Here is a 131,740-nt window from a genome sequence, read left to right as displayed (position 1 = left end):
ATGAAGATGAAACATACCAATAAACCAAAATTCGTGCACTAGGAGCCGTGTATAGCAGTTGGACCCACCTAATAAAACCTGAACCTATCCCAAAGGCACACATGACCTCCCATAAGAAGGTCCACTTCACAAAGTCAAATGCTTTATTGGCATCCAGAGAAACTGAAGTAGATTTCCCAGGCATAAACCCTATCTGATCTGGATGGATTATGGTAGTGATAACTTTATTACGTCTAATAGAGAGGATTTTTGCTAGAATGTTAGTGTCCAAGAGATGGGCCTATAGGATTCTGGCAATTCCCCATGATCGGGTTTTGGGAGAACTACTATTACTGCCTCGGACATGGAGATTATTTTCTTCATAAAACGCATTAAATACTTCCAGTAATCTTGGGGTGAATACTTGCATATGCTTTTTATATACTGCTGCAGGGATGTTATCAGGGGGGAACTAAGGGGCCCGGGGCTGCGGGCAGCAGATGCTGTTCCAGCTGGCGGGCCCCATAGCAGCCACCCAGCCCCAGCTCCAAGTCCCCTGTAGCCTGGCCCGGGCAGCGCTGGGCTCTTCCAGGTGGCTCAGCTGTGGCCCAGGCCTGACCTTTAACCAATGCGGCAGTGTGATGTCATAGGTCACGTCGCCGCACGTAAGGCAAGCTGCAGTGGAGGGCTGTGGAAGGGGAAGATGATGGAATGGAACCTGGATACGGCAGGAGATGAAGAGGATATAGGAAATAGATGGGGGCTGGAGGAAGAAGGTGACACGGGCTGGGGCAGAGAAAGGTGAAGGGGGCTGGGGGCAGAAGGTGACTTGGGCTGGGACAGAGGAAGGTGATGGGGGCTGGGGATAGAAGATGATGCAGGGGAAGAGGAAAGTGATGGGGCTGGGGACAGAGGAAGCGGACATGGGCTGGGGGCAGAGAAAGGTGATGGGTCTCGGGACAGAGGAAGGGGCTGGGGGCTGAAGGTGACATGGGCTGGGGCAGAGGAAGGTGATGGGGCTGGGGATAGAGGAAGATGAAGGAGAAGAGGAAGGTGATGTGGCTGGGGACAGAGGAAGGTGACATGGGCTGGGGACGGGGGATGGGACTTGGGGCAGAGAAAGGTGATGGGGCTGGGGGCAGAGAAAGGTGATGGGGGCTTCTGGGCTGAGGATGGTGATGAGAGGCTGAATTTGAGGAAGATGATGAGTGCTGTGGATAGCTGACTGCAGACACCATCCCTCCTACCCCTGAGGCATCCACAGCACTGTCATCAAGAAGACCTTGCAAGAGACATCAGACAAGAAGAAGGTGAGAAGGTGGGGCCCCCAGAGATATTAGTGTACCGGGCCCCAGGATTTATGTTGCCAGCCCTGGATGGCTAGCTCAATTTATTCTATTGTAAGAGGAGCATCTAAAATGACCAGGCTTCTGTTGTGAGAGTAGATAAACCAACAGCCATAATATAGCCTAACAATGTATTATGATTGCAAGCTAACCTGGATGAGTATACATCACGAAAATGAGTTACAAAAACATCCACAATCTCAGGAGCTATGGTTACCAAGTTACCGTTAATATTCTGTCGTTTTGTGATAGTATTAGACGGTCTATCTGATTGTACTAAGTGATCCAAATAACTACCGGATCTATCAACATTAAAATTAGGGATGAGCGGGTTCGGATTTCTGAAATCCGACCCCCCCCTCCCCGATCCGAGCCGGGAACCGAGTCCGGCTCGGGTTTTCCCGCCTGACTCAGAACTGACATCGAGGCAAAACGTCATCATCCCGCCTTCCAGATCTCGCGGGTTTCGGATTCTATAAAAGGTCCCTGCGTCGGCGCCATTTCTCACTCCGGCTGTGGACAGTAAAGAGGGAGGGTGGGAGCTAGGGCTGGCTGGGCTGTGTTGTGCTGCTGTTGTCAATAGGGGCTGTGTCCACTCAGTCCATAGGGGCTGGCTGGGCTGTGTTGTGTTGCCGTCATAGGGGCTGGCTGGGCTGTGTTGTGCAGTCAGTTGTCCATAGGGGCTGTGTCCACTCCAAAGTCTATAGAGGCTGGCTGGACTGTGTTGTGCAGTGTCCCATAAAGACTGTAGTCCTAAAGGGGTGCTGTAGTGTTGTCCAGGGGGTGATCTGTCCATCAGGGGTGCTCCCCCAAAGTGCATCAACAAAGTAGCGCCAAGCGTGCGCCTGTGTCATAAGTAAAGGGCCGGCTGGCTTGTCCGTTAAAGGGTGCTGTAACCCCCAAAGTGCACTCCAAAAAAATTTTTTTTTACATTTTTTTTCTGTGTTTGTGAATTGTGTGTGCAGTAGCCACACGTGCATCAACAAAGTAGCGCCAAGCATGCGCCTGTGTCATAAATCAAGGGCCGGCTGGCTTGTCCGTTAAAGGGTGCTGTAACCCCCAAAGGGCAATCCAAAAAAAAAAAATATATTGTTTTCTATGTCTATGCGTGCGCCTGTGTCCGTTAAAGGGTGCTGTAACCCCCAAAGTGCACTCCAAAAAAATTTTTTTTTTTTTCTGTGAATTGTGTGCACTGTGGTTGCTCGTGCATCAACAAAGGAGCAGCGCCAAGCGTGCGCCTGTGTCCCATAAGTAAAGGGCCGGCTGGCTCATCTCTTAAAGGGTGGTGTAATGCCCAAAGTGCACTCCAAAAAAAAAATAAAATTATTTTCTGTGTTTATGAATTGTGTGCACTGTGGTTACACGTGCATCAACAAAGGAGCAGCGCCAAGCGTGCACCTGTGTCCCATAAGTCTGTTAAAGGGTGGTGTAACCCCTAAAGTGCACTCCAAAAAAAATAAACTATTCTTTTTTTTTCTGTTTGTGTGCGAAATGTATGCGCAGTAGCCGCACGTGCATCAACACTGTAGCAGCGCCAAGCGTTTGCCTGTGTCATAAGTCAAGGGCCAGTTTGGACATCTGGTCCGGACTGAAGGACGTGCCAACAATTTCTGACATGTCTACTGTCACTGCATATGATACTGTCACCACTGGCAGAATGGTGGAGGAGTACATTGGTGACAGCATCCAAGTAGGGATGTCAGACAGTCCATACCTGTACTGGCAGGAAAAAGAGGCAATTTGGAGGCCCCTGTACAAACTGGCTCTATTTTACCTGAGTTGCCCCCCCTCCAGTGTGTACTCCGAAAGAGTGTTTAGTGCAGCTGGGAACCTTGTCAGCGAAAGGCGTAGGAGGTTGCTTCCACAAAATGTGGAGAAGATGATGTTCATAAAAATTAATTATCAACTCTACCAGGGAGATCAGCCTCCAGAATGTACAGAGGGACCTGTGGTGGTGGATTCCAGCGGGGACGAATTAATACTCTGTGATGATGAGGATGTACACAACACTGAAGAGGGTGAAGAATCGGTGGATGAGGAGGATGAGGACAACATCTTGCCTCGGTAAAGCCAGTTTGTGTAGGGACAGATAATTGCCAGCTTGTTTTGTGGGGGTCCAAACGAACCAATAATTTCAGCCAGTCATGTGGCAGACCCTGGCGCTGAAATGATTTGTTTGTTAAAGTGTGCATGTCCTGTTTATACAACATAAGGGTGGGTGGGAGGGCCCAAGGACAATTCCATCTTGCACCTCTTTTTTTTCTTTGCATTATGTACTGTTTGGGGCCTAGTTTTTCAAACTGCCATCCTGTCTGCCACTGCAGTGTCACTCCTAGATGGGCCACGTGTTTGTGCCGCCCACTCGTGTCGCTTAGCATAGTCATCCAGCTACCTCGGTGCAACCTTTTGGACTAAAAACAATATTGTGAGGTGTTCAGAATAGACTGGAAATGAGTGGAAATTAAGGTTATTTAGGTTAATAATAGCATAGGAGCAGAAAAACCCACAAATTCTGTGATTTTAGCTGTTTTTATGCTTTTTTTTAAAAAGAATACAGATCCAAAACACAAAACCCAGAACCCAAAACACGGAAGGGTGGTTTTGGCAAAACCAATCCAGATCCAAAACACGAAGAAAGATCCAGATCCAAAACCAAAACACAAAACACGAAAAGTGGCCAGTGCACACCCCTAATATATATATATATATATTAGGGGTGAGCGGGTTCGGATTTCTGAAATCCGAACCCCCCCGAGCCCCCCCGATCCGAGTCCGATCCGAATCAGGCTCGACTTTTCCCGCCTGACTCGGATCTGAAATCGAGGCAAAACGTCATCATCCCGCCTTCCGAGTCTCGCGGGTTTTGGATCCTATATAAGGTACCCACGTCGGCGCCATTTTCTCACTCGGCTGTGGACAGTGAAGAGGGAGGGTGGGAGTTAGGGCTGTGTAGTGTAGTGTAGTGTAGTGCTGCTGTTGTCCACTACTTCAAAGTCCATAGGGGCTGGCTGTGTTGTGCTGTGCTGCTGTTGTTAATAGGGGCTGTGTCCACTACTTCAAAGTCCATAGGGGCTGGCTGGACTGTGTTGTGCAGTCAGTTCTCCATAGGGGCTGTGTCCACTCCAAAGTCCTGTGCAGTGTCCCAGTCCTAAAGGAGTGCTGCAGTGTTGTCCAGGGGGTGCTCTGTCCATCAGGGGTGCTCCCCCCAAGTGCTAAAAAAATAATATATTTTCTGTGTTTGTGAATTGTGTGCGCAGTAGCCGCACGTGCATCAACAAAGTAGTGCCAAGCGTGCGCCTGTGTCATAAGTAAAGGGCCGGCTGGCTTGACCGTTAAGGGTGCTGTAACCCCCGAAAGTACACTCCAGTCCAAACCAAAAAAAAAATAATTTTCTGTGTTTGTGAATTGTGTGCGCAGTAGCCGCACGTGCATCAACAAAGTAGTGCCAAGCGTGCGCCTGTGTCATAAGTAAAGGGCCGGCTGGCTTGACCGTTAAGGGTGCTGTAACCCCCGAAAGTACACTCCAGTCCAAACCAAAAAAAAAATTATTTTCTGTGTTTGTGAATTGTGTGCGCAGTAGCCGCACGTGCATCAACAAAGTAGTGCCAAGCGTGCGCCTGTGTCATAAGTAAAGGGCCGGCTGGCTTGACCGTTAAGGGTGCTGTAACCCCCGAAAGTACACTCCAGTCCAAACCAAAAAAAAAATTATTTTCTGTGTTTGTGAATTGTGTGCGCAGTAGCCGCACGTGCATCAACAAAGTAGTGCCAAGCGTGCGCCTGTGTCATAAGTAAAGGGCCGGCTGGCTTGACCGTTAAGGGTGCTGTAACCCCCGAAAGTACACTCCAGTCCAAACCCAAAAAAAAATTATTTTCTGTGTTTGTGAATTGTGTGCGCAGTAGCCGCACGTGCATCAACAAAGTAGTGCCAAGCGTGCGCCTGTGTCATAAGTAAAGGGCCGGCTGGCTTGACCGTTAAGGGTGCTGTAACCACCGAAAGTACACTCCAGTCCAAACCAAAAAAAAAATTATTTTCTGTGTTTGTGAATTGTGTGCGCAGTAGCCGCACGTGCATCAACAAAGTAGTGCCAAGCGTGCGCCTGTGTCATAAGTAAAGGGCCGGCTGGCTTGACCGTTAAAGGGTGCTGTAACCCCCGAAAGTACACTCCAGTCCAAACCAAAAAAAAATTATTTTCTGTGTTTGTGAATTGTGTGCGCAGTAGCCGCACGTGCATCAACAAAGTAGTGCCAAGCATGCACCTGTGTCATAAGTAAAGGGCCGGCTGGCTTGACCGTTAAGGGTGCTGTAACCCCCGAAAGTACACTCCAGTCCAAACCAAAAAAAAAATTATTTTCTGTGTTTGTGAATTGTGTGCACTGTGGCTGCACGTGCATCAACAAAGGAGCAGCGCCAAGCGTGCGCCTGTGTCCCATAAGTAAAGAGCCGGCTGGCTCATTTCTTAAAGGGTGGTGTAACCCACAAAGTGCACTACTCTCCAGCAAAAATAAAATAATATTTTCTGTGTTTGTGTGCGCTTTAGCCGCACGTATATATATCAATATAACATAAATGGAGGACCAAACTTTCTCCGATAAAAATAAAATAGGGAAAGATCAAGAACCACTTCCTCCTAGTGCTGTTGCTGCTGCTGGGAGTTGTTCATCATCCCAGAGAGGAAGTAGGAACATCACTACTTTTACTAAACAATTGACCCTCCAACAGTCCCTAGCGATGAGGATGAAGTACGACAGCAGTCATCCTGAAGCAAAACGTATAACTGAGGCCTTGACTGCTATGTTGGTGTTAGACGTGCATCCGGTATCCGACATTAGTGCAGTGGGATTTAGACAATTGATGGAGGTAGTGTGTCCTCGGTTCCAAATCCCGTCTAGATTCCACCTGCATCCTCAAAGCAGCAGCGACAAGCGTGCGTCTGTCTGTTAAAGGGTGGTGACACCCTCAAAGTGTGCTACACAAACAATTAAAATATTGTTCTTTTTTTTTCTGTCTTTGTGAATTGTGTGGGCTGTAGCCGCACCTGCATCCTTAAAGCAGCAGCGACAAGCGTGCGTCTGTCTGTTAAAGGGTGGTGACACCCTCAAAGTGTGCTACACAAACAATTAAAATATTGTTCTTTTTTTTTCTGTCTTTGTGAATTGTGTGGGCTGTAGCCGCACCTGCATCCTTAAAGCAGCAGCGACAAGCGTGCGTCTGTCTGTTAAAGGGTGGTGACACCCTCAAAGTGTGCTACACAAACAATTAAAATATTGTTCTTTTTTTTTTGGTCTTTGTGAAATGTGTGGGCTGTAGCCGCACCTGCATCCTTAAAGCAGCAGCGACAAGCGTGCGTCTGTCTGTTAAAGGGTGGTGACACCCTCAAAGTGTTCTACACAAACAATTAAAATATTGTTCTTTTTTTTCGGTCTTTGTGAAATGTGTGGGCTGTAGCCGCACCTGCATCCTTAAAGCAGCAGCGACAAGCGTGCGTCTGTCTGTTAAAGGGTGGTGTAACTCTCAAAGTGTTCCAAAAAATAAAAAACTATTTTTTTAATGTGTTTGTGACTTGTGTGCGATGTAGCCACACTTGCATCCTCAAAGCAGCAGCGACAAGCGTGCGTCTGTCTGTTAAAGGGTGGTGACACCCTCAAAGTGTGCTACACAAACAATTAAAATATTGTTCTTTTTTTTTCTGTCTATGTGAATTGTGTGGGCTGTAGCCGCACCTGCATCCTTAAAGCAGCAGCGACAAGCGTGCGTCTGTCTGTTAAAGGGTGGTGACACCTCAAAGTGTTCTACACAAACAATTAAAATATTGTTCTTTTTTTTTTGGTCTTTGTGAAATGTGTGGGCTGTAGCCGCACCTGCATCCTTAAAGCAGCAGCGACAAGCGTGCGTCTGTCTGTTAAAGGGTGGTGACACCTCAAAGTGTTCTACACAAACAATTAAAATATTCTTCTTCTTTTTTCTGTCTTTGTGAATTGTGTGGGCTGTAGCCGCACCTGCATCCTTAAAGCAGCAGCGACAAGCGTGCGTCTGTCTGTTAAAGGGTGGTGACACCTCAAAGTGTTCTACACAAACAATTAAAATATTCTTCTTCTTTTTTCTGTCTTTGTGAATTGTGTGGGCTGTAGCCGCACTTGCATCCTCAAAGCAGCAGCGACAAGCGTGCGTCTGTCTGTTAAAGGGTGGTGTAACCCTCAAAGTGTGCTCCACAAACAATAAAAATATTCTTTTTTTTTTCTGTCTTTGTGAATTGTGTGGGCTGTAGCCGCACTTGAATCCTCAAAGCAGCAGCGACAAGCGTGCGTCTGTCTGTTAAAGGATTACATCGGTGACAGCATCCAAGTAGGCATGTCAGACAGTCCGTACCTGTACTGGCAGGAAAAAGAAGCAATTTGGAGGTCCCTGTACAAACTGGCTCTATTTTACCTGAGTTGCCCCCCCTCCAGTGTGTACTCCGAAAGAGTGTTTAGTGCAGCCGGGAACCTTGTCAGCGAAAGGCGTAGGAGGTTGCTTCCACAAAATGTGGAGAAGATGATGTTCATAAAATGAATTATCAACTCTTCCAGGGAGACCAGCCTCCAGAACGTACAGAGGGACCTGTGGTTCCAGCAGGGACGAATTAATACTCTGTGAGGATGAGGATGTACACACTGAAGAGGGTGAGGAATCGGTGGATGAGGAGGATGAGGATGACATCTTGCCTCCGTAGAGCCAGTTTGTGCAGGGACAGATAAATTGCCAGCTTGTTTTGTGGGGGCCCAAACGAACCAATCATTTCAGCCACAGTTGTGTGGCAGACCCTGGCGCTGAAATGATTGGTTTGTTAAAGTGTGCATGTCCTGTTTATACAACATAAGGGTGGGTGGGAGGGCCCAAGGACAATTCCATCTTGCACCTCTTTTTTTTCTTTGCATTATGTACAGTATGGGGCCTAGTTTTTCAATGCCATCCTGTCTGCCACTGCAGTTTCACGCCTAGATGGGTCACGTGTTTGTGCCGCCCACTTGTGTCGCTTAGCATAGTCATCCAGCTACCTCGGTGCAACCTTTTGGACATAAAAACACTATTGTGAGGTGTGGGGTATTCAGAATAGACTGGAAATGAGTGGAAATTAAGGTTATTGAGGTTAATAATAGCATAGGAGCAGAAAAACCTACAAATTCTGTGATTTTAGCTGTTTTTATGCTTTTTTTCAAAAAAATACAGATCCAAAACACAAAACCCAGAACCCAAAACACGCAAGGGTGGTTTTGGCAAAACCAATCCAGATCCAAAACACGAAGAAAGATCCAGATCCAAAACCAAAACACAAAACACGAAAAGTGGCCGGTGCACACCCCTAATATATATATATATATATATATATATATATATATATATATATATATATACACTATATATATATGTCTATATATAATGTATATATATATATATATATATATATATATATATATTTCAACCTCAGTCTGCAGGGCATAACTAAACATTGAATATTTCAGCAGCAGTCAGCACTGCTGATCGCTTACCTTAGGATGCTCAGTCACCCTGCCAGCTCCTTCATGGAGCTGCTCAGCTGCCTGTAACTGCACTCAGTGTGCTGATTATGGTAATAGCGGGGCTGCAGTGGCACGTTTGTGACCTCACGCGTCCTGACGTAACGTGGTGCAGCCGCGCAGAGGAGACACCAGATCACTGTAGTGTACAGCGCAGGGAGGTGAAGCCTTCCACTGCGCTGCCATGTTTCTGCGGCTGGGAGGGGAAGGGGGGGCGTGGCTCATCCCTGGGGGCGGGGCTTTAGAAGTCAAACTGACAGGTTGCTGTTTACACTAATTGGTAGCTGGGAGAAAAGCTGACTATTCTCCCTGCACGCTGGGTGTGCAGGCCCCACAATAGTACAATTGTACCGGGCCGGGGGGCAGATGGCACCCTGCCCCCCAGCCCGCCACTGGTAGTGCGGCCGGTGCCATCACACAGGGCACCACAGGTTATTGGGCCTGTCAAATTTCTGTTTATCATCATTCTTGCTTGTAGCTTCCTCTTATTTCATCCCCAGCATCTCCTAGCCTCTCCTATCTCTTCCCTGGCCCTTCCCCATGAAGCCATGGCCCTTTTTTGGAGGCATTATGGCCCTTTGAAAAATGAGGGGGGCGCCAATGCTCTTTCTGGCACAGGGCACCAAAAAGTCTAGTTACGGCTCTGCCCCAGCACCTGGGAGACCAACACACATAGCTACATTACCAGTGTGGGGGGCATATGTGGCATACTATATGTAAACTGGGGATTCTGTGTGGAATTATGGAATCTTGGGGCACTACATTGTGTATAACACATTTGTGGTACTGGGAGCGTTTACACATAATAACATTGCCAGTATATCTTACTGACAATTTTATCAGTAGGGGCCCACAAATATTAAACTGGCCCTGCAATTACCAGCAATGCATCACTGCTGTGACTACAAGAACAGATAACCCCACATTTGGGCAGTAACATACACTACTCCTCAGGGGTTTATCTAGGGATCCGAGCATCCTTGGCAAAGTAATGGACTGACGCCCCCTGCCCCCATAATTTCAGGAAGAGCCCCCAGTAGTAGTCCCCTCTATTCAGTGCCCCCAGTAGTAGTCCCCTCTATGCAGTGCCCCCAGCAATAGTCCCCTATATGCAGTGCCCTCAGCAGTAGTCCCCTCTTTGCAGTCCCCCCAGCAGTAGTCCCCTCTATGCAGTGCCCCCAGCAGTAGTCCCCTATATGTAGTGCCCCCAGCAGTAGTCTCCTCTATGCAGTGCCCCCAGTAGTAGTCCATCCTATGCAGTGTCCCCAGTAGTAGTCCCCCTTATGCATTGCTCCTAGTAGTAGTCCCCCCTATACATTGCCCCCAGTAGTAGTCCCCCCCTATAGAGTGCCCCCAATAGTGGCCATCCGCCCATAACGTGCCCCCAGGAGCGCCCCCCCAATACAATGCTCCCAGTAGCAGCTGCCACCCCCATAACATGCCCCCAGTAGCGGCCTCCCTCTATACAGTGTCCCCAGTCACAGCCACCCCCTATACAGTGCCCCCAGTAGTGGTCCCCCTATACAGTGCCCCCTAGTAGTCACACTCCCCCCACCCTGTGTAGTACCATAAAAAAAACACACAGAAAAAAAAAAGATAGCAACTTAGCTGATCCCCGCTCCTGCCGACGTCTGCCACTGTCCACTCCTCTAGGCCCGCTCTCGCTCTGCACTATGGGATGGGGGAGATGTCATGACATATCTCCCATTACCCGCTGCAGGGGGAGCCGGAAGGCGGAGCTCATGAGTGAGCTCCAGACGGCTCCCTCCGTGGACGCGGCAGCCAATGAGAGCCTGTCTGACTCTCATTGGCTGGCTGCTATAACAAACACACCACCGGCGCTGGCAGCTGTGTGTGTTTGTTACTGTGTAGGGCAGACCCCGCTCTAACTGTGGTCTGCCCTACACTTGTGGGGCCCGGGGAACTAGCGGGGCTAGTTCAAGCCCCTGGGGTAGTCCACCCATTGGCTGCTGTTGGCACTGCCAGACGGCGCCCCCCCTTTGGCTGGCGCCCCTGGCGAGTGCCATTCTGGCCAAAGGGTAGATATGCCCCTGGCCACAGCACCCATTACACCACCACTATATATTATTTTTCCAGTGCCTCATCAACCTACTTACATAATAAAACATATATGGGCTCAGTTACTATTGAATAGCAACCAGGACTGCTGTATACACATTTCTCTGTGTTCTTAATGCAGACTTTAGATTTAACACTATCTTAACACCTGACTCACCACTAATGATCTATTATACTGTAGCCCTGCAAACAAAACAGCTGAAGATATTAACATAAACAGCTATAATAATTTTACAAACAGACCACATGATTCTTTGAAAGAGAGAATAGAGATTGGTTTTCACACTGAGCTGCTAATCATAGGGGAGGTATAATCATTTTACACATAGAGCACTTGTCGCCTCTATCAGTGCTGCCACCAGGGGGTACATGGTATACCAGTGAATGTTGTCATGGCAACAACAACCACAGATAAAAGACAACAAGCACAGGTAATCATGCCACTTGTCCAGATGTAAATAACAAATCACAACATATCCTCCAGTAAAATCCTGTTAACTGTCCGGTTATCCACTGAAAGGGGTCTACAATATTGGGTTAATGAGTATATGATAGGGATGTGCAGGCTCGGATAGGTTCGAGTTTGCATGTTGAGTTCGGATTTTTCCCTCCAAAAAAACGGAACTCAGAAAGAGGCTAAACATCATCTTACATGGACGAACATCATCATTCCTGGACAAAAGGGGAAGGGGAAGCGGAGAGTAATATGTCTTGTTTATTTTAGATAGAATCATGGAGAGTGAGGAGCAGCTATTACCATACCTCCCAGCATTGGTGGTCCAGTGGTCGGGAAATCCTCGCGTCTAAATCCTCGCGCACACCCTAAAAAGGGACGTGACCTATTAGTAAAGGGGTGTGGTCTTATGATACACCCCTGATACATCACTCCAGGGGTGATCCCAGCATCCCCGGAGATGCTGGGCTAACCTCCAGGCCCTCCCTACATGGCATCTATTCACCGGCTTCTCTGCTATGCAGAGCAGTAATGAAACTGATATTTCCAAACTCCCCCCCACCGTGGGACACTGTGGTCCGCAGGTGGGTTGGTGGGACAGTGCCTAAATAGTGGGACTGTCCTGCCAGAAGAAGGACAATTGGGAGGTATGTATTACCACAGCTGGGCAATGGCTGCCCTTGTGACTATAAGAATGTGACTCAGAGCATACCTTTGATGTTTAAAGATAGTGGGGTCTATTCATGAAACAGAGAAGAGCATGTTTAGCTGAAATCAGGGCTCTTCTCTGCTTCGTATTGTTACCATGGAGAAGTGTGTCACTTCTCTAATGGCTCCCCCCACTCCATGCCTGAATCGCACTCACCATACGTGACCTATTAGTAAAGGGGTGTGGTCTTATGATACACCCCTGATACATCACTCCAGGGGTGATCCCAGCATCCCCGGAGATGCTGGGCTAACCTCCAGGCCCTCCCTACATGGCATCTATTCACCGGCTTCTCTGCTATGCTATGGCTCCCCCACTCCATGCCTGAATCGCACTCACCATACTACTTTCCGTTCTTCTCCTGTGGTACAGATTTACTACCATCTGAGGATGACATAATATGTACCACAAGCTGAACAGAGCATGGAAGTTGCTGACTCCGCCCCCTTTTCCCAACATCCATTGCAGCAGGTCTGACCTGACCTGTTGCTCTGGGACACCGGCGCATGCGCAGTGAGAAGCAGGCATATCGGGCTCTCCATATGTCTGTCTTCTCACTGCGTACAGGAGATTGCGGAGTGGCCGGATAGCGCCCGAAGACACTGGACAGGTAAGTGTGCATGAATGGGTACAAAACTTCACTAAGTATAGCATCGATGTGATGCGATATATAGTGATATCTTTTAGTAGCCACTTCATGTTGTACATGAATAGACCCCAGTATAACTGTAAACGGGCCTAATGCAGAGTAGTACGCAAACCCGATTATGAGAGACCTGCGCATGATTGACAGGTTGCGCCGTACCATTTTTGCCGGATTTGGATTTGGTTCTAATTCGTCGTCCAGCTTTGGATTTGGATTTGCCAAACTGCGGTGACTGGATTTGGATTTTTTACAAAAATGTACAAAAACGCTAAAATCACTTAAATTGGGCTTTTTTTTTCTTCCTAGAATGTTATTAACCTCAATAAGTCATTTACAGTAAATTTAGGCCACCTCACAGTTTAAATTGTAGTTTTACACCATTATTGACTAGGGATGTGCGCCGGACCATTTTTGCCTGATTTGGATTTGGTTCTAATTCGTCGTCCGGCTTTAGATCTGGATTTGCCAAACTGCGGTGAATGGCTTTGTTTTTGGATTTGGATTTTTTTACAAAAATTGACAAAAAAAGCTAAAATCACATAAATTGGTCATTTTTTTCTTCTTAGAGTATCATTAACCTCAATAACAATAATTTCCAGTCATTTACAGTCAATTCAGACCACCTCACAGCTAATAATATTGTTTTCAACATTATTGGCCAAAGGTTGCAGTGAGCTGACTGGTTACTAAGCGACAAAGCAGCGGCACAGACACCACAGTTTAAAGCACATCTATGAAACATTGCCACACAGCAGTGGCAGAAATTAAAAGTAGTGCACCCACCCAGTGGGGTACGGCCAGCAGAATCACAGTACTTGTTTACAAAGTGGGCTACGGCCCAAGGAGTCACAGTGCACAATCTTATTCACATTACACCGCACATAGTGCCCCTAATTCACATTACACCATAAAGTAGTGTCTCTTATTTATGTTACGACACACAGTAGTGCCCCTTTTACACAATGCCCATTCTAGTGCCCCTTTTACACAATGCCCACAGTAGTGACCCTTATACGCAAAGCCCACAGTAGTAATACCCCTTATACAATGCCCATAGTAGTAGTGCCACTTATAAAATGCCCCCAGCAGTGGTGTCCCTTACACAATGGCCCCAGTAGGGGTGCCCCCTATGCAGTCCCCTTAAGTGTAGTAGGGCCCCATATGCAGTGCCCCCCAGTAGTATGCCCTCCAGTAGCAGTGCCCCCATTAGCAGGCCCCCAGTTGTAGTGCCCCCATTAGCATGCCCCAAGTAGTATGGCCCCCAGTAGTATGCCTCCCAGTAGCAGTGCCCCCATTAACATGCCCCCAGTAGTAGTGCCCCCATTAACATGCCCCAGTAGTAGTATGCCCCCCCTTAGCAAGCCCCCAGTAGTAGTATGCTCCTCCTTAGCAGGCCCGCAGTAGTAGTAGTGCCCCCCATAGCACTATGCGCTCGCACCTGTATAAAGACACCCCTTTGACACTCGCAACACACGTCATCTCCGGCAGTTGTAGGATTAATCGGGAATATCGAGAGACATCGAAGCTGCTCGCAGCACTTGTGGTAGCCTTTTCCCACCACAACATTGCGAGCAGTTCAGTCTAAAATACAACCCAGTCACGTGTGTAATGACGCTACTTTGCTAATTATACACACCCACTAAACTCCGTTCTGACTGTCGGGCACACCTGCATTCGCACACCCACACCCCCGTTAACAAGCACCTTCCCCTGTTACCACCCACAAACAGCACAATCTGTCACTCAAAATAGCAGCCCGTCTACGGGCTATCGGTGAGCACTTTCCCATCATACTGACTGGTTTGCGCAGGTGCATTGCGATATAGACATATATATATATATATATATATATATATAGACTTGTCACTTGTGTTTGCCCCCAGACTGAAAGTTGCCAGCCAGCCCCTGCGCACCTTTGAAAAAGCTGTACCTCTCACACAGCGAAACGCGTTAGGTGGTTAGCCTCCATCCTATAGGTCCTTGAATGAAAACTTATTGAGCCTGAACCAGTTTCCTGATATAAGTGGATTTACCTCTGGTCAGTCTATACCAAGTGTATGGACTTTGCAAAACACCATGGACATCTGAGGATTCCGAGTGCCACATACAGGACTGTATGCTATTAGGAATACCTCTCTACCTGGTGATAGGAGTTGGACTCTACACGTTAAGTACAAGGGATTGGATTTAATGAACACCAAGGACATCTGAGGGCTCCGAGTGCCACATACAGGACTGTATGCAAATAGGAAAATCCCTCTACTTGGTGACCAGAATTGGTAAATATACGTTGGACTTATACGTTGTACCTAAAAAGACTGAGAGTGTGATTAACATCTATCCAAATCCGGAAACATTTATAGGGACAGGCTCTATATACCTTTATTGAAAGAGAGGCCATATGTTTTATATGCTTTAATTTGTATTTATTGTTAGCTTTCTTGTCAATGATTCATTTAGATATTTTATAAAATTGTAATAAATCTTACATATTTTTTACCAACATTGTATGGGTCGATCATCCAGTGCTGCTTTCTTGTATATGTAGCCCCTGCGCACTACCCTAGCTACGGCCCTGTGTTGGGGTCCCTAAGCAACTGCCTCAGCTGCCCTGTTGTTACTCTGTCTCTGCGTTACTGCTCTGTATGGCAGCTATCACTGTCTTTATTGTGCACCTCTCTTACAGATATTTATTTTTCTGTGCCAAGGTGGGCTGAGTCTTTCCAAAGGTGACAGAGACCCTAGATGTGCCCCTGCCAGTACAGTGTTGCACATGATCAGAAGAGGCACCTGATTTGGCCCTCTGAGGCACAGTGTGTGTCCTAAGAGGCTGGAGCAGCATCGCCAGGCCCCTACCATAACTTTACTATGGTGCTTGGCAATGTCTGATCCACTGCACAACATTCAGACATGTGACATTAGAAGAAAATAAGCCCTCCCTAATCTGCAAAACTGACCAATTTGGTTGAAATATTACCCCTTTTGGGCTTTGTAACTTAGGGCAGATAGGCGGTATGCTATCCTGCCCCTGCTTACCTCTAATCATAGTCAGATACTTTATTTCATACAAATATTTGCCTGTATGGCTGCTGCTAATGTCTGTGTGATGACATCACAATGGCCTATTGTTACACAATAAGTGGTAACCCAGGGCAGAACACTAGAGGTTATTCTGTTGCGTTGTCTGGTGCTGGTGGTATATTTATAGTACTGTTAGTGATAGTTAAGTTTGGTTTTATTTTATTATCATTTTCTTAGTGTTAATTTTAATAGTTTAATAGGAAATGAGGATTCCCAGCAGCATTTGCCTAATGATTACAGAAACATTCCTATTACAATGCAGTGTTAGCTCCAGAAATTTTTTCCAGCCGGGTGGCATCAAGAAGTAGCCGGTTCGGGGCCTTCGCATTAATAAATTGTTTTTTAAATCCTGATCTTAATTTAAACTTGAAATAACAAATTATATATTAATTCTTCTCTTCTTCTTAGAGGCCCAGATACAGGCCCCACTTGCTGGCACCAAATAATTTATTTTTGACACAGGCTTCAGATACAGGCCCCACTTACAGGCTACACAGAATATATTTATTATACAACCCTTACATACAGGCCCCACTTGCTGGCTACACAGAATATATTTTTTACAGCTACACAGATACAGGCCCCACTTGCAGCTACACAGAATATATTTATTATACAGTCCTCAGATACAGGCCCCACTTGTTGGCTACACAGAATATATTTATTATACAGCCCTTAGATACAGGCCCCACTTGCAGCTACACAGAATATATTTATTATACAGCCCTCAGATACTATGCCCACTTGCTGGCTACACAGAATATATATTTTATACAGCCCTCAGATACAGGCCCCACTTGCTGGCTACACAGAATATATTTTTCACAGCTCCACAGATACAGGCCCCACTTGCAGCTACACAGAATATATTTATTATACAGTCCTCAGATACAGGCCCCACTTGTTGGCTACACAGAATATATTTATTATACAGCCCGCACATACAGGCCCCACTTGCAGCTACACAGAATATATTTATTATACAGCCCTTAGATACAGGCCCCACTTGTTGGCTACACAGAATATATTTATTATACAGCTCTTAGATACAGGCCCCACTTGCAGCTACACAGAATATATTTATTATACAGCCCTCAGATACTGACCCCACTTGTTGGCTACACAGAATATATTTATTATAAAGCCCTTAGATACAGGCCCCACTTGCAGCTACACAGAATATATTTTTTTATACAGCCCTCAGATACAGGCCCCACTTTGCTGGCTACACAGAATATATTTTTTACAGCTCCACAGCTACAGGCCCCACTTGCAGCTACAAAGAATATATTTTTTATACAGCCCTCAGATACAGGCCCCACTTGTTGGCTACACAGAATATATTTATTATACAGCCCTTAGATACAGGCTCCACTTGCAGCTACACAGAGTATATTTATTATACAGCCCTTAGATATAGGCCCCACTTGTTGGCTACACAGAATATATTTATTATACAGCCCTTAGATACAGGCTCCACTTGCAGCTACACAGAATATATATATTATACAGCCCTAAGATACTGACCACACTTGTTGGCTACACAGAATATATTTATTATACAGCCCTTAGATACAGGCCCACTTGCAGCTACACAGAATATATTTATTATACAGCCCTCAGATACTGGCCTCACTTGCTGGCTACACAGAATATATTTTTTACAGCTCCACAGATACAGGTCCCACTTGCAGCTACACAGAATATATTTATTATACAGCCCTCAGATACAGGCCCCACTTACAGCTACACAGAATATATTTACTATACAGCCCTTAGATACAGACCCCACTTGTTGGCTATACAGAATATATTTATTATACAGCTTAACAGATACAGGCCCCACTTGCAGCTACACAGAATATATTTATTATACAGCCCTCAGATACTGGCCACACTTGCAGGCTACACAGAATATATTTGTTATACAGCCCTCAGATACTGACCCCACTTGTTGGCTACACAGAATATATTTATTATACAGCCCTTAGATACAGGCCCCACTTGTTGGCTATACAGAATATATTTATTATACAGCCCTTAGATACAGGCCCCACTTGCAGCTACACAGAATATATTTATTATACAGCCCTCAGGTACAGGCCCCACTTGTTGGCTACACAGAATATATTTATTATACAGCCCTCAGATACTGTCCCCACTTGCTGGCTACATAGAATATATTTATTATACAGCCCTTAGATACAGGCTCCACTTGCAGCTACACAGAATATATATATTATACAGCCCTAAGATACTGACCACACTTGTTGGCTACACAGAATATATTTATTATACAGCCCTTAGATACAGGCCCCACTTGCAGCTACACAGAATATATTTATTATACAGCCCTTAGATACAGGCCCCACTTGTTGGCTACATAGAATATATTTATTATACAGCCCTTAGATACAGGCCCACTTGCAGCTACACAGAATATATTTATTATACAGCCCTCAGATACTGGCCTCACTTGCTGGCTACACAGAATATATTTATTATACAGGCCCCCACTTGCAGCTACACAGAATATATTTATTATACAGCCCTCAGATACTGGCCTCACTTGCTGGCTACACAGAATATATTTTTTACAGCTCCACAGATACAGGTCCCACTTGCAGCTACACAGAATATATTTATTATACAGCCCTCAGATACAGGCCCCTCTTGCAGCTACACAGAATATATTTATTATACAGGCCCTACTTGCTGGCTACACAGAATATATTTATTATACAGCCCTTAGATACAGGCCCCACTTGCAGCTACACAGAATATATTTATTATACAGCCCTCAGATACAGGCCCCACTTGCAGGCTACACAGAATATATTTATTATACAGCCCTCAGATACAAGCCCCACTTGCAGGCTACACAGAATATATTTATTATACAGGCCCCACTTGCTGGCTACACAGAATATATTTATTATACAGCCCTCAGATACTGGCCCCACTTGCTGGCTACATAGAATATATTTATTATACAGCCCTCAGATACAGGCCCCACTTGCAGGCTACACAGAATATATTTATTATACAGCCCTCAGATACAGGCCCCACTTGCAGGCTACACAGAATAGATTTATTATACAGCCCTCAGATACAGGCCCCACTTGCTGGCCCACTTACAGGCTACACAGAATATATTTATTATACAGCTCCACAGATACTGGCCCCACTTGCAGCTACACAGAATATATTTATTATACAGCCCTCAGATACAGGCCCCACTTGCAGGCTACACAGAATATATTTATTATACAGCCCTCAGATACAGGCCCCACTTGCAGCTACACAGAATATATTTATTATACAGGCCCCACTTGCTGGCTACACAGAATATATTTATTATACAGCCCTCAGATACTGGCCCCACTTGTTGGCTACATAGAATATATTTATTATACAGCCCTCAGATACAGGCCCCACTTGCAGGCTACACAGAATATATTTATTATACAGCCCTCAGATACAGGCCCCACTTGCAGGCTACACAGATTATATTTATTATACAACCCTCAGCTATAGGCCCCACTTGCTGGGCCACTTGCAGGCTACACAGAATATATTTTTTACAGCTCCACAGATACAGGTCCCACTTGCAGCTACACAGAATATATTTATTATACAGCCCTCAGATACAGGCCCCACTTGCAGCTACACAGAATATATTTATTATACAGGCCCCACTTGCTGGCTACACAGAATATATTTATTATACAGCCCTTAGATACAGGCCCCACTTGCAGCTACACAGAATATATTTATTATACAGCCCTCAGATACAGGCCCCACTTGCAGGCTACACAGAATATATTTATTATACAGCCCTCAGATGCAAGCCCCACTTGCAGGCTACACAGAATATATTTATTATACAGGCCCCACTTGCTGGCTACACAGAATATATTTATTATACAGCCCTCAGATACTGGCCCCACTTGCTGGCTACATAGACTATATTTATTATACAGCCCTCAGATACAGGCCCCACTTGCAGGCTACACAGAATATATTTATTATACAGCCCTCAGATACAGGCCCCACTTACAGGCTACACAGAATAGATTTATTATACAGCCCTCAGATACAGGCCCCACTTGCTGGCCCACTTGCAGGCTACACAGAATATATTTATTATACAGCTCCACAGATACTGGCCCCACTTGCAGCTTCACAGAATATATTTATTATACAGCCCTCAGATACAGGCCCCACTTGCAGGCTACACAGAATATATTTATTATACAGCCCTCAGATACAGGCCCCACTTGCAGCTACACAGAATATATTTATTATACAGGCCCCACTTGCTGGCTACACAGAATATATTTATTATACAGCCCTCAGATACATGCCCCACTTGCAGGCTACACAAAATATATTTATTATACAGCTCCACAGATACTGGCCCCACTCTTTGGACCACTCATTTTGTCTTGTTTCGTTCATAAAATTGTTCAGAAAATCGTTGGTAACAAAATCGTTGTGTGTGTATGCAGCTTTAAGCTGCATATACACACAATGATTTAGTAAATGAACAATTTTAGTAAACGATTTTCATTCATTTTTTCAAGGGAAAAATGAACGAAACTTGTTTACTGAAATCGTTCATTTACTATATGTTATGAGCAATTTTTTTGAACTACGAACGATTTTTGCATATTCCCTCACTGAAAATCGTTGAGTTGTCAGTCTGACTGAACTACAAACTACAAACGTGAACGCGCATGAACGATAATCATGAATGATTTTTTCAATGATTGAACGATAAACTATATCGTTATCGATAATCGTTCAAAATATCGTTGCGTGTGTATGCACCTTTACTTATCACTTTTCACTCTGTCTCCTAACACTGCTTAGTAAATAGACCCCCTAGACTGAAGGGTCACTGATATTGGAAAAAGAGCTCTAATAGCAAAGCATAGCAGGTCAGTTAAGCTTGGTCATTTTATTGATGTCACTTATCTGTAAAGTAGACTCCAAACCAAGCACTCAGGCTCAGACTTGTGTATAACCCCCACACGCTCTCTCTGTATTCCGGAATGGCGGTGTTTAGCAGGGGATGCAATCGAGAAACCGGCCGACATGATCCCGACAGCTGGCTTCCCGACTGCTTTATCCTGGCGTGGGTTAAATGATAGGCATCTATATCTAGACGCTTGTCATTTTTCCGACGCTGGGAGACAGGCGCCTGGCATCCCGATCGAAGGGATGCCGGGCGCCGCGAGCGGACAACCGCGCGGGGGGGGGCGGTTAGGTTTAGCGCACCCGGGGTGGACTAAGGGTTAGGTACCCCCCTGGGAGGGTTAGGATTAGGCTAGGGGGAGGGAGGGATAGGTTTAGGCACCCCTGGGGGGAACCTAGGGTTAAGCACCCCCCAGAGGGACTTAGGTGTGGGCAGCGGGGAAGGGGGGGTTAGGTTTAGGCACTTGGGGGCAGGTTAGGGTTAGTCACCCCTAAGGAGGGTTAGGGTTAGGGGGGTTAGGTTAGTGATTACTTACCTTAGGACAATCGGGATTTCCAGTGCTGTTAGGCTTCCGCTGCCGGGAATCTCATACCGAGATTCGGTATTTCATACTGATTCCTTTGGCAGTATAGAACATGTACTAAGCAAAAAATGTTGTTTTAAAAAAATCTGTGTGGAAAGTGTTACACACAACTGGCACGCTGAGCGGGATATTTATGTTATATTAGGTCCATGGCACATAGGAGCCTGTTGCTAAGATGGAGCGTGGTTGGAGATTCTAATCTGTTCATCTTACTCCGAGTCTCCAGTGGTAATTGGTAGTGTGGAACGGATACTGTGTTCCAAGACACTTGCTTGCACTTTGCACGGTTGTATTAAAAAAGCAAGGCAGCCATGAAAAAAATGGGGGCCGCTATGAAGGAAGACGTAACTACGACATGCATGATTTCTGGGCCCCTTTTAATTCCGTATTGAGGGTTGCTTGGCCACGTCATGCTGGAAGCATTACTCTGGCAGGCCCAAGCTACCAGTACTTGTGGATTTCCTGAAATATTAGATGTTGCTGATAGGTGAAATTTGAAGCTATAGAAATGTAATGCCACACTTCCATCTGTACTTATTTCTATTTTTTTAGATTCAAATTGAGTACAATGTGTAGTAAAGAAATTGGCTGCATGTTCTTAAAAACGCTTAAATATTAATAACACTGTACAAATTCTCCAAAATTGCATAGGTGGCACAGCAGGACCCACATGTGTTAATAGTAGAGATGAGCGGGTTTGGATCTCAGAGATCTCTAAACGAGGCAAAACGTCATCATCCCGCTGTCGAATTCTCGCATTGTTTGTATGTGCGTGTTAGTCACACCTGCCGTGTGTAAAATTAAAACCAATTTTTTTTGTGTGTGCATGTTAGCCACACCTGCTGTGAGTAAAAATAGAACCAATTTTTTGTGTGTGCATGTTAGCCACAACTGCCGTGTGTAAAAATAAAAACAATTTTTTGTGTGTGTATGTTAGCCACACCTGCCCTGTGTAAACTAAAAATAAAAACAATTTTTTTTGTGTGTGGTTGGTTGTGTGCATTAGCCGCAACTCAGCTGCGCTATAATTGCTTGGTGACACTGCTGTAAGACCGCAGTGAGTATGGAGGACAGTCACATGACAGGAAAGGAGGATCCACATACCAGTCTTGTAGCTGCCAGCAGCAGTCATGATGACGATGCAAGGCCGTCAACGTCATCTATGAAGGCTGATGCACCAGGGCTTAAGTCAGGCCATGTAAAAAAATCAACTTTTACCCTGTTAAAGAAAAAAAAATCTAAAGCTAAATTAGCTTTAGAGAAGCAAAAAATTGGTAATATGTCATTCACTACACGAAGTGGCAAGGAAAGGATAAGGCCTTGGCCTTTATTTATGACTGGAGGTTCTAGTGATGATTTAAGCCCCTCTGCTTGTAGGAGAGGTACAAAAAATGTTTTAATTGTTAAGAAGAGTAAGACACCGGAACCATCTGTGTGCTCCGAAAAATCACAAATCCCAGAGGAGAGTCCAAGTGTGTCCGCAATTGCCATGTGTGAGCCTGACCTTTCTAATACTGTACTTGCAGAGGATCCTCCTTCCACCATTTGTGTTCCCTCTGCAAATGTGGGGTTGAACAGCACAAGTCAACATGCTAACGTAGAAATCGAGGATGCTTCTGTGGAATTGCACGAGGAGGAAGAGGAGGATATTTATGTAGTTGGCGATAACAACAAGGATGATGAGGATGTTGATGCCTAGAATGTTTGTGTAAAAACTGTAAATCAGGGAACAGTTGTTGTCCATGGTGGGAAAAATACCTTTGTTAGCATGCCTGGGCAAAGGACCAATAAATCCACATCTCATGTGTGGAATAATTTCCACCCAAATCCGGACAACCTTTGCCAAGCCATTTGTAATCGTTGTCATGTAACAGTGAGTAGAGGTAAGGACCTTAACCATCTTGGAACCTCCTCCCTGTTACATCACTTGCAGTGCATTCATCAAATTAGAAAGGGTATTGAAAGTTTGGGGACCATAAACCGAACAACAATCAGTCCAGTGTCACCTAGTTGCTCCCTTCTATCTGGATCCAAGAGCCTGCAGTATCCACCACCAACACCTGCATCATCATCAACATCCTCATTCGTGATTGGAAGTAGTCCTGTATCCAATATCATAAGGACTGACTCCTCTCATATCCGTTGTTCCTCAGAAGAATCCTTGATTGTTACACCTGCTGCTGCTGCTGTTGTTATGAGTGGATCTTCAACCCAGAAGGGGACCAGGAAGAAGACTACTTTTAGTAGTTCAAGTTGAACCAAACAATTGACTGTCACACAATCCTTTGCATTGGTGAACAAGTATGACAGCAAACACCCAGTTGCACAGTGGATTACTGATGCCATAACAGCTATGCTGGTATTAGATGTGCGTCCAGTATCCGCCATTAATGCAGTGGGTTTTACACAGTTAATGGAGGTCCTGTGTCCCCGCTACCATGTCCCTTCTAGATTCCACTTCTCTAGAATAGCAATTCCCAATCTGTACAAGGACATTAAAAAAAACTTATTGATGTCCTCCGAAATGCTGTTGTGCCCACTGTCCACTTAACCACAAATATGTGGATAAGTGGGACAAGGCAAACTAAAGATTACATGACTGTGACTGCCCACTGGATAGGTGTATTGACTCCAACAGTGCAAACAGCAGCAGCAGCAGCAGCATTTAACAAATGCCAGCTCATTCAGAGGCAGGCTATTCTGTGTATCAGCGGTTTCACTAAGAGGCATACAGCTGAGAACCTCTTAGAAACACTCTGGGAAATCACTGCAAAATGGATTACCCCACTTGGACTCTCCTTCGGAGTTGTGATTTCTGACAATGCCAGCAATATTGTGCGAGCATTACATATGGGCTAATTCGAACACATCCCATGTTTTGCTCATACAATTAATTTGGTGGTGCAATGTTTTTTAAAAAATGACAGGGGCATGCAGGTCGGTGACCTGTAAGATTTCTGGACATTTTTGACATCCAGCAACTGCGTACCAAAGATTGTAGCACCAGCAAGAACTGTTGAATTTTCCCTGCCATCAGCTGAAGCAAGAGGTAGTAACTAGGTGGAATTCTACCCTCTATATGTTTCAGTGGATGGAGGTGCAAAAAAGGCCATCCAAGGCTAAACTATGGCCTATGACATAGGAAAAGAAGTGGGAATGCACCTTAGTCAAGCACAGTGGAGAATAATTTCTGTGTTGTGCAAGCTTCTCAAACCTTTGAACTTACCACATGTTATATTAGTTCAGACACTGCCAGCTTAAGTCAGGTCATTCCCCTAATCAGACTTTTGCAAAAGCAGCTGGAGAAACTGAAGGAGGAGCTGAAACTGAGTGATTCCGCTAAGTATGTGGGACTTGTAGATCAAGCCCTTCATTCACTTTGACAGGATCCAAGGGTCATCAGTCTCTTAAAAACAGATCACTATATCTTGGTGACCATACTTGATCCTAGGTTTAAATCATACCTTGTGTCTTTCTTTCCGACGGACATAAATCTGAAAGATGCAAAGAGCTGGTGGTGAAAAAATTGTCAGCTCAAGCGGAACGTGACATGGCAGCATCTCCTTCATTTTCTACAGCTGCCAGGAAAAAACAACATTTGCCTAAGAGACCCACTGCTGGTGGTGATGCAGATCAGTCAGCAAAACCTTATGACATCTGGTTGGGTCTGAAAGAACTGGCTACAATGAGTGACATGTCTACCGTGACTGTCAGGACTGCGACTATATCAGTACATAAAGATAAACTACATTTTCCAAAGTTCCATTGAGGTAGTTGGAGGAGCTATCCTGGTTACTGGCGTTCTCCACATACAGGAAATAGAGAGTTAAAGTGATCATCTGTTTCAAAGTGTTGTTAGGTTGTGGGATTTCTGATTGCTTATTATTTCAAACCTGATTCCATTTGGGTCACATGTTCTGGGCTTCCTATGGATCACAGACCTCTAGTATAAAGCCTGTTACTAACTGTGTCTCAGTGTCTGTGCAACATTACTTTCAGGTCTTTCTTGGACTCCTGCCAGATCTATGCTGTGCCTGTGGTTTGCTGTAGACTTTGCTATATCTCTGCCTGTGTTCTGGTTAAACTTCTGATACTGGTTGCCAGCCGCACTACAGAGCTCAGCATTGCCATTGCATAAGTATTGTTATTCTGCTTCATTGCTGTGGTTCCATCCCCTGCTGTATTATTTACTCTGCCTGTTGTCTTCTACTTCCGTGGACATTGGAGTTACCTTTGCTACAGTTGTCAACTGCACTATTACAGATATCATCGCCGGACCCTTAGTGCATCACGGGGCTCAACCCCGCTCTGGATCCCTGTTATGCCGCAGGGCTCAACCCTGCTCCAGACTCTTAATACATCGCGGGGCTCAACCCCGCTCTGGATATCCCATCAGACCCTCAGCACTCCTCCCCCTCCTTGCCCTTACCACCCCTCCCCTTCTGTCTCACCAACTCTGACATCCTTCTCCACTGCTTCTGGAGAGGAAGTCATGGCCCTCATCCGGTCCTCCCCTCCTTCCACCTCCCCTCTTGACCCTATCCCTTCCCGTCTCCTCTCCCACATGTCTCCTTCTGCCTGTTCCCATCTGGCTCACCTCCTTAATCTCTCCCTATCATCTGGCACTGTCCCTTCTGCATTCAAACATGCTCTTGTCTCCCCCATTCTTAAAAAACCTACCCTTGATCCTAACATACTTTCCAACTATTGACCCATCTCTCTTCTCCCTTTTGCTTCCAAACTCCTTGAGCGTATTGTCTACAACCGCCTTACCACCTTTCTTTCCTCCCACTCCCTCCTTGACTCATTTCAATCTGGCTTCCGATCTCTCCACTCCACTGAAACTGCCCTCACGAAAGTCAGCAACGACCTCCTTGCTGCCAAATTCAAGGGCCACTACTCTCTGCTCATTCTACTTGACCTCTCTGCTGCATTTGACACTGTAGACCACCCTCTCCTCCTGCAAATCCTTTACTCTCTCAGTTTACGTGGCACTGCCCTCTCCTGGCTTTCCTCCTACCTCTCTGATCGTTCCTTCGCAGTGTCCTCTGATGACTCCTCTTCCCATCCACTTCCACTAACAGTAGGAGTTCCCCAAGGTTCTGTTCTTGGACCTCTCCTTTTCTCCCTATATACATCCTCTTTAGGTGAACTCATTAACTCCTTTGACCTCCAATATCATCTCTATGCAGATGATACTCAAATTTACCTTTACCCCTGAGCTCTCCCCCTTGCTCCTTACCCGTATCTCCAACTGTCTCTCTGCTGTCTCTTCGTGGATGTCCCAGCACTTTCTTAAACTTAACATGTCTAAGACTGAGCTGATCATCTTCCCACCCTCTTCCACTACATCACTTCCCACAATTTCATTATCTATTGATGGCACAACTATCTCCTCTAGCCCCAAAGTGCGCTGTCTTGGAGTTATCCTAGACTCCTCCCTCTCCTTTAAACCGCACATTCAGCACCTCTCGCAGTCCTGCCATTTTCACCTAAAAAATATCTCCAGGATTAGACCCTTCCTCACCCAGGATGCCACAAAAACCCTCATCCACTCACTGGTCATATCTAAATTGGACTACTGTTACCTTCTCCTGGCTGGCCTCCCGGTCTCTCACCTCTCTCCACTACAATCTGTTCTCAATGCTGCTGCTCGGCTCATCTTCCTCTCCAGACGTTCTACATCTGTTTCCCCTCTCCTTCAAGCCCTACACTGGCTCCCCTTCCCCTTCAGATGCCAATTCAAGGTTCTTACATTCGCCTACAAAGCCCTCACATATCCTCTCCTGCATACATTTATGACCTTCACACTCCCGCCCGTCCACTTCGCTCAACTAATGCATGCCACCTCTCTTGCCAACTGATTACTTCCTCCCACTCCCACATCCGAGATTTTGCCCGTGCTGCTCCCTACCTTTGGAATGCTCTCCCTCTCCCTATCAGACTCTCCAACTCTCTACAAATCTTCAAACAGGCTCTCAAGACCCACTACTTCATCAAGGCCTTTCAGCACTCATCCTAACCCACCTCATACTCTTTTCTCCCTATCTTCCCCTTCTGTGTCACGCCTGTCTGTCTGCCCCTCCCCTTTAGAATGTAAGCTCTCACAAGCAGGGACCTCTTCCCTCATGTGCTTCTCTTTACATTTTCTTCTACTCTCTACTCCCCATTAGGGCACCTAACACAGGACTGCCAACTCCCGCCAGCTTATTGTGAGTGCTTTAATCACTATTTCAGCAATGTATATAAGTCGTGTCCTTGTCCTGCACTGTAATGTACTGTAAGTTACTTGTTTCTTGTTCACCTATTAGTTCTATTTACTATGTAAAGCGCTGCGGAACACTTGTGGCGCCGTATAAATAAAGGATAATAATAATAATAATCCCCGTCATGCCGCAGGGCTCAACCCTGCTCCGGACTCTTAATACATCGCGGGGCTCAACCCCGCTCTGGATCCCCATCATGCTGCAGGGCTCAACCCTGCGCCGGACCCTCACTACATCGCAGGGCTCAACCCTGCTCTGGACCTTCACTGCATTGCAGGGCTCAACCCTGTTCCGGATCTTCACTGCATCACAGGGCTCAACCCTGCTCCGATTTTTAGTACATCACAGGGCTCAACCCTGTCCGGATTTTCACCACGTCTCAGGGCTCAACCCTGTTCTGGATCTTCACTACATTGCAGGGCTCAACCCTGTTCCGGATTTTCATCATGCTACAGGGCTCAACCCTAGAAAGGTCCATTATGCCATCCTGAGGTCTTAGCCTCATATTGGACTCAGGGTTCCCTACCACATTAGTTCTTGTGTATTAGAGACTTTATTTAGATATTGGGCTTTACTCCTATATCGATTACTGCATATCTGAACTTCTGTGATGTTGAGACTTTATGTGAAACGTTGCTATAATATTTTGCCTGTGAATAAATGCTATTTACTTTTATTTCGTGCTACTGAGATTTCATGAAAAGGTCATTCCTAAAACCACCTCAGTTTATAGTGCCCGGTAGGCCTGACTCTTTCCAGGAGTCTCAAGTGTCGGCAACCGTGACAGTGACTTTGTCTGATACGGTCACCATTCAGAGAATGGTAGATTATTATTTAAGGGATAGCATCCAAATACGCATGTCACTCAGTCCCTTTCACTACTGGCAGGAAAAAGAGGGAATTTGGAGTCCCTTACACAACTGGCTTTTCTGTACTTAAGTTGCCCACCCTCCAGTGTGTACTCTGAAAGAGTTTTCAGTGCAGTCAGGAACCTTGTCAGTGATCATCATAGGAGGTTACTTCCCCAAAATGTGTAAAAGATGATGTTCATCAAAAAGAATTCCAAATTCCAAGAGGAAGACCTATACCAGCACTTAAGTCCAAAAAAATACAGAAGCGTCTGTAATGGTGGATTCCAGCGGGGACGAATTAATATTGTGTGAAGAAGAGGAGGATGCACACACTGATGGGAATGATGATGACGACATCTAATCTAATATATTGTAAAGCCAGTTTGTGTATGGGATCATTGCCACCAATGTCCACTGCACATTGGCAGCTTGTTTTGTGGGGGGGGTCCAAGCAAAAGAATAATTTCAGCCACAAGTGGCAGTCCCTGTCGCTGAAGTGATTGGTTTGTTAAACTGTGAATGTTCTGTTTCATATATACAACATAAACGTCGGTCGGAGGGCCCAAGGACAATTCCATCTTGCACCTTTTTCCTTTCCATTATGTGCTGTTTGGGGCATTGCTGCCTGACAATTTTAATGTTATTGTTTATGAATGTCCAGAAATTGTAATGGCCACAGACAGCATCTCCTGCATGCCCCTTTCATGTTTTTTAAAGAAAATTCTGAACCAACTGCTGCTTGTTGCATCAACTCGGCTGCACAAGTCGCACAACAGTGACATTGAGCCAAGGGTTCTCAGCCTTCAAGGCTGCTACATGGCCCAAATGCTGCATCCTGCTTCATGGTCCATAGGCCATCTGTCGTCACTCCTCACCAGCCCTCAAGGGTTTAATGGCCACAACTTGCCAAGAGTTCCAGCCCTCAAGGTTGTTGCAGGACTGGTTCTTTTCTAATCATAGCTCTGTATTCCACTACTACTCAGCCCGGAGGCTGCATCAACAATTAACTATCAACTATCAAAGCTTCAGCCAGTGGCTGCACCAATTATCAAGTATCAACTCTTCTTTCTTCAGCCAGTGGCTGCACCAATTATCAAGTATCAACTCTTCTTACTTCAGCCTGTTGCTGTACTAACTATCAATTCTTCAGCCAGTGGCTGCACCAGTTATCAAATATCAACTCTTCTTACTTCAGCCAGCGGGTGCGCCAACTATCAACTATCAATTCTTCAATCCTCAAGGGGTACCCCAACCATTATCTTTGCATATTCCTCAACTGTATTTATCACTTAGTTTTGAGCCAGCTAGCTGGATTCAACCTTTTGGCCCTTAACTAGATGAAAAAAAATCAATATTGTGAGCTGTGAGGTGGTCAAAATTAACTGGAAACGAGTGGAAATACATTTTATTTAGGTTAATCATACCGTAGGAACAAAAACAGGCCCACTTTATGTGATTTTAGCTGTTTTTATGATTTTTTAAGAAAAAAAAACAGATTCAAAACCAAAACACGGGGGTCAGAGAACAAATCTAGTTAATAGTAGAGATGTGCGCCGACCCTCGTGTTTTGGTTTTGGATCTGGATTTCCCCTGCTTTTGGATCTGAATCTGGTTTGAATTTTTTTCCTTGGTGTTTAGTTTTTGTGTTTTGGTTTTGGATCTGGATTTTTTTCTTAAAAAATAACAAAAACAGCTACAGTATTAATAAGCTCAATAACATTTATTTCCACTCATTTTCAGTCAATTTTGGTTACCTCACAGCTCACAATATTGATTTTTTTCATTTAGTTAAAGGGCCAAAAGGTTGCATCCAGCTTGCTGGCTCAAAACTGATTGATATAATTATTAATAGAGTTGAGGACTGTGCAAAGATGATGGTTGGGATACCCTTGAGGATTGAAGGCATAGGCCTTCATAGAGGACAAGGAAGTTGACGGCCTTGCATTATCATGATGACTGGTGGTGGCAACTACAACATGTGATTCTTAGCCTTGCTCTCCTGTCATGTGACAGCCCTCCATATTTTCTGCAGTCTTGAAGCAGTGTCACAAGCACCAATCGTGTAGCCAAGGTGTAGTTACAAAATGAACACATGTGCAGTCGTGCGCACACAGAAAAAACTATACAAAGGACATTTTTTTCGGGTCCAGAACTTGGGCCCAGAGCACAGATTGGTGACAACTGGAGTCGGGCAGCACTAGGTTGCATTGCTGTATCTTGTGTGGCTAAGTCTAACACGCACACACAGAAAATAAATAGACAAAAGACACTATTTTTTGGGGGGGGGTTGGGTCCAGAACTTGGGCCCAGAGCACAGATTGATGATGACTGGAGTTGGGCAGCACTAGGGTGCATTGCCGACTTGCTAGATCTTGCACGGCTAAGCCTAACATGCACAGACATATAGTCAATTATTACAAAAAAAAAACAATTGATTTTTATTTTTTTCAGCTCCAGAACTTGGGCCCAGAGCACAGATTGATCACGAATGGAGTCGGGAAGCACTAGGTTGCAACTTGCGTTGCTGGCTGGATCTTGTGCGCTACTGTGGTTAAGCCTAACACACAGAAGAAAAAAATATAAGACACTTTTATTGTTTTTTTTTGGGAGCACGACTGTAGTCGGGCAGCACAAGGTTGCAACTTGCTTTGCTGGCTGAATCTACTGCAGTTAAGCCTAATGGTGCATACACACGGTCAGATTTTTCTTCAGATCTGAACGATAACGATATAAAAAATTGTTCATATCTGAAGGAAAATCTGACATATCTGACATGTCTGAACGATGAACGATGCGCGTTCCCGATGGTCAGATAATGATATCTGACATCTGAGGTGTTTGCAGTCAGACTTGGACGATTCCATTATTTTTAATGCAGTCAGAAATCGTTCAATCGTTCAAATCATTCAAATCGTTCAATCATTCATCTGACACATCTGACAAATCTGACCATGTGTATGCACCATCACACCCACGCACACACAGAAGAAAAAATATAAGACACTTTTTTTTTTTGGAGCACAATTGTAGTTGGGCAGCACAAGGTTGCAACTTGCGTTGCTGGCTGGATCTTGTGCACTACTGCAGTTGCACCTAACACCCGCGCACACACAGAACAAAAAAACATAAGACACTTTTATTGTTTTTTTTTTGGAGCACGACTATAGTCGAGTAGCACAAGGTTGCAACTTGCATTGCTGGCTTGATTTTGTGCACTACTGCGGTTAAGCCTAACATGCACAAGCACACACAGAAAAATATAAAAGACAATGATTGATTTTTTTTTTTTGGAGTCTAGAATTTGGGCCCCGATGGACACAGCACCAGCCCAGATGTATCTGCAGTACTGCACCAGCCCAGAGGGACACAGCAGACATGAAAAACACCAGCCCAGAATGGATCAGCAGCACCAGCCCAGGACACAGCAGACAGCCCAGATGGATCAGCAGACAGCACAGTGACAGCCCCATGACCAGAGACCAGAATGGATCAGTACTAGCACCTCTCCCAGCCCTACACTACCCACCCTCCCTGTTCAGTCTCCACAGCCGGAGTGAAATGGTGTCCGTCGCCTGGTCCCTATATACTAAATTGATCATAGAGACAAAAACTTGCGAACCGCGAGATTTCCGACTCTATGGTTTTGCCTTTGTTTCGAGATCTGAGTAAGGTGGGAAACTTCAAGCATGCTTGGATCCGACTCGGATATGCTAAATTCGGGTGGGTTCTGTTCTCTGGGAACCGAACCCGCTCATCTCTAGTTAATAATAGAGATGTGCACCAACCCCCGTGTTTTGGTTATGGATCTGTATCTCCTTGTGTTTAGGATCTGGATTTGGTTTTCCCAAACCACCCCTTGCGTGTTTTGGTTTTGAATCTGTATTTTTTTTTTCAAAAATTGATAAAAATAGCTAAAATCACATAATTTTTTATTTGTTCCTACAGTATTATTAACCTCAATAACATTAATTTCCACTCGTTTCCAGTCAATTTTGACCACCTCACAGCTCAAAATATTGTTTTAATCTGGTCTAGGCCCAAAATTTGCACCAAGCTAGCTGGCTGACTAAGCTAAGTGGCAGCAGTGGGTGGATCAAACACGTGATAGTTCAACTTCCACCATGACACATCAGGAAACAAATGTTTTTAGTATTCAAGAGGCCTGAAGGAGTTGGAGTATGTATGTAGTTGAAAGCAGGGAAAGGAAGATTTGTTTAGTAGTAGATTCAATTGAATTTTTTGATTTTGAAGCAAATGTATGAGGGAGGAGGGGAGGCATTTACAAAAAATCCCCAGAAAAATCCTTGAGCGCTATGCCTGCTGCTGCTGGAAGTGGATTTTGATCCCAGAAGGGGATCAGGAAGACTACTAGTAGTACTTTAAAAAATAATTGACTGTTAAACAATCCTTTGCAAGGAGAAGCAAGTATGACAACAGTCACCCAGTTGAACAGCTTATCACTGATGCCATAACATCTATGCTGGTCTATATACTGGTTACCCCAGCCTATACCATCACCCCAGATTATACCAACACCCAAGCCTATATCATCATCCCATTTTGTGTTGTGTATAAATTACAGCTGTGCTCCCTGTTAGATTGGGGATTCATTGTCCACTATAGTGGATGTGAGCTCCATTCTCATCCATATCACCACAAACCCTACACATCATCTGACCTGGGCTACAGGAGGAGCAGCTGCACTCTGGAATATGGAATATGGTTGTATGGAGTTGCCCCTCTGGAGTTGCCCCTCTGACTTGCTGAAATTCAGGTAGCGGGGCCATGGGTAGGGACACTATATTAGAGAAAGCAGTATTAGCAGCTTTGTTCATTTTAAAACCATATTATCTAATTTGACTTTTTGAAAATGTTTGTGAATCTCAACTGAGGCATTTGTGATGTCATTATATTTGATATATTATGCACGTTATTTAGCACTTTGTTGTGGTCTTGTAGTCGGCGTGTAGACTAATCATTTATTCACGATTGAGAAAAGAAGTGACAAGTTGCATTTTTTTTGCTAATTTGTGTTATTAAATTGTAAAATTCTGAATATTACACTGCGGTTCCACTTAGTGTCACAAGATTATTTTATGAATAAGAAAAGAATAACACACTGTGCTACCACTTACAGTGTCACAAGATTATTTTATGAATAAGAAAAGAATAACACACTGCGCTACCACTTACAGTGTCACAATATTATTTATGAACAAGTAAAGAACACACTGCACTGCCACTTACAGTGTCACAAGATTATTTATGAATAAGAAAAGAATAACACACTGCGCTGCCACTTAATGTCAGAAGATTATTTATGAATAAGAATAACACACTGCACTACCACTTACAGTGTCACAATATTTTTTATGAATACACTGCATTTTCCACTTGCAGTGTCACAAATTTTTTTTCACGAATACACTGCATTTTCACTAACAGTGTCACAATATTTTTTATGAATACACTGCATTTCCACTAACAGTGTCAATATTTTTTATGAATACATTGTTTTCCACTTACAGTGTCACAATATTTTTAACGAATGCACTGCATTTTCCACTTACAGTGTCACAAAATGTATTATACACTGCGCTACCACTTACACTGTCACAAACAATACATGTATGAATATTACACTGCGGTCTGACTGGCAGCATCACAGTAAAAAAAATAATAATAATATAGTACACTGGGGTACAGCAGCCACTGCATCTAGATCGACACAGCAACCCCTTGATGGACACAGGAGACCCTGGATGGACACAACAGCCACTGCTCCTGGATGGACACAGCAACCCCTTGATGGACACAGGAGACCCTAGATTGACACAGCAGCCACTGCTCCTGGATGGACACAGCAACCCCTGGATGGATACAGCAGCCCCTATCCTGGATGGAGAGGATGGACACATCAGCCCCTGGATGGACACAGCAGCCACTGCCCCTGAATGGATACAGCAACCCCTGGATGGACACAGCAGTCCCTGCCCTGGATGGACACAGAGAATGCTGGATGGACACAGCAGCCCCTGCCCTGGACAGATACAGCAGATCTTGGATGGACACAGCACATCCGTTCACTACACTCTCTACAGCTGAATGACATGGTGCCAATGACCAGGAACTTTATAGTATCCAAAAACTGCGAGAATCCGACAAAGGGAGGATGATGTTTTGCCTTGTTTTGAGATCCGAGTCCGGCGGGAAAACCCAACCCGAACTCAGTTCTCGCCTCGGATCTGGAAGTTTGGGTGGGTCCAGTTCTCTGAGAACTGGACCTGCTCATCTCAAGTTAATAGGAAATGAAGTGCCAAGTTTGCATTCTGTGACTATTTGGCATGGATATACTTAAGGACAGTTGTGGCTATTTGCTCTGCTGAAGTCTCCTAGGGAAATATTATAAACCATTTTTATGGGCCAATTAGGCACCGTACATATGATTGAATACAAGTGGTTCATCCAGCCCCACCCCCCTCCCACTCCTGCAGCCACATACTTACCACCTGGCAGGTCCTCCTCCTCCCTGCTAGGGTCTGTTCCATCTCTCTAGCAGTGAGAGCAGTTGATGGAGCATGCCACGGCATATAGGGGATGGGAAAGACATTAGAAAATTATTATATAGATTAAAATTTGTTTTTGTGGTGTCCCAAGGTTTCTGTTGTGTTGTACATAGGGGATAGAAAATACAACATTGTCCACTTCTCCTAGTTGCATCATGTCACCAGTCGCTGCTAGGCAGGTCACTCATATGTGACTGGTGTTAGCTGGATGCCATCCAAAAGGGGATGAAAATACATGTGCATTGGGAAGAAAGAGCTTTAGTGTAGTTCCTCTTACATTAACCACCAACTTAGGTAACTTCTCTGTTTATTGCTTTTCATGAAAAAAGGAAATGCTCTATTTTACAAAGGTTAAATATTGGATTTTAAATACTAACTATATAATTCCATCATATACAGGGACGGTATGTGGAATGTGGGAGCTCTAGGAGCCTCCCATGTATTTAAAATTCATACATTACACTCATGGGAACTGAATTAGACCATCGGATTTTATGATGTAAATTTAATTTTCTTTTTATATATTAGTTTATCACTTTAATATAGATCCATACTAATTGTTCACATGTCTTTCCACATGCACTTCATTGAGGGCTTGTAGTAATTGCTACAATATCTGGATTATATTCTATAGCTAATATTACCATAGCTAATTTTATACCACTATTACTGATGATATTAGGACAAATGTATCCAAACTTGGTCCTCAAGGCACTCAACCAGTCCTGGTTTTAAGGATATCCATGCTTGACCACAGATGAATTAATTAATACCTGTGCTCAACCATGGATATCTCTAAACCTGTTGGGATGCCCTGAGGACCGCGTTTGGGAACCTCTGTATTAGGAGAAGCCAATTCTCAATAGGGGTTGTAATAATCCTGAGCATCTATCAAGTAGATTTATAAATATATGTAAGATAATTGGCATGTTTTGCACCTAAAGTGTAATTTAATACAGCAATAATAAAAAAACAAAAATCACTGATTATTGCAGTCTTTTATTTTCATTGGTGGAGAGACATAATTATATACATAATTTACAATACTATATATTCACATAATATTTAGTGAATACATACTGTACAACCTATATTAATATTATCATTTATTTATATGGCGCCACAAGTGTTCCGCAGCGCCTTACAAAGTACATAAACAAATTGTAGACAAGTGACTTACAGAACAATACAATACAGGACCAGGACATGGATAATATATATTGCTGCATTAGCGACCATAACTAGGTGCCCTAGTGGTGAGTAAGAAGTAGATGAAGCTAAAGTAGGGAGACGTACAAGAGGATAGAGGGCCCTGCTCGTAAGAGCTTACATTCTAAACATTACATTCTAAAAGAGGATTCTGGGTTTATGCGTGCGTTATTTTCGACCTCGCCGTTCATCGCCTTGAGAAAGGCAGAAAGGTTATAGATCTCTCTTGCATAGTACCCCGGGTCCTTTATGAGTCCCTTTAGATCGCCCAGGAAATGACACAATAGCAAAGGTATAACGATATCTTTATTTTGCATATATACTACCTCTACATGTAAAAACAGCAACTACACACTATTATACAAATATATACAGAAATGCCAGTAGTATTAGCTAAACTTTGGGGAACCCAGACACATGTCCCTACAGCACAGGCCCCTGTAGTGTTAGAAAGGTGGACAGTTACTCCGTCTCACTTACCCGCCTTGGCGGCGTATCTTTCGCCAGGCCTTCTCCGTACATCCAGGTCTGCGGCTTGTGGTTCCCGGCCTACTGGCCTGATGGTCCTCTGCTCGCCAAGAGCAGGGTGTGCCGACCAGTCACCTAGCTCCAGCTAGCACACTAGTCGCACACCACGGGACCGCTCCGGTTGGAGCGTATGCGTTGGCTCCCAGGATGGCAGGCTGGCATGATCTTCCGACTCCTGCCCAGCCTGTGTCCTGCCACTCAGGCTAGCACCTCCACTCCACTCCAATCTCAGATCAGCACCGCCTCAAAACCCCTTGCACTTGCCACTACGAAAACTCGAATTTTCCCATGATTTGGTCACACCCCTGAGCCCTGCTATTGGGTGATTTGAATGCTCTGTACAGTTAGTGATCATATCATTCCCTGCTCTCCCCCTGTGGATATCGGTGCCGGCTAGTCTAGTTTAGTCTATATTATTTGATGGCACATTGTAGAGTTTAGCTTCCTTAATCTGTGACATTTGTTAGTCCCTCTTCATTTACATTTTTTGTTTTTCTTATGTACACTTCTTTATTTTATGTATTATTTCACCATTCTATTGGTTTTTGTTTGAATGGAAAAATGTTTAATATTTATGAATAGAAGTGATATTTTAATTTAATTTTCATATACTGCATTTTTATCCCACCCTTTTTTCTGTTTGTTTTTAGATAACTGGATACCGTAAGTACAAAAGGGGATGAAAATACAATGTGCATTGGGAAAAGAGAACGTTAGTGCAGTTCCTCTTACATTAACCACCAAATTAGGCAACTTCTCTATTTATTTGTTTCCATGAAAAAAGCAAATGCTCTATTTTAAAAAGGTTTAATTTTGAATTTTAAATACTGTAATAACTATATATAATTCCATCATATACATGGACGGTATATGAAATGTGGGAGCCCCCCTTGGATTTAAAATATATACATAACACTCATGGAGTCTTAATGAGACCATCTAATTTTATGATGTAAATTGAATATTCTTTATATGTTGATTTATCACTTTATTATATGGTAGACTGTCCAGCATATGCTCTTCTATCTGGCTCATATATGTTTGAATACATTTATGTTCTACATGTATATTTTACTATTATCAGATCTATATAGAACTATTCAGTTTTTATGATTTTTATTTCTAGAATTGTATTCTTATATCAAAAAATAATATACTGGAAGGAGACAAAAGCTGGGTACACACTAAACGATGTGCGTACCCATCTATGCGACCGCCCCCCGGGTGGCTGGTACACACTAGATGATCCAGTGCCCGACCCCTCAATATGTCGGCCCCTGCAGCATCTCGCTGCATGGGTTGTCAGCCGCATCATCAGGTTGACTTGCATGTAGGGCCAACCTGATGATGCGGCTGATGACCCCACGGGAGCGCGCACTGCCTGACATAGTGGGTACACCAGGGGCGTTTCTAGAGGGGGCCCGTGGGCAGTCTCCAACACGGGCCCCCTCCTCTCTGCCCGGTGGCCAGCAGCGCACTGAGCTGTGCGCGCCCAGCGCCGGAGTTATAGATTCTGGGCACTAGAGTGTGCCCAGAGTCTATAGTGTATGCACAGGTCACCGGGAAAATGGCCATGGTGGCTATTTTCTCTGTACCGTGCATGCGCAAACGATGGGGAAAATGGCCGCCGCACCCATTTTCCAGTTGTTTTACAGCACCGTACCCCCGCCCCGACGTGAGGCTCCGGAGAGGTAAGCAATTCACTGGGTGCAGGGTGTGCGGCCCCCCTGGACCCAGGGGCCCGTGTTCCCCGCACACTCTGCACCCATTGTAGATATGCCCCTGGGGTACACACTAGACAATTTTGAGAATTTGTCGTTCCGATCCGTTGGAATCGGGCAAGTCACTCAAAAAATCGTCTTGCTACCCTGAATTTCTAATAATCAAAGCTAATTAAATTTTATGTTATATACTCACTCACTCTGTAAAACATTATATATATTCTGTAGCTTCTGCTATATTAACCACTTGCCTGGCATGGTCGCATCAGTGCTGGACCACTGGCAGCTGCAAGGTGGATGGAGCAGCCGCTGGGCAAGCAAACAGCACTATCCTCCTCTCCCTCCCCCAGCCCTGCAAGTAGAGGCAGCTCCACCCCCCCAATATATAGCCTTCCCTCAGTGTATATCCAGTAGCTGCCCTGGCCTCATCGTAAAATATATAAATATCTAATACGTGTATATATATATGTATATATTTGTTTTTAAATGTGCTATTTTTGTTATTTTTAACATTGATGTTATAGGTAATTTTATTATGGTGGTCCTGTATCAATCAAGACTCGATACGGGGGCCTCGGTTTAGGGATGGTGTACTTTACATTATACTAGGGATGGCCACCGACCATCGATGGTTTGCAAACCATAGATGGTCTATGACACAGGTTCTCAAACTCGGTGCTCAGGACCCCAAACAGTGCATGTTTTACATGTCTCCACACTGAATCAAGTGAAATAATTAGCTCCACCTGTGGACCTTTTAAAATGTGTCAGTGAGTAATGATTACACCTGTGCACCTGCTGGGTGACCTGCAAAACGTTACCTGTAAGGGGACCGAGTTTGAGAACCACTGGTCTATGACAAGTGGTTTTTCCATCATTGATATGCACCGTTGCTGTACCATCGATGACAGGCCCCAACTGATGTTAAAGAACCATCGACAGCTGCAGTGTCAAACAATTGATGGTTTCTATCGATGGGTGAACCTATCATCCATCGATGATACAGCTGACAATGGCCATCACTACAGTAAACTATAAAAATTACTATTTTTATGGTATACGGTGTTTAAAAAATAATACTTTTTTTTTTATATAAAATTGTGTTGGATAAGTTTTAAAAAACTGTTCTTGACCTATTTCAATCATAAAAAATAAAACAACAATTTTGGAACTGTTTTTGGAAAAAAAAATTAGTCAGTTAAGTGGTTAATAATCTTTGAAAAAGTCTTTCCTGACAAATCACATTAGTTCCCCACCTCTGACGCAGCAAGGAGGGCAGAGCCTGTTATAAAGCATTTATTCACTGCAGCATTTCATATGTGGGTTCTACCTCAGCATCAACTCAATTGGTTTATTGCTGAAATTCCAAATAAAAGGATGCCTGTCCCACATGCTGCAGTTGCATGGAGGCAAAGCTAGGAAGATTAGGTAGCTGCAGGAAGAAAGACCATTAGTTTTGTCTTTTTACATATAGCACCGCAAAGTGGGGGAGATGTACTAAGCTTTGGGCCCAGATTTATCAATGAGTGATAATCTTATTATCACTCGTTAGTAACCTTAAATGGTGCTCCAACCAATCAGTTCCTAACTGGCATTTTATAAATACAGGTGATTGGCTGGAGCATCATTTAAGATTGGTAACAAGTGATAACAAGAGTATCACTTGTTGATAAATCTAGGTCTTGGAGAGAGAAAGTACCAACCAATCAGATTTTGTTTGTCACATTACAGGCTGTGTTTGAAAAATAACAGTTAGGAGTTGATTGGTTGGTACTTTACCTCTCCAAGGCTTAATACATCCACTTCAGCGTATTTTGCGCTGTTCAGGGAATATTACAATAGAACACATTTAATCCAATATATTAAAAAAGGCAGGTCAGGGGGGAAAGAGAGGAAGATTTCTATACACATAAAAGTAAGTGATAGATAATAACAATAGCAGTCCATGACCCAGTGCACTGGGAGGGCAGACTGACAAGATCACAGCTGCTGGCTATGGTTGGGGGCGCACTGGAAGCAGAGTATCCTATTTAATATTGATTAATTAGGTTATCATACATATAAGATAGTGCAGACCTCCTATCGCTGGTGGTTTTACAATGATCAGTGGTGGTTATATAAAACAATAGCCAGATCTTTGCTCACTTTACAATGCAGAGTATATGACTACCAAATGGTTTAGACGTTTTGGAAATGTTTTTTATTTCTTCTTGATTGGCGTTTAGTACACTGACAAGAACTTATCCTGAATAGTGCTCAGATTGTCTTGAAAGAAAAGTTTGCAAAATAGATTGATTCAAAATGTAACATCATTATAGAGATGTGCAGGAAAGTTTGATGCCATCTCATTCAATGGTTCCTCCCAGTTAGGAGAATCAGACTTGGAAGTGACGGAGTATTCTGGAGTATGCTGGAGAGATGAAAGCTGGGTACTTGCAGTGAGGCACTGATTGAAATGTGTTTATTTATTTACAACAAAAACAAGTGATCATAAAAAACAGCTGTATGAAGAATATCAATGTGATCTATTTAGTTTAATCAACAATCAAACAGTTTAAGGCCAAATGTCATGAATAAAACCCTTACTGATACCCTGGGGCATATTGATTACATCTGCATCTCAGATGCGGATTGGCTGTGATAAATTTACCCAATATCGCAATGCAATATTTGAATACATCACAAGGATTAGCATTGCTGAAACTCGGGTGACTTCAGGCTCCTGAAACTCACAAATTTACATAGAAGTGAGTTTAGCTGAGAGTGAGATGGCTGATGGTGAAGCAGATCGAGAATTCTTGCCCGAGTAGCAAGTTTTGAAGATTACTCACCCAAGATTGCAGTGTTTTCTCTCTGCAAAGCTCTCCCGAGCAAGCAGCCAGTGAGATATGTGTAAGCTGCTTGTGTTCTAGGCTGTAAAAAAATGGGTTATAAGTTTTTAAAAAAAATGACATAGGGTCCCCCCCCCCAAAAGACTAACCAGTCCTGGACTTGCCAGCCAGTCCTGGTTCTTAAAAATACAGGGAACAAAATGTGTAGGGTTCCACATTAATTTAAGAACCAGCACCAGCAGCAGGGCCAGACCTGGTTTTAAATATAGGGAGAAAAAAAATTGCGTGAGGTTCCCCGTATATTTAAATCAGCTCTGGACTCTTTCTAGCGGGGCACTGATGCCACAGCCAGGGGTGCCTTTTCACCAGGCCCCCCAGCCGCAGCATCAGCCCTGACCACTAGTCAGCCCAGGCCAGAGATCCCTGGGGAGTTGAGGACTCCCCCAATAAAGGGTCCCCCTCTCCAGGGCACCCCTGTTCTAGGCTGATAGCCCGGGTCTGTCCCAGCCACCCCTGGGTGGTGGGTGGCGGGTTGATAGTGTACAGTAGGTATAGTGTTAAAAATAGAATGAACAACATTGTCTTTACAGTAGAACTGCAGGTCCCAGCAAGCCTCCCCCACATGCTGGTACTTGGAGAACCACAAGTACCAGCATTCGTGGCATTAAGGGCCTGCTGGTACGTGTAGTTCACCTGTTTAGAAATGTGTAAAAAACACAAGAAACACACACTGTGAAAATAAAGATTTATTACATCCACAAGTTTTTACAGGAGAGTTTTCCAATCTTATGAGAGTTTAGAAACTCTCTGCTTGGTAAATTTCAGAATCCTATCTTCACCAGTGAAAAGGTTCTCGAGTTTTGCTGATGGTGAATTGAAGAGAGTTTGCTAACTCTCCAGTATTTTCCCGTAGCAAAGGAGATCTCTCTCCTGAGTTTGACATTAGTAAATTTGAGAGTGGGAGAAAATTACCAAACTGTCCCGAGATTGCAAACTCTCCCAAACTCTCCCTTTAGTCTGTTCTGTACCCTTTAGTCTGTTCTTACTCAGTCTCGTTTTATGACTGATTTGTGCCCTATTGTGAAATGCAATGGAATATGGTAGCACAAAACAAAAAAAATGCTAATAAATAAATGTAAGAAAATTGAAATGTTTTAAAGAATCACAGTGAGTTTTAAACTATAAGATAAATGTTATTCAAGTTATTGAGTTACAGTGTGAGGGGCACAATCTCTTCAAACTGTTTACAATAAATGTGGATTTATGAATTTAATTTATCTTTTTGTTTATATCTTTAACTAAAACTAAAAGTTAGTAATAATAATAATAATAATAATAATAATAATAATAATAAAAAATAATAATGTTTTTTTATTCTGCTCAGTGTATATTTCAAATGTATATTTTTCTGACAATGAGATACTGCCCCTGTGTACAGTATGTGATCATTGTGCTTCCTTGTTCCATGTATTGGCCCATTCACTTGCTGACAACTCCTTGTTCTTCAGGCTCTTGTAATTCAACAGCATCTCCTCAGCAGCTGTGCCACTGGAATCCTCAGCTCTCCACTTCTGCAGATTTATGCTCTTATGGACCACTAAACATTTACATTGTGGTGTTTGGTTATCTGAGTTGGATGCTTTATATCAGACATATCTTTGGTAAGTACAAATATTACTATTAGCTTTAAAGACAGAGTATATAAAAGCTGTTTGTATATTTAGTTACATATGTATTACATTTTATGTTAAATGACAGAAAATTAGCATTGCATGTCGCTGTATATTGTGTCATTTTCTAATGCTTTTTCCAGTCTACGTATCAATGTCTGGACATGGGCCAGGGGCAGAACTATGGGAGACAATGGAGGCGCCTGCCACCGGGCGCCAGCACTGAAGAGCCACCTCCTCCATTGCCCACAATATATTCACCCCACTTAGGGCTGTAAATATGTACCCAGAGTGTACCGTCACGGCCGCCCAATACATGGCACTTCTTTCCAGCATAGACAGACAGATAGATAGATAGATAGTCAACATATTTTGCATCCAGGGCACCTGGGATGAACTTAGCCACTGACATGGGCTACAGTAAGAGCCTGAGCCAGGGGAAAGGCAAAAAGTAAATTTATTGCTTACACACTCACTTTACTTCTGGGTTTGGATCCAGATTCTTATCCAAAAATAAGGCGTAATTGAATTCCACAGGCTACAATGGGCTAAACCCTTCTAAAGATGGCTTTAGCCAACAGGTCCAAGGTACAGAAGGAAAAGCTTTTCAAAGCAGTTGCACAGCCCCCATTTAAACCTAAGATGACTTATTTTGGGAGTGTAAAACTACAGCACATATCTGCAATACCTACTGGGGTACCCCTAGCCCATATTTAAAAAGCCAGATGTTCAAAAATATGACAATCCTCTGAAAACAGCAATTTTTGGAGGATTAACAGTTCTCTGGGCTTGATAAATAGGCCCCACAAACTATGTCCATTGCTTGTTATGTATTTTTAAGCATATCCAAAATAGAGATAGGAAAGCTAATCATTATTATTATTATTATTATTACATTTTATTTATAGGGCGCCACAAGTGGTACGCAGTGCCGTACATACAGTAAAGGGTACACAGAACATTACATTACAATACAGTAACCAAAATATAAACAGAACACAAGTAACAGTTAGCAACACAATTCTCCATACACAATACAGCTCTGAAGGTGAAGGCTGTCATAGAAGTGCTAGAGAAGAAGGCTGTGAGACAGTGGGGAGGAGGACCCTGCTCCTAGGAGCTTACAATCTAGGGGAGAGGGGAGACAGACAGATGACATGAGGCATGAGTGTGTAGAGGGGGACCTGAGTGCAGGAAGTAAGCATGGTAGAGATGGCTGAGGCGGGAGGGACAGAGACCTGGTAACATAGTTATGTGGTGGAAGGGTATGCTTTGGTGAACAGGTGGGTTTTCAGTGCACATTTGAAGCTCTGCAGGGTCGGGGAGAACCTGATCGAGCGAGGAAGCTCATTCCAGTGGAGGGGGGCTGCACGGGCAAAATCTTGGACACGAGCATGAGATGAAGTAACCAGGGTGGAGGAGAGGTAACAGTCATTGGAAGATCGGAGTGAACGGGAGGGAGTGTGTAAGGAGATGAGGTTGGAGATGTAGGGAGCAGTAGAGTTAGAGAGGGCCTTGTATGTGAAGGTGCGGAGTTTGAAGAGGATTCTGTAGGAGAATGGGAGCCAGTGAAGGTTTTGGCAGAGGGGAGCAGCAGAAGTGGAATGGCAGGAGAGGAAGATAAGTCTAGCTGCAGCATTGAGAACAGACTGGAGGGAGGCAAGATGACAATGTGGGAGACCAGTAAGGAGAAGGTTGCAGTAGTCGAGCCGAGAAATGATTAATGAATGAATAATCACTTTGGTAGCATTCTGGGAGAGGAAAGGCCTAATGCGAGCAATGTTGCATAGCTGGAACCAACAGGATTGTGCCAGAGATTGAATGTGGGGGGTGAAGGAGAGTGTGGAGTCAAGGGTGATGCCCAAACAGCGAAGTTGGGGGACAGGGGAGATGATGGTGTTGTCAACATTGATAGCGAGATTGGATGGAGTTGAGACTCTATTAGGGGGAAAGATGATGAGTTTGATTTTGTCCATGTTGAGCTTGAGAGAGCACTCGGACATCCAGGAAGAGATGGCAGAGAGGCAGCTGGATACCTAAGAGAGGACAGAAGGGGAGTGCTCAGGAGAGGAGAGGTACAGTTGCGTGTCATTGACATAGAGGTGGTATTGGAGGCTGAAGGAGCTGATGACTTCTCCTAGTGTAGAGGTGTACAGGGAGAAGAGCAGCGGGCCCAGGACAGAACCCTGCGGAACACCAATGGGAAGGGTGGAAGGGGGGGAGGTGGAGCCAGAGGCAGACACTGAGAAGGAGCGGTTGGTGAGGTAAGAGGTGAACCAGGCATGGATGGTGTTAGAGATGTCAAAGGTCTGAAGGGTGCGGAGGAGAAGGCTGCAGAGAGGTCCAGGAGGATGAGCAGAGAGAAGTGGCCCCTGGATTTGGCTGCAAGCAGGTCATTGGTGACTTTGGCCAGGGCAGTTTCAGTGGAGTGAAGTGGGCGAAAGCCAGATTGAAGAGGATCAAGGATGGAGTTGTCAGAGAGATAGCTGGTGATGCGGCTGTAGACAAGCCGCTCAAGTAGTTTGGAGGCAAAAGGGAGAAGAGAAATGGGGCAGTAATTTGTGGGTGAGGATGGGTCGAGGTTGGGTTTTTTAAGAATAGGTGTGACAAGAGCATGTTTGAATGAGGAGGGAAAGATGCTGGTGGAGAGAGATAAGTTGAAAAGGTGAGCAAGGTGGGAGCAGGCAGTGGAGGAGAGGAGCGGAGAAGGCGAGAAGGGAGGGAGTCAAGGGGGCAGGTGGAAGGGGGAGAGGACAAGATGAGGGAGTGGACCTAATCACCCGTGGTGGGGCTGACGGAGCACAAGGTGGGATGGCCAGGAGGTACGGATGGCGGGGGAGGTAGGATTACAGCAAAGAGTTTGAAGGAAATACTGTGACGAATTGCCTCAATTTTGGAATAGAAGAAGGAGGCAAAGTCAAATGCAGTGAGGGAGGATGGGAGGGGTGGAGGGGGGGGACGAGAGTGTTGAAAGTACCAAAAAGGCGGCAGGGATTGGAGGACTGAGAGGTGATGAAGGATTGCTTGGCGAGGGAGAGGGCTGAGCTGTATGAAGAGAGGACAAACTTGAAGTGAAGGAAGTCCGCCAGAGAGCGAGATTTCCTCCAGAGGCATTCGGATGTGTGCGAGCACTTTTGGAGAAACCGGGTCAGTTTGGAATGCCAGGGTTGGGGTTTGGACTGACGGAGGGGGACAGAGAAGGTGGGGGCAACAGAGTCAAGTGCAGAAGTGAGGGTGATGTTGTAGAAGGAGGCTGCCTGATTAGGGCAGGCCATGGTTGATAGAGGAGAGTATCAAGTGATTTGGACAGGACAGCAGGGTCAAGAGTCTCAAGATTGCATCTGGTGATGGTGGCTTTGGGTGAGGGGAGGAGAGGAGGAGTTGAGAGAGTGAAGGAAAACAGATGGTGGTCAGAGAGGGGGAAGGGAGAGTTGGAGAAGTCAGAGAGAGCACACAGATGGTTGAAGACAAGGTCAAGGGAGTGGCCGAGACAGTGGGTAGTGGTGGAGGTCCATTGAGAAAGTCCAAAGGAGGAGGAGAAGGCAAGAAGATTGGTGGATGCAGGATTAGTGATATCAATAGGGATGTTAAAGTCACCAAGGATTATAGAGGGAAGGTCAGCAGAGAGGAAGTGGGGAAGCCAGGCAGCAAAGTTGTCAAGGAATTGGGTGGGGGAGCCTGGGGGACGGTAGATGACTGCAACACGGAGATGAATGGGATAGAAGAGACGGATAGAGTGTACCTCAAAGGTGGAGAAAGACAGGGAGGGCTCAGGTGGGATAATGCGAAAGGTGCAGTTGGGGGATAAGAGTATGCCCACTCCGCCGCCTTGGTGGTTGTCAGGTCTGACAGAGTGGGTGAAGGCGAGGCCCCCATAGGAGAGCGCAGCGGGGGAGGCAGTGTCATAGGAGAAGAGCCAGGTTTCGGTGATGGCTAGATGATTTGGAGAGTGTGAAATAAAAAGGTTGTGGATAGCAGGCAGTTTATTGCAAATTACTTTATTGTAATAAATACGCAAATTACTGTATACTACTATATGTTGTAATAATTTAATAAAGTAGACAGTAAAGGACATGAATCAAAAAGCAGTAATAATAAAGTAGTATTGCACTTTGGGCCTGATTCTGACCTGCTCGCGAGCGCTGAGCGCTCGCAAGCGGGTCGATGGTGCCCAAGTGCGCATGTGCACGACGGAGGCGCCTCCATCGTGTGCATGCGCGAGACCCGAATAACGACGGCCAAGCCGTCGTTATGGGTCTTGCACCAAAGGGGGCATGCTGTCGATGGTGATTGATGGTGGGCGTGCCGGGGGCGTGGCTGCCCAGACGGAGGCGTTCCCATGGACGCCTACCGTCTGGGTCCGGCCCCACTGACATCACTAGTGATGTCAGTGGGAGTGCTTTTGGCTCTGATAGAGCCAAAAGCACTCCTGGGCTTGCGGCAGTGAGACCCTACTGCAGGGTCTCGTCGCAAGCCCGATGGTCGCGATGGTCTTGACTATCGCGACCATCATCATGGCCGCTCGCTATAGCTGTGGGTGGTCACCCACAGCTATGCGAGCGGCCAGGAGGCCGCTCCAAAAAGGAGCAGGGACGGCCCTGATTCAGAGCGAGCGCTCTGTCAGAGCGTCCGGCTCTGAATCAGGGCCTTTATCCCTTTTATAATACACAGCATTTAGGGACCTTTTGTTTACGGTTATCTTGCAAATTTGGAAACATGATATTTCATCTCAAAGTTTCCCAACACACCGATTGCCACATCTCACTTAGGCAATAGACTACTGCAACCTGAGGGAGAGTGTTCTAATGTCACTGCTGTAGGTATTTTGATGTACTTATGAAATACCTTGAGAAGACCACAATGCATAATGAAATATAGACAAATACAACCACATTATAGGGGCCTGTCCATTAGGCGACCTGAAAAACTGAACGACTAGCGTTCAGTCCTTCAGGTCGCCGGGTGCGGTGCCCGCACTGAACGGCGTTCACTAAACGTCACTCAGTGCAGGATCCCGACCTCCTATCTGGGAACATGTGGAACCTGACGATCGTCGTCAGGTTGAAAAGCATGTTCCGTAGACAGTCGGGGTTGGCAAGGACCCAGCGTGCACGCGCATTGCTGGTCCTTGCCGCCTATCCATTAGACGACTTTCTGAACAATGCGACTAAAACCTCTTGGTTTTGGCCGGATATTTCAAAAACTCGTGTAATGGATAGGCCCCTTAATGGTGGTGTTAGCAATTTATTTCCTAGATTACAACTTTATGAGTTTCCTATGATCAGCTGTTAAGGGGCATATCGTGTAATAATTATCCGGTTCTAGGCCCGATAATTCTAATTTTTTTTATCGCCATTTATTGCAGCAATAACAAATTATTGTTTGCCCAAATGTGTTACTAATCACACACAGGGTCATGGGCTCTGAAAAGAAGCCTGTCCCTGCAATGTGTAAGAAGTTAAGTGATCGCTAATGGGATGACTTCACTTCTTCTTCGGGACCCACATCTGACCACGAATGCACAGGCAGCTATTGCTGGGAAGGCATTCCTCTCCTAGCAAATGCTGCTGTAAGGAGCCCATATGATACAATGGATAACCCCATCTAAAGATGGCTTTAGTTACCGAAGTCAAGCTCCAAAATGCAGTGGCATTCTCCAGTATCTACTGTGGTCCCCCAGACAGACATTCAGGGGAAACTTAATGTTTGCAAGTTCCCCCTGAAAATAGGAGTTTTCAGGGGATATCTTGCAAATATTAATTGATAAATAGGCCCAATAGAGGGAGGGAACCCAAGTACAGGGACAGATACTGAAAACTTAAATGTATTGTCTACAGCAAAAGAAAATTTGCAGCGGGGGGAGCTGGGATGGATCAGATTGGCTCCCTCTCTGGGGGCATCCCAAAAAGAAGCCCATAGGCTTCTACTGGGTAACACCATCTAAAAACGGCATTATCCATCGGGTCGAAGCATTCTGGTGCTTAGTACAGAAATGCAATAAAACCCCATAAAACTGCATTTTCAGAGGTTTTACCACATTTCTGCCCTTAGTATATATTATAGTCAGAGTGGCATGTGGGGTGGTATGTGGAGGCATGTGGGAGGTAATAGTGGCATATGGGGTGAGTATTTTTTCTATATTATATATTTGAAATATATTCAGAGTTCGACACTTGCCCAAACTCTTCCTACTCTCGGCCCCACCAGGTTTTCCTGAACTGTTTTTTTCTGAAAAAGAACAAACAAAGGAACATGATGAAGAAAGAATGAATAGTAATGCACCAGTGCTCTGCTGGCTGTATACAAATCTCACAAACAAGTATAAAGTGTGAATAGGGGACATTGAACCACCGAGTTATGGGCCCTTTAATTAATTCTTTACTCTTTCCCCCTTTTTTATAAAAAACATATTGATCTTGTTTTGTTATTGTCTTGCAAATTTACAAAAATGAGTTTTCATCTCATAGTGTCAGGGTTCAGCCGGGGATCGGCCGTCCCTTACCATCGCGCCGACTTCCCTTGACTTCCCGGGCAGTCGGGCGGCTGGTGTGGCGGCGGAGGTTGAGCTGAGGATTCTCCCACTGACGCTGGAGCGTCAGTGGGTGGTCCGGTGCCAGGGATCGGAGTTCTCGTCATGGGCACCGCCATGACAGTTCTCCCCATGTGACAGTGCTTCCATTCCATGGTAGCTTAGGTTGGTCAGCTGACGCTGCGCATCTATCAGCAGCTACCCAGGGGTATATATCCGGCTCCCTTTCTCCAGGAGATCGCCTGAACAACGTTTGTCGCTTCTAGTGTAAATTAATGGAGTTCTCCTTCCAGGTTCCTTGCTTCTTGTGTGCCAATTACCAGTATTACCGTAAGCAGCAGTGCGTCCAACATCTCAGCCTGTGTGCCAATTACGAGTGTTACCGTAAGCAGCAGTGCGTCCAACATCTCAGGCTGTGTGCCAATTACCAGTGTTACCATAAGCAGCAGTGTGTTAAACATCTCAGCCTGTGTGCCAATTACCAATGTTACCTTAAGCAGCAGTGCGTCCAACATCTCAACCTGTGTGCCAATTACCAGTGTTACCGTAAGCAGCAGTGCGTCCAACATCTCAGCCTGTGTGCCATTTACCAGTGTTACCGTAGCAGCAGTGCATCCCACATCTCAGCCTGTGTGCCAGTTACCAGTGTTACAGTGACCACAGTGTGTCCAACATCTCAGCCTGTGTGCCAACTTACAAGGGTCTTCTCAAGTTACAGGGTGTCTAACATTCATTGCCCCTGTACCAGTTACCAGTACCGGTCTTGTGCTAAAGTACATCCAACCGCACTTCCAAAACGCACCTCAAGTGTCAACTCGTTATTTAGGAACATACCCTAGTACCCCTTCTTGGGTACCACCTTCCAGGTCACTCCTTCTGTACGTACCTTCATTAGGCACCTCTCCCAGGGCCACGGATATTTGAGTCTCCATTCCCACAGGGCTTGGACACCTAGTCAAAGGACCGCAACCTGCTTACAGGGTGCAGCTAAGCCCATATCCCGCTTGGAGGGGTCACTGGTGAACATCTCCCTGTTTGTTAGACTCCGCACCATTGGCCAGGTCTAGCCAACGACCAAGACCTGTGGATGAGGAGGTCATATATTCAGGCCCCTCACCTTCGATTCCTACCACAGCCCTAGACCTCGGCTTTTAATTCTCCAGTAGCAAGCGTGACATATAGTTTCTCAACATACATTGCTCCACTGTATGTCACATCTCACGTACAACTCTGAATTAGCCCATAGTTCCATGTTTTAATAATACTCTTTAGTTTGTAGGATTAATTATCTCTCCCCTTCCTTAATTCCTTCCCCATGCCCCTTTCCCTTCCTCCTAATCCCTCTCCTTCGCACCCTTCCTCTTCTTTCTTTCTCACTCCCTCTTCAATCTCCACAGCCAGAATGAAAAATGGCGGCGATCATGGGACCTTTTATACAATCCAAAACCCGCGAGAATCCGACAATAGGATGAAAACGTTTTGGCTCGTTTTGAGATCCGAGTCAGGCAGTAAAACCTGAGCCAGCTCGTATCTGGCTCGGATCCCCTAAATTCGGGTGGGTTCGGATCTCTGAGATCCGAACCCGCTCATCTCTAGTATACACTAGGGTTAATTTTTGCTGGAAGCCAATTAAAATACCAGTGTGGGAGGAAACCGGAGCACCCGGAGGAAACCCGCGCAAGCTCAGGGAGAATATACAAACTACACACTATTAGGGCCATACAAGGCTAGACCTTAATGGAGGGGCACAGGGCAGGCAGGGAAGGCTGGACCTGGGGGAGGCAGAGGGGCAGAAAAAGGCTGGACTTTGATGGAGCGGCAGGGCAGGGCTGGCAGGACGGGGGTGCACAGGGGGAAGGGTAGAAACAAATGTCAGACACGGTGAATCAGCGGTGCAGCTCTGGAGGCATTTCAAACATGGTGCCAACCGCGAGTCAACCACAGCTCGGGACTTTTATCACCTCACACAATTTCCTCCTTTAAAGCAGGCACAGCACAGGCCCCTCCTCAGTGCTCTGCTCACACTGAGCTGTCTCCGGCAATGTTAGCACCATTTTCTCTTCAGCCACCTGCACTGGGAGCACAGGCAATGTCTGCAGCCTGGGTACCTTCTCCTGTCAGCATGACATGAAATAGCGGTGCAGCGGCGGAGACATTTCAAACATGGCACTGCCCGCAAGCCAATCACAGCTTGCGAAACGGCAGCCAAACAAGAGCGGCCACTCCTTATTGGCTGCTGTTTCACGAGCTGTGTTTGGCTCGCGGTCGGCACCATGTTTGAAATGCCGCTGGCACTGTGAAATAGCGGGCACAGTGAAACAGCATCCGCGGCACTGCTGACCTCATGGAATATCGCGGAACTGGGCTAATGGGTTGTCCTGTGCACCCCCGGACCACTTGCCAGTTTCCAGCGCTCCTCTATGCACATATAGAAAGGTCCTTGTTTGTATCCATACACAATGGATGTAATCTTTTAGCTGCACTTCAGGTGTATTTCCTCACAATCAAATAATGGAAGAGAAAAATAGGTTTTAGGCCTCTTTTGACTAATTGTTTAATAAAATTTAGTTTGCACATAAATCATTTTACCCATATATATTTAAAATACATTGTGACAGTATGGACAGGAGAGGTGGAGTTTTACTTACCGAGTAGTTTTGCTAAACACTCCTACTGGTGCTGCTTGGCCACCAGTCACTCGCTGACTGCAAGTGTAAATTGTGCTTGCTCCCAGTTAGGGAATAGTCACTGCCATCACCAGGTTCCTTCATCACCACCTGGAACCACTTGCTTCTGGGTGGTGTTAATAACTGTTGCAGTGCCTCTTTTTCTGGGACTGGTTCCACTTGAGCACTTGCTTTGGGTCAGGACTACTGAGTAGTAGGAAGAATGTTGACTCAAGATGCTAGGTTCAGCACATGACAGCCACGTCATCGATGTGAGTGATCTATCAGTCACAGTAATCCATCTGGTATATGCATCTTTTAGGAACAGAGCAGGATCAATTGGTTCAGTCAACTCTTACGCAAATCAACCTAGAAGACCATGCTGATAATATCTCAGTCAAACTAACTTCCTGAATTGGGACAAAGGCCATATCCAAACCGAAACCAGCACAAGAGAGCTGACAGCCAGACCCAGGGGGCAGCAGTCTCCTTTGTAACTACCTCTGAAGCCATCATGTCTCTAGTGTATACATTTGGCTCTTAGGACTCTCAGGTGTCACTGCATCCCCTGGATTCCTATGAATTGTTATATATAGAAGCAGCTGTCTATATTACTTTGCGGCATCTGTATTTTGCTGCTCTGCACAGGGTCTGATGCCAGCTGCCGGAAGATGTTTTGGCACCACAGAGCTCTGGTTTCCTTTCATGGTATAACACTATATCTATAATTTCCCTAATGCAAGGAAAGTGTTTTTTTTTTTTTAAATCGTTTATTAGAATTAGTAGAGAGAAATAACAAAACAGATCGGTGTTATAATTGATACATTATCCTATAACAATGTATAAAGTCATATATAGAAAATACACCGATGACATCATAATAGAAAAAATTTCTTCCATTAATTTGTAATTGAAAAAATGTAGTCTTTAGTATTCGTAGGAACCTTGGTAAGATGTGGTAAGAAGTATAAGTTCAGTCAAAGAGTATTTGGGGTGAAGGAAAAGTATAGAAATTAATAAGGAAGAAGCCCCCCTTCTTCCTTATTAATTTCTATACTTTTCCTTCACCCCAAATACTCTTTGACCGGCTTGTAAGCGAGCCGGGACTGCATGATGTTAAATGAAAACATCGGGAGCAGAAACTAGGGATGCGATTCATGAGAGACCTGGAAGAGGAATGGCTTGAGAAGAGTACCAGGGAGACCAAATTGAATGAAATTTACGCACTGAGTTGTTCAATAGACTGGTAGTATATTCCATTTTAGATACAAACCCAATTCTATTTAAAAGTTCTGATTCAGTTGGAGTACTACTTTTTTTCCAGTTACGTGCCAGTTGGCATTTGGCTGCACAGGAGATGTGGAGAATTAATTTGTTAGTGTCTTTGGAAATCTGATCAACTGGGACACAGAGTAGAATGTTAGCGGGGGAAAGAGAGAAAGGTAGGGTAACAACAGATGTTATGAGTGAGCGAACCATATTCCAAAATGGGATTATCTTTGGGCATGACCACCAAATATGAAAAATGTGCCAACATGACCACACTGCCTCCAACACAGGTTAGAGGTGTTGGGATACATATGATGTAGGCGTTCTGGGACTAAATACCACCTGGTGAGAACTTTATATGAGTTTTCTTTGATTGCCACACTAATGGAGCATTTAGAAATGGTGAGATGTATTGTTTCCCAGGTGTCATCGCCTAGTGGGTATCCCAAATCTGCTTCCCATGCAAGTTTGTGTGTCGAGGGCAGAGCGGATTCCGGTGTCAATATAGAATGGTAATGGAAAGATATAGTACCCTTGTTAGTAGAACGGTGAATGCAGTATCTTTCTATAGGAGAAGGATTGCGAGGTGAAGTAGTAGAAAATAAAAAGGTGATAAAGTGGCGAATTTGCAGGTATTGGTAATATAATGAGTTGGGGATGTCGTGTTTTTCCTGAATATCATGAAACGATTGAGGGGTGAATTGACCTATAATATGACGTAGGCGGGTAACACCCGCTCTGGACCAGGTAGATGCCATAGTAGGTGAGAGGCCTGGTGGGAAGGAAGGGTTGTTCCATATGGGGGTTTGAGGAGACGGGTAGGTGGAAAGAGAGAGTTTTTTATTGAGATTATCCCATATGAAGAGTGTCAGGGCTACCGTTGGTATGGAGAGGGCGGTATGCGGTCTGTATTTGCAAGGTATCCAAGGCAAATGTGAGAGTGAATCAAAACCCACTAAATCATTCTCGAGGTCAACTCATCGTTTAGTAAAACTAGGAGCATGCCAGGCTACCATCTGACTCAATTGAGATGCTTTATAGTAGCGTAGTAGAAGAGGCAAACCTAGACCTCCATCTGAGGAACGTCTGGCTAAAATATCTCGGCGTATACGGGGTCTTTTATAGTTCCATATAAATTTACAATATGAAGATTGAAGTTGGTTGAATGTTTGGGTTGGTATTGCCACAGGTAAAGTCTGAAACAAATAGAGCAATTTTGGTAGAACATTCATCTTTATTGCGTTAATACGCCCGATCCATGAAATAAAATAAGTTTTCCATTGTAGAATATCCTGTTCAATTGTTTTAAATAAGGGAGGGTAGTTCGCTTTATATAGGCGATCATATGTTTTAGTAATGTTAATCCCAAGATATTGCGAAGAGTCTGTTCTCCAATGGAAATTAAAATTCAGTTGAAGTAATCGCTTCAGTTCACCCGGGAGATGAATAGGGAGAGCTTCAGATTTAGATTGATTGACTTTGTAGCCCGACAGATCTCCATATAAGGACAGTTCACAAAATAAGTTTGGTAGAGAAGTAAGTGGTTTAGTCAAAGTAAGAAGAATATCATCAGCAAATAAAGAGAGAGTGTATTTTGAGTTTCCAATAGTAACACCTGAAATGTCAGGGTTAGCTCGTATTCTCCTAGCCAGTGGTTCTATAATCAATGCAAAAATAAGGGGCGATAACGGACAGCCTTGGCGGGTACCATTGGTTATAGAAAAAGGATCCGAAAGTATCCCCCCAGCGAGAACAGATGCGGTTGGGTTAAAGTAAAGGGATTTAATAGCTTGTAGAAATTTACCTCCGAGACCAAAAGTAGTAAGTGTATGCATCATAAATGACCAGGAGACCCTATCAAAGGCTTTCTCCGCGACCAGAGCAAGCACAAGAGAAGGACGTTGATGGTTATTTATATAGTGAATAATGTCCACTGTTCGTCTGGTATTATCAAGTGCCTGCCTGGACGGGACAAAGCCCACCTGGTCCGGATGGATAAGGTTGGGTAGAAAGGGATTAAGCCTGTTTGCCAGGATCTTTGTGAAGATTTTTAAATCTGCATTAAGTAATGAAATAGGTCTATAATTTGAGGTGAGAAGTGGATCCTTACCTGGTTTGGGAATTACAGTGATGGTAGCTCTGGTGGTAGAGGGGTGAAAAGTTTCACCATTTAAAATCTGGTTGAACATCTCAGTAAAATGTGGGATTAAAGAAGCTTGGAACGTTTTGTAGTAGGATATTGGGAATCCGTCCGGGCCAGGTGCTTTAGATGGCTTTTGCGTTTTCAGGGCATTACAAGTTTCCTCCTCTGTAATAGGGTGTCCAAGTGTTTCTGACATTCGTGGGTCAACACAAGGGAGATCACATGAGGATAAGTAATCTACAGTTTGACGGTCAAGATTGGGATCTGGACTGGCTGACTCTGAGAGATTGTATAGGTGGCTATAATATGTTTTAAAAATGGTGTTTATGGCAACTGGGTCATATTGAGATTCCCCGTTGACATCTCTAAGGGCTTGAATGGCAGATTTAGCTTTCCGGGTTTTTAATCTATTAGCTAATAGGACATCCGCCTTATTACTTTTCTCATAGAAACGCTGATTAAGCCAGCGGAGGGATTTCTCAGTCTTTTCCGCCAGAAGGGCGTTAAGATCATTTTTTGTTGATGTAAGTTTTTTAAAAAGGTGAGAAGAAGGGTTGTTTTTGTGGGAAGTTTCCAACTTCTGAACTTCTTCAGTCAAATGAGCAAGTTGACGTTTTTTTGTCTTATTCCTATAGGAGGCATAGCTAATTATACTTCCGCGTATAACCGATTTGTGGGCTTCCCAAACTAAAGGTGAGCAGGGGGAATTTAATTTATTAGTAGAAAAATAATCAGCCAGTGCAGATCCAATGGTTTCTTGAAATTGAGGTATCTTCAGAAGCGTTTCATTTAAGCACCAGGGATGTTTAGACATAGGTGTTTCTAAGAGATTGAAAGCGATTGTAAGAACAGAATGGTCAGACCATGTATTGGGTAGGATAGAGGAACCAATTAAGTGTTCTGAAAGTTGGGTGCAACAAAGAAACAAATCAATTCTAGAATAGGTTTGATGAGGGAGAGAAAAAAAAGTATAGTCGCGAGAGGAGTGGTTAAATGCACGCCAAGCATCAAAAAGTCCTGATTCTCGTAGATGTTTATTAAGAGACTTACTAAGTTGATATGCTTGGGGACGGTTTGGTGAATGCGATTTATCTAGGTCTGGATTGAGAACAGCATTAAAGTCCCCACCTACAATGAGACAACCCTTCCTTCGTTTATTTAGAGTTGAGAAAAATGAATTGAAAAAGGAGATTTGGTTTGTGTTAGGAGCGTATATATTAGTTATCGTCAACTCTCAAGGAAAGTGTTTTAATTCAACATAACAATAAATAACAGATTAAAGACACATAACCTGATGGTGAATATTTTTCCACATACATTTTACAGTAATACTAGGCATACTGTGGGGTACTGTGTAATAAAGCTTGTCCTATGGCATATCAGGGGTAAATAGAAGAGAGGACCTGGTCACATATAGCATACATTCCAATCTTATCTGTTCTGTATATTTCCACAGATTCATTGTGAAAACAAAGTCTCTAGCCTTATATAGTATATGAAACATCTATTGTCTTCTGCAAGTATGGACCTAATAAACATATCTGAGTTCGACCCATCTTGCAAACCCACCCTGCCATCTTATTATATGCGGGATCAGTTGGACCAAACAATCAATGCGATGGAAGAGAGCCACAGACAGACACGCACACAGCTGCCCAAAGGACCCAACTACTCAATGAGAAGTGAAGCAAAGAGGTTGAGGACTCTCCTGAATCTTAAAGCCTTGTCAACCTGGTCTCCACAAGAGCTGGCGTCTGCTGGTTTCTTCTGGACAGGTGTAGAGAACAGCTGCCAGTGCTTCTGCTGTGGGCTGGTATTGTGCAAGCAATCGTTAAATGCTACCCCAATAGAGAACCATAGCAAATTCAACCCTACTTGTGGATTTATTGAGGGAGATGATGTTGGCAATATAACAATGTATGATGTTCGCCTGCAGCCTGTGGATGTTAGTCTGAGGGATCAAAAGGAATCAATGAAGGATGAACAGACCAGACTACAATCATTTATCTGCTGGCCTGTGTATGCTTTAGTGGAGCCACGTGTCTTTGCACAAGCTGGATTTTTCTTCACAGGTAATTTATTATATTTGTACACAAATGTGTTCAACTCAGCATCCATCCCACATGTCCGGTTGGTTGCTATTCAGATTATTTAATGTTGTATCTAATTCTGAATTTTCGTTTTATGTTGTAATAAGATAGTAAGAAGCACCCTTCTATTTTTTTGTCCTGTTTTCGGACAGATCTTTTTGCACCATGGATAGGACTGATGCGAGTGTGCAATGATAGTGACCACAGCTATGAGACCAATTGTATGACAGGCATGAACAGTGATGCCTAAAACTCTGCAAACATGCAAATATATTCATTTTGTTCCATGCACGCAATGCGGAGCAGTAGTGCCCAACTTGTGTTCAATTCAGAATCTTTACCATAAGGCCATAAATGAAAATATATTTATTCCACTATTAAAAGATATACCTGTGTCAGATAAAAACATCTATGACTGTTATTTCCTGTGTACCAGGTGTGTAATCAACTTGTGAAGATTTATCTGCTCAAGTGGCTAAAAAATGTTCTTTTGAATTTTTACCATCATCTTTACACTATAAAATACCGCAGGGACCAGAGACACCGTCCAATGCTTCTCCTGTGCTGGATGCTTGGGGAACTGGGAGGGAAATGACGACCCCTGGAGAGAACATGCAAAGTGGTTTCCTGAGTGAGTTCTATAAACGTATTTCTTCCTGTGATATCTTATAGCCCAAGAATATACAGTATATAATATTGCAGATAATATCAAAAGTTCTGTGATGTGATAGGCGTTTCCTTACCAGTGTACCTTGCAGAGACCTAGCATAGTTATACTCTGCTGGCAGCACAGAGCAATATGTCATAGAACAGTGAATGTTGCACACATAGAGCCTGATTCAGATTTGGGAATGGAGTAAGAAAGAGCTAGTAACTGTGGGCCTGATTCACTATGGATTTCAATATTGCGTACGCAAGCAGTTCAACTGCGATAGAAAGCCAATCCATTGCGTTCGCAATGCAAACTCAGCAGAATAGCAAAACCATCGGTACAATCGAGTGCCATCGCAGCCTCATGCACAGTAGCACAAGCCCTGACCTTACTCAGAAATTGCTAACAGCCACGCACGCTATGAGACCTCACACTGCGTATGGCATTGCAGTGGATAATTTATGCACGCCCTGAAACGCCCTGGCATGCCTGCGTTCGCCCGACCATCCCCCCGTCACCATCCACAAACGGCACTTCCTGTCAATCACTCTGCGATGGGTCTGTGTAGCCTCTGCAGCGGCCGGGTCACGTATGCACACTGCGACGCGGACGCATGCACAGTGAGAAACTATCGGTTGATTGTGTGCATAATTGCAGTTGCGATCCTTGCTCAATCAGGCTCTGTGTACCTTGGTAAAACCATGCTGCACTGCAGGTGGGGCAGATGTAAAATGTGCAGAGAGATAGATTTGGGAGGGTTGTGTCCAAACTGACATCTAAATTGCAGTGTAAAAATAAAGCTGTCCAGCATTTGTGGACTACATGCAAAAGCAGCCAGTATTTACCGTGCATGCAATTTTTTTTTATGTATTTACCCCCCTTGCATTGCAACAAGGTTTGTCCAGGTACACAATTACTTGTTCTATCTTAAGGAGCGTATCCACTTGCTGATATAAATGAGCGATTGAATGTTTACAACATCGTAATCGTTCAGTCGCTCATTAATCGTGTATGAATCGTGCAGTATAATGTCAGAAACGACCAGAGAATGCCGCTCCCGCTGGTCGTTTCCAACATCAATCATCGCCTGAACATGCTGGCAAACCTGCTGATAATGACATAATGACAGATTGTGCATGTTCGGGGATGAGGGGGGGAGCCTGCACGGAACGACATGTCATTCCGACACAGCACAGTATGAGGAACGACTGTATGATTACAATGTTGTAATCTACTGTCATTCCTCTATCGGCAAGTGGATACGTGGCATAACTCTATTCCCAACTCTGAATCAGGTCCCTTTTGAACTTGTCGAATTGTACGTACATCTTCATTTGTGAAAGGTACACATTTGGCTACTGTGCATGTCTACAAAAAAAAGTATACATACATCCAAATGCAGGTTGTGGCACATCTTCCTTCCAATTTCCTGCGTCTGGAGAGGTGGACTTGGGGAAAGACGAGCATAGTAAGGGCATGTTCATTACATTTCAACTCATGGGTGTTGGAGGGATGTTGAAACAATACACAAATATAACAGGAATTATATTCTCGTTACGGAAATGACATTTCCATTTGTATGGTGACAGGATAACTAAACGTCAGTTTGCATTTTAATAACAAAAAAAGAGATGTTTGTAATTGAATTAATTTGTCAATGTATTGGTAAACATTTTATATGGTAAATGTGACAATTGCATGTATTAATTAATGTAATGAAACAATTCTCTGTTGTGTATATGACACATCACATCATTATTATATTGTGAGTAAATAGGGTACTGTGACTTTTTCTATTGTCACTGACAAGCACATGTCTATGCTATCTCTAGTCTTTCTTTACACTACCATGGTATAAATGTTTTTGCTGCTGAGATGGCACAAATGCTAGTGATGTACAGCTGGACGCATCTTGTGATGCATTGGATTGAACGTATATACACATAAAGGCACCTGTGTGTGACTTTTCCTGCATGCAGTAGGAGCACAAATGCATCCAGTTCCACACGAGCCCCATTATCGGGCGCCACAAGAATAAAAATAGAGTTCTACATAATGGTTTTACATTAAATCAGCATTTCATACTTTAAATCTGTATTTCAGAGTCATGGGGACTATCCAATTAGATGCAGGGTTTCAATCCAAGATCTATTCAATTTTTAGCATTTTCCCTGCTGGGCAAAACCTTGGGTACCATGAGGAATCCCATAGATTCCACGCCAAGTGCTGGAATCTATGGGTTTCCCTGCAAGCGAAATCCAGTGGGTGCACTTACCGCAGATTTTTCATAACTGTATTTACACTATGGCTATGAAAAAGTAATCTACAGTACTAACTAAAATGTTCAAATTTAAGGTGCTACAAAATAATTAAATTCATTATTATTTAAGGTGTGAATTTCTCCGGATGAAAAAATCCCAGGATGACATACAGCAGTATATTAAGAATTACTCAAGATTTGAAGGAATAACGGTAAATATTTTCGTTTGGTAGATATGCTAGAATTGGAATGTATATCCACATTTAATTGTAATAATCTACTATTGTGATTTTATTTTTTAACATATTATTACAGTTCCAGAAACCAGGCCAGATTTTAATAGGGATTAATGAACTTGTTTAAAAGTGTCTCATGATCTAGTTTGATGAATTGGGTCTAAAATTCATACATTTTAAGGACATTCTCTAACTTTAGACAGACAAGAGACAATATAAAGTATACTGTAATTTGAGCTCAATATGTTCAAGCTTATTGGCTACATTGTAAAATATTTTTAAATTTGTAAGTGAGCAGACGTGATGGGCAGGGAGACTTTCCATGTAGCAGGGTGCCTGCTCCACATGAACTCAGAACCATTACTGCGTCACCCTACACTGGCTTCTTAGCAGTGGCATTGGGCACCCATGCCAGTATTTAAGCAGATGCTGTGAGCCACAGGTGGTTCCAGCAGTTCCATAGTAAATAAAACATCACAAAAAAGAAAAAAAACATACCCTCTCACTGGGGACATATTTATTAATTATCAGGTTTCAGACCAATAATTATAACTTCTTATATCCTCTATTTGCAGCAATAACACGTTATAGCCCTGATTCAGACACGCTCGCTGCCGGAGGCAGCTCGCAGGTCTGAAGGGCGTTTTAAATTTTTTTTTGGTTTGGCCTTCTGGCCGCTCGTTAAGCTGTGGGCGACCACCCACAGCTTTTGCGAGCGGCCAGGTGATGATCACGATGGGTGCGACCATTGGGGCCTGCGACGAGACCCTTGTGGTAGGGTCTGGTCTGCTGCAAGCTCCAGTGAGAACGCCTCCGTTTGGCCAGCCACCTCCCCCCCCCCCCCCGAACCCGCCTACCAAACGGGGAGAGCTGTCGATCAACATTGACAGCCGCCCCTTTTGGATGCGAGCGCCGGAGGGAGTGATTTCTCGCTCGCTCCGGGGCTCGCACGTGCGCACTGCCTGGCCATCGACCAGCTTGCGAGCGGGTCTGAATCAGCCCCTATGTACCACCCAAATGTATTGAAAAGCACATGCAGGGATAGGATATCTGCTTTGATGACTCCATGTTACATTCTGGGTATACGTAATATTTGCAGGGTACCCCCCTAACATTATTTAATAAATAGGCCACCATTTCTTTGCAAAAAAACACTTTCTGAAGCTCCTGTATGTACTATGAGCCAGGAGCATATGTAGTAGTTGCTAGGAATTGCCCCTGTACATAATGTACTTTAAGCAGAATTCTGTGAATGAATGAGTGAACTCTATATTGATTAACTTGTATTAATTCCTGCACAGCAATTCCTTGTTCCAATGATCCATTTATTATCCACATGTCTGATGGTCGGTTTGAATAATTTGGGCTGAGTCTGAGTGGAACATAGATGCGATCAGGGCTGCATCTTTATGCTAATGCCGCTATAGAGACTTTTCCTTGTGCAGATCTGTGCGGTCACATGTGCCAGGAGTGAGACGCCCGCTGTCAGGGTCTGTAGAGGTAGAAATACCACTTGCCCTCCGAGTACGGCCTCCTATGTAAGCAGTTCAGCATCTCCGTACGCAACGGCTTTCTGCGTCCTGCCCGCGTCGCAACCTCGACACTCCCATAAAGCGCAACATCTCCGTACATCTTTTTAGCCACCCTCCGTTACCACTCAGGAACTCCCCTAACATTTCTGATACTGGTTTTTCAAATCTGTACTGTGACTTTGTACATACAGAATCGGGGCACATGTGCGGTGCGACTCATACACGTGCGACTCAAAAACATTGCTCCACCATGTCTGATATGCTGCCGCGTGCGACTCACAATCAGCCCCATAGCGATGGATTAATATTGGGTGTTTAGCACTGCACATGGTCTGGAGCCGAGCGCTGACGATTCCCGGCGTTCTAGAGTCTTATGCTTCTCAGTGGCGTCTCCACTTGTGGCTTACATAGCGTCACTGTGTGGGCACAGAGGTTTGCACATAGGCTAAGGATAAGGATAATGAGGGTGTGCTGAGGTCATGTTGACAGAACTACGGGCTGAGCAGAGTTATGCATATACAGAAATCCATGTGTCTTAAGACAGATCTTCTGCACCAAGTATAGGACTTGTGCCAGTGCACATTGATAGTGCGAATAAGGGCAGGGTGGTTATTTAGATACATACAACTCAGCATATGGGTGAATGTCTGCATATAGGGCCTGAATCTGAGTCACACGCAAAAGCATACGCAGCAGTGTCTATTGGAGGTCACCCGCCTGCGAGCTTATGTAAATGCTGCTACAAACTCCTTCCTTTGTGTACATCTGCTCGGCCTCATGTGCATGGTCTGAGACGCCTACTTTTAATTACCGTGCACGCTGTAATACCGATTGGTACATCCTTATACGCCACCATCAGTCGCACCAGCGAAACTTGCACCAGTCCTGTGGCAGGTGCAGGTTTTCAATCAGACCACGGCCTCCTATGTTTGCATTGTGTGCACTACTATCCACCTCCCAAATGATGTCCCGGAACGCCCATCGCTTTTCTGCCACATTTCTGATTCCATCTGACCTAAACACAACAGCACCGTTGTGCATATACTCTGTGTAACGCAGGCACCATAGGGGTTTTCAGAATTTTTTGCGGATGCGTAGTTGCAAATAATCACTGTATGTGACTATCAGCGCTGTGTGCTGATTGCGTGCGACTCAGAACCAGCCACTTAGTTCCAAGCGTGGAATTAAATCTTGTTGAGCAAACCCGTGCGCCAAACCAAGTACTTGACATCACAAGGTGGTAAAAATGGCTTTGCGCTGTGTAATTTAATGTGATATTTGTAGCTTGTATTCAAGTACGACTTTCATCTTGATATTTTTAGAGTGCATCATTCACAACTATTCCAAACAATCAAGACGTACCAACACCAGGTAAGAGGCATGTTACCAATACCAGTTATGAGGCATGTTACCCATACTTGCCGACATTCAGCTCCCTCCTTCCGGGAGTGGCACCCGATAATCCGGAGGCTCCCGACCAAATTGGGAGGGTAGGCAAGCCTGATGTTACCAATACCAAGTAAGAGGCATGTTGTTAAAGAACATTTCAACAAATTCTGCTTTGAAAGATTTTACAAGGGGATGTCTCTTTATAGTCAGCGCCTTCTTTTTAGGAAGGTCTTCCCTTATGTGCTCACATAGTGGAGGCAATCTCACCTGAGGTTCCACTGTTATCAGACATGAGGGCCTAATTCAGATAATCCCACCAGCAATCTAAGTGTTTATATGCGGCAGATGGGATGCCAGCTGTCCATATACCGATGCCGGAATCCCGAACGTCCAGACCTGGGTAAGTATGTTAGTTTAACCGGAATAGGGTGGTTAGATTTAGGCACATCGTGGGGGAGATCAGGGATAGGCACCCCCCCCCCCGGAAAGGATTAGGGTTAGGCTACGGGGAGGGGGGTTTAGGGTTAGGCACCACTGGGGGGAGATTAGTATTAGGGACCCCCTGGGAGGGTTAGGCTAGTTTAGGGTGTGCAGGAAGGGGGGGAGGTTAGGGTTAGGCACTACTAAGGGAGGGTTAGAGGGGGGAGAGGTGGAGGGTTAGGGTACTTTTCTCCCTGTCGGGATCTTCAGTGATCAAGCTTCTGTCTATTCAGCCGCCGGCATATCATACTGATCCCACATACATACAGTATATACTGTGTGTATGTATATATATATATATATATATATATGTAAAAATATTTAATGTGTGTATATATTAGGGGTGTGCACCGGCCACTTTTCGTGTTTTGTGTTTTGGTTTTGGATCTGGATCTTTCTTCGTGTTTTGGATCTGGATTGGTTTTGCCAAAACCACCCTTCCGTGTTTTGGGTTCTGGGTTTTGTGTTTTGGATCTGTATTTTTTTTAAAAAAAGCATAAAAACAGCTAAAATCACAGAATTTGTTGGTTTCTCTGCTCCTATGCTATTATTAACCTCAATAACCTTAATTTCCACTCATTTCCAGTCTATTCTGAACACCTCACACCTCACAATAGTGTTTTCATGTCCAAAAGGTTGCACCGAGGTAGCTGGATGACTATGCTAAGCGACACGAGTGGGCGGCACAAACACGTGACCCATCTAGGAGTGACACTGCAGTGGCAGACAGGATGGCAGTTAGAAAAACTAGGCCCCAAACTGTACATAATGCAAAGAAAAAAAAGAAGTGCAAGATGGAATTGTCCTTGGGCCCTCCCACCCACCCTTATGTTGTATAAACAGGACATGCACACTTTAACAAATCAATCATTTCAGCGCCAGGGTCTGCCACACAACTGTGGCTGAAATGATTGGTTCGTTTGGGCCCCCACAAAACAAGCTGGCAATTAATGTGTCCCTGCACAAACTGGCTCTACGGAGGCAAGATGTCATCCTCATCCTCCTCATCCACCGATTCCTCACCCTCTTCAGTGTGTACATCCTCATCCTCACAGAGTATTAATTCGTCCCTGCTGGAACCACAGGTCCCTCTGTACGTTCTGGAGGCTGGTCTCCCTGGAAGAGTTGATAATTCATTTTATGAACATCATCTTCTCCACATTTTGTGGAAGCAACCTCCTACGCCTTTCGCTGACAAGGTTCCCGGCTGCACTAAACACTCTTTCGGAGTACACACTGGAGGGGGGGCAACTCAGGTAAAATAGAGCCAGTTTGTACAGGGACCTCCAAATTGCTTCTTTTTCCTGCCAGTACAGGTACGGACTGTCTGACATGCCTACTTGGATGCTGTCACCGATGTAATCCTTTAACAGACAGACGCACGCTTGTCGCTGCTGCTTTGAGGATTCAAGTGCGGCTACAGCCCACACAATTCACAAAGACAGAAAAAAGAAGAAGAATATTTTAATTGTTTGTGTAGAACACTTTGAGGTGTCACCACCCTTTAACAGACAGACGCACGCTTGTCGCTGCTGCTTTAAGGATGCAGGTGCGGCTACAGCCCACACAATTCACAAAGACAGAAAAAGAACAATATTTTAATTGTTTGTGTAGCACACTTTGAGGGTGTCACCACCCTTTAACAGACAGACGCACGCTTGTCGCTGCTGCTTTAAGGATGCAGGTGCGGCTACAGCCCACACAATTCACAAAGACAGAAAAAAAAGAACAATATTTTAATTGTTTGTGTAGCACACTTTGAGGGTGTCACCACCCTTTAACAGACAGACGCACGCTTGTCGCTGCTGCTTTAAGGATGCAGGTGCGGCTACAGCCCACACAATTCACAAAGACAGAAAAAAAAGAACAATATTTTAATTGTTTGTGTAGCACACTTTGAGGGTGTCACCACCCTTTAACAGACAGACGCACGCTTGTCGCTGCTGCTTTGAGGATGCAGGTGGAATCTAGACGGGATTTGGAACCGAGGACACACTACCTCCATCAATTGTCTAAATCCCACTGCACTAATGTCGGATACCGGACGCACGTCTAACACCAACATAGCAGTCAAGGCCTCAGTTATACGTTTTGCTTCAGGATGACTGCTGTCGTACTTCATCCTCATCGCTAGGGACTGTTGGAGGGTCAATTGTTTAGTAAAAGTAGTGATGTTCCTACTTCCTCTCTGGGATGATGAACAACTCCCAGCAGCAGCAACAGCACTAGGAGGAAGAGATTCTTGATCTTTCCCTATTTTATTTTTATCGGAGAAAGTTTGGTCCTCCATTTATGTTATATTGATATATATACGTGCGGCTAAAGCGCACACAAACACAGAAAATATTATTTTATTTTTGCTGGAGAGTAGTGCACTTTGTGGGTTACACCACCCTTTAAGAAATGAGCCAGCCGGCTCTTTACTTATGGGACACAGGCGCACGCTTGGCGCTGCTCCTTTGTTGATGCACGTGCAGCCACAGTGCACACAATTCACAAACACAGAAAATAATTTTTTTTTTGGTTTGGACTGGAGTGTACTTTCGGGGGTTACAGCACCCTTAACGGTCAAGCCAGCCGGCCCTTTACTTATGACACAGGCGCACGCTTGGCACTACTTTGTTGATGCACGTGCGGCTACTGCGCACACAATTCACAAACACAGAAAATAATTTTTTTTTGGTTTGGACTGGAGTGTACTTTCGGGGGTTACAGCACCCTTTAACGGTCAAGCCAGCCGGCCCTTTACTTATGACACAGGCGCACGCTTGGCACTACTTTGTTGATGCACGTGCGGCTACTGCGCACACAATTCACAAACACAGAAAATATTTTTTTTTTAGGTTTGGACTGGAGTGTACTTTCGGGGGTTACAGCACCCTTAACGGTCAAGCCAGCCGGCCCTTTACTTATGACACAGGCGCACGCTTGGCACTACTTTGTTGATGCACGTGCGGCTACTGCGCACACAATTCACAAACACAGAAAATAATTTTTTTTTTGGTTTGGACTGGAGTGTACTTTCGGGGGTTACAGCACCCTTAACGGTCAAGCCAGCCGGCCCTTTACTTATGACACAGGCGCACGTTTGGCACTACTTTGTTGATGCACGTGCGGCTACTGCGCACACAATTCACAAACACAGAAAATAATTTTTTTTTGGTTTGGACTGGAGTGTACTTTGGGGGTTACAGCACCCTTTAACGGTCAAGCCAGCCGGCCCTTTACTTATGACACAGGCGCACGCTTGGCACTACTTTGTTGATGCACGTGCGGCTACTGCGCACACAATTCACAAACACAGAAAATAATTTTTTTTTGGTTTGGACTGGAGTGTACTTTCGGGGGTTACAGCACCCTTAACGGTCAAGCCAGCCGGCCCTTTACTTATGACACAGGCGCACGCTTGGCACTACTTTGTTGATGCACGTGCGGCTACTGCGCACACAATTCACAAACACAGAAAATAATTTTTTTTTTGGTTTGGACTGGAGTGTACTTTCGGGGGTTACAGCACCCTTAACGGTCAAGTCAGCCGGCCCTTTACTTATGACACAGGCGCACGCTTGGCACTACTTTGTTGATGCACGTGCGGCTACTGCGCACACAATTCACAAACACAGAAAATAATTTTTTTTTTGGTTTGGACTGGAGTGTACTTTCGGGGGTTACAGCACCCTTAACGGTCAAGCCAGCCGGCCCTTTACTTATGACACAGGCGCACGCTTGGCACTACTTTGTTGATGCACGTGCGGCTACTGCGCACACAATTCATAAACACAGAAAATAATTTTTTTTTGGTTTGGACTGGAGTGTACTTTCGGGGGTTACAGCACCCTTTAACGGTCAAGCCAGCCGGCCCTTTACTTATGACACAGGCGCACGCTTGGCACTACTTTGTTGATGCACGTGCGGCTACTGCGCACACAATTCACAAACACAGAAAATATATTATTTTTTTAGCACTTGGGGGGAGCACCCCTGATGGACAGAGCACCCCCTGGACAACACTACAGCACTCCTTTAGGACTGGGACACTGCACAGGACTTTGGAGTGGACACAGCCCCTATGGAGAACTGACTGCACAACACAGTCCAGCCAGCCCCTATGGACTTTGAAGTAGTGGACACAGCCCCTATTAACAACAGCAGCACAGCACAACACAGCCAGCCTGTATGGACTTTGAAGTAGTGGACAACAGCAGCACTTCACTACACTACACTACACAGCCCTAACTCCCACCCTCCCTCTTCACTGTCCACAGCCGAGTGAGAAAATGGCGCCGACGCGGGTACCTTATATAGGATCCAAAACCCGCGAGACTCGGAAGGCGGGATGATGACGTTTTGCCTCGATTTCAGATCCGAGTCAGGCGGGAAAAGTCGAGCCTGACTCGGATCGGACTCGGATCGGGGGGGCTCGGGGGGGTTCGGATTTCAGAAATCCGAACCCGCTCACCCCTAGTATATATATATATTTACAAACAACACAGGACCGGCACTCATCAAAAATATAGGCAGCTTTGCCGGGTGCCCCCACAAAAATATATATTTACACATATATACAATATACACACACATGTACACGCACATATATATTGTACACGTACAAACATATACATCCTATATATGCATTCATATACATACATGTTATACATATATATACATACACACATATATATATATATATATATACACACACACATGCATATATATCTATATACATACATACATACATATATATACACATGCATATATACAGTACATACATATATATATATATATATATATATATATATATTGTACACATAGGTCCCAGTGCCTTCAAATTCAATAAGTAAAAAAATAAAAGTTGCATGTCTTACTGCACGGCCATGTTCCTCTCTTCAGAAAACAACGGCAATCCCTTCCTCCCGCCCCTTTCTTCCTGTAGCCTGCCAGTCTCTGAGCCGCAGGCTACAGCTTCACAAGTCATTGGACAGCTGAGCCGTCGCTCAGCTGCCTAGCACCTCTCTGCGGAGCCGGCGGCTGTGACGGCAGTCACTGCTGTTAGGCAGGTGCTCGATGTGTGCGCAGGTGATCGGATCACTATAGAGATCCGATCTCTGACAGGGGGGGCCTCAGAGAGGGGGGTCCGTGGGTACTTACCCCCAGTGCTCCCCCCTTAATCCAGCTCTGGGGGCAGCGTAGCATCAGCAGAGCCCTGGAATGCCCCTAGACATTCCAGTCGCCCTAGGCATTAGCTTAGAATGCCTATGCCTAGGGCTGGCTCTGGTTTATGTACATCTCCTCGATGGTGTGAGATCTGCGCATGCAGTGCCCAGGAAAGCAGCGTTGCAGAAAACAAAGGCGTGTCACCCTCGTTTCCTGGGTTTTCTGAAGCCTGTGGCTGCCTTGACAGATGCAGCTTCACTGACTTCAGCAGCGTGAATTCCCCAGTCATCCTGAGTATACTGTGGGTTACTCAGATGAGCGATGTCCACGCAAATGATCTGATGCTGTGTCTTTGGACGCAGCAGCAAATCAGAGAAGCCGGCAGGAGGCTTTTATTTGCACACGATGCCTGCTGCGGCATTAGCATTTTATCACATTGCCACTGCGAACAAAGACACAGCGGCTGTGGGCTAAGCGTACAGCTCTGAATCACACCCTAGAGAGCTGTGTGTGACAACTAACATGTGGGAGCAGTTGTCAGTGTGGAGGAAGTAACCCCGTCAGGAGATTTGTAGTGAATGTGGCACATAATTGCTGCTCCCGGTGCCTACAGTATATCATGTAATACATTTGATAGTTAAAAATACATGAATTTATTTTGGGGGAATTAGCAATTCATCTTTGTAACTAGGTTATGTAGGAATAGAACCATAAATAACTAAATACTTAATACATTTCATACATTTACAGTGGGAAAAGTAGTATTTCTTTGGTTAAAATAGTATATATGTATATTTGTTCCATTAATTAGTTGGACAATCATTTTCACTAAAAAGGGGTGTATCCATAATGGGTGCAGGGCATACTTGCCGACATTCAGCTCCCTCCTTCCGGGAGGGAGCTGAATGCCTGCATACAGTGGGGGGTGAGGCTGGACAATGGCGCCATATTGGGAGCGTGGCCGCACGATCGCGTCATCGTGGCCACGCCCCCTCTCTGCAATGCCGAAAATTAAAGGCATTGTGAATCAGGGGGCGGGGCCACGATGACGCGATTCATCCCTGCTGCAGGGATTTCTATTAGTAGTCCGGGACAGGCACTAAGCCAGAATCTACTGCCGTACCACCCGCCGTGACACCATAAGAGAGAGGAGGGGGCCCGCACTGAGGGCCTGATTCACTACGGATCGCAATTCTGCTTATATGCATGCACCGCAGTTGCTAATATCAGCGGTGCTATTTAAATGTTTGCATTCACATTGTGATCACAGGCAGACAGGACGCAACGGCGTTGATACGCACTGGCACGCCAGCGTTCACCTTGCCACCACCCACAAACGGCACTTCCTGTCAATCACTGTGCTATGGGTCTGCGTGACCTTTGAATTGCAATTGCTAGTTTGCGCATGAGCAATGCGATGCATGCGCAGTAGCAACAATCAACCGATTGCGTGCGTATTAGCAACTTTGTTCCTTGCTGAATCAGGTCCTGAGTCTGCACACGGGTCCCCTCCTCTCTTAAAACGCCCCCTGTATATGTGTATAGGTATAGTAACTGAATTTGTTATTAATGACAAAATATATATAATTGGCATGTTTGTATATACAGTATTTATGTATGTGTGACGCATATATTATCAAGATGTAAAGGTGAAAGTGTATCCCCAGAGTGGCGATTGTGGTAATTAGGGAGGCCAGTGCGAGCCCTGGCGGAAGTTTCCAGAAGGATTTTGTGAGAGGGAGCATAAAGCTGGCCACAGACATAGCGATGTGCTCACGATCCGACATCGTGTACGATTTGGCGTGAACTCTCCATGGGAGCACCCCGGCAGCAGGGCTGTCTCTTCCATTGGGCTTGCTGGGCAGTTGCCCAAGGGCCCGAAGCTTCAAGGGGCCCGCCAACCCGCCCCCCTGCAGCTGCGGCCAGTTGGTACATTTTTTATATTCTTAAAAGCACTGTATTCCATATCATAGTATGATATGGTATTATTGCAGCAATAAGCCCCGTCATACTGAGATTTTGTCATGTTACAATTATAGGATTGCGCAGTTTTTTTATATTATTGCCCCGGGGCAGTGTGAGAGACATGACTGCTCATACATGGCAGCCTATTTCCAGTGCTGCAGCTGCTGTGGGATATTGATTCACTTGTGGGGATCTAAAGGTTTCATTTTATTGACCATTGAATTTTTTTTCCCGTGAATGGGTGGGTAGGGGCCCCAGTGCATTGCTTTGCCCAGGGCCCACACTGCTGTTAAGACAGCACTGCCCGGCAGTCGTGAGCACGATTTGGTCCAAAAACCTGCAAATTTGACTTCCAATCTCACGATCCATCGGATCGTACGAGTCGTGAGTTTCATCTTGAGTTTCCCAAAACAAGAGAAGAGGCTCTTCATGATTGGTGAGAAATTTAAATAATAATAACAAAGGGAGGGGCTAGCCATGGTGTATAAAAAGCAGCCACCATTTTAACCCTGTGCACATTCTGCTCTGCTACTAGTGAGGTTAGGTTTATATACTAGCTGAAACCTGTACATTGCTACTGTGCTCTGTTTTGTATTTGGTTTTTACCTTTTACAAAGTGTGTTATCTACCTGCAAATGTGTGCAACTGCATTCTATCGTGTTCCTGAATTCTGTGCTGATGCATCCGTATCAGTATAAAGCGTTGGTCGCCCAAGCTGGGGTCCAGGTGATCCAGGAGAGGGCCCAGCGAAGGAGGAGAACATGCTGGACCAAAGAGTGGCTGCAGCAAAGGGATACCCGCTCTCACATGTCCCTGCTGATGGAGATCAAGGACAATAACCCGGATGACTATCGTAACTACCTGCGCATGGATGACGCCACCTTCCAGGAGTTGCTGACTATTGTGACCCCCCACATTCGGAGGCAAGATACAAGGTGGTGGAGGGCAATCCCTGCTGAAGAGAGACTGGTGGCTACCCTGAGGTACCTGGCTACAGGAAGGTCATTTGAAGACTTGAAGATTGGGACACACATCTCACCTCAGTCATTGGGCGTCATCATTCCAGAGCCCTGCAAGGCTATCGTTAAAGTGCTGCAGTTTCAGTATTGCAAGGTATGTTAAAAAAAAACAACACACTACACATTTGTTTCTTGTGAAAGAAAAAAAGACTGTGCTGCATAGCAGTCATGAACATTTGTGTGGCAAGAACACAACACTATGTAATTGTAAATATATTACATAAACATGTGTACAAACAGTACAAAACAGCATTATCACCAAATTTTATCAATCCCAATAGGTAGCCTGCTGTATGCTATACAGCGGGTCAGACACCAGAACAGGCCAAAACACAAATGGCACAAGTACACATTGTGGCCCTGGCTTCCAGCAATCTGTACTTGTGCCTTGTCCAATTGGTGTCATCACCACTATATAGCATACAGCGTACACCTATTGGGAGTGATGAAATTTGGTGATAGTACAGGCAACATAAATAAAAAGAAAAAAAAACTATAACCAAATTTTATCAATCCCAATAGGTAGCCTGCTATATGCTATACGGTGGGTCAGACACCAGATTGAACAGGCCAATACACACATGAAACAAGTACACATTGTGGCCCTGGCTTCCAGCAATGTGTACTTGTGCCATGTGTGTAGTGAACTTGTCCAGTTGGTGTCATCACCACTATATAGCACACAGCGTGCACCTATTGGGAGTGATGAAATTTGGTGATAGTACAGAAGAAGAAGCAAAAAAAAGCAAGAGTAATACGGCAAATCCTCCTCTGCATCCAGCAGAGCATTGTAAACGGTGCGGCTTGTGGTTGGGGTGCTGGGTGGGGGAGTAATCTCCAACTGGGCTGGGGGGTGCCTAACATAGGCATTTGGAGCAGGGGAATAAAGCATAGGGTCAGTAATATAGGTGGAGTCGTGCAAATTACTGTTGAGGAATCGAATGAGAAGCTCATAGACGAGCCTATGGAAATTTTTGGAAGTTACCGTATCCATTTTTCTCATTTGACTGTCAATGTGAGCAGTAAAGTCGTCAATAGCATCAGGGGCTTTTTGAAGAATGCTTTCTGCTTTTTGTAGAAACAACTCCTCCTGTTCTGTGAGTTTTTGCTTTTTTTTTTTAGGGGTGGTATCGAGGAGGATGATGCTCCTGGTTCAATGGGTGTGGCCATTGTGGTGAAGTTTTCCACCTCGCTGTCCCCGATCAAAGTGAGGTCCGGCATGATGGACAAATCAGGATCTTGGGTGGGAGTCAATATAGGGAAAAAAAAATATTAAAGTTATGTTTATCTAAAAAATAATTTTTCTATATTTGCAGTTTCCAAACACCGTGGAAGAGCATTGCTGAGCAATTTGAACAACGTTGGAATTTCCCTAACTGTGGAGGAGCCATCGGTGGAAAACACATCCGCATCAACCCACCTGCCAACACCGGATCATATTCTTACAACTACAAAGGCTTCTTCAAGATCATTCTCATGGCAGTGGTGAATGTCAACTATGAATTTTTGTTTGTGGATGTCGGCAAGAATGGCCGTGCTTCAGATGGTGGGTCCTTTAAACAGACTGATTTCTACCAGAAACTCACCAACAAAACCCTCCACTTGCCATCACTGGACGAGACAAAGCACGGCCCAAATTACGTTATTCTTGCAGGCGAGGCTTTTGCATTACATGAAAATGTGATGAAGCCATTTACACAGAGGGGCCTGACCAGAGAGAAGAGGATCTACAACTATCGTCTATCCCGGGCACGGCGCATTGTGGAAAATGCGTTTGGAATACTCAGCAACCGGTTCCGCATTTTCCACACCACCATAAACCTACATATGGAGAAGATAGATTGGGTCGTGTTGGCGTGCTGTGTGCTACATAACTTTCTGCAAAGGAAAACTACAAAGCGAGGACCATTCCCAGCTAGACCAGAAGATGTAGGACCAACGGAGGAGATTGCCCAGTTTACATCAGTGTCTGCACCGACAAATGCAACAACATTAACAGCATGTGCCAAAGAAGTGAGGGAGGAGTATATGGCCTATTTCAATGGACCAAGTGCGGTGCCATGGCAGGAGGGCTATCTGTGAGATAAATGACTACAGTGGACAACTGTGATTGAGTAACAAAAAAACTTATGAACTGTGGACCTCATTCAGAGTCGGTCGTTGCGGCCGCTCAGTTGTACGCCACCGGTGTTCGCTAAACTGCGCATGCGTAAAATTCGCAATGCGTGTGCGCAAACTAGCTATTACGATTAGAAATTGCTTTCTCCTTGAACACAGCCAGGTCGTTAGTTTGAGTGACTGGATGAGGCGTTTGTGAGTGGTAACAGGGGAAGGTGCTTGTGAACGGGGGAGTGGAGATCCAAACACAGGCGTGCCTGACTATGCAAAAGGCGTTTTATGGGAGTGCATAATTAACTAAGTAGTGTCATGGCACATATGACATGGGAGCTTTTTACACTGACTTGATCGTAGTGCTTAAGAAAGGGTATGGTCAACCTTAAGCTCTACGACCAGCTCCGATGGTTCCCGATGGTCTCGATTAATCCTTAGCCCAGAGATGACGTGAAATGCGAACGAGAAGGGGGCGTATTTTTAGTCTCACGGCTGCATTCTCCCCTCGCTCGTCCAGCTAATAATCCCATTTTAACGACGCAACTTGCGAGCGCTTCATTTGCATATCCGGCCCTTTTTACCTTACGACCGAGTGGCCGCAACGACCGACTCTGAATGAGGTCCTGTGTCTCTACTTACCAACAAATCCTCAGATGGTGCAATCACTTCTGCCGCCTCCTGGTCTCCCTCTCGCTCGGCCATCAGGACCACTGGCTGGCGTTGTGGCTCTTGTTCACTTATACAACTAATAAGGTCATAGTACCAGAGTGTTGGGTGGTACACGTCGTTACTGCCAGCCCCGGAACTTTTGGACTCATCAACTTTTCGCTTTTCTTTGATATACACGGTACGCAGATTCTGTATTTTGTGCCGTACTGCTTTAAGGTCAGCATCCGCAATGAACCATTTTGTATATTCCAAAAGGACATTCAAAGCAGCCAATTTTGCCGACTTGTGGTGGTACTGTTGACAGGATATCCTCTAAAGGCACTCTTTTTCTGGGAGGATCTCTAGGAAACCGGTAACAAATTCCCATTCACTATCCACGGACATTGCTAGGAGGAAAAAATAAGGACATTTTAATAATCTACAAATGTGAATTGTTTTGTAAATTTTTCATGTATATTTTTACCTTTTTCAAAATTTTTGTATATTTTATGTTTTTTTGTTTTTTAATATTATATTTGTCCAGGAATGTTTTGTGTTTTTATATGTATTGTAATCAGTTTTTTTTACAGGAATGTTCTGTTTTTATATGTATTTTAATATGTTTTTTTACAGGAATGTTCTGTTTTTATATGTATTTTAGTCAGTTTTTTTTACAGGAATTTCTGTTTTTATATGTATAAAAACAAATTTTATATATGTATCGGTGTTGTTGTAATTTTTTAATAATTGTTGTTAAACTAAATTTTTTAACATATATTTATAAAATTTTTGAGTGATTTTTTAATGTGAGGTTATTTTATATGTGTCACGTCACATTGGTGGGTAGGTGGGTGGCACACATTGTTGGGCAGAGGGAGGTTAATGCATGGCCCAGCCACTGCCTGCCTCATTACAGCGGGTGGTGGCTGGGCCATGCATTTATAAATGGCTGGCACACATTGGTGGGTAGGTGGGTGGCACACATTGGTGGGCAGTGGGAGGTTAATGCATGGCCCAGCCACCGCCCGCTGTAATGAGGCGGGCAGTGGCTGGGCCATGCATTTATAAATGGCTGGCACACATTGGTGGGTAGGTGGGTGGCACACATTGGTGGGTGGCACACATTGGTGGGCAGTGGGAGGTTAATGCATGGCCCAGCCACCGCCCGCCACATTACGGCGGGCAGTGGCTGGGCCATGCATTTATAAATGACTGACACACATTGGTGGGTAGGTGGGTGGCACACATTGGTGGGTAGGTGGGTGGCACACATTGGTGGGCAGTGGGAGGTTAATGCATGGCCCAGCCTCCGCCCACCTCATTCCAGTGGGCGGTGGCTGTGTCATGCATTTAGAAGTGGCTGGCACACATTGGTGGTCAGTGGGGTTGCATTAAATACAGTACCAATACTCACCAATCTGCGGTAATCCTGCAGGCTCTATCGTGCTTTCCTTTTCCACTCTGCACGATGCTGCACAAGATGGCGATTGGGCGTGTCCAGGGCCATGTCCGTCAACATTTCCAAACGTACGATACGTCGTGAGTAAAAAAAAAAACATCACGATTTGGATCAAATAGTGTCCCTGATTGGCAAATCTGGCTTACAGCATGCCAGATCTGAAGATGCAAGGTGCGACGAGCGGGGACGCGCATCGGCATCGTGACCGGGAGTAGAACTTCACGATTTGGCCATATTTTACACAATTTGTCCTCACTATTCGTTGAAATCGTCCAAATAGGGTAAAAAATCGCCATGTGTGTGGCCAGCTTTAGGTAGGGAAAACAGTTGGATGTCACATGACCTGGTCAGTGAGTGTATAAATACCGCTGCTTTAACTACCGCAGTCAGGGCCTAATTCAGACCCGGACGGTATTTGCAGTCCGTTCGCAATTGCCGATGGTTACTAATCTAATCTGCGCATGCGTATGCATCGCAGTGCGCATGTGCGAACTACACTGTGCAATCACAGATCCCTCGCTCGCCCAGCAAAACCAGCCCAGCAGAGTGAGTGACAGGAGAGGCCGTTTATGGGTGGTGACAGGGGCAGTCCAGTAAAAACGGAGGGTTGGAGATGCGAACGCAGGCGTGCCCGAGTGTTTCAACGCCATTTTAGAGGCTTGCATAATTAACAGGCAGTGTCATAGTACACGTCACGAGCCATTTTATTCCTCTGTTTTCCTGGCAATGCTTGCGGTATAAAAAAGCAACCACAAGCACTGTGTTCACATCTGACAGTGGTCGATGTACCAATGTTTTCATTAACTTCAAGGAGATGACGTGGGGCAGTGGGCGTCTCTGCATATGCGCCGCGTCACTTTCAAATATTTGCATAGGCATCATGCGAGCGTACACTCATAGCCACAGTGTCAGAATCAGGCCCTCAGTCTGGAGTTTCCTCTCATGAGTCTGTGGGCCTGATTCAGAGCCGCTCGTAAGCGGCCGCTCGCTCCGAGCGATGTTCGCACATCTGCGCATGCGTATGGGTCGTATCGCGCATGCGCCAACCAGTCATTGCGGTCGGAAATCGTGTGTCGCAAAATAGCGAGTGCCTGCTAATTTGAGTGACAGGATGAGGCGTTTGTGGGTGGTAACAGGGGAAGGTGCTTGAAAACGGGGAGTGGAGATCCGAACGCAGGCGTGCCAAACGGTAAAAACGGGCGTTTTAAGGGTGTGCATAATTAACAAAGCAGCGTCATCGGCCACGTCACTTGGTTGTCTCTTAGCCTGAACTGTTCGTATGATTGCGGTAGGAAAATCCAACCACAAGCACTGCGAGCAGTTCAGACGCCTTTCGATGTACTCAATTAATCTAATAAATAGCAGAGATGATGTATGAATGATGCGAACGGCCAGGGGGCGTCTTTACAAAATAGCGAGCGCATATTTTGTTCGCTCGCTCAGACATAGAGGCGTCAACAGACCGCAAAGAGCGAGCGCTCTATTTAAATATCCGGCCCCTTTTTCTGAACGAGCGACCGCAAATAGCGTCCGGCTCTGAATGAGGTCCTGTGTTCCCAGCGCAGCATTGCATCGATTTAAGTATTAATTTAATGCACATTTATGATACATCTAAATATCTATATAGGAGACATTTTGACTGATTTTCTCAGATTCCTCATGTGGTTTTGAACAGAGGAGAATTGTCCTTATTTTTTACAGTAGATAGATAGATAGATAGAAAAAACTTACAGGATTTAGGACCACTATAGTAAAATATACCACTCAGCCTATGATGGGGTACACACATTGACTGACACAGACTCACACATACACCTCTATCACTAAAAAACATGACTGCAGCAGGCAAATAAATACAGCCAACATGATTTATTAAAGACCCCCTACCCCCAGTAGTGCCCCTTAAACAGTGCCCCTAGTAGTGCTCCTCAGGGCCGTAACTAGGGTGGTGTGACCAGTGCCATGGCACAGGGCACCGCAGGGCAGGGGGCGCTGTTTGGGCCTCTCAATTTTCCTGTTTATTATCATTCTGACTTGTAGCTTCCTCTTCTTTTATCCCCCAGCATCTCCTGGCCTCCCCTATGTCTTCCCTGGCCATTCCCCATGAGGCCATTCCTCTTTTTTAGGTGCACTGTCTCATGTCCCTATTTAAAAAATGGTGTGGGGGGGGGGGTGCCAATGCTCTCTCTGGCAAAGGGCACCAAAAAGTCTAGTTGCAGTTCTGGTGCCCCTTATACAGTGCCCTCAGTAGTGGTCCCCCTATGCTGTGCCCTCAGTAGTGCCCCTTATATAGTGCCCCCAGTAGTGGTTCCCCCTATGCAGTGCCCCCAGTAGTAGTCCCCGCTATGCAGTGCCCCTTATATATAGTGCCCCCAGTAGTGGTTCCCCCTATGCAGAGCCCCCAGTAGTGCTCCTTATATAGTGCCCCCAGTAGTAGTCTCCCCTATGCAGTGCCCGCAGTAGTGGTCCCCCTATGCAGTGTCCCTTATATAGTGCCCCCAGTAGTAGTCCCCCCTATGCAGTGCCCCCAGTAGTGGCCCCCTTATGCACAGCCATTTACATAAATAGGACAAAGACACACACAAAAAAGAAAAACAACACTTACCTGAATCCTCGTGCCTGCCGCACCCACCACTGTCCGCTCCTCCATCCTCCCGGCCCGCTCTGCACTTACTAAAAGTAAAATTACCACTCTCTATAGCTAAGGGGATAGGTGGCTACTGTGTCACGGAGCTCAATTGACGAAGCCTAGTCAGGTGAAATGCGTGTCTTGTCGGGAGCCTCCTTTGTCTAGACACTGCCGCTGTGCACTCATGGTATCAGGTATTTCATTTACTTTCAACGGATACACGGACTGCACTGCCTCATCCAATGTTCCCACTGCGCTGTATTGACACATCAGTGGGGTGAGTTGCGCTGTTTGCAGATCCCTTCTATTCGCTATCCTTTCAGATGTGTGCAGGACGCTATTGACGCTGGCCAGCTATTCACTGAGAGATCTCTCTCACTATTCCGGTGCTGGCGATTCTTTGACTACCCTGCTATCACCACTATTCCTTTGGCTATTATTCTCAGGCACTCTCAATCTCCCACTGTCCCACTGGTATAGCCTGCACTTATATATCAGGCTTATAGTGGATGAATATGGGAGAATAGTAGATGCCAATTATTACACTATATTATACCCTCATGGTACATGCGGTGGGTCTGCTCATGTCCCATTCACTACATCTGTATATGGGACACAGAAGCCACCTATCCCCTTACCTATAGTGAGTGGTAACTTTACTTTTAGTAAGTGACAACCTCACACTTGTATGTTATACCTGATACATTACTATTTTCATACCCTATGTCCCCGCTTGCCTCAATTTGCATTTAGAGATATTGTTATTTGAGGACACAGGTTTTCACAAAATCAGTACCCTGATATATGCTGACATGTGGTTATTGATATTTATCTATTATATATTTTACAGATTGTAACCTCTAAGATATTTTCTCCTTCATCCACTAGGGGACACTGGAGGACTTTAAGACAGTGGGGTATAGACGGTGCTGAGTGGAGCTGGCACTTTAAATTTAAATGAAGTGTGACTAGCTCCTCCCCTCTATACCCCCCTATAGGCCAGTATTAGTTTGTGCCCGAGTGGGAGCAGGTCACAAAAAAGACTTCTCCTACTCTAAGGGCTAGGATCGTTTTTAATAAATAGAAACTGAGGACAGACGGGCAGTAGCTGCAACTGCCTGTCTGCTACGCGGGACGCTGCTGGAGGGGACCCACTCGCATGTGCATGCACTTAGCCTGGGGTCCCCGACACCTGAGACCTCAGTCTTCAGGGGGGGGCCACATGCTGCTGCGTGCAGCGCGCATCGCGGACCCCCCACAGTCAGAGCCGCACTGGCAGCAGCAGCAGCAGCAGCAGGAAGCCTCCACAGCTCCAGCGCGTCTCAGGGCAGCCAGCTTATTACATTAGGCGGCCCCACACAGTCAGATCCGCGCCGGCGGCACAGCTGGCTCCCTGATTAGCAGGGCAGCCAGCTTAGGGCTGACAGAGGCGGGCTCACAGGACCTCCCAGAGAGCGTGCCGACGGCAGTAGAGCCAGCGCGTCTCTCGCTCTATGTACAGCTGGCTCTGTGATTAGCAGGGCAGCCAGCTTAGCAATGTCAGAGGCGGCTTCTCAGACCCCCCACAGAGCGCGCCGGTGGCAGCTCAGCCACCAGCGCGTCTCTCTCTATGTACAGCTGGCTCCCTGATTAGCAGGGAAGCCAGCTTATGGCTAACAGAGGTGGCTTCCTGTGCGCTCCGGCTCCCTGCACAGTGGCAGTATATATATATATATATATATATTAGGGGTGAGCGGGTTCGGATTTCTGAAATCCGAACCCCCCCGAGCCCCCCCGATCCGAGTCCGATCCGAGTCAGGCTCGACTTTTCCCGCCTGACTCGGATCTGACATCGAGGCAAAACGTCATCATCCCGCCTTCCGAGTCTCGCGGGTTTTGGATCCTATATAAGGTACCCGCGTCGGCGCCATTTTCTCACTCGGCTGTGGACAGTGAAGAGGGAGGGTGGGAGTTAGTGCTGTGTAGTGTAGTGTAGTGTAGTGCTGCTGTTGTCCACTACTTCAAAGTCCATAGGGGCTGGCTGTGTTGTGCTGTGCTGCTGTTGTTAATAGGGGCTGTGTCCACTACTTCAAAGTCCATAGGGGCTGGCTGGACTGTGTTGTGCAGTCAGTTCTCCATAGGGGCTGTGTCCACTCCAAAGTCCTGTGCAGTGTCCCAGTCCTAAAGGGGTGCTGTAGTGTTGTCCAGGGGGTGCTCTGTCCATCAGGGGTCCTCCCCCCAAGTGCTAAAAAAATAATATATTTTCTGTGTTTGTGAATTGTGTGCGCAGTAGCCGCACGTGCATCAACAAAGTAGTGCCAAGCGTGCGCCTGTGTCATAAGTAAAGGGCCGGCTGGCTTGACCGTTAAAGGGTGCTGTAACCCCCGAAAGTACACTCCAGTCCAAACCAAAAAAAAATTATTTTCTGTGTTTGTGAATTGTGTGCGCAGTAGCCGCACGTGCATCAACAAAGTAGTGCCAAGCGTGCGCCTGTGTCATAAGTAAAGGGCCGGCTGGCTTGACCGTTAAGGGTGCTGTAACCCCCGAAAGTACACTCCAGTCCAAACAAAAAAAAAATTTATTTTCTGTGTTTGTGAATTGTGTGCGCAGTAGCCGCACGTGCATCAACAAAGTAGTGCCAAGCGTGCGCCTGTGTCCCATAAGTAAAAGGCCGGCTGGCTTGTCCGTTAAAGGGTGCTGTAACCCCCGAAAGTACACTCCAGTCCAAACCAAAAAAAAAATTATTTTCTGTGTTTGTGAATTGTGTGCGCAGTAGCCGCACGTGCATCAACAAAGTAGTGCCAAGCGTGCGCCTGTGTCATAAGTAAAGGGCCGGCTGGCTTGACCGTTAAGGGTGCTGTAACCCCCGAAAGTACACTCCAGTCCAAACCAAAAAAAAAATTATTTTCTGTGTTTGTGAATTGTGTGCGCAGTAGCCGCACGTGCATCAACAAAGTAGTGCCAAGCGTGCGCCTGTGTCATAAGTAAAGGGCCGGCTGGCTTGACCGTTAAAGGGTGCTGTAACCCCCGAAAGTACACTCCAGTCCAAACCAAAAAAAAATTATTTTCTGTGTTTGTGAATTGTGTGCGCAGTAGCCGCACGTGCATCAACAAAGTAGTGCCAAGCGTGCGCCTGTGTCATAAGTAAAGGGCCGGCTGGCTTGACCGTTAAGGGTGCTGTAACCCCCGAGAGTACACTCCAGTCCAAACCAAAAAAAAAATTATTTTCTGTGTTTGTGAATTGTGTGCGCAGTAGCCGCACGTGCATCAACAAAGTAGTGCCAAGCGTGCGCCTGTGTCATAAGTAAAGGGCCGGCTGGCTTGACCGTTAAAGGGTGCCTTTAACCCCCGAAAGTACACTCCAGTCCAAACCAAAAAAAAATTATTTTCTGTGTTTGTGAATTGTGTGCGCAGTAGCCGCACGTGCATCAACAAAGTAGTGCCAAGCGTGCGCCTGTGTCATAAGTAAAGGGCTGGCTGGCTTGACCGTTAAGGGTGCTGTAACCCCCAAAGTACACTCCAGTCCAAACCAAAAAAAAAATTATTTTCTGTGTTTGTGAATTGTGTGCGCAGTAGCCGCACGTGCATCAACAAAGTAGTGCCAAGCGTGCGCCTGTGTCATAAGTAAAGGGCTGGCTGGCTTGACCGTTAAGGGTGCTGTAACCCCCGAAAGTACACTCCAGTCCAAACCAAGAAAAAAATTATTTTCTGTGTTTGTGAATTGTGTGCGCAGTAGCCGCACGTGCATCAACAAAGTAGTGCCAAGCGTGCGCCTGTGTCATAAGTAAAGGGCCGGCTGGCTTGACCGTTAAAGGGTGCTGTAACCCCCGAAAGTACACTCCAGTCCAAACCAAAAAAAAATTATTTTCTGTGTTTGTGAATTGTGTGCGCAGTAGCCGCACGTGCATCAACAAAGTAGTGCCAAGCGTGCGCCTGTGTCATAAGTAAAGGGCCGGCTGGCTTGACCATTAAGGGTGCTGTAACCCCCGAAAGTACACTCCAGTCCAAACCAAGAAAAAAATTATTTTCTGTGTTTGTGAATTGTGTGCGCAGTAGCCGCACGTGCATCAACAAAGTAGTGCCAAGCGTGCGCCTGTGTCATAAGTAAAGGGCCGGCTGGCTTGACCGTTAAAGGGTGCTGTAACCCCCGAAAGTACACTCCAGTCCAAACCAAAAAAAAATTATTTTCTGTGTTTGTGAATTGTGTGCGCAGTAGCCGCACGTGCATCAACAAAGTAGTGCCAAGCGTGCGCCTGTGTCATAAGTAAAGGGCCGGCTGGCTTGACAATTAAAGGGTGCTGTAACCCCCAAAGTACACTCCAGTCCAAACCAAAAAAAAAATTATTTTCTGTGTTTGTGAATTGTGTGCGCAGTAGCCGCACGTGCATCAACAAAGTAGTGCCAAGAGTGCGCCTGTGTCATAAGGGCCGGCTGGCTTGACCGTTAAAGGGTGCTGTAACCCCCAAAGTACACTCCAGTCCAAACCAAAAAAAAAATTATTTTCTGTGTTTAGCCGCACGTATATATCAAATCGATATAACATAAATGGAGGACCAAACTTTCTCCGATAAAAATAAAATAGAGAAAGATCAAGAACCACTTCCTCCTAGTGCTGAAGCTGCTGCCACTAGTCATGACATAGACGATAACATGCCATCAACGTCGTCTGCCAAGGCCGATGCCCAATGTCATAGTAGAGGGCACATACAATCCCAAATGGCAAAGTTCAGGAAAATGACCTTGAAAAAGACATTTAAATCAGCTGAAGAGAAACGTAAACTTGCCAATATGCCATTTACGACACGGAGTGGCAAGGAACGGCTAAGGTCGATCCCTAGTATGTTCATGACTAGTGGTTCAGCTTCACATGACGATGGAAGCCCTCCTCCCACTAAAAAAATCAAAAGAGTTAAGCTGGCAAAAGCACAGCGAAGAACTGTGCTTTCTAAGAAGATATCACAAATCCCCAAGGAGAGTCCAAGTGTGGTGGTGGTTGCGATGCCTGACCTTCCCAGCACTGGACGGGAAGAGGTGGCTCTTTCCACCATTTGCACGCCCCCTGCAAGTGCTGAAAGGAGCACCCACAGTCCACTTGCTGATATGCAAATTGAAGATGTCACTGTTGAAGTACAACAGGATGAGGATACTGGTGTAGCTGGCGCTGAGGAGGAAGTTGGCGAGGAGGATTCTGATGGTGATGTGGTTTGTTTAAATCAGGCTCCGGGGGAGACAGTTGTTGTCCGTGGGATGAAAAAGCCCATCACGGTCATGCCTGGGCAGAAGACCAAACATTCCACCTCTTTGGTCTGGCAATATTTCTATCCAAATCCGGACAACAACTGTCTTGCCATATGTACCATATGTAAAGGTGAAATAAGTAGGGGTAGGGACGTCAACCACCTAGGAACATCCTCCCTTATACGGCACCTGCAGCGCGTTCATAAAAAGTTACTGTCAAGTTCAGAAACTTTGGCTAAGACCGTAAGCAGTCCAGGGACACCTAAATCCCGTTGTCCTGTTGTATCCAAGCGCCTGCAAACCACACCGTCAACTCCCTCCTCGTCAATTTCCTCCTTAGTCAGGATCGGAAGTAGTCCTGCAGGCCATGTCACTGGCATGACTGACTCTCCTATCCGGGATTCCTCTGGAGGATCCTGCATTGCTACGCCTACTGCTGCCGCTGCTGCTGTTGCTGCTGCTGGGAGTCGTTCATCATCCCAGAGAGGAAGTAGGAACACCACTACTTTTACTAAACAATTGACCCTCCAACAGTCCTTAGCGAGGAGGATGAAGTACGACAGCAGTCATCCTGAAGCAAAACGTATAACTGAGGCCTTGACTGCTATGTTGGTGTTAGACGTGCGTCCGGTATCCGCCATTAGTGCAGTGGGATTTAGACAATTGATGGAGGTAGTGTGTCCCCGGTTCCAAATCCCGTCTAGATTCCACTTCACTAGGCAGGCGATACCGAGACTGTACAGAAACGTCAGAAAAAGTGTCCTCAGTGTCCTGAAAAATGCCGTTGTACACAATGTCCACTTAACCACGGACATGTGGACAAGTGGAACAGGGCAGACTAAGGACTATATGACTGTGACAGCCCACTGGGTAGATGTATCACCTTACGCAGCAACAGCAGCAGCGTCACCAGTAGCAGCATCTCAGAAACGCCAGCTCGTTACAAGGCAGGCTACGCTGTGTATCACCGGTTTCAGTAAGAGGCACACCGCCGACAACCTCTTAGAGAAACTGAGGGAAATCATCGCCCAGTGGCTTACCCCACTTAGACTCTCCTGGGGATTTGTGATATCTGACAACGCCACCAATATTGTGCGGGCATTACATCTGGGCAAATTCCAGCACGTCCCATGTTTTGCTCACACAATAAACTTGGTGGTGCAGAATTTTCTGAAAAGCGACAGGGGCGTGCAGGAGACGCTTTGGGTGGCCCGAAAAATTTCTGGCCACTTTCGCCATTCAGCGACTGCGTGCCGAAGACTGGAGCGCCAGCAAACACTCTTGAACCTGCCCCGCCATCACCTGAAGCAAGAGGTTGTGACGCGGTGGAACTCAACCCTCTATATGCTTCAGAGGATGGAGGAGCAGCAAAAGGCCATACAAGCCTATACATCCACCTATGACATAGGCAAAGGAGGGGGTATGCACCTGACTCAAGCGCAGTGGAGAATGATTTCCGTGTTGTGCAAGGTTCTCCAGCCCTTCGAACTTGCCACACGTGAAGTCAGTTCAGACACAGCCAGCTTGAGTCAGGTCATTCCCCTCATCAGGCTTTTGCAGAAGCAGCTGGAGAAAGTGAAGGAGGAGCTAAGACGGAGCGATTCCGCTCGGCATGTGGGACTTGTGGATGAAGCCCTTCATTCGCTTTGCCAGGATTCCAGGGTGGTCAATCTGTTGAAATCAGACCACTACATTTTGGCCACCGTGCTTGATCCTAGGTTTAAAGCCTATGTGGTGTCTCTCTTTCCGGCCGACACAAGCCTGCAGAGGTGCAAAGACCTGCTGGTGAACACACTGTCAGCTGAAGCGGAACGTGACACGTCAACGGCTCCTTCTTCATTTTCTCCCGCAACTGGGGCTGCCAGGAAAAAACTTAGGTATCCTAAGCAACCCGCTGGCGGTGATGCAGGGCAGGCAGGACCAAGTTTGGACATCTGGTCCGGACTGAAGGACCTGGCAACAATTTCTGACATGTCTACTGTCATTGCATATGATACTGTCACCATTGACAGAATGGTGGAGGATTACATCGGTGACAGCATCCAAGTAGGCATGTCAGACAGTCCATACCTGTACTGGCAGGAAAAAGAGGCAATTTGGAGGCCCCTGTACAAGCTGGCTCTATTTTACCTGAGTTGCCCCCCCTCCAGTGTGTACTCCGAAAGAGTGTTTAGTGCAGCCGGGAACCTTGTCAGCGAAAGGCGTAGGAGGTTGCTTCCACAGAATGTGGAGAAGATGATGTTCATCAAAATGAATTATCAGCTCTTCCAGGGAGACCAGCCTCCAGAAGGTACAGAGGGACCTGTGGTGGTGGATTCAAGTGGGGACGAGTTAATACTTTGTGAGGATGAGGATGTACACACTGAAGAGGGTGAGGAATCGGTGGATGAGGAGGATGAGGATGACATCTTGCCTCCGTAGAGCCAGTTTGTGCAGGGACACATTAATTGCCAGCTTGTTTTGTGGGGGCCCAAACGAACCAATCATTTCAGCCACAGTTGTGTGGCAGACCCTGGCGCTGAAATGATTGATTTGTTAAAGTGTGCATGTCCTGTTTATACAACATAAGGGTGGGTGGGAGGGCCCAAGGACAATTCCATCTTGCACTTCTTTTTTTTCTTTGCATTATGTACAGTTTGGGGCCTAGTTTTTCTAACTGCCATCCTGTCTGCCACTGCAGTGTCACTCCTAGATGGGTCACGTGTTTGTGCCGCCCACTCGTGTCGCTTAGCATAGTCATCCAGCTACCTCGGTGCAACCTTTTGGACATGAAAACACTATTGTGAGGTGTGAGGTGTTCAGAATAGACTGGAAATGAGTGGAAATTAAGGTTATTGAGGTTAATAATAGCATAGGAGCAGAGAAACCAACAAATTCTGTGATTTTAGCTGTTTTTATGCTTTTTAAAAAAAAAATACAGATCCAAAACACAAAACCCAGAACCCAAAACACGGAAGGGTGGTTTTGGCAAAACCAATCCAGATCCAAAACACGAAGAAAGATCCAGATCCAAAACCAAAACACAAAACACGAAAAGTGGCCGGTGCACACCCCTAATATATATATATAAAGAATGTACTGGGTAAAGCGCCCGTTTACAGAACGGCGCTAGAATGCAGGGGGCGGAGCTTAGCTCCGACTTCCCTCTCCTGCCTCCCATCAGCCTCAGCTTTTCTCTGCAGAGTGCTGGCAGCCATTACAGGGTGAGGCAGCGCTGGACAGCCTACGGACCTGTATGTATCACAGCAGGGGTTTAGGCGGATGTAAAGTGAGCGTTTTGGAGCATAATAATAATTAATACTTTCCCTGGCGTTCTGGCTCTGCTAGGAGCGCCGTTGTGGGCAAGGGTGACTTTCTCCAAACTCTCTGTACCCCAGTATATTCTGTTTTTCTTATCCTGTCACTTAACCTCTTTGTGTTTTGTGTGGGGTCTGTATGTAGCATGACTGGCAGGTCTAAGGCTTCGCAAAAGTTATTAACTGCAAAAAGTGTGGAGTAAAATTTACACAGGGATAGTCATCTACCTCCAGATTGTGTGACGGTTGTTATACGGATCAACAATCTGCAGAGATGTCAGAACCACCGTCTTGGACGCAGGTTACATCTGTTATGTCCTCTCTCTCGGCTGAACTGGAGGCTTCTCGCAGAGAAAGAGAGGCTTACAGGTCAGCTGCTACAGAGGAACCAGCATGGGCGCGAGATCCCTAGCTGTTTCTATGGAGGGGATTTCCAAAGCCATGACAATGGCCTCCGCTCCGCAGGTCTCTAAAAAGAGATTGTTACCCTCAGTCCTCCATTGGGATGACCCAGAGGAGGAGGAGGATATGCCCGAATTAGAAGAGGGTGAATATGCCCCAGATTTGCCTAAAGCAGTGTTAGCTAACCTTGACACTCCAGCTGTTATGGAACTACATAACCCAGCATGCACTGTTACAGTTTTGCTATTAGGGCACGCTAAAACTGTGGCAGTGCATGCTGGGATATATAGTTCCACAACAGCTGGTGTGTCAAGGTTAGCCAACACTGGCCTAAAGAGCCTCTGGAGTCTGATCCTGAACAGGTATCAGAGGGAATAGAAGCCTTGATTGCTGCAATACGACAGGTATTGCACATACAGGAAGAGGACTCAGGTCCTGCAAAACAGTCTTTCTTTCTTAAGAAACAAAGACAAGCTACGGCTTTCCCTATATCGGAAGAGCTGGATTCTCTTCTAACGATAGCCTGGGAACATCCAGATAAAAAATGTCAGATGTCCCGGCGTTTATTATCTTTTTACCCTTTTCCAGCAGATAATAGAAAGGCTTGTGAAACTCCCCCTACGGTAGATTCATCTGTATCGCGATTGTCAAAAAAGACTATGCTCCCTGTTCCTGGAGTCACGTCTTTAAAGGACATGTCCGATCGGAGACTGGAGAGGACTCTTAAGTCCATTTACACCGCTGCAGGGGTGACTCTTCGTCCAGCGATCGTTAGCTGCTGGACTAACAAGGCTATCGAAATTTGGGCTAAGCAATTGGTGGATGGAATGAAAGATCAACTACCTGTGGAGGAACTCATTCCATTAGCAGAACATATAGGTGAAGCGGCAGCTTACCTTGGAGAAGCGTCTAAGGATGTTTGTTCTATTGCCTCCAGAACTTCAGCTCTGGCAATTTCAGCACGGCGGGCGCTGTGGCTCAAAACTTGGCAGGCTGACGCGGAATCCAAAAAGGCTGTGGAAGCACTTCCTTTCACTGGACATGTACTATTCGGGGCAGAACTAGATAAATGGATATCTCAGGCTACTGGAGGTAAATCCACTTTTCTACCATCTGCAGCTCCTCCACCTAGACGATCTTACTCAGGACCTTTGTTTCAGTCCTTTCGGGCACCGGGTCGTTCACGTGGTCGTTTCAGAGGATCATCAGCGTCCCGTGGTACCAGAGGTCGGGGTAGAACCACAGCCACCAGAGGGTCGAGTCTACAGGAAGTTAAGTTCACTTCTAAACCCAGTGCATGACGGGCTTCCCTCTCACCTGGGGGACCCCAGAGTGGGAGCGCGTCTTCGGGACTTCAGCGAGGTCTGGACGGAAACCTGTGCGAATGCTTGGGTCCGAGATCTAATAATTTGGGGCTACAAGCTAGATTTCCAACTGCAACCCCCAAATCGTTTTTTTACCACAGGTTTGCCAGTTTCCAACGACAGAAGTGTGGTCTTACAGAAAGCAATAGACAGGCTTCTGTCCATGAAAGTGGTAATCCAAGTCCGCAGTCATCAGAAGGGAAAAGGATTTTACTCCAGTCTTTTTGTCTTTCCGAAGCCGGACGGTTCGGTCAGACCCATTCTAAACTTAAAGGATCTCAATCCATATTTATGGATCTTCAGGTTCAAGATGGAGTCTCTTCAGTCGTAATTGCAGGCTTGGAGGAGGGCGAGTTCATAGTATCTCTAGATATCAAGGATGCCTACCTGCACATTCCCATTTGGCCACCTCACCAGGCTTCCCTGAGATTCGCAGTTCGGGATTCACATCTCCAGTTTCAGGCCTTGCCCTTCGGCTTATCTTCGGCCCCACGGGTATTCACAAAGGTTATGGCTGTGATGATGAGTCTCCTTCGGAAACAAGGAATCACTATTATTCCGTACCTGGACGACCTACTCCTGAAGGCGAATTCCAAGGATCAACTATTACAGGACATCACCGTGATGCACAACCTCCTCATTCGTCATGGATGGATCCTGAATTTTCCCAAATCACATCTGCAACCGACACAGAGATTGCAGTTTCTAGGAATGATTATGGACACAGTGTCTCAAAGGGTGTTCCTTCCCCAGGACAAAATAACTTCCATTCAGGAGATGGTGAGGTTGGTCCTTCGACGTCGGCAGGTTTCGGTTCATGCATGTATCCGACTTCTGGGGAAGATGGTGGCAGCCTTCGAGGCTGTCCAGTACAGTCGTTTTCACTCCAGACCTTTTCAACTAGATCTCCTATCACAATGGTCGGGATCCCACCTGTTTCTTCACAAAAGAGTCAGGTTACAACCCAAGACTCGGATTTCCCTACTGTGGTGGCTAAACTCAGTTCACCTTGCGGAGGGAAAGAGATTCGGAGAGTGGGATTGGACGCTTCTTACCACGGATGCGAGTCTAAGAAGCTGGGGGGCAGTAATTCTGGAGCATCACTTCCAGGGACGCTGGACAGCACAGGAATTGAATCTTTCAATCAACATATTGGAGTTAAGAGCAGTTTTCTATGCATTACAGACAGCAGCTCACTTTCTGAGGGGCCGAGCAGTCAGGGTCCAGTCCGACAATGCCACAGTAGTGGCATACATAAACAAACAAGAAGGCACCAGAAGTCGTGCGGCCATGAAGGAAGTCAGCAGGATTGTGATCTGGGTGGAAAGTTACGCAAGGTCGATTTCGGCAATCTTCATTCCGGGCGTCGAAAATTGGGAGGCAGATTACCTTAGTCATCAGGATGTACATCCAGGAGAATGGGCTCTACATCCACAGGTGTTTCAGCAGCTGGTCCAACGGTGGGGTCTTCCGCAGGTCGACCTCATGGCATCCAGGCAGAACCATCAACTGCCCTTTTACTGCTCTCGAACAAGGGATCCACAAGCGGTGGCTGTGGATGCACTGTCAACACCATGGCGGTTCCAATTCATTTATCTGTTTCCTCCATTTCCCCTTCTCCCTCGAATCCTTCAACGCATCAAGAGGGAACAGGCCAAGGTCCTGCTGATAGCTCCAGACTGGCCTCGCAGAGCTTGGTACTCCAACATTCAGCTCCTGTTGGTAGACAATCCGTGGCCCTTATCACTCAGAGAGGATCTGCTCCTTCAGGGTCCTTTACTCTATCCAAACTTAAAGCAGCTACGTTTGATGGCCTGGTTGTTGAAAGGGCCATCTTAAGACATAAAGGGATACCTTCCAAGGTGATTCCTATGATGCTTAGAGCCAGGAAGGAAGTTACTTCCAAGCATTACCATCGTATTTGGAAGGCATATGTAACCTGGTGCGAACGTAGCGTTCTGCCTTCTACGGAGTTCAGACTTCCCAGATTTCTGCTTTTTCGGCAAGCAGGTCTCTCAGCAGGCCTTCGGTTGGGATCTCTGAAATTTCAGCACTCTCTGTTTTCTTCCAAAAGAAATTGGCCTTATTACTGGATGTGCAAACTTTTCTGCAGGGTGTGGTTAGATTACAACCACCCTTTGTTCCTCCTACAGCTCCATGGGACTTGGACTTCGTCCTGTCTTTCTTGCAGTCTTCGTTGTTCGAGCCTTTGGAGTTGGTGGAATTGAAGTATCTTTCATGGAAGGTGATACTTCTGCTGGCTCTAGCTTCCGCCAGGAGGGTGTCGGAGCTGGGAGCTTTATCATGTTGTCCACCATATTTGGTATTTCATGAGGATAGAGCTGAGCTACGCACCAGAATGGATTTTCTGCCTAAGGTGGTTTCGGCCTTCCACATCAATCAACCTATTGTGATTCCGGTTCTTCCACAGGATTCTCCTTCTTCTAGATCCTTGGATGTGGTTAGAGCTCTTCGCATATATGTAGACAGGACAGCAGCCGTTCGCAAGACAAATACTCTCTTTGTTTTGTATGATGCTGCTCGTCTGGGTTGGCCAGCTTCCAAACAGACACTGGCTCGATGGATTCGTCTGACCATAAGACAGGCATATTTGGCCTCGTCTAGAGAACCTCCATCTTCCATTACTGCACATTCCACTCGCTCAGTGGGTGCCTCATGGGCGGCTGCTCGAGGCGTTTCTATGGAATCTCTATGCCGGGCAGCTACTTGGTCAGGACGGCATACTTTTGTTCGGTTTTACAGATTTGACACCTTTGCGACTTCTGCAGCGCAATATGGTCGGTCTGTTTTGCAGGGTTCTCAGCGCTTTCCCACCCTGATGGGAGCTCTGGGACGTCCCCACTGTCTTGAAGTCTTCCAGTGTCCCCTAGTGGATGAAGGAGAAAACTGAATTTTGGTACTTACTGATAAATCCCTTTTTCCGATTCCACTGGGGACACTGGACGCCCACCCTGTGCTGTTCTTCCTGCCACACCTGTTATGCCTGTTGGCGACATGTTTGTTGTCTACGGTGATGTTATGAATGTTAGAGACATGTTTGTAGTCTCTTGTTTCATTCTATTTTGCTTTGTTTTCACCTTTCAGTTGTTATGTGTACTTTCTCCTCCTCCTCTTCTGTCAATCTTTTTTCTCTGCTCCCCTCGGGCTCGGTTCTAATACTGGCCTATAGGGGGGTATAGAGGGGAGGAGCTAGTCACACTTCATTTAAATTTAAAGTGCCAGCTCCACTCAGCACCGTCTATACCCCACTGTCTTGAAGTCCTCCAGTGTCCCCTGTGGAATCGGAGAAAGGGATTTATCAGTAAGTACCAAAATCCTGTTATTATGCCCTTCATTCTGGGCAATTGATATCTGTGTTGAGATGGACTCTTGATGGTATATATCAATTTTGCTTAAATACCATCTGTATGCTTTTTGTGGCGGACTGATGTTCCAGTGTTAATTCAAGAAATATATCTGTTCATTAATACATCTGCTTACTGAGATATTTCAGCTAGAGTTTTCACTGTATAGAGCTATGATAGCATATACACTTTTTGATGTGATTCAATTACATGAGATCTCTCAAATATATGCTTGAGTGACTATATGATTCACTAAAAAAATCACTACTAGATGGTGATACTCACCATTTGAGTTTAGTTTTTATATCACTAGGACAATAAGATGTTCTTCTTCTTATTTTGTCCCTATATGTTGTCCAGTGTCTTTGTCCTCCTTTTTACATGTATTCATTCCAATTGTTCTTAAAGAATACTTAATAAAAGTAAAATTTTATAGTTAATAAGGCAGAATTTGTGCCCCAAACATTAGATTTGGGTATATCTCACCAAACTATGGTATTCTCCGATTATTTTTGAGTTTTTTCTGCCTTCATATAATTAATACAATCTTTGATACCAGTGCTTGGGGTCTCCCCTTAACCCTTTTCCCTATATTTTTAATCTACCACTTATATTATACAAGTACAAGCAGGCAGAATTGGCAGGTTTGTGCAAATCTGCATGTGTGCACTAAAGAACAGGTTCACAAACTCTGGGCCTGATTCAGACCCGGTCGCAAGCACTGAGTGCTCGCAACCGGGTCGATGGTGGCCCAGTGCGCATGTGCACGACGGAGCCAGCTCCGTCGTGCGCATACGCGAGACCCAGATAGCGACGGGCAATCCGTCGCTCCGGGTCTCGCACCAAAGGGGGCGTGCTGTCGATGTTAAGTGACAACACGCCCCCTTTGGTGGGCGGGTCACGGGGGTTGGCTGCCCAGACGGAGGCGTTCCCATGGCAATGCCTACCGTCTGGGGCCGGCCCCACTTACATCACAAGTGATGTCAGTGGGAGAGCTTTCGGCTCTGTTAGAGCCGAAAGCTCTCTGGGGCTTGCGGCAACGAGACCCTACCACAAGGGTCTCGTCACAAGCCCGATGGTCGCGATGGTCTCGCCAGGAAGCCGTTCTGAAAAAAAAATGCCCGGCCCTGTTTCAGAGCGAGCGTTCTGTCAGAGCGTCCAGCTCTGAATCAGGCCTTCTGTCCTCAGGACCCCAAACAGTGCATGTTTTCCAGGTCTCCTCACAGAATCACAAGTGAAATAATTAGCTCCACCTGTGGATCTTTTAGAATGTGTCAGTGAGTAATGAACACACCTATGCACCTGCTGGGTGACCTGGAAAATGTGAACTGTGTGGGCTCCTGAGGATCGAGTTTGAGAACCTCTGCTCTAAAGTAATACTCATTTATAATCCCAATGTGTTTTTGTTATGTGATTGGTAACTAATATTATATATGTATATTCTGTATTGTCAGGTTTGAATATCCATAAGGAAGATTGGTCTGTTAAAGCAACTGAATTAAGGAGATGTCTGATGGATCTGTACAGTGATTCTAACTTCAGGAAATTAGCACCACTTCCGGGTTCCTCCCATGTTTCTGTCAATCTCAGCTCATTGTTTGCAGACATCTCTGTTGCATTGAAGGACACCAGAAATCATATAATGCGGCAGCTCACATTACCGGACATCCTGTCAGAGCTGAGGGACATCACTATGATAGAAGGAGAAGCTGGCAGTGGGAAAACAGCTCTGCTCAGGAAGATTGCCATTCTCTGGGCCTCAGGGAGGTGTCCTGTCCTCAGCAGGTTCAGCCTCGTGTTTTATATCTCTCTATCCTCCACTGAGAGCCATCATTCTCTGAGTGACATTATCTGCCAACAACTGATGGGATCCACAACATCTCTTACCAAAGAGACTCTGGGGGACATCATACAGCAATTAAAGAATCAGGTCCTATTTCTCCTGGATGACTATGGTACGATGGACTCCACTCCAGGATCCATAGAAGAACTTATACTGAAGAATCCCTGGAACAGAGTGAGTCTGGCTGTCACAGTGAGAACTGACAAGGGGTGGAAGTTGCGTCAACATGCTAGGAACATAATGAGCATCCAGGCATTCCCTCTCTATAGCTCAATATATATTTTTAAGCAGCTCTTGTCACACAATATATCATTCATTGAGAGCTTTTTTGTGGATTTGGCTTTTTCTAACACATTTCAGGCTGCTTTAAAAACCCCTATTTTTAGTTTTTCGCTCTGTGTTTTTGGGATGCAAAACCCAAATGAAAAAATAGCAGGAGACATAGCTATATGCAAGTCTTATTTGACGCACATCATGCTCAAACATCCCAATGAGACAGAGAGACTCCAATCTGCGCTCATGTCATGTGGAGAACTTGCCCTGAGGGGCCTCTTCCAATCACACTTTGAATTCACTCGTAAGTACCTTGATGAATCTGGTGTGAATACCAATGATGCTCTCCAATTTGGAATATTGAGTATGTTCACATCACAGAGACTCCATCCCATTTTCAAGTTCTTCCACCCCTCGCTCCAGGAGTTTTTGGCTGGCCGTAGGATGCATGAACTTCTGCAATCTGGAGATGGAGCAGAAAATGAAAGAGGTTTGTCATACCTGCAGGAAATTAATACCTTCTTAAAAGTTGTTGGACGCTACAAGTATTTATTGAAGAACTCATGCACACATTCTCCTGAAACGACGAAGATGATCATTTCACACCTGTTCAGCTTGCTGAATTCTAGTGAGGCATTTGATTGTCAGAGGGAGACAAAGCTTTACCTGGAACACCACCCTGAGCTAGAGGATTTAGAACAAGCACTGATTTCTGTAAAATACACTAATCCAGAACTCAGCCATGGATATGTGATCAGTGTATTACTAAAGTTTGCTATTAACGTAGCCAACGAGAGTAAATATATGACTTCCTGTGCTCCCATCATTTTGCAGTTTCTCAAAGGGAAAACTATATTGGTCAAATTGCGACGTCCGTCAATGTGGCTGCTTGGATTTCTGCACAGGCATCCAGAAGGACTGCAGTTAATACAGAGCCTGGAGATAGTTGTACCTCACAGTCAACATGGTTCAAACTTTGACTTGTGGAATGAAGAGAGACTTTACTCTCTGTGGAATGTACCCACAGTTGACAAAGACTATTCAAATGCATTTCTGCTTGCTTCAGATACTGTAGACAAGGAACCAAAGTTTAAGGATTCAAGTTCAAGAATTTCTAATCTTTCAATGTTTTGCTACGCCCTGGATAATCATAGCATTTCTGTGCTAAGAATTAAATGCCATGGTCGTCCTGTAGAGAATGAAAACATCCTACTTAATATCACGGCTTTCTGCAGTGTCTCTGTTCACATTGAACTGGATTTGGAGAATTGCCCAGGATTTCTAAACAGTATCTCGCCATGTTTAGATCAATGCAAAGAGTCCATTGTGAAGTTCAGTATAAACTCTACAGGGCTGACGAGAGCGGAACAAGAACTGATCACACATCTGTCTTCCCTGCAAAATCTGCAAATAACTGTGAAACCACTACCAGGTAAATCCTGTTAATAAAAGACTATGAGGCATATTTATTATTGGGTTTTAGACCTAATAATTTTAATTTGAAATTGGCACTTATCACAGTATTAATAAATGAATGTTCGCCCGTGCGCATTCAAAATCATATCCAGGGACAGGGACACCGGTAGGAACTTGTTCCTGTGATCTATAAAAGTAATGTGATCACTAATGCAATCACTTTAACTCCTAGTTCAGGGGCCAACTGCGCTACTACGCATACATGTTCATCAGATCATGCTTGTGCGAGTGACCATTGTCAGGGAGGGATCCTATTTACTGGGAAAAGGATCCTATGGATCCACCTCCTTTTAAATTTTGCAATCTTTAGCCCATAGGCTATAATGCTGCTAATATTTATGATATTTCCTGCTTTCTGTATTGATACAGAAAGACGGAGTTTCCACATATTTTAAGGGCAAAATTGAATAATAAATCTGACTCTGATCCTGCACAGTCCAACATTGCGTTGTGTCTACACAATTTTGGGATCTTACCTACCCTCCTGGGGTAGATGGAGTTCTCCCATTATTTCGGGAGGTTCCCAGACATTCTGGGAGTGTAGCCATGTATATGTATAGTACATAGGTTTGTGCTGTTGTGCTATTATTTGTGATTAAATCCTGCAATCTAAGCACAGGCAGATCAACAGATAAAAGTATTTCCAAAAATAGATGATTAAGTAAATGTTAAGAGATACACGTACAGTACAAGAATATAAATAAAAGAAGATATACCTCTTCCCACTCTGACAGCTACATCCATAGGAAAAAGCTGTTAACACCATATGAAGGTGGCATTATCTATCGGAGACAAGCTCCAAAAAACTAAGCTAAACTTTTTGTCACTTGGTAAGGAGATGGCCATTCCCATACAGGACTACGTGGAAAGCAGTATTCAGCCATTCTGTGATACAGTCGTTTTCACATGAATATCAGGGAGAAAATGGTTTATATTATTATCATTTATTTATATGGCGCCACAAGTGTTCCGCAGCGCCTTACAAAGTAATTGTATACAAGTGACTTACAGAACAATACAATACAGGACATGGATAATATATATTGCTACATTAGCGACCATATCACCCAGATAAGCAACAGAGCATAAGCAACCAAGTGTTAGGTGCCCTAGTGGTGAGTAAGAAGTAAATGACACTATAGTAAGGAGAAGCACAAGAGGATAGAGGACCCTGCTCATGAGAGCTTACATTCTAAAAAGGTGGGGGAAGACAAACAGGGGTGACACAGATGGGGTAGCTGGGGAAGAAGGAGCATGTAGCAGGGAGTTAGAATGATAGCTGGAAGGCTTTGATGAAGTAGTGGGTCTTGAGAGCCCGTTTGAAGGATTGCAAAGTGGTGGAGAGTCTGATGGGGAGTGGGAGAGCCTTCCAGAGGTAGGGAGCAGTGCGGGCAAAATCTTGGAGGCGGGAGTGGGAGGAAGCAATCAGCTGGCATGAAAGGCGGCGTGCATTAGTTGAGCGAAGAGAGAGGAGAGGAGCGTGAAGGGAGATGAGATCAGAGATGTATATGGGAGAAGATTGGGTGAGGGCTTTGTGAGCGAGCGTGAGAACCTTAAATTGGGTTCTAAAAGGGAAGTGGAGCCAGTGGAGAGCTTGTAGGAGAGGGGAGGTTTAATAAATATTCACCAAAATACTGTACTAGGAAGTTTTTTGCTATCTATCTGCTTCACAGTTCTCCAAACTGTGATAAACAGTTATCACACTCGTATGCAGTTAACACACACAAACTTCACCTTAGTACAGTATGTAAGCTCTTATAGGCAGGGCCCTCTTCTCTCTCAGTGGGAGATTTATCAAGCCTTGGAGAGAGATAAATTGAAGAAGTTGCCCAAAGCAATCAATCAGCTCCTGTCATTTGTCTTGCAAAGTCTATGAAATGACAGTTAGGAGCTGATTGGTTGCTTTAGGCAGCTCCTCCAGTTTATCTCTTTCCAAGGCTTGATACATGTCCCCCTACTCTCCTTCAGCGACTCTGATACTGTTTACTTGCCCATATGTTGAGTACAGGTTTATCGAGTACTTAACTGAATGCCCTCCTGCGACTCACCACTGCAACAGTATTGCAACTCCATCTCTGATTGCTCCTTAGCTCCTTCAAGCTACAGCGAGTTGCCCTACCCTTGCCCCCTGTTACTTGTCCTACCCAGTCTGTGACGTAATGTTTTAGCTATGCTATGTACTTATGCTATGGTTACTTGTTCTGTATTGTACTTACTACTTATGCTTCTATATACTGTATTTTCCACAGCTTGTGCAGTCTGTTTACTGCAGGCACAACACTTGGGACATTTTGTGTCAGCTTATAAATAAAAGATAATAGTTAGTAATAATACTTATGCTGATTGCACACATGGAAAAACACACGGTACAATGAAGATCTAAATATTTTTGTGGTCAATGAACAAGTTTGAATCCCAGTAGGTTTGTTTTTTTCATACAAATGTTATAGAACATATTTATATATTGTCTTCTACAGAGTACTTGCTGTCAAACATACACCGACTGAAAGAGTTGAAGGAAATTGTGCTGGAATGCTCAGATGGTGAATGGGAAGTAATTGAGATTTTTTCTGATGAATTTAAAAGCCTGAGTGGGATTGAAAGACTAGTGTTTAAAAAAATTGATATGAAAGGACAGACTTCCCGACTAGGTAAGTAATATACTTTAATAATGGTAATTTTATCTATTTTACATACAGTACCATAGCTTTTGAGTTTCTGTGTTTACAGCAAATAAATAATTATACAGAAAAAACATGAATTTACTACAATGAAGAAACAAACAAAAATATCTGAAACAAAGAATACAGTATGGTGGACGGGTATATACAAGACATATACAACAGTCTGATACCTAATAAAACCACACATTGATGCCTGGATCTTGAGAATAAAAATACTCCATACTAGAGATTGTCTTGTTGGATTTTGAGATTAGCGACCATGAAATATCCTAAAACAAAGATTCTAAAAAATGTACAGTAGTTACTAAAAAATGATGGTGACTAGTAAAATGTTTTCAAATACACTTATCTACAATTGAAGGACAGAATGGTTCCATCTACTGTATGTATATTGTGATGTCTTGGGGTTAATTAGCTCGGCAGAGGGTGAATAGGTACAGTGTTTAGGTGCTTAATGAGGGTCCACACACAGCTTTTCCAGGTAAAATAAACAATTGATGCTTTACTGCCAACATATAAAGTCAGAAAACAGAAAATAACAAACAAACCTATCCCCTGTTTGGGCGACTAACTCACTTCTTCAACCCTCTCTATAAGGGAGCAGCTAGTCTGCACACAAAAGTCCCAAGTCAGCTTAGCCCTGCTTCCTGCAGGTTAACACAGGTTCCGGCCTGGTCTTTAGTTGGCCGACACAACTACACACACATAGTCTGTCTCTATTCCTTCCCTGTATCCTCCAGGTTAGGCCTTGACTTCCTCAGCCTGCAGCTCCACTGCCTTCTCGTCACAGTCTGAGAGTTTGTGGTCCCCCTTGCCTCCTGCAAGATTCGGACACCGGCCTCCTGGCCTCCCAATGGCTCACTGAGCTTCACTGGACTCTCTGATTGGTCTGCCTCATCAGCCCACACCTGAGCGCTCTCCACCAGGCAGCCCTTACACAACTTCCCAGACTCCTTTTCTTCTCTGTGTGGGCGAATCTCTCCTGCCCCACACAGAATCTGCTGCTCACAAGTGCCACCTCTGGTGAAACTGCCACAATATGTTACATGCCGGTCCCAGAATCCAGCATGCAGTAACTACTCTCTGTAGTGTGACTGAGCAGCATACAGGTTTCCTGGTGGTGCTCTTCAATTGGACCTTCCTTTCAGCTCTATTTAGTGTTCCTGCAATCTGTTCCATCTTCTCTACCAAATGCCAGGTGCAGGTCCATTTCTGTCCAGCCAGCACTAATCTTAATCAGTTGATGCAATGTCTGAAGGGCCTTTCTTGTTGCCTAGAGGCACACAACTACCATAGGTGGCCAGGTTTCTCTTATTTTCTTGCCCTCTCAAATTTGCATATCTTACACCACTAAATATTATGGAGATTCAAAATTGTGCAGAGGGTTCCTTGAATCCTTTGTTTTTGTCAAATTTCTTAGTCTGTGGGTCACTTTGTGATCCTATTTGCAGCTTACCTTAGCATCTTAACTACCTTGTAGAAGGGGTTGTCAGTTTGTATCAAGGAAAACTGCCTTCTCAGGAGCTTACACCTTCCTTCAATGACTTATGGGCTTATTTATCACTAATGGGCCAGTAACACATGTAAAAACGCCAGTGTAGTAACAGGACCATTGATTATTAGAGGCCCAATGGGGCTGACTAGTATTCAGCAAACTCCAAAAACTGAAAGTTAGCAGAGTTTACTTGTGGGATTCAACACCATCTACAGTTGATGTTGATTCCTGGAGCCCTGCTCCTTCCTACTGGATGTAGGTCCGTGGTTGAGGGATCAGAATGGATCCTTCCTCACTGCAAGACTGGCAACCGTGTGCATTCGTGCACTTTGGCAACACATGCACAGTGGGCCAGAGAGGAAGGGGTAAGTAACTTCCTCTGTAGCAGTGTTAGGAATCGCCAAGACAGCTGCTTTGCAGAGAAGCTGTCCCTGCTTAACTTAAGTATCCATTGCCACAACTCGCTGCAAGTTTGATATTTAATTATTTGGGGCCATCTGGCCCCCGATGATGAATAGGCCCCTTAATTACTCTCTTCAGTTGGGTAGATATACTGTCCAGAGAGCTTTTAAGTTGCCATCTTGCTTTTATGCACTTTTAATTCCATCAGATGAACTCATGCAATTAGAATGCTTTACTGGAATGAGAGAGGTGGGATAAGAACAATCTATGTCTGTATTGCGCTGCTCCTGGCCATCTGTTATGTGTATTCCCTAAGCATCCGGGTAGTGGCAAAGCCTAACTGACTCTGGAGGGGACATGTTATGTTCATCCAGTACTATTCACTCCACTATTATCAGCTCCAGATTTGTTATCACAGTCACCCTGTACTATCTTGGACATTCGATAAAGTTGACTGACTTTATGGATTGATTCTGGCCCAGCAGGGATTGTCTTGGTGTCCTCCATGATCTCCAAGTTTGCTCTTTCTACACAGGTGCTTGATTGCCCATTATCTCTGCCAGCCGTCAATGGTAGCAAGATTACTCATAGCACTATTTTTCTTCTGACCGCACACTTGACTCTTTAAGCAAGAGCTTTGCACTTGGAGAACTTTTTCTTCCTAGATATTCTCTAGGCTTTTCAGATTTTGTCCACCTTATCCAGTGTTTGACTGGCAGTCCAGACATGTATGGTCATTGTTACCAACTCTCCTTATCTTCTACATAACTGCTACTTTCCTTATCTCCACAAAAGATTTCATTGTTTGTGATGTATTTATTAAGCAGAAAATTAAGGAGCTACCCCCTCATTGGACTGTGCTCCTGATCTTCCTTTTTGGGTGTGAATTTATCCCCTTTCAATACTTGAGACACAAACTTCATCTGACTACATTTGAAGAACCTGAACAAGGTTTCATTCTGCAATCTTCACCAGCGTGCGGCTAGGTATTTTTCTTTTAAAAAGAAGAATGCGGTTCTGCACCACTATATTGTTTTTTGGGGATTAATGCCATCCCAAAAACAAATACATTCTACTCCTCACATCGGAAATCTTCCACCGCATCAAAGTTTCTTCACCTTTTTTAATTTGTATCTTTGGAGAATAGACAATCTTTTTCTTATCATCAATTTGGATTAGTGCTAGACGACCTTCAACAGTAGAGCCGGACACTTTTAGTACCTTTTGATGCCATTTGGCTTGTGGACCACTTCCATAACATTTCAGAACTTTGTTAACAACAAGCTTTGTGACGTTCTCTATTGAACTGTGACCATCACTCCCCTCCAATGCCTTCTTTTGATGATAGAGAGGGGGCCTTCTCAGACCCTGAACATAAGTGCTCAGAATAGGCTCTTACTCTGCTTTGGTGAGGCTCAGGGGCCCAGCAACTCATATATTCACCCCTGAGTAGTTATTTTTAGGAATTTGTGGGTTCAGGGTTTTGTCTGATGTTATTTAAGCTTTGAGGCGGTTTTGTTGCTTATAGACCTGGTTAACTAAGAAATGTAATAAAAGTCCTGGTTAACACAGCTGTTTATTAAACTAATAAGCAAAATGCTATTCTAGAGATATTTTTACAAATTGACCAAAACATCGTTTTTTGTCACAAAGTACTGTTGCTTTAATTTACCATATATGCATCTTACTTTGCAGCACAGTTTATTGAACAGTTCTCCAACCTGATCTCCTTCACACTGAGATGTTGGCGGTTCCCTGAGGTTGAGAAGCTAATTACTTCATTATGTCAGAATGGAAAAATGCAGGAAGTCTGTATATCCAACTTTGCATTATATGACAATGAGATAATCCATCTGGGTAAGATACTCTGAGTTCTCTTCTAGTCCTTACTATTAGGCTATGTACGCATGGATGGAAGTTTATTTACCAACCTGGCTCAAAGATGCAAATCTGCCCCAATACCCCAAGCACAGACAAGCAGCATTTAAATATCTAGTGCAGGCTGGACAATAGAAGCAAATGTCTGTTAGGTTGATATGGATTTTGTGTCTGATTCAGAGTTGCAGACTGCTGCAACCACTTTAGCCTTAGTCATGATCTGCAGTGCTGGCCTGCGGGGGTAGAAGCTGTCAGTGACTCACTAGGGATGGACATGGGAAACCGGTGGTTAGGAAATCGATGTTTCTGATTCAATAGAAGTACTTTTTCCAACGAAACCCAGGAATTCGATGTTTGCCAGCCATCAGATGCAGCTTTACGATGCCCATCCAATGGTTGGCTGCGGGGGTAGCACCCACCGCTGCAGGTGAGCAGTGGGAGAATAGATTCCGTGCGCATTCAGTGTTATGTGGAGCCTGGGGGCAGCCTAGCATCTTGGAGAGCCCCCACAGAGACGTGAACAGGAGGTGCTGCGAGGCTCCACCTCCTTTCAGAGGCTCCGCCCCCTGCCACTAGTCATTTAAATAGTTTTAACCATCAAATTCTTTTGATATAATGGTTAGTCACCATCATATCAAAAGTTTCAATGGTGGAAGCCTAGCCATCATTTGATGGTGGGCTTCCGTTGTCCATCCCTATGACTCACAAGAGTCGCATTGCTAGCCTGCTACTGCCGGGGCTCAGAGTGTGTGCACTGACTTTGGAGAGTCAGTGCAGAAGTTAGATCTGCAATGCTGGGCTGCAGGGTGGGGTGGGGGGGCAGAGCTGTCAGCGACTCACTCAGAGTCACCAACGCCCCTGCTTGCTACAGCTCTGCAGTGCAATCTGCAGAATCTAAAAAAGTTGTGTCCCGAGACATGTAGCTCAACTCAGTACTGTGAATCGCTCTGCCCATCCCTACAACACAAGGCTTATTATTATTAGTCAGAGAAATCCCAAAGTTGACAGGACATTCCTTTGGAACTGTGAACATATTCTTCAGCTCTCCACAAAAGGAGAAGAAAACAGAAAACTTAAGACGTGAGCAGTCCATAAGTGCCTTACCCAGTCCCAAACTTACATTTAAGTAGGATTTAAATAGGGATGGACGTGGAAACCGATGGTTAGCAACCATCAATGTTTACGATTCGATGGAAGTACTTTTTCAATGCCCATCCGATGGCTGGCTGTGGGGGACAGCAGGAGAATAGAAGCTGTGCACATGCACAGCATTGTATAGTGGCACCGTTCGAGCACTGATTAACGGAAATAACTGAATTAGGCCCTATGCTAGCAGTTTACCTTCATATTAAAATAATATTTTTCAATTTTAATTCGAATTAGGAATACTTCTGTGCTCAAAGTTTACAAATATTCGAACCAACTCAAACATTGTCAAATTTGTTTGACTTTCTGTAATTTAACCTGATTTTATTAATGGATAAGACACAAATTGGGAAATTCTGGTACATTTTTCTAATATTCGTTCCAGTTCTGCTATCTGGTTTGAAAAACAAAACATGGCAGCTCGTAAGCGGCCGCTCGTTCGTTCCGAGCGATGTTCACACATCTGCGCATGCGTACGGGTTGTAATACGCATGCGCAAACCAGTCAGTGCGGCCGAAAATCGTGTGCTCGCAAAATAGCGAATGCCTGCAAATTTGAGTGACAGGATGAGGCGTATGTGGGTGGTAACAGGGGAAGGTGCTTGAAAACGGGGAGTGGAAATCAGAACGCAGGCGTGCCTAAAGGTTAAAACGGGCGCTTTAAGGGTGTGCATAATTAACAAAGAAGCGTCATCGACCACGTCAGTGGGGTGTTTTTTAGCCAGAACTGCTCGCATGATTGCGGTAGGAAAAACCAACCACAAGAATAGCGAGCAGTTCATACGCTGTTCGATGTACTCGATTAATCTAATAAATAGCGGACATGACGTATGATGCGAGCGGCCTGGTGGCGTATTTTTCAAAATAACGACCGCATGTTTTGTTCACTCGTTCAGACATAGAGGCGTCAACAGACCGCAAAGAGCGAACGGTTAATTTAAATAGCCACCCCCTTTTTCTGAACGAGCTAGCGCAAATAGCGTCCAGCTCTGAATCAGACCCTCAGTTAGCCTGTGCATACTGTATATTCTGTGTTTCTGTAAACTGCGAATACTCACTCTAAATCGAGTGACCGTGACATCAGAGTTCACAGAATTATCCAGCTAATATAGAGAAATGTATGATTAAAAACTTTATATTAATACCATATATAGGAAAAGGGGGGCGGGCTGCACATCCTAATTTTCAACAAAACAAGAGGTGCTACCATGCTGAGACCTGTAGTTCTAATGCAGAAAAAAGGGGGTAAGCCCTAGATAAATGTATACAATGTGTCAGTATTAGGGATGTTAGGGACCCACCTGATGAGGTCACAGTGACGAGGTAGGTGGGCAAACATCTTTGGCCAAACATGTACTAAGAACCTCTATAGAACACCATGTTAATTGAAAGTTTATTATATATATTTTTTGATATTTATTATTCTTAGTACTTAGAGTGTGCATCTTCTTTCCCCCCTTTTCTCTGCATTACTAATACCATATATACCCACCATCCTAATTTTGGCAGAACAGTCCTACTTTTCATTAGGGGTGAGCGGGTTCGGATTTCTGAAATCCGAACCCCCCCGAGCCCCCCCGATCCGAGTCAGGCTCGACTTTTCCCGCCTGACTCGGATCTGAAATCGAGGCAAAACGTCATCATCCCGCCTTCCGAGTCTCGCGGGTTTTGGATCCTATATAAAGGTACCCGCGTCGGCGTCATTTTCTCACTCGGCTGTGGACAGTGAAGAGGGAGGGTGGGAGTTAAGGCTGGCTGGGCTGTGTAGTGTAGTGTAGTGCAGAGTAGTGTTGTGCTGTGCTGTGCTGCGCTGTGCTGCTGTTGTCCACTACTTCAAAGTCCATAGGGGCTGGCTGTGTTGTGCTGTGCTGCTGTTGTTAATAGGGGCTGTGTCCACTACTTCAAAGTCCATAGGGGCTGGCTGGACTGTGTTGTGCAGTCAGTTCTCCATAGGGGCTGTGTCCACTCCAAAGTCCTGTGCAGTGTCCCAGTCCTAAAGGGGTACTGTAGTGTTGTCCAGGGGGTGCTCTGTCCATCAGGGGTGCTCCCCCCAAGTGCTAAAAAAATAATATTTTTTGTGTGTTTGTGAATTGTGTGCGCAGTAGCCGCACGTGCATCAACAAAGTAGTGCCAAGCGTGCGCCTGTGTCATAAGTAAAGGGCCAGCTGGCTTGACCGTTAAAGGGTGCTGTAACCCCCAAAGTACACTCCAAACCAAAACAAATATATATTTTCTGTGTTTGTGAATTGTGTGCGCAGTAGCCGCACGTGCATCAACAAAGTAGTGCCAAGCGTGCGCCTGTGTCATAAGTAAAGGGCCAGCTGGCTTGACCATTAAAGGGTGCTGTAACCCCCAAAGTACACTCCAGTCGAAACAAAAAAAAAAAATATTTTCTGTGTTTGTGAATTGTGTGCGCAGTAGCCGCACGTGCATCAAAAAAGTAGTGCCAAGCGTGCGCCTGTGTCATAAGTAAAGGGCCGGCTGGCTTGACTGTTAAAGGGTGCTGTAACCCCCAAAGTACACTCCAAACCAAAAAAAAAATATTTTCTGTGTTTGTGAATTGTGTGTGCAGTAGCCGCACGTGCATCAACAAAGTAGTGCCAAGCGTGCGCCTGTGTCATAAGTAAAGGGCCGGCTGGCTTGACCGTTAAAGGGTGCTGTAACCCCCAAAGTACACTCCAGTCCAAACCAAAAAAAAAATTATTTTCTGTGTTTGTGAATTGTGTGCGCAGTAGCCGCACGTGCATCAACAAAGTAGTGCCAAGCGTGCGCCTGTGTCATAAGTAAAGGGCCGGCTGGCTTGACCGTTAAAGGGTGCTGTAACCCCCAAAGTACACTCCAAACCAAATAAAATATTTTTTCTGTGTTTGTGAATTGTGTGCGCAGTAGCCGCACGTGCATCAACAAAGTAGTGCCAAGCGTGCGCCTGTGTCATAAGTAAAGGGCCAGCTGGCTTGACCGTTAAAGGGTGCTGTAACCCCCAAAGTACACTCCAGTCCAAACCAAAAAAAAAATTATTTTCTGTGTTTGTGAATTGTGTGCGCAGTAGCCGCACGTGCATCAACAAAGTAGTGCCAAGCGTGCGCCTGTGTCATAAGTAAAGGGCCGGCTGGCTTGACCGTTAAAGGGTGCTGTAACCCCCAAAGTACACTCCAGTCCAAACCAAAAAAAAAATTATTTTCTGTGTTTGTGAATTGTGTGCGCAGTAGCCGCACATGCATCAACAAAGTAGTGCCAAGCGTGCGCCTGTGTCATAAGTAAAGGGCCGGCTGGCTTGACCGTTAAAGGGTGCTGTAACCCCCAAAGTACACTCCAAACCCCCCAAAAAATATTTTCTGTGTTTGTGAATTGTGTGCGCAGTATCCGCACGTGCATCAACAAAGTAGTGCCAAGCGTGCGCCTGTGTCATAAGTAAAGGGCCGGCTGGCTTGACCGTTAAAGGGTGCTGTAACCCCCAAAGTACACTCCAGTCCAAACCAAAAAAAATATTATTTTCTGTGTTTGTGAATTGTGTGCGCAGTAGCCGCACGTGCATCAACAAAGGAGCAGCGCCAAGCGTGCGCCTGTGTCCCATAAGTAAAGAGCCAGCTGGCTCATTTCTTAAAGGCTGGTGTAACCCACAAAGTGCACTACTCTCCAGCAAAAATAAAAAAATATTTTCTGTGTTTAGCCGCACGTATATATCAAATCGATATAACATAAATGGAGGACCAAACTTTCTCCGATAAAAATAAAATAGAGAAAGATCAAGAACCACTTCCTCCTAGTGCTGAAGCTGCTGCCACTAGTCATGACATAGACGATAACATGCCATCAACGTCGTCTGCCAAGGCCGATGCCCAATGTCATAATAGAGGGCACATACAATCCCAAATGACAAAGTTCAGGAAAATGACCTTGAAAAAAACATTTAAATCAGCTGAAGAGAAACGTAAACTTGCCAATATGCCATTTACGACACGGAGTGGCAAGGAACGGCTAAGGTCGATCCCTAGTATGTTCATGACTAGTGGTTCAGCTTCACATGACGATGGAAGCCCTCCTCCCACTAAAAAAATCAAAAGAGTTAAGCTGGCAAAAGCACAGCGAAGAACTGTGCTTTCTAAGAAGATATCACAAATCCCCAAGGAGAGTCCAAGTGTGGTGGTGGTTGCGATGCCTGACCTTCCCAGCACTGGACGGGAAGAGGTGGCTCTTTCCACCATTTGCACGCCCCCTGCAAGTGCTGAAAGGAGCACCCACAGTCCACTTGCTGATATGCAAATTGAAGATGTCACTGTTGAAGTACAACAGGATGAGGATACTGGTGTAGCTGGCGCTGAGGAGGAAGTTGGCGAGGAGGATTCTGATGGTGATGTGGTTTGTTTAAATCAGGCTCCGGGGGAGACAGTTGTTATCCGTGGGATGAAAAAGCCCATCACGGTCATGCCTGGGCAGAAGACCAAACATTCCACCTCTTTGGTCTGGCAATATTTCTATCCAAATCCAGACAACAACTGTCTTGCCATATGTACCTTATGTAAAGGTGGAATAAGTAGGGGTAGGGACGTTAACCACCTAGCAACATCCTCCCTTATACGGCACCTGCAGCGCGTTCATAATAAGTTACTGTCAAGTTCAGAAACTTTGGCTAAGACCGTAAGCAGTCCAGGGACACCTAAATCCCGTTGTCCTGTTGTATCCAAGCGCCTGCAAACCACACCGTCAACTCCCTCCTCGTCAATTTCCTCCTTAGTCAGGATCGGAAGTAGTCCTGCAGGCCATGTCACTGGCATGACTGACTCTCCTATCGGGGATTCCTCCGGAGGATCCTGCATTGCTATGCCTCCTGCTGCCGCTGCTGCTGCTGCTGGGACTCGTTCATCATCCCAGAGAGGAAGTAGGAACACCACTACTTTTACTAAACAATTGACCCTCCAACAGTCCTTAGCGAGGAGGATGAAGTACGACAGCAGTCATCCTGAAGCAAAACTTATAACTGAGGCCTTGACTGCTATGTTGGTGTTAGACGTGCGTCCGGTATCCGCCATTAGTGCAGTGGGATTTAGACAATTGATGGAGGTAGTGTGTCCCCGGTTCCAAATCCCGTCTAGATTCCACTTCACTAGGCAGGCGATACCGAGACTGTACAGAAACGTCAGAAAAAGTGTCCTCAGTGTCCTGAAAAATGCCGTTGTACCCAATGTCCACTTAACCATGGACATGTGGACAAGTGGAACAGGGCAGACTAAGGACTATGTGACTGTGACAGCCCACTGGGTAGATGTATCACCTTACGCAGCAACAGCAGCAGCGTCACCAGTCGCAGCATCTCAGAAACGCCAGCTCGTTCCAAGGCAGGCTACACTGTGTATCACCGGTTTCAGTAAGAGGCACACCGCCAACAACCTCTTAGAGAAACTGAGGGAAATCATCGCCCAGTGGCTTACCCCACTTAGACTCTCCTGGGGATTTGTGATATCTGACAACGCCACCAATATTGTGTGGGCATTACATCTGGGCAAATTCCAGCACGTCCCATGTTTTGCTCACACAATAAACTTGGTGGTGCAGAATTTTCTGAAAAGTGACAGGGGCGTGCAGGAGACGCTTTGGGTGGCCCGAAAAATTTCTGGCCACTTTCGCCATTCAGCGACTGCGTGCCGAAGACTGGAGCGCCAGCAAACACTCTTGAACCTGCCCCGCCATCACCTGAAGCAAGAGATTGTGACGCGGTGGAACTCAACCCTCTATATGCTTCAGAGGATGGAGGAGCAGCAAAAGGCCATTCAAGCCTACACATCCACCTATGACATAGGCAAAGGAGGGGGTATGCAGCTGACTCAAGCGCAGTGGAGAATGATTTCCGTGTTGTGCAAGGTTCTCCAGCCCTTCGAACTTGCCACACGTGAAGTCAGTTCAGACACTGCCAGCTTGAGTCAGGTCATTCCCCTCATCAGGCTTTTGCAGAAGCAGCTGGAGAAAGTGAAGGAGGAGCTAAGATGGAGCGATTCCGCTCGGCATGTGGGACTTGTGGATGAAGCCCTTCATTCGCTTTGCCAGGATTCCAGGGTGGTCAATCTGTTGAAATCAGACCACTACATTTTGGCCACCGTGCTCGATCCTAGGTTTAAAGACTATGTGGTGTCTCTCTTTCCGGCCGACACAAGCCTGCAGAGGTGCAAAGACCTGCTGGTGAACACACTGTCAGCTGAAGCGGAACGTGACACGTCAACGGCTCCTTCTTCATTTTCTCCCGCAACTGGGGCTGTCAGGAAAAAACTTAGGTATCCTAAGCAACCCGCTGGCGGTGATGCAGGGCAGGCAGGACCAAGTTTGGACATCTGGTCCGGACTGAAGGACCTGGCAACAATTTCTGACATGTCTACTGTCACTGCATATGATACTGTCACCATTGACAGAATGGTGGAGGATTACATCGGTGACAGCATCCAAGTAGGCATGTCAGACAGTCCATACCTGTACTGGCAGGAAAAAGAGGCAATTTGGAGGCCCCTGTACAAACTGGCTCTATTTTACCTGAGTTGCCCCCCCTCCAGTGTGTACTCCGAAAGAGTGTTTAGTGCAGCCGGGAACCTTGTCAGCGAAAGGCGTAGGAGGTTGCTTCCACAGAATGTGGAGAAGATGATGTTCATCAAAATGAATTATCAGCTCTTCCAGGGAGACCAGCCTCCAGAACATACAGAGGGACCTGTGGTGGTGGATTCAAGTGGGGACGAGTTAATACTTTGTGAGGATGAGGATGTACACACTGAAGAGGGTGAGGAATCGGTGGATGAGGAGGAAGAGGATGACATCTTGCCTCCGTAGAGCCAGTTTGTGCAGGGAGAGATTAATTGCCAGCTTGTTTTGTGGGGGCCCAAACGAACCAATCATTTCAGCCACAGTTGTGTGGCAGACCCTGGCGCTGAAATGATTGGTTTGTTAAAGTGTGCATGTCCTGTTTATACAACATAAGGGTGGGTGGGAGGGCCCAAGGACAATTCCATCTTGCACCTCTTTTTTTTCTTTGCATTATGTACAGTTTGGGGCCTAGTTTTTCAAACTGCCATCCTGTCTGCCACTGCAGTATCACGCCTAGATGGGTCACGTGTTTGTGCCGCCCACTCGTGTCGCTTAGCATAGTCATCCAGCTACCTCGGTGCAACCTTTTGGACATAAAAACACTATTGTGAGGTGTGAGGTGTTCAGAATAGACTGGAAATGAGTGAAAATTAAGGTTATTGAGGTTAATAATAGCATAGGAGCAGAAAAACCTACAAATTCTGTGATTTTAGCTGTTTTTATGGTTTTTTTCAAAAAAATACAGATCCAAAACACAAAACCCAGAACCCAAAACACGGAAGGGTGGTTTTGGCAAAACCAATCCAGATCCAAAACACGAAGAAAGATCCAGATCCAAAACACAAAACACGAAAAGTGGCCGGTGCACACCCCTACTTTTCATACATTGACTTGCTGTCCCACCCGCTGGCCACATTGTCCTGCAGGAAGGGAAGGCAAGCTTGGGAAGTGACCTTTTCACCTGCTGCTCTGCAAAGAACCTGATTCTAATTTGTACGTAATGTGAAACATCTCCAAATGCCCGCTACTAATGGACTATGAATAAAATGCATACACAATGCTAATGCCACTATAGGCATTTTTCAGAATTGTATGCATCTATGTGATTGCACTACTCCACATTTTCATCCACGAGAGCAGCCATCATTAAGATAATCTTCACTTATACCTACTTAATGCTCAGCTGGCTCAAGGGGAGGGGTAGCAAATTCCCCCTGGCTGGTTCCATTTTCTACAACTTGGGCCGTCCACTGACATCCACAAGGTTACAGCACTGGCTGCATGCTGCCTATTGCCATAATGAGGCAGTGTGAGGCCATATTATATGTTACAAAGCAGCACACAGATGCGGATCCAGAACAAAATGACAAAGGGGGCACCACGGTAAGGGAAGGTGTGGTGTGGGGGAAAGTTCCTAGAGAAGTGGGTGTGGCCTCGTACCAAGGGCACGTGGCCTCACAGGGAATGCAATACCCACGAGCCACGTCTTTGTTTTCATCACGCTGAGGGCATGGAGTACATACAATAACCAAGGCCAAGACAATTTGTGCCTACCTGCCAGCTGGTGTTCTAAGCTCCATTGGTAGTTGTCTAAATCTTGGAAAGTTTCAGACCTGTCTGGTAAAGAGAGTGAATAAATATCTGCATTTATATGTGTCAAATAATTTAGTTCCCTCCCCCAGAATCTTCAACTGCCAGCTAACATGAAGCATTAGAATGCATGGATCTCTCTCATTGCCCTCTCCCTGCCCATATCTTTATTACTGCTCCCTCCATAGCTGTCTCATTGCCCCCTCCCTCCATATCACTGTGATTGTATTGTCTCATTGTCGTTGTATATCTCTCTGATTGCCCCCTTCATAGCTGTCTCATCTAGTCCTCCCTGCATAGATCCTTGATTGCCCCTGTATAGCTGTCTCTCAATACTCCTCCAATGCGCTTTCTCACTGCCAGTACTTTCCATATAACACTGAACCCCTCACAGCACACACTGACCCCTGCACAGCTCACCCATTGACTCCCTTACTGCCCCCTAACAGCTCCCACTGTCCACCTCAGAGCACTCACTGACTCCCTCACAGCACTCACTGTCCCTTTTATTGTCCACCACACAGCACTCCTCCCTTCACTGCCACCTCACAGCACTCCCCTCCCCTGTCCACCACACAGCACCCCCACGCCCCTTTAACAACCACCTCATAGCACCCCCTCAGCCAATCCAATGTCCACCTCATAGCACTCCCCACTTACTAGCACCCTATGTGAGACATTTTTGAGCACCCCCTTCCAACTATATCCATATTTAATATTTAATACATAATACATATTAAAACACATTGCCCCTCACTGGAAAAAACTAAAACACATTTGCCCCACAGTAATAAAACACACAATTTGGCCCCCACAGGAAAAAAAATAATATGCCCCAGCCCCCGCACAGATGATTGATCTGACCTGTCAGTAGCAGAAGCCATGGGTGGCATAGGTCTGGTGTTTGGCAGGGTGAGAGAGCCTTTTCGGTACAGGTCTGGTGGATGATGCATGGTAGGTGACGTGGTGAGTTTGTGGGGACTGGTCTGGTAGGTGACAGGGTGAGTGTGCATGGACAGGTCTGGTAGGTAATAGGGTGTGTCAGTGGGGCAGTCTCCTCTGACAGCACTCCCCCACTTCAATGCACTCTTTCCCCTTCATCATATCACAGCACCCCCCCACCTTCCTTCGGTATACACCACATCACAGCACCCCCCCACCTTCCTTCAGTATACACATCACGGCACCCCCCCACCTTCCTTCGGTATACACCACATCACAGCATCCCAACCTTTCCTTCAATATTTATCTCACATCGCTCCTCCCCTTCAATATTCAACACATCACAGTACTCTTCCATTACACACCTCATAGCGTACCTTCCCACAGGCAGTACCAGCAAACGGGTGCATCCAGCAGGTGCAAATGTGTTGCTGAAGCACAATCCATAAGGTGTCATCCAATGCAGGGCCGATACTAGGATATCTGTCACTCGGTGCAAGGCAGAAATTTTGCGCCCCCTCCCTTCCTGTACCTAGAGTTTGTCCTTGCTCCTCCATAAGGCAGTGCACTACTCAGACATCCCTGGTATAGTGACTTACATTATTCCACATACCATAATGCCCATTACACATTATGCCACACACTGTAATGCCTATTACCAAAGTACCACTTACATATTTGCCCGATACCATTTTAAACCCCACAGTAAGGCTTCTAATTACTTTAAAATTACCTGCTAGTTGCCATGGGGTTACATGCTCGTTGCCATGGTGTGTCATGCTTGTTGCCAGGGGGATTCATGCTTGTTGCAATTAGGGGTGTGCACCGGCCACTTTTCGTGTTTTGTGTTTTGGTTTTGGATCTGGATCTTTCTTCGTGTTTTGGATCTGGATTGGTTTTGCCAAAACCACCCTTCCGTGTTTTGGGTTCTGGGTTTTGTGTTTTGGATCTGTATTTTTTTTTAAAAAAGCATAAAAACAGCTAAAATCACAGAATTTGTTGGTTTCTCTGCTCCTATGCTATTATTAACCTCAATAACCTTAATTTCCACTCATTTCCAGTCTATTCTGAACACCTCACAATAGTGTTTTCATGTCCAAAAGGTTGCACCGAGGTAGCTGGATGACTATGCTAAGCGACACGAGTGGGCGGCACAAACACGTGACCCATCTAGGAGTGACACTGCAGTGGCAGACAGGATGGCAGTTAGAAAAACTAGGCCCCAAACTGTACATAATGCAAAGAAAAAAAAGAAGTGCAAGATGGAATTGTCCTTGGGCCCTCCCACCCACCCTTATGTTGTATAAACAGGACATGCACACTTTAACAAATCAATCATTTCAGCGCCAGGGTCTGCCACACAACTGTGGCTGAAATGATTGGTTCGTTTGGGCCCCCACAAAACAAGCTGGCAATTAATGTGTCCCTGCACAAACTGGCTCTACGGAGGCAAGATGTCATCCTCATCCTCCTCATCCACCGATTCCTCACCCTCTTCAGTGTGTACATCCTCATCCTCACAAAGTATTAACTCGTCCCCACTTGAATCCACCACCACAGGTCCCTCTGTACCTTCTGGAGGCTGGTCTCCCTGGAAGAGCTGATAATTCATTTTGATGAACATCATCTTCTCCACATTCTGTGGAAGCAACCTCCTACGCCTTTCGCTGACAAGGTTCCCGGCTGCACTAAACACTCTTTCGGAGTACACACTGGAGGGGGGGCAACTCAGGTAAAATAGAGCCAGCTTGTACAGGGGCCTCCAAATTGCCTCTTTTTCCTGCCAGTACAGGTATGGACTGTCTGACATGCCTACTTGGATGCTGTCACCGATGTAATCCTCCACCATTCTGTCAATGGTGACAGTATCATATGCAGTGACAGTAGACATGTCAGAAATTGTTGCCAGGTCCTTCAGTCCGGACCAGATGTCCAAACTTGGTCCTGCCTGCCCTGCATCACCGCCAGCGGGTTGCTTAGGATACCTAAGTTTTTTCCTGGCAGCCCCAGTTGCGGGAGAAAATGAAGAAGGAGCCGTTGACGTGTCACGTTCCGCTTCAGCTGACAGTGTGTTCACCAGCAGGTCTTTGCACCTCTGCAGGCTTGTGTCGGCCGGAAAGAGAGACACCACATAGGCTTTAAACCTAGGATCAAGCACGGTGGCCAAAATGTAGTGGTCTGATTTCAACAGATTGACCACCCTGGAATCCTGGCAAAGCGAATGAAGGGCTTCATCCACAAGTCCCACATGCCGAGCGGAATCGCTCCGTGTTAGCTCCTCCTTCACTTTCTCCAGCTGCTTCTGCAAAAGCCTGATGAGGGGAATGACCTGACTCAAGCAGGCTGTGTCTGAACTGACTTCACGTGTGGCAAGTTCGAAGGGCTGGAGAACCTTGCACAACACGGAAATCATTCTCCACTGCGCTTGAGTCAGGTGCATACCCCCTCCTTTGCCTATGTCATAGGTGGATGTATAGGCTTGTATGGCCTTTTGCTGCTCCTCCATCCTCTGAAGCATATAGAGGGTTGAGTTCCACCGCGTCACAACCTCTTGCTTCAGGTGATGGCGGGGCAGGTTCAAGAGTGTTTGCTGGCGCTCCAGTCTTCGGCACGCAGTCGCTGAATGGCGAAAGTGGCCAGAAATTTTTCGGGCCACCCAAAGCGTCTCCTGCACGCCCCTGTCGCTTTTCAGAAAATTCTGCACCACCAAGTTTATTGTGTGAGCAAAACATGGGACGTGCTGGAATTTGCCCAGATGTAATGCCCGCACAATATTGGTGGCGTTGTCAGATATCACAAATCCCCAGGAGAGTCTAAGTGGGGTAAGCCACTGGGCGATGATTTCCCTCAGTTTCTCTAAGAGGTTGTCGGCGGTGTGCCTCTTACTGAAACCGGTGATACACAGCGTAGCCTGCCTTGTAACGAGCTGGCGTTTCTGAGATGCTGCTACTGGTGACGCTGCTGCTGTTGCTGCGTAAGGTGATACATCTACCCAGTGGGCTGTCACAGTCATATAGTCCTTAGTCTGCCCTGTTCCACTTGTCCACATGTCCGTGGTTAAGTGGACATTGTGTACAACGGCATTTTTCAGGACACTGAGGACACTTTTTCTGACGTTTCTGTACAGTCTCGGTATCGCCTGCCTAGTGAAGTGGAATCTAGACGGGATTTGGAACCGGGGACACACTACCTCCATCAATTGTCTAAATCCCACTGCACTAATGGCGGATACCGGACGCACGTCTAACACCAACATAGCAGTCAAGGCCTCAGTTATACGTTTTGCTTCAGGATGACTGCTGTCGTACTTCATCCTCCTCGCTAAGGACTGTTGGAGGGTCAATTGTTTAGTAAAAGTAGTGGTGTTCCTACTTCCTCTCTGGGATGATGAACGACTCCCAGCAGCAGCAACAGCAGCAGCGGCAGCAGTAGGCGTAGCAATGCAGGATCCTCCAGAGGAATCCCGGATAGGAGAGTCAGTCATGCCAGTGACATGGCCTGCAGGACTACTTCCGATCCTGACTAAGGAGGAAATTGACGAGGAGGGAGTTGACGGTGTGGTTTGCAGGCGCTTGGATACAACAGGACAACGGGATTTAGGTGTCCCTGGACTGCTTACGGTCTTAGCCAAAGTTTCTGAACTTGACAGTAACTTTTTATGAACGCGCTGCAGGTGCCGTATAAGGGAGGATGTTCCTAGGTGGTTGACGTCCCTACCCCTACTTATTTCACCTTTACATATGGTACATATGGCAAGACAGTTGTTGTCCGGATTTGGATAGAAATATTGCCAGACCAAAGAGGTGGAATGTTTGGTCTTCTGCCCAGGCATGACCGTGATGGGCTTTTTCATCCCACGGACAACAACTGTCTCCCCCGGAGCCTGATTTAAACAAACCACATCACCATCAGAATCCTCCTCGCCAACTTCCTCCTCAGCGCCAGCTACACCAGTATCCTCATCCTGTTGTACTTCAACAGTGACATCTTCAATTTGCATATCAGCAAGTGGACTGTGGGTGCTCCTTTCAGCACTTGCAGGGGGCGTGCAAATGGTGGAAAGAGCCACCTCTTCCCGTCCAGTGCTGGGAAGGTCAGGCATCGCAACCACCACCACACTTGGACTCTCCTTGGGGATTTGTGATATCTTCTTAGAAAGCACAGTTCTTCGCTGTGCTTTTGCCAGCTTAACTCTTTTGATTTTTTTAGTGGGAGGAGGGCTTCCATCGTCATGTGAAGCTGAACCACTAGTCATGAACATACTAGGGATCGACCTTAGCCGTTCCTTGCCACTCCGTGTCGTAAATGGCATATTGGCAAGTTTACGTTTCTCTTCAGCTGATTTAAATGTCTTTTTCAAGGTCATTTTCCTGAACTTTGCCATTTGGGATTGTATGTGCCCTCTACTATGACATTGGGCATCGGCCTTGGCAGACGACGTTGATGGCATGTTATCGTCTATGTCATGACTAGTGGCAGCAGCTTCAGCACTAGGAGGAAGTGGTTCTTGATCTTTCTCTATTTTATTTTTATCGGAGAAAGTTTGGTCCTCCATTTATGTTATATCGATTTGATATATACATGCGGCTAAACACAGAAAATAATTTTTTTTTGGGTTTGGACTGGAGTGTACTTTGGGGGTTACAGCACCCTTTAACGGTCAAGCCAGCCGGCCCTTTACTTATGACACAGGCGCACTCTTGGCACTACTTTGTTGATGCACGTGCGGCTACTGCGCACACAATTCACAAACACAGAAAATAATTTTTTGTTTGGTTTGGACTGGAGTGTACTTTGGGGGTTACAGCACCCTTTAACGGTCAAGCCAGCCGGCCCTTTACTTATGACACAGGCGCACGCTTGGCACTACTTTGTTGATGCACGTGCGGCTACTGCGCACACAATTCACAAACACAGAAAATTATTTTTTTTTTGGTTTGGACTGGAGTGTACTTTCGGGGGTTACAGCCCCCTTAACGGTCAAGCCAGCCGGCCCTTTACTTATGACACAGGCGCACGCTTGGCACTACTTTGTTGATGCACGTGCGGCTACTGCGCACACAATTCACAAACACAGAAAATAATTTTTTTTTTGGTTTGGACTGGAGTGTACTTTGGGGGTTACAGCACCCTTAACGGTCAAGCCAGTCGGCCCTTTACTTATGACACAGGCGCACGCTTGGCACTACTTTGTTGATGCACGTGCGGCTACTGCGCACACAATTCACAAACACAGAAAATAATTTTTTTTTTGGTTTGGACTGGAGTGTACTTTCGGGGGTTACAGCACCCTTAACGGTCAAGCCAGCCGGCCCTTTACTTATGACACAGGCGCACGCTTGGCACTACTTTGTTGATGCACGTGCGGCTACTGCGCACACAATTCACAAACACAGAAAATATATTATTTTTTTAGCACTTGGGGGGAGCACCCCTGATGGACAGAGCACCCCCTGGACAACACTACAGCTCTCCTTTAGGACTGGGACACTGCACAGGACTTTGGAGTGGACACAGCCCCTATGGAGAACTGACTGCACAACACAGTCCAGCCAGCCCCTATGGACTTTGAAGTAGTGGACACAGCCCCTATTAACAACAGCAGCACAGCACAACACAGCCAGCCCCTATGGACTTTGAAGTAGTGGACAACAGCAGCACTACACTACACTACACTACACAGCCCTAACTCCCACCCTCCCTCTTCACTGTCCACAGCCGAGTGAGAAAATGGCGCCGACGCGGGTACCTTATATAGGATCCAAAACCCGCGAGACTCGGAAGGCGGGATGATGACGTTTTGCCTCGATTTCAGATCCGAGTCAGGCGGGAAAAGTCGAGCCTGACTCGGATCAGACTCGGATCGGGGGGGCTCGGGGGGGTTCGGATTTCAGAAATCCGAACCCGCTCACCCCTAGTTGCAATGGGGTTTATGCTCGTTGCCAGGGGTTACATGCTCGTTGCCAGGGGGTTTATGCTCGTTACCAGGGGTTACATGCTCGTTGCCATGGGGTTTATGCTCGTTGCCATGGGGTTTCATGCTTGTTGCCATGGGAGTTATGCTCGTTGCCAGGGAATTTCACAAGAGAAGATGTAGCTTTCAGCATTTTCTCCCGGCAGCGCCAGCGTTTCCGGTGCCAGGAACGCTGTGTGCATTGTGCTGGCCTAACAGACACTAGAGGTCCAATAGGACCTCTAACATCTGTCTCCTCCTAGGCGGCGGCCATTTTTGTTTGGCCGTTTTCAGCCGAGTCCATGTGGACGGCTATTCCACATGGAATCTGCTGAAAACAGCCAACCAAAAATGGCCGCCGCCAAGGAGGAGACAGACACTAGAGGGCCAGTAAGGACGTCTAGCATTTGTCTCCTCTTTAGCGGCGGCCATTTTTGGATGGCCATTTTCTGAATCTGCAGCCCCCAAGCCACCTCGAGTCAGCTTTTTTCACCCCCTGCAATCCGGCACCCGGTGCCTGTGCAGCTCTTGTAGTTGCGGCCCTGTCCAATGCTGCAGTGATATTCGCAGGGATAGGATGTCCAGTAAAAGTCCACCAGGTTCCAGGAGTCCGGACAAGGGGCAAAAAAGGGTCTCAACGTGTTTCGCTGAGAAATGGATGCTCAGCTTCCTCAGTTGTATGTGTTATGACTGAATGTCATTATATACCCACTCTATAATTAGAGAATTTCTAACATGTGTAATACAAATAAAAATTAGGAGAAAATTATTACTTCCAACTGTACAAAACCTTTTAATACAAATGGACTTATCCTATCCCTGCGAATATCACTTCAGCATTGGATGACACCTTACGGATTGTGCTTCAGCAACACATTTGCACCTGCTGGATGCCAAAGGACTTCCATATCAGCTATCTTGGCCATCTATTGGTAAAGTTCTGTGCTGCTAATTAGGACACAGAGGAGTAAGCCCTATAACACCTAGTTCAAACATCACAGGAGCGGACTTTGGTGGGATTATATTGATTGTATTGTATTTCACCTTGTATTTTGCACTTTGCTGTAGTGTGCTTTTCATGTACTAACCATTCATGAGCTATTCTAAATAGATCTGCAGATTGGAGTTAATTGAATAAATTGTCCCGATTAACTTTTAACCAAACGGTCCATCATTTTTATATTTACTTTATTTAGCGCTGATTAGCGCTGATTATTGTTCCATATGTGCCTCTGTCCGTACTCATGTGTGCTTCTATGCATACCCATGTGTACCTCTGCCCGTAACCATGTGTGCCTCAGCCACTACCCATGTATTCCTCTGCCCATTCCCATATGTGCAACTGCATGTACTCATTTTTCTCTCTGCCCCTTCCATGTGTGCCTCTGCTTGTACCCATGTGTGCCTCTGCCCCTTCCATTTGTGTCACTATCCCAACCCATGTGTGCCTCTCCCTGTACCCATGTGTGCCCTTTCCCTGTACCCATGTGTGCCTCTCTTTGTACCCATGTGTGCCTCTGCTCATACCCATGTGTGCCTCTCCTTGTACCCATGCGTGCCTCTGCTCCACTTTGGTATTTGTGTGTAACCATGTCTGTGTGGCTGATGCTTTCTTTCCCCAGTCTGCCATGTACAATACATTATTTAAATTTAGTTTTTTAAACTTAAATAAAAGATATTTTTCTCCATATTACTTTTAACTTATGTGAATACCATTGTAGCCCAGGAGCGATGTGCCGCTGCTTTCTCTGAACTGCTGTTTTTAAATAATGTGCTAATAAGCAGAGGGAGATATGAAAACGATGGTACAGGAGGATGAAGCTGCGCAGTGCTGGTGAGCTACAGCAGCGTAACATTGAGGATTTTTTTCTTTGTGTAAAGATTTTTTTAAACAGTACTGCATTCAACATATGTTTTATTTGAAGAATAGGGCATTTTTTATGCTTCTGTTCTGGCAATGCCATTAATATATAGGGTGAAGGGAAAACAAACCTTTTGTGTTGGTAAAAACTAGAGATGTGCACTGACTCCGTGTTTTGGTTTTGGATCTGGATTAACGTTCGTGTTCTGGTTTAGGTTTTGCAAAACCATCCCTGCGTGTTTTGGTTTTGAATACATATTTTTTTTTAAATTATAAAAACAGCTAAAATCACATAATTTGGGCCTGTTTTTGGTCCTAGAGTATTATTAGCCTTAATAACATTAATTTCCAGTCAATGTGACCACCTCACATCTCACCATATTGTGAACTGGTCGGCTAATGTAAGCGACAGAGCAGCGGCACAAACACACGGCAGTTATTTCTGTTTAAAAATGTTTTGCAAATTAGTAATGTATTAGCAATAACCAATAAAACTAACTCGTAAGTGCGTTCACTAGGAAACAACACAACACAGAAATTTACTAAAAATCGTGCATGGAATATCCCTGCTCAAAACAAAAGTAGCCGTAGTTAACAAGCAGCAAACCCACCATAACCACGTGTAAATAGCAACAGCAGACATGAATGACCCCTACACAAGTGTACATGCCCCCAGCAAATGCCTAGTCTCAGTGCCCAATCTGTATTTCACTCCTGGGGGTGCTGGGCCACTGATGACTGGCACTCTGTGCCAGGGCCGGCTCTAGGGGTAGCCGCGCCCTGTGCCAGCCTTTGGTTAAGCGCCTCTTACCAAAATGTGTGTGTGGCCTAATTACCACAGGGCATGCCCCCTTGGTGACATTATTTGGGGCATGCGTGCAGCATCCATTCAGCTTCTCCGGGGTCCGCCACTGCCACACAGCTGCGGTGGTGGGGTGCACAATCTCCCGATTTGACCTCCCGCAGGACACTTCGTCCCATGGATGGAACAGCGAGAGAGTACTGTCCCACTGAAATAGGGATGTTGGGAGGGAGTGCACCCTCTATGGGGTGGCGCCCCTGTTCGACCACACTGGTCGAAGATCTCAAAAGTCGGCCCTGCTCTGTGCCCATGTAAAGCCCTGATCAATCAGCTTTTTTGTTGAACAGTTCCCCAAAATCTCCCTAACCATAGAAACAGGATTCCATGCCTGCTAGTCGGATACAGTGCGGGTCGGATACAGTGTGGGATACAGTGCGGATTAGATACAGTGCAGGTTGGATACATTGTTGGATGGATACAGTGTGAGTCAGTTACAGTGAGGGATACATTGCAGGTTGGATACAGTGCGGGATACAGTGTGGGTTGCATATAGTGCAGGTCGGATACAGTGCAAGCCGGTTACGGTGCAGGATACAGTGTGGGTCGGATACAAAGCAGGTTGGATACAGTGTTGGTTGGATACAGTGCAGGATACAGAATGGGTTGGAAGCAGTGCAGGTCGGATAGAGTGTGAGTTGGTTACAGTGCTGGTCGGATACTGTGTTGTTGGATATTGTGCGAGTTGGTTACAGTGCAGGATACAGTGTGAGTCGCATACAGTGCAGTTTATAGTGCTAGTCAGATACAGTGTGGGTTGAATATAGTGCGAGTTGGTTACAGTGCAGGATATAGTGAGAGCCAGATACAGTGCGTGTTGGATACAGTGCAGTTTATAGGGCAGGTCGGATACAGTCTGGGTCGGATATAGTACCTGATACAGTGGGGGTTGGATATAGTGGGGGTTGGATACAGTGTGGGCTGGATACAGTGCAGGTCGGAAACAATGCGGGTTACAGTGCAGGTCGGATACAGTGCGGGTTGGATAAACCAATAGTGAACTTACTGTGACAGCGGTGTTGGCAGTTTTGACGGTGTCCTTAGTGCGGGGGTGCCATCGGTGTCAACAGTGCGAGCCGACGATGTCCTGAGTGCGGAGGTGCCAGCGGTGTTGGCAGTGCAGGGGTACCGGTGATGTTGGCAGTGTGGGGGTACCAGTGGTGCCTTCAGTGCGGGGTGCTGGCGGTGTCAGCAGTGCGAGGACGGTGGTGTCTTCAGTGCGGGGTGTCAGCGGTGTCCTTAGTGCGGGATTGCTGGTTGTGTCGGCAGTGTGGGGGTGCCGGCAGTGTCAGCAGTATTGGGGTGCCGGCGGTTGTGTCCTCAGTGCAGGGGTGCAGGCGGTGTTGGCAGCAGGGGAGGGATGCTGGCTGTGTCGGCAGTCAGGGGGGTGCTGGTGGTGTTAGCAATTGCGGGAAGTCTATGGGGAAGTGCTGATTGGCTGAGAGCCGTGACAGATGGCTCTCTTGGCGAATCATTGGTTAGCCCATTGATTTCAATGGGACTTTTGAAATTAGCACCCGAGGCAAAACCGCAAAATCCCACAGCGGAATCTCATGGTTTTGCCTCTGGTAGGGATCAGGGGCAGGCAGGGAGATCCGAGCTGTGTCTCGGATCTCGGAAGATCGGGTGGGCTTGTTTCTCTGAGAACCGAGCCCACTTATCTCTAGTAAAAACACCAGTTTTCTCCAGCAAAACAGCTTTTCATGGTTTGATAAATCACTCCATGTTCAAAACCTTAAAGCATCTTTTAAGTATGGGCTGCTCATGGACCAGTGCTTTGGCCTTGCCCCCAGGATCATTTTTGACAGCCAGCCCCTGCCCATGCTAGTTTTCGGAGATCTGTTTGAATTGGCATCTACAAATGAAAAATGAATACGCAATAGCGATTAACTCTGGCAACACTACCACGACACACCCCAACAATGGACATTATGTGTAGGGGGCACTACTACTGTGGGCATTATGTGTAAGGAGCACTACTACTGTGGGCATTATGTGTATAAGGGGTACTACTACTGTGGGCATTATGTGTATAAGGGGTACTACTACTGAAGAACACAGGAAAATGTAAACACAGGAGTGCACTGAGAATATTAGAAATCCAGTCACAGGCTTGCTCTGAGAAACACAGGGATTCAACCTGAGAGCTAAGCTAGTAATCAGCATGAAAGCTGACACCTGTAACACAGAGAGGCAGCTGGGGAACTGAACAGCACACTAATAAACAACACAAGAGCTGTTACATGAAAAACTGGAGTTCTGGGAGAGAACTGAAGTGTCATGCTGGGAAGCAGCATGGGAGCTGATGCAAATAACACTGGAGGAAGCAAGATGGCTGAAGCAACACACTTAGGTTTCTACATGGAGAAACACTGGTGAGTATCACAGTCACTGGAACAGTAAAGTTGAACAGCAGCTTCCTGTTCCTGTAGTCGGACTAAAATACCCTTAGGTAGCTGGTCATTGGATCAGAGGATCAGCTGGGTGACCGCAGGACAACCATTGGGAGATACTAGTCGTGTAATACAGACCAACATGGCTGCGCCCATGCCCGGCACCCCGGGAAACCAGGACGCATGCACAGAAGCCCTAGCAGACCCCGGGAGATTATTCAGTCACCACTCTCCTCCACTCCCAGCGACTGAACACCTAAGCCCAAATATGCTGGCGCGGAGGTGAGTAGCGGCTGATCCCAGGCCGCATCCTGACAAATCTTCTCAAAGGATTGATTTGATATGGTTGTTTTTACATTGTTTTGTATTATCCAAGGGTATTTTTGCTTTGGTGATACATTTAAATTAAATGAGTTGTAATAATGTAAAAAGAGTCATATGGAATATTACAGTTTACTAATTATATTTTTATCTATAATATGTGTCTAAAAAAGATGTAATATTTAACTTTTTCCTCCCATTTCTTTCCCTCTTAGCTCATGCATTACCGTCTCTTAAAAATCTCAAAGTTTTGGAATTCACATTTGACTATTCGGTGAACGTTGAAACAACGAAAATATTTGGTATGAATATATTTCTCTGTTTACAGTATATTTGCAATTACAAAATACCTTTCCTGTGGACATGAAAAGAAAGGTATTAAGGTTAGGTTATACCAAACTGTTATATCAGCATAATCCAGTTATCTATTTGTTAAAAACTATATAATAATACAAAATAAGTTTTATATATATATATATATATATATATATATATATATATATAGTATGTATATGTGTATATATATATATATATATATATATATATAAAAGATAAAAGATAGTCAAATGTACAGTATGCGCAATAGGAGTCCCCAATGTAATCCAGATTTTCAAATAAAACTTGAATCATGCTGCTCATTCCAAACGCCTTGCCACCGGAGTATATAAACGTTCTGGAATAAATGGACACAAAAGAGCGCACTCATCAGTGGTAAAGTAAAAATCACATTTACTTAAGTATATATCCACGTACATTAAAGTTTAAAACGGCAAGCATGACAATCATCAATCACCCAGTCCCCATTTCAGTCACCCAGCTTCGGAGCGGGACTACTTCCACGGGTATTGCGGCTCTGGATACACAGGTAGATCGCGTCACCACGTCACAAACCACCCCCGACGTGCTTCGTCATATGACTTCATCAGGAGGTGTGGCTATCTCCCATTGGCAACATCTTATATACCCTTTAGAATAAAAAAAACAAGAAGAAAAAGGATGAGTTATCCAGGTGCACTCTAGGATATTTATCACAGTAGTAGTATTACAGTTATTAGTTATCCTATATAATTAAAATCTAACCATTATTATTTATATAATAAAAAACATTGAAAATGTTTGGAATATTGCTGGCGAATTATAAAAAGTAAAGATATTAGAGAGTGAAAAAAAGTTATTGAAAAGTGAATTTAAAAAGTTTATAATAAAAAAAAAAACACCCACATGGTAATAAAGAATTTAACTATTTAATAACTTTTTAAATTCACTTTTCAATAACTTTTTTTCACTCTCTAATATCTTTACTTTTTATATTTCGCCAGCAATATTCCAAGCATTTTAATGTTTTTTATTATATAAATAATAAAGGTTAGATTTTAATTATGTAGGATAACTAATAACTGTAATACTACTACTGTGATAAATAGAGTGCACCAGGATAACTCATCCTTTTTCTTTTTGCTTTTTTGAAACCATGTTTAATGAGATTGGTAGCACCATATCCCTAAATAAATATCTCACCAATGAATCTAGATAAGATATTTATGGAATAATTTGAGAAACATTTGTCTATTTAAGGGACAGGAATACTATCACTATTTCTGTGCAGAATTTAGAATTTTTCTCTGGATCATACCCTTTAGAATGTAAGCTCTCAGGAGCAGGGACCTCTTCCCTCATGTGCTTCTCTTTACATTTTCTTCTACTCCTTACTCCCCATAAGGGCACCTAACACGTGACTGCCAACTCCCGGCTGCTTATTGTGAGTGTTTAATAGCTATTGCAGCAATGTATATAAATTGTGTCCTTGTCCTGCACTGTAATGCACTGTAAGTTACTTGTTTCTTGTTCACTTATTAGTTTTATGTACTATGTAAGGCGCTGCGGAACACTTGTGGCGCCATATAAATAAAGGATAATAATAATAATAATACCCATATCAATTATATCATTTTTTCACTAATTAAATGGTGAAATCATACAAAGTTGACACAATAATCCAATTACATCTATACATATCCAACATATAAACATATTGTATTTACTATCCATTATAAAACATATAATTTAATAATTCAATTGCATACACAATATTATAAAATCATACACAATATTATAAAATAAAGATTAAGGATTCACATCTGAGTCTCAGGTATTGGTTTACTGATTGCTTATAATCAAGAACAGATGTTCTTCCCTAGCTCCAATTATAATATACCTTGTCTAACACATATTAGCTAACAGTTTCAATTATAGTATACCTTGTCTGACATGTAAATGAATTTAATTTTATCTGACTTCAGATGTTTTTCCTTATCTTTGTACAAATACTCTTTCAAAATTCCATGTGCACAAATCTATTAGTTCAAACTTCAAATCCCTAAACATTGTAACAACTTTACTATTACAGTAGCTGTATTCATTCTTTGTGTTACTATTATTATGTTAAGGTAGCGATATGACCTAAAATAAAACAGGCATTTCCCCGGTGACCTGCGCATGCAGTAGTAGACTCTGCCTGTGGGGGGAAGTGATCACACTGATCGCGCCCTCCCCCCATTAATTTGCGCCAGGCTGAAGGGTTCCCAGCGCCCCCCTCTCCAGCTAAGCGGCGCTGCAATTTTTTTCCCCCCCAAAGCGGCGTGGCCACGCCTCCCATGGACAGGCCACGCCCCACTTCCCCAGCCCCGGACCAGCTCTCTACACCCCTGGGAACATGTATGGGAATTACATTTATTAGAGTTTAAGAAATAAAGGAAGTGACGGTCTAAAGTTCCAATTCGCCCATTGTGTGTGTATATATATATTTCAAAAACTATCCTGAAATGTCTTCTTGATTATTCTATATTTTCTGTGCCCCTGAATATTTGATCCTCAGCCGAAGCTCTACCATCACTCAAGCTCCTGGAAGAATTTAGTTTCCCAGGTGGACCTGCAGTAATGGAAACAGTGACATGTTTTATACAGCAGTTGCAGTATATGCCCAGCCTCAGGAAGATCATGATCAACTGTAAATTACTGAGTGACAGCAGCGTGCTGGAGTTAGGTAAGTGATGTAATATGACACTGACTGTGTAGTGACTGGAAGGTAATCATAGGGGAAGAAGCAGTTACAAAACTTCAGTTTCCTATTTGCTTGAGCAGTTTAAAAATATAGCATTGGTTTCTCCAGCTGTTGTTTATGCCATGTATCCCTGCTGGATATTTGGTAGTTACTAACAATCTAGGCTTTGGAATCACTGTTTAGATGAGTGAAGGAGGAATTTCTAGGTTTAAAAACTGAGGGCGTGATTCCGAGATTTACGCTAATGCAATCACAACTGAGATCTCTCACGGGTCGCAATTGCTAATATATGCTAATGCCTTCCAATGCTTAACCAAGCATCGGGGATGCCCACTGCTGCCTTCTCATATTCGTCCGACGACGTGCAACAGAGTAAACATCGGCAACATCGACGCACATCGGGCAACCATGCAGCCTCTAAGTTAAGCCTGACCTGTCTCAGAGACATCATCTTTCCTGATACACTAATGGTGTGTACACACTGGGCGATTAAAGTGGACGACCGAACGATAACGATATCGTTATCGTTCAGTCGTCCACTTTATCGTCCAGTTTTTACACCAAAACGATGAACGATAATGACGACGTGCGTTCCCGCGGGTCGTTCGTCAATATCGTTCATCAGGTTAACATGCAGGCCAACCTGACGACGTCGTCAGGTTACTGCATGTTGGGGAATGGGGGAGAGAGCCCGGCGCTGAACGATATCGTTAATGATATCGTTCAGCAGCTGTGCTCAATGTCATGAACGACATTGAGCATAGCCTGCTGGGGACACACTAGACGATATCGCTAAGGGAGCATATCGTCTAGTGTGTACACACCTTAAGAGCTTTCATACTCCAAAGAAGGTCGCAATGGCTAATTTATGCACGCCCATGAGAAGGCGTTTAAACGGTCAGACACTCTGAGTTTTTATAATCACCCACCCCCCCTCTCCTTGTTACTTACCCCAAACACTGACTACCTGTCACTCAGCTTGGGCGAGCGCAAACCCAATGCAATAGCTGCACGTGCGCAGTGCAGCTTTCACGCATGCGCAATGGCTATAATTTTCTCAATCTCTGTAAATCTCGCCATTATGTAAATCTCAGAATCAGACCCTGCACTCCTGAAGTTTGACACTAATAAGCAGACTCACTATGTAGCTGTTTCAAGGAAGTCCTGGTCAGATTAGGTTTTTCATTATTTTATTTACAGATGGTACATGTGATAGGGCACCCCGCTCCCAAACATGCTGGGGATATTTAGGACCTCATTCAGAGGCGGTCGTTAGATGCAAGCGGACGCTCTGAATCAGGGAGGCCGCTTGCATCCTGAACGGCTGCCTCCCATGTCGGTCGTTAGAGCCCACAGCCTGACCATCGGGGCTTACGACGAGACCCTAAGGTAGGGTCTCGTCAACCTTAAGCCCCAGGGCAGGAAGCTCCCCACTGACATCACTGATGATGTCAGTGGGGCCGCCCCCAAACGGCAAGCGTTCCTACTGGAACGCCTCCGTTTGGCCAGGCATGCCCCCGACCCGCCTAGCAAACGGGGCGAGCTGTCACTCAACATCGACAGCTCGCCCCGTCTGCAACGAGACCCCTAACAACGGAGCACCTGTCATTAGCCGGGTCTCGCGCATGCGCACGATGGAGCCGACTCCGTCGTGCGCATGCGCTGTGGGACAACATCGAGTCGGTCGTGAGTTCTCAGCGCTCACGACCGACTCTGAATGAGGTCCTTAGTTCCAGAACACTGGAAGAACCAGTTTGTCTTGTTTCTGCAAAACAAATCATGTTGTGATGATTCCTTCCAGCCTGCATAACATTGTGTAACAGGATTCCATTGGTTGCTGACTAACTATGGCACTAAAATACTTCCAGACATACGGAAACAGTATTTTGTATTTATATTATTATTATTATTATTATTATTATTATTATTATTATATTTCTTATTTTTTCTTTTTATTCTTTCTTGCCATTTTTATTTCAGCAAAAGTGTGTGCAGATGGGCCACTTACAAAATCTACAGGATTTAAACCTTGACGATAATCTCAACGTCACACAGACTGGATGGAGAGACTTCTTCCAAGTTTTAGATAATCTGCCAAAATTGAATGAACTCAAAATTTCCAGAATGTTTTCCCATCAATTTAAGACAGACCCTGTAACTCTGATTGCCTTAGTTCAGTGCGTGTCCAGGCTGCACAGCTTGAATGTGCTAGTTATGTTTGGATGGCTGTTGGACGACAAAGATCTTGAGATGTTTAATGCAATGAAATCTAAACATCCACAGGCAAAAAGCCTAATGCTTAATTGGCAATGGACACTACCATTCCCTCCAATTGTCACAGAATAAACAATCATTTTTCTCTGCCATGTCATAGTTCCTGACTGTATAAACATTGCGTATTATAAGACCTCTATGTTTTTTTTATATATATTATTATTATTTTAAAGAGAACGTCTTCCCTGCATACAGCGGAAGAAGGATTTTGTGGTGTGAACCTCTAGCTCACTAAAACTAGTGACATCACCGAGTTATCATGAGATAGCGGATCATTAAGCTGGCGAGAAGTCACCATTCAGCCACACCTCTATCCTGTCACAAAGACTGCGTGAATGCATTGTGCTCAGCCTGTCACATGATAAAACAACTCCTTGCTGCACTCAAAATATCTGGGCTTAGACAAATGTAAACATATAAGTCAGCAGCGGCACTCAGGGATAAAACTGCCAAGGTATTAACAGCCATTCAGTGCTTTATTGGGACTGGAGTAAAGGGGGCACCTGTTACCAGACAGGGGCTGCCGCGGACCTGTGGGCCTGATTAAGAGGCGCTCGCTGCTGGCAAGCGCTCACTCTGAATCAGGGAAGGGGTTTTTTTTTCTTCAGGCCGCTCGCAAAGCTGTGGGGTGACCACCCCACAGCTTTTGCGAGCGGCCTGGATCCTGTCGCGATTATCGCGACCATCGGGCTTGTGAGGAGACCCTGTGGTAGGGTCTCAGCTCTCGCAAGCCCCGAGTGGATTCCCTGCTCTAATAGAGCAGGAAGTCCACTACCTGACATCACGAGTGATGTCAGAAGAGCCGCCCACAAACGCCAGGCGTTCCTAAGGGAACGTCTGCGTTTGTGCAGCCACCTCCCCTCCCCGCCTACAAAACGGGGCGAGCTGGTCACTCACCTTCGGACAGCCGCCCCATCTTGTAGCGAGACCTGCAGCGACTGAAGTTCAGTCGCTCGGCGGGTCTCGTGCATGCGCACGCCGGGAGGACGGCGCATGTGCAGAGGGGGACCATCGACCCGCTTGCGAGTGCTGTGCACTTGCGAGCGGGTCTGAATCAGGCCTGTGTTCTATATGCCCATCATCAGGGGTCACTTGACACATCACACCCATGACGCTGATGGTGGGATTCATTTAGGAGCCGCTCTGCGCTGTATGGCCCTGTGGCTGCGCATGGCAGAACACAGAAGCATAGGCGAAACTAGACATTTGGTAATGGGTGGTCCCAGTTCCAACCCAGTACCAGGACTTATGTTACCTTGGAAGTTTGGCACTGTGTTTTGTGATCATTATTTAAGATTTTTAAATGTTATTAAAATGTTCATACCAGACTGGGGGTAGGGCAGGGAGCTGAGGTTTAGGGAGAGTCTTCATGTGCGCGCGCTCCTGGAATCGGGGCTTGGCTAATTAGAAGGGGGCATGTCCTCCTGAAACGTCCCCAATTCATCACTCTTGAGGGCAGAGAAAACTAAGGTGGAGTTACAGGGAGTGTGAGTGCAGAGACACTGAGGGGGGGAGTTACAGGGAGGGTGAGTGCAGGGGACACTGAGGGGAAGTTACAGGGAGGCTGAGCGCAGGGACACTGAGGGGGGAGTTACAGGGAAGGTGAGTGCAGGGACACTGAGGGGGGGAGTTTACAGGGAGGCTGAGCGCAGGGACACTGAGGGGGGAGTTACAGGGAAGGTGAGTGCAGGGACACTGAGGGGAAGTTACAGGGAGGCTGAGCGCAGGGACACTGAGGGGGGAAGTTAAAGGGCAGGTGAGTGCAGGGACACTGAGGGGAAGTTACAGGGAGGCTG

General features: G+C 45.5%; 2 protein-coding genes across 2 annotated transcripts; both read left to right on the top strand.

Annotated features, from left to right (window-relative positions):
- The first annotated feature begins 40,933 nt into the window (after positions 1–40,933).
- LOC148509029 (baculoviral IAP repeat-containing protein 1a-like) lies at positions 40,934–130,016 on the top strand. The gene is given in 13 exon segments (XM_088443701.1): positions 40,934–40,982; positions 42,893–43,045; positions 57,118–57,733; positions 58,283–58,382; positions 60,794–60,875; positions 63,754–63,802; positions 94,385–96,478; positions 99,000–99,173; positions 102,799–102,960; positions 124,825–124,911; positions 127,485–127,652; positions 129,651–129,667; positions 129,669–130,016. Coding segments are annotated over 11 exon segments (3,858 nt in total). The 5' UTR covers positions 40,934–40,982; positions 42,893–43,045; positions 57,118–57,156.
- LOC148509030 (lamina-associated polypeptide 2-like) lies at positions 64,192–89,502 on the top strand. The gene is made up of 2 exons (XM_088443717.1): positions 64,192–64,220; positions 88,671–89,502. Exons 1-2 carry the CDS (start codon positions 64,192–64,194, stop codon positions 89,500–89,502), a joined length of 861 nt encoding a protein of 286 aa, XP_088299843.1.
- Positions 130,017–131,740: the final 1,724 nt, after the last annotated feature.

This window comes from Taudactylus pleione, unplaced genomic scaffold, assembly GCF_031769625.1.
Source record: "Taudactylus pleione unplaced genomic scaffold, aTauple2 ptg000333l, whole genome shotgun sequence".
In the NCBI taxonomy this organism is placed as follows: Eukaryota; Metazoa; Chordata; class Amphibia; order Anura; family Myobatrachidae; genus Taudactylus; species Taudactylus pleione.
This window is presented reverse-complemented; position numbering and strand designations above follow the sequence as displayed.

Coding starts and splice junctions, on each gene's coding strand:
- LOC148509030 (XM_088443717.1), top strand. CDS start 64,192: ATGCCGGAATCCCGAACGTCCAGACCTGG. Junction 64,221..88,670: donor TCCCGAACGTCCAGACCTGG/GTAAGTATGTTA, acceptor TAAGAAACAAAG/ACAAGCTACGGCTTTCCCTA.